The sequence below is a fragment of the Vulpes vulpes genome, chromosome 1, assembly GCF_048418805.1.
Source record: "Vulpes vulpes isolate BD-2025 chromosome 1, VulVul3, whole genome shotgun sequence".
NCBI lineage: Eukaryota > Metazoa > Chordata > Mammalia > Carnivora > Canidae > Vulpes > Vulpes vulpes.
In genome coordinates, this window is record NC_132780.1 from 14,390,941 (window position 1) to 14,530,138 (window position 139,198).

A 139,198-nucleotide genomic window follows, 5' to 3' on the forward strand; every position below is an offset into this window, starting at 1 on the left:
TCTATTTATGTGGAATGTCAACGACAGACAGACCCATAGGGACAGAAAGAAGATTCGTGGTTGCTTAGGGTTGAAGGGGAAGGGAAATGGGGAGTGACTGCTACTGGGTATAGGGTTCTTGTTGGGGTGATGGAATATTCTGGAAGTAGATGGGGTGATGGTTGCACAGCTTTGGGAATGTATGGAAAACCACTGAATTGTACACTTAAGATGAGTGAGTTTTATGGGATATGAATTACATAGCAACTAAAAGTAATGATGCTGACAGCAAGCCTTTCTTTCTTTTCCCCCCCTTTAAAAAAAAAGATTTTATTTATTAATGAGAGACACAGAGAGAGAGGCAGAGACATAGACAGAGGGAGAGGCAGGGTCCCCATGGGGAGCCCGGTGTGGGACTCGATCCCAGGACCCAGGGGTCATGACCTGAGCCAAAGGCAACTGCTCAACTGCTGAGCCATCTAGGCAACCCTGACAGCAAGCTTTTCAATGACTGTGTATGGTCTTTGGGATCAGACCCCAAATCCATCCAGACCCCCTATCAAGCCGTCCAGTCTCTCAGCCTCTCTCAGCCAAGCTCCCGACATTCCAGCAGCCTGGCTTGCCTTCTTCCCCTGCCTCTGCTGCCTCTGGGCCTTTTCACCTGCTCTTCCCTTCTGCCCTTTAGGACAAACTCTATTCACCTTGGAGTTTTAGCTTACAACTGACTTCCTGCAGGGAGGTCACCCTTAATCCCCGGAGACCAGGTCCTAGCTCCCATAGTAGCATTTGAAATCATTTCCAGGTGACTTATTTTTATGATGATGATCATGCATTTATTTTAATGCATACTGGGGGCAAAAAGGAACCAGGCCATCACACCTGTTTTTTCATGACATTTGGTGCTTAGGACGAGCCTACAGTAACCCCAGGGGAACCTCCTGAAGGAAAGAAAAAAACCCAAGTTGGTTGAAAGAACAAATTAAAAATATAAGCAGTAAATGCAGTACTCTGCACAAATTGTGAAATGGTCCTTTGGGAATCCCAGAAGTTGAGAAGCCCCCAGGGGCTGGGTTAACTCTACCTGACCTCCCATAGCAGCCACCAGGCTAATAACTGTCACTTGGGGAACGGTTTGCTTTATGTCTGTACCCCCTCCTGCCTCGCTGCTGGGGTGGGACAGGGCTGGGCCTGTCCCCATCCCTAGCGTCCCCAGCATTGCCCACATAGGGGCACAGAGCAGGTGCTCAGGGAATGTGTGTTGAAAGAATAGATGCCGAGCTGCTTCAGGGTGTGTGGCCTTTCCACCAACGGAAAGCACAGTTTCAAGCAGGAACGTCAAGGTTCATCTGTGTTTGGAAACGCTGGGCTCTTTTTTTACTCTGGGTCCAGAAGATCAACACTCCTCCCGGCACCACCTTTTCCTATCAAACTCTTCTTTATCCTTCCCCTCTGCCAGGAGGTCTTTCTGAACCCCAGGTGGTGTAGGCAGCTGCTCCCAGCTCCCACAGCCCCACCCACCCCCAAGTCTCCCATTCCAGCCCCGAGTACCCTGGGGATGGGTCTGTATCCTCCATATATCTGGGAGAGCTTCGCAAGGCCTGCCCTGAGCTCTCTGTAATCCCTCCAGAGCAGGTGCACTGATTGGATCTCACTCCAGTACCACCTCCCCAGATGTCCCCCTTCTTCCCCTCCACCTGGCCCCTCTCCAACTATTTCTGGCTCCTCTCCTTACTTGCATTAAAATTTTTTTTCATCTTGGGGCTCCTGGGTGGCACAGTCAGTTGGGCATCTGCCTTTGGCTCGGGTCATGGTCCTGGGTTCCTGGGGTCCTGGGATAGAACCCCAAGTAGGGCTCAGCAGGGAGTCTGCTTCTCTCTCTCTCTCTCTGCCCCTCACCCCACTGGTGCTCTCTCTCTCTTTCTCAAAAGAATATCTAAAAAAATTTTTAATCTTTTCATTTTAAGCAGTCTCTATCCTGAAATGTACTGTTTTTTTTTTTTTTTAAGATTTTATTTATTTATTCATGAGAGACACAGAGAGAGAGAAGCAGAGACATAGGCAGAGGGAGAAGCAGGCTCCATGCAGGGAGCCCGACGTGGGACTTGATCCCAGGACTCCAGCATCACATCTTGAGCCGAAAGGCAGGCGCTTAACCGCTGAGCCACCCAGGTGTCCTGAAATGTACTGTTTAACCATTCAAAAGGATGCACTTCAGCATAATTATGTACACACAATCTTATACAGCCTTCACCACTAATTCCAGAACATTTTCATCACCTCAAACAGGAAACTCCATACCCACTTAGCAGTCACTTCCTCTTCCTTCCCCGCCCCCCAGCTCCTGGCAACCACTAATCTACCTTCTATCTCCATGGATTTGCCTATCCTGAACAATTCACACAAATGGAATCCTACACTACGTGGCCTTCCACGTCTGGCTTCTTATGCTTAGCATGATGTTTTCAACATTCATCCATGTTGCAGCACTACTTGATTCCCTTGTGTGGCTAGATACTACTCCGTTGTATGGATATACCACAGTTTGCTTATTCAGTTGAGGGACATATGGGTTGTTTTCACCTTTCGGCTATTGTGAATAGGGATGCTATGAACATTCTTTTTTTTTTTTTTTAAGACTTTATTTATTCATGAGAGACACAGAGAGAGGCAGAGGCATAGGCAGAGGGAGGAGCAGACTCCCTGTGGGAAGCCCCATGCGGGACTCCATCCCAGGACCCCAGGATCACGACCTGAGCCCAAGGCAGATGCTCAACCACTGAGCCACCCAGGTGCCCAAGGCAGATGCCCAACCACTGAGCCACCCAGGTGCCCCCGCTATGAACATTCTTGTATGAGTATTGTGTGAACACGTGTTTTCAATTACTTGGGGGTATATTACCCGGAAGTGGGTCTATAGTGATCCTATGTGCAAATGATTGAGGAAACGCCAAACTGGTCCCCATTTTGGCGACACCATTTTACTGACCCAGCAGCACATGAGGGTTCTGACTTCACCACATCCTTGCCAACACCTGTTCTCGTCTTCTTTTTTCATTATGGCCATTCTAGTGAGTGTGAACGAGTGTCTTACTGTGGTTTTGATTTGCATCTCCCTGGTGACTGCTGACTTTGAGCACCTTTTGCAAACTACCCACAGTCTGCCCACTCCCATGTTCACCCCTAAGAGCCATTTATTCCATATTCACCAATCCAATGGTTTATCTCAGCTCCCATTCTTTCTTCTCTTTTCTCTTCTTTTTTTTTTTTCTCTTTTCTCTTCTTAAAGATTTTATTTATTTAATTGAGATAGAGCACAGAAGAGAGCACAGTGATGGGGGTGGGGGCAGAGGGAGAGGGAGAAACGGGCTCCCTGCTCAATAGGGAGCCTGATGTGGGGCTTTTTCCCAGGACCCCAGTACCACAACTCCAGCCAAAGGCTGGCACTTAACAGACTAAGCTATCCAGGTGCCCTTTCTTTTCTTTTTTTAAAGATTTATTTATTTATTTGTGTGAGAGAGAGCAGGGGGGAGGGACAGAGGGAGAGACTCTCTACCAGACTCCTCACCGAGGGCAGAGACCAATGCAGGGCTCAATCCCAGGACCCCTGAGATCACATCCTATCAGCTCGCATTCTTTCCTCTCTACTAGCAACTTTGGACACTTTCTTCTCTCTCCTGCCATGTCCTGCCTGTTCTTTTTCGTCTTCCTTTTCTTTTTTCTGGAGGGAGATGTGGGTCCGTGGGCCAGTTTCTTTAACTTCTCGGTACTTCAGTTTCTTAATCTGTAAAATGAGAGTGATCACGCTTTTGACCTTTGGGTTGTTGCAATGATTCAATGAGCTGATGTGTATGAAAGGCTTAGAAGTGTGCCTGGCACACAGTAAGCATCAGATAAATGTTTAATGGAGAGAGGGATAAAAAGGCCAAGGGCAAAATGTTTCCTCTGTGAACGGTACTTAAACAAATTTACAAGTTTGCCCTAGTGTAGAATTTTAGGAAGAACCACCTGTAATTTGTTTTCTCAAGATTTTATTTATTTATTCATCACACACACACACAGACACACACACACACACACACAGATACACAGAGGCAGAGACATAGGCAGAGGGAGAAGCAGGCTCCCTGCGGGGAGCCTGATGTGGGACTTGATCTCAGGACCCTGGGGTCATGCCCTGAGCCAAAGGCAGATGTTCAACTGCTCAGCCACCCAGGTATCTCTGTAATTCTTTTATTAAAAACAAAAGAATGTTTTAACCTACTGTGGCTTAGTGGGTTAAGCACCTGACTCTTGATTTCATCTCAGGTAATGATTTCACAGTCATGGGATTGGGGTCCTGGATCATGGGCTCCACGCTCAGTGGGGAGTCTGCTTGAAATTCTCTTCCTCTCCCTCTGCCTCTCCCTGCCCCTACACACACATGCTCTCTCTCTTACTCCAATAAATAAATACATCTTTAAAAACAAAAAATTGGAAAACTCTCTACTGCAGAGGATAGATACAACATAGTTTATCTCCATAAGGACAGAACAGTCTTTAGGGGCAAGTGTAATAAAATAGTTAAAAGTATGAGCTTTGGAGTAGTGCTGCCTGGGTTCAAGCCCCAGCACAGCCTGATCTTGGCAATTCTGTACCCTCTCTGTGACTCTTTTTCCACATCTGTAAACCAGGGATGATAGAAGAACCTCTGATATGCTAGGAATTGATCGAGCATTCATTGACTCTATCTATGTACCAGGGCTGGCAGTGCCCCTCAAGCATTACTTACAACTATATTCTGTAGATGGGCAAATTTTCACCCTCAGCTTGGGTGACTCTCAGGGCAAACTAGACAATGTTTCACAAACCCCGAATTGAATTTATACAGAGGTCACCTTTGCCAGTAAGAACCCTAACAGTCCCGGCACCTGGGTGGCTCAGTTGTTTGGGTGTCTGCCTTTCGCTAGGGTCATGATCCCGGCATCCTGGGACTGAGCCCCGCATGGAGCTCCCTGATCAGGGAGGAGTCTGCTTCTCCCTCTCCCTCCCTGTGCTCTATCTCTCAAATAAATAAATGAAAAAAATTTTTAAAGATTTTATTTATTTATTCATGAGAGACACAGAGAGAGGCAGGCTCCATGCAAGAAGCCCGATGTGGGACTCGATCCTGAGACTCCAAGATCACGCCCTGGGCCAAAGGCAGGTGCTCAACCACTGAGCCACCCAGGCATCCCTAAATAAATGAAATCTTAAAAAAAAAAAAAAAAAAAAAAAAAAGGGACCTTAACAGTCCTAACTCTTTAGCTGCAGGAAGTTGTCCCCAACCTCTTCTCTAGATCTCCCAGAACACAGGAGTATTAATGCAAGCCAACACCAGGGACTACTCTCCCCTCTGCCCAAGCACTCCAGGGACCTCACAACCTCACCTGGTTTTCAGAGAGGCGGGCTTCCCTTCTTAAAGGGGCCTCTCCTAGATTTTTAATCTAACTGCTTCTTTCCTAAAAGGGCTTGGTTAGGCTGGTTTCTCCTCCTTTTCCTCCAAGCTCGGCTAAGGCCACCCTTTAGGTGATTAAAACAACAGTGATTACTAAATCTCTTAAAGCAACAAAGCCACTTTCTTCTTTGGGTCTGGATATCTGGTGGTACTGGAGTGGTTGAAGACATTCTTACCCAGGGAGTCCCTCCCCAACCCCAAGGCCTTTTTGGGGCCACACGGGGCACAGGTCGGGGGACCCCTGGCCCCTGGATAGCCAAGCCAAGAGTTTTTCCTAGAGGCAGTAGGAGCAAGGTGGGAGGGTGCAAAATGAGAGTTCTCAGAATTGTTGTTTTTTTACATTTTATGTGTTTCTTTGAATAAATGATACAAGGTTTGAACTTTACAAAAGTACAAAAAGATCTACCCTCCACCCCCCCATCTTCCTCTCCACAGACAACTGCTGTTACCAATTTGTGTCTGCTTTCGAAGATATTCTGTGCATTGAACAAGCAAAAGCTTGCATTTTTTCACCCACGCCCCCACTTTTAAATCATCATACACTCTGCTCCCCTCTTTGCGTTATTTTTCCTTGATTGAATACACAGCTTGTTACGTGTCGGTTCCTCATTTCACGGTTACTTCGTGTCCCATTACGGGTCAGGCCACAGTGTATTTAACGAGTCCCCCATCCATGGACAGCTAGCTTGTTTCCGGGTTCGCGTGGGGTTTTTTTTTTTTTTTTAATGAAAAGGCATTTTTATGAAAAGAAAAACAATGCTCCCTAACCCAGTCCTCGATTAGCATTTGTGGAGAAAAGAGCGGAAGCCCCAACCTGCCCACCCCCGCCGCCCGCCTCCGCGGAGGGCACCCCGGCCGCCCGGACCCCGGCTCCCGCTGCGCCTCCAGCCCCGGCCCTTCCTCCCGCAGCTGTCAGGCGCGGGCCCGGGCCCTTTGGAGCTCCGCCCCGCGGCCGGCCCGCAGTCGGGCCGATTCAAATCCAGCCAATGGCAGCGTGTAAACAAACCCAGGCCCCGCCTCCCGATGAATAATTCCCTGAGCCGGCGCGAGGCCCAATGAACCCAGCAGGGGCTGGGGCGGGACGGAGCGGTGGCCCCGCCCCCTGCGTGGGCCAATGGGCGGCCAGACCCCGCCCCCCGCACTTGCCGCGCTGAGGACCCGAGGCCGGGCTGGGCTCGCTGCTGCCTGATTTCGCCGCGGCTCTCGGCGTCTGCGCTCGCTGCCGGCCCTGGCCGGGAGCCGGGGCCGCGTACTCCCGCTGCACGAGCCATATTTAAAGGACGCGGTCAGAGGGCCGAGGTGGGATCAGAGTCAGGGCCTTCTGTTCCTCCATCTTTCCTCGCCCCGCGGCTCAAACCTGGGTCCTGGAGAGGCCTTTTGATGGAAACTTGCTCTCCTCAAACCCCATTGAACGAAACCTGAAGGGGACCACAGGGTGTTTTTTTAGGATTGTGCAAATCCGTTTCTTGTGTTGTTCCCTTTTGTGATTGAAGTGTTGCACACATACAGAAAAGTGCATGAATCATAATTGTGCTGCAGACCTGGACACCAAAAACACCCGCACCACCAGCATCCTCCCCGATCAAGAGCCCAGAACTCGGGTCTGCAAAGTGTTCAACTTTGCAGCGGCCAGCGCTAGGAAGGGGCCACGGCGGGCACGTTTTTGACTCTCAGAGGGACACTTATTTAAAAAGAAGAAAAGACAAAGAAAAACCACTCCTCCTTGTAGGGAGATGGCGATCAGGCCAGACGTTGGGCAGGGTCCCGCAAGGTAGGAGCTGGACTGGAGACTGGATAGGATGGTGCAGGTCTCAGAGGTAACAGGGATTAGCAGCATCTGGTTGGCAGGGCTGAGGCAGGGACTTGCAATGGGACTGGATTAGACAGAAAATGCTGTGGTACTGGGGATGGGGAGGGGCGGGGAGCTCTCCTAGCTGGAGGGTGGGAGCGCCAAGGGGGACTTGGCAGCCAGTGGACTGAAAAGTGGTAAAAAAGCATCAGCGCCCTGAGACAGGGCAGGTTGGTCTTGCAGTATGTTGGACCCTTCAATAGCCAGTAGTGGGTTTCCTGTTGTTCCTTTATCAGCTGCTCGGTTATAATTAAAACAGTCCCATTAAGCGTTGAGGTAAAGGGCAGAAATCCAAGTTCATGTTGAGGCTGTGGGTTTTTTTTTTTTTTTTTTTTTAATTTATGATAGTCACAGAGAGATAGAGAGAGAGGCAGAGACACAGGCAGAGGGAGAAGCAGGCTCCATGCACCGGGAGCCCGACGTGGGACTCGATTCCGGGTCTCCAGGATCACGCCCTGGGCCAAAGGCAGGCGCCAAACCGCTGCGCCACCCAGGGATCCCTAGGCTGTGGGGTTTTAATAACCCCAGGTCCAATGTCTAGGGCTTTGCTTAGTATTGAGAGGCTGCAAGGGCCTACAGAAACCATTTCCCTTACAGCAAACTTTTTTTGGGACACCCCCCCCCCCTTTATTCATTCAGCAAACATTTATGAGTAATCTGTGACCTGCTCAGCCTTATGATAGGAAAGAGGAAATACTGTCACCCTTTTGGGATTAAGTCCCAGCTTGGCAGGCAAGGACCATGTGCCAGGAGCCCAGCAGAACACAGAGATGCAGCCTGTTTGCTGGTTGAGGATATGCAGGTGCATCTTGTCTGGTCTTAATTTTTCACATCCCCACATGGCTTTGTCGCTGCTCCCAAATACTGTTCTGGATCCTTGTCTTGTTTCATCCTCATCATGGTCCTCATATAAAGTTCAGACCCAGGGGACACAGCGAGTTTGAATCCCAGGCTGTGTGACCTTGGATCTGCTTTCTTATCCTCTCTGAATGTTTCTCCTTCACAAAAAAGAGGATAGGGCAGCCCGGGTGGCTCAGTGGTTTAGCGCCACCTTGGATCCAGGGCCTGATCCTGGAGACCCGGGATCGAGTCCCACGTCGGGCTCCCTGCACGGAGCCTGCTTCTCTCTCTGCCTGTGTCTGTGCCTTCTCTCTCTCTGTCTCATGAATAAATAAATAAAATCTTTAAAATAAAAAAATAAAGAGGATAGAATTGAGATTTAAGAGAGCCAGCATCCAACCCAGCCCAGAGGGTTATTAAGCTCATTAGATCATTGATCAGAGTGGGGAGTTAATATTACCTGGTTAATGATGTAAGGGGGGGGTAAACAGATGCCTGTAACACACGGACAGACAAGATGGATTTGATGGATGGATAGACAGTTGCACAGATGTATGATAAAGCCAGTAGAGTAACATGCTGATGGTCCAATTTAAGCGGCAGGTTCACTCTATTTCTACCACTTTTCCACATTTGAAAATTTTCCTAATAAAATGTCTGGGGTGGGTGTGGGGGTAGATTTTGGTGTGTGACTGTACACTCCCATTGGATTGATGAAAAGGTGGAGGAGCTAGAAGAGAAGTGACTCACCCCAAGGTCATCTGATGACTCAGAGCCAGTTGGTGATGGAACACCTGGTATACTGGGCTGGCCCCCATCCTGACTCAGTAGCCCTGGGACAAGTAGCTGAACCTACCTGGGTCTTGCCACCAATTCAACTCTTAACCTAGAACTCATGGGTTGTATGGGATTTTCTAAGGGAAGAAATGTGTGCCATCCCCAAGAGACAGCAGGTCTCTTTTCATTTGGGCTCATGACCTCTACGTTGGCCTTGGATACTTGATCTTTGAGGGCTTTGCCAGCCATGGCTAGGTTTGGGGTTGACCTTTTCTTGACTTCCTTCATACCCAGCCAGCCCCATTCCAAGTGGCATGGCCTCAAGACCCTCTTCTTGAGGGTCAGGTGTGTCCGTGGGAGGGTGGGTATTATCTTTTTGTCCAAATGACCTTTCTGGAGTTACCCCTCCTAATGCCTCAAATCTACTTTTAACTAGTCTTTAAGTGCTGAGCACCCCCCACTCTCTGTGGGCTGGCAGCTTTGACAGACAAACGCCACACAGCTCAAATCAGGTCCTGCTTCCTGGTTGTGTGACTTTGGCCAAATGCTTACCCTCTCAAAGCCAATTTACTTTTCTACGCTGTAAAATGGGATTAAAGGTTTCTAGAGGTCTCTTCCTGGTGGGCAGTACTGAGGTCTCAAAAATATTGTGCTTGGCAGTAGTTAATGAATACACAAGGCATAGTTTAATCAACTCAATCACAGCAAAGACAAGGGCAAACTACATGAAAATAAAATCTAAAGGTGGGGACGCCTGGGTAGCCCAGTGGTTGAGTGTCTACCTTTGGCTCAGGTGGTGACCCTGGGGTCCTGAGATCGAGTCCCGCATCCGGCTCCCTGCAGGGAGCCTGCTTCTCCCTCTGCCTATGTCTCTGCCTCTCTCTTTGTATGTGTCTGTCATGAATAAATAAATATTTTAAAAAAAATCTAAAGCTGTATATTGCCGTTCTTGGAAGGGTCCCATACCTCCAGGGAGTTGTGGATGACCGCCACTCTCTTGTCTGGGGCAACCCGTGTGTTCACTTCTGAAATTGATAAAAGTTTACTTTTTATATAATAATCGATGACGGTCAGCACTGATGTGGCACTTCCCATCAGGTGCAGTTCTCCAGGAGAGCTTCTTTGGTCCCAATGACCTTATGAAGTGAGATCTATTATAGAGATGAGGAAATGGAGGCACAGACAGGTGAAGAGATTTGCTCAAGGTCACACGGCAAGGACGCGGCAAAGGCAGGATGTGCACCAGGGCTCACCGGTTTGAGTGAGGGCCCTTAACCTCGCTGATCTCTTAAACAACACGACCAGTACCGCCAAGCTACTAGGATAAGTACTAAGGCTTAAAACACACGTCTGAATCACTAATTCATTCAACACACATTTATTAAGGAGCTTCTTATGCGTGGAGCCTTTATAGGGCACTGGGCAGCCAGAAGGTAATGAAAGACCGGAATGGAGGTCCCCCTGGCCCGTGCACCCTGTAAGGGCAGGCCGGTCCGGGCCATCGGGGTCCCCAGCGCCGCACAGGGCACGCCGCAGGCGCCCACCATGCCTTCCCTGAAGGAACGCGGGAATCCAAGTGTCCCGCCCGCAAGGCGTTCACGGGCTGGTGGGGGCGGAAACGGACCCGGCACCACCGAGACGTCCTGGGGCTTCTGGGAATCCCATCAGCGCGGGCCTTGAGGCTTCGAGGAGGCTCTCAGGTCGGAGCCCGCGTTCCCGGCGCCCTTCCCGGGGCCGTCGCAGGTCGGCAAGGACCGCCTGGGGGTGAGTGATCAAGCCACGCCCGGGGTCCCGGCCGGTCACCCCCAAAGCCCCCCTCCCCGCCGCCTTCCACCCTTTTCGCTCCCACTCTCGGGCTCCTTCGGGGTTCCACCTGCGAGGCGCCCCCGTCCTTATCCTCTCCTCCCGCTACCTTTTCGAACCTTCGGCGCCCGCCCTGGGCGCTTCCTCCCGCCCGGCGACTGGTCCCCCGCGTCGGGCGCGCGCGTCCAGGGCGCACGACGCCCCTTCCCCCGCGGCCAGGGCGTCCGGGGTCTGGGAGCGCGGATCCCTTTCGCCTCCCGCCCCCCCCGAACCCGGAGCCCCGTCCGAGGCAGACGGCCGACTCCACCGGAGCCCAGGAAGGCGCGACCCCGAACCCCCGGGACTGGGGCTGGGGAGGGGGCGGCGCTGGCGCGGAAGGCACCCTCCCGGGGCGTCCGCGGCCTCCCATTCGCTCGCGGGCCCGCCGCTCGGCGTCCGGAGCCGGGGCTGGTGCGCGGAGCGCGGGGCGGGGCCTCCCCCTAGCCCGTCCCCCGGCGAGGGCGGAGGGAAGAGGAGGAGGAGGAGGAGGAGGAGGAAGGGGGGGCGGACACAAAACCTGCAAGGGTTTTTTTTTTTTTTTTTCCTTTCGCATTTAATTAATTTTTTTTTTTCCCCAAACCCGAGGGGTCCTCCCCGGAGCGCGCGCGGGTCCGGGGCGCCCGGGCCGCGGCGCGGGGCGGCGGCAGGGGCCTGGCGGAGGCTGCCGGGCGGCCGCCATGCGATCAGGCAGTGCGCTGACCGGCCCGGCCGGTCGGCCCCTTCTGGGTCCTCCCTTTGCAGCCCGTGCGGGGCCGTCTCGGAGACCCCGCGCCGACGGCTGCTCAAACATCAGGGTGAGTTTCTCACAATGTAGCAATTTCTCTTTAAATCTCTTAACTCTCTCTACCTGCGAGTCGGGGCTGTGACAGGGCGCAAAAGCGAGGGGGGAGTGGGGGTTGGCGGCGAGGGTGTGTGTGGGGGGAGCCGGAGCCGGGGCCGAACCCACCCCCCCGACACTCACACACTCAGCCCCCCAACCGGGGCGCAGCGCCCGCTGCCTCTTTTTTGCTCGGCGCCCACCACCCCCGGCAGCCCCCCCCAACCCCCCGCGTCTCTCCCACCATCACCGCCGCCCCGATCCTGCGGGGACCCCCCCCCTCCGGCTCCCCTGCCCAAACCCGGCGCCCGGTGCCTCCTCGGCCCTCCCGCCGGCTGCCGGGGATACAATGGAGCGGCGGAAAAACGAGACCTAACGTTCCACGGGGGGAGGGGCGGGGAGACCCCCTCCCCCGGCCCGGGGGCCCCCCCCTCCCCTCCCCCTGCTCCCCGCCTTTCGGAGAACGAGAGGGCAACGGGGCAGCGGATGGTACTCTCCCGGCCGGAGGTGGCGAGCCTTCATCTCCCCAGCGCCCCCTCCCCAAACCCCTGCCGGGGGTGCCGGGGAGAAACGGGGCCTCCGGCAGGCTGAGGAGGGATGGATGCGGAAGGAGGCCACTGGGTCTCCCCCTCCCCACCTCCCCTAAACAATGAAAGGAGTTGACTTGGTCCCCCACCCCCAGCGACGAAGGGAGTGGACCCCCCTCCCCCGCGGGCTGGCTGGCCCCGGAGGGGGCCGTTGCGGGGAGGGGGAGGGGTGGGAGGGGAGCCTTACCCCTGTCACCTCCCGAGATTTGGGGCGGCCCCCCATCTCCACCCCCTCGGCCTGGGGACGGGAGGCACCAGGCCCAGCCCGGGCACCGCGCTCGGGTGGTGACCTTTAGACAAAGGCAACCCTTCCCCGGGGTGAGCCCGGCCCAGCCGGGCCCCGCGGCCTCCCCGGGCCCCCGCGGAGGGCGGCCTGGCCCGCGGGCACCCGGAGGGAGGGATGGAGGAGGAGGGAGGAGGGATGCAGCCATCTGGTTTTCCCATCCCTGGCTGCCCCTCGGCTGCTTCCCCGGCTCCTGTCACGGGCGGCCGCCGGGAGACAAGGGACCCGGGGCTGCCCAGGCCTGGGTGCGCGGCCGGCGGAGAACCGGGCGGGGAAGCCGCGCCAGGGCTCCTGCTCGGGCGGCTCCGGGCTCGGGGCTCGGGGCTCGGGGGCCGCGGTGATTGGAGGGTGCCCGAGGCTCCTTCCTCTCCGCGCCCCTTTGTTTTGCTTTGTGGTTCTGAGCAGCTGAACTTCCTGGGAGGTGGGGTCAGAGGCCGCTGTGTCAGCTCTCCCCGGGAGGCCGGGGTGACAGGTCCCAGCCCTCTGGTGTTCCCTGGCTGTGGGCTGCAGTCCGTGGCCAGCCTCGTGTCCGGACAATCAGCCCCTTTTGTCACACGGCCCTCCAGTGGAATAATAACCATCTGGGGATGTACCCAGCGACACCTCCTTTCTGCCTGGCGCGCTCTCTGTGCTTTTGCCTCCCGTGCAGGGGTCAGGGGCCCAGTGGGCTCTGACCTGTGCGGTGGCGGGATGGCAGGGGAGTTGGACGGTTCAGGAAGCATCCTCTTCCCTTGTGCTGATGCCTGGTGGGACTTCTGGGGCCTGTTTACCTACCCCACCCTCCCTCAGGGCTCCCCCACTCCTAGCAGCCAGGAATAACATCTCTCTGCCCCGGGAGCATTATGGATTGGCTTCTACTACACACTGGTCACCACCCCAGGAGGGAGTAGGGACCCTTCCTAATCCCATTTTGCAGACAGGCTCATGGAGGCTCAGAGAGGTTAAGCCACTTGCCCAGGGTCACACAGCACCTACTTGCAGCCATTTCCGGTTTCTCCAACTCAGCTCAAAGCTGTTAAAAGTTCTTCTGCACCCTTCTTTGACACTTTGGCCTGTTAATTTCAGTTGACTTGGGTCTCAAATATAATAGTACCCGGAAGGAGCTATTGTTGTGTCCCCCATTGTCCATTGTCGTCCGTCGTCGTCCCCCACCCCACCCCCCCATGCTGGTTTTGGGAAGAGGTAGACACCTGGAAACAGCTGAGAGCAGAATCATTTCACCCATGGCTGGCATGAAGAGCATTTGCCAGGAAGAACTGTGACTTGGAGGTGTGTGGGTTGGGAAGGGGTGCTGCAGGCCTGGCCAGCTGGGGGCCTGGGGGCCCCCAGGGAGCTGGCCCCACCATCCTCCTTGTCCCCCTCCATCTGAGCTGGGACTTGGCCCGACTTTTGGCTACTTAGCCCTGCCCGGAGGGAAGCCGGGCTGTTGGGGACCTTCGTGGTCACTCCACCCTGCCACCCTCCCAGGCACCCCGATGCGGCTGGCATAGAACCTTCTTGTCCATTCTCCCCTTGGCTGGCGTCAGACTCCCTACTCCACTCCGTAGCCTGAGGCAGGTCACTTAAGTCCCTAAGTCCTCAGTTTCTTCATCTGCAGGTGGCGATAATTATAGTTCCCTTAACTGACCTTGAGATGGGTGAAAGTATTATCCAAACGTGTTATTTTTGTCATTCGGCAGCAGCCGGGCTATGGCATGCCTGTAGGGGGTGGGGAGGAATGTTGGGTGCTGGGCATTTAAGGGCGAGCAGCAAAAGGCTTGGAGGCAGTCCCTGGGGCAGGTGGGTGAGGGCCAACTATCAATTAGTGGAAGATCATTGAGGCTCCCCTGACCCTGCCAGCCCTCTGAACTTGGCCCCTTCCCCTTCAGCACAGATTGGTGTTGAATAAACATGAGGGAGGGGTGGGGGGGGGTGCAGCGTGGGGTCACTTGGGTGATCTTGCCATTTTACAGATGAGAAAACTGAGCCTGGGGAAAGCCTATTCCGTGGCTGGGAGGGGATTCCAACCCAGACTGCAGAGGGTGCGAGAGAGTGGGAGAGGGCTTCCCTTCTTGGCAAGCAGGGCTCGGAGGATGACGTTTTGAGTGAGCCTGTGTCCCTTATCTACTGTCCTGTCCTCGAGGTGCAAATATCTTCCTTCCTGAGATGATAGAGGCATAAGTCATAATAATTCCTTCGGGCCAGGATGGGAGAGGGGCTGTGGAGAGCATAACAGGTCTCTCAAGCCTGAGTGTTTCCTGAAAATAGGAACTGATTTTTTTTTTTTTTTTTTGAGTGGAGAAGCATGAGTAAGGCCCAAGAGGGCCAGGCCTGTGCCCCACCCCCGTCCCTGCTGACTTCCTTCCCAGAGGCCTCTGGGGCCTTCCCTAGCCTGCCCTGGGGATCGTGGGGTCTTCCCCTCCCACCCCCTATGAGCTATAGAAGGGGTGGGCGCCAAGCACTGAGGCCTGGTAGGAGGATCCTGGTGTGGGGGCCTGCGGGGGTGGTGCCCCAGGCCTGGCCACCGCCAGTGGAGTTCCCGCGCCCGCACTCCCAGCTCTCCCCTGTGGCTGTCTTGACTCCTGGTCTCAAGAATGCAGAGGGCTGCTGGGGGTGGGGGTTGGGGGGGGAGTTAATTGGAAACAGGAAAACATGGCATTCCTTTCCAGCGGGCCTGGGCTTGGAAAGCAGCGAGGGGCTGCCTTTTGCCCTGGCCCGCCCAGCTGGGGAGAAGCGTCGCGGGGCATCGGGGGGCATCGTTATCTTGCTCTGGTCTCTTTTGGGTCTTCCCCCTGCCAGGCACCCTCTGGATGGAAACAAGTTCCCTGAACTACAGCAGTGATGTATGTAAACTGCTCCCCCATCCCCCCTGCCCCCACCAGAATGAGTTGCTCTCTACTGATCCCCCCCCCCCATCGTATCTGAGTTTTGACCCCCTCCTGCTTTGAATGTGAACTTGGCTCCCCGGAGTAGGAACACTTCACACCAGAGAGACACATGGGAAATGTTCGGTTGCATGGTCCCCAAGGATTCCCTCCTCATTCCTTCCAGTCCTCCCCTGCCTGGAGTCCCACCATTGAGTCTTGTCCCCATCGACTGAAGCCTTTGTGTCTCGGTTGACGTGCAAGATCCCTCAACGGGGAGAGAGTTTTCTAAGACATTTCGAGTTTGGTGACAATGAGTTTTGTGTTAAGAGTTTGTGTATTCGTGGTGGTGTGGGATCTGTTGGCAGGAGAGGCGGGAGAGAGCGCTTTTGTTCCCTTGTTGCCAGTGAAACTTCCTGAGGGCCTACTGTGTGCCCGGGACCCGGTCCAGGAGGAGGCTGGAGGCGAGTGTTGGCTCCGGGGCTGGGCTAGCTGCTGTGGGATTTGAGAGGTTCTGTCTGGGTGGTCTGTGAAGGCTCCAAGGAGGAAGCAACTTCTTCCTGTCTTTTTTTTTTTTTTTTTTTTTTGGTCTTTTTTTTTTTTTTTTCCTCCTAAGTGGTACAGGCACATGTGACAGATTCAGAGCCCTCGTGTCTTATGGGGAATTGGGTGTGCCTGCAGGATATGCTCCTGGACTTGGGATCCCTGGATGCAGAGTCTGCGATTTGTCGTGTAATTGCTCTTCCGAGGTACCTTTGCAGCTGCACTTGGAAAAAGTCATTCCTCTCCTGCTCTGGTGTCTTGGCCTCTTGTGACCTCCTGGCGTCTCCCTTTCTGCCTGTGGCTGGCATTGCGTGCTTGCCACTTGGTACAGAGGTCAAGAGCACGAGCTCTGGAAGCCATCTGTCTGTGGGTTGGAATCCTGGCTCCACCTCTTGCTGGTCAGACAGCTGCAGGCAAAGGGCTTGCTGGTTCTGGGCCTCCGTTTTCCCCTCTCCTAAATGGGTTCATCCCAGTACCAACTTTTGGAAGGTCGTGAGGATCACATAACGCCCATAAAGTGCGTGGGTAGCCCTGTCAGTCATTGGCGCTGTTAGCAGTCCTTCTTTGGCCTGGTTCTTTCTCCTGGGGCCAGGACCCGCCAGATTCTTGGCTGTGAACCCTAATTGGCAAGGGTGGGAGGGATTGCTTGCTTTTCCGCTTCATTATAGCATGAGCCAGGCCAAATGATCCTGCTTCCAGGGCTCAGTTTTCTTATCTGGGAAATGGGCCTACAGTGCCTTGCTCGTAGGGTCGGCTGTGAGGATGAATGGGGCAGTGCTCTCCCTTGCTGGGCATCCAGAAGGCTCTTGGGAACTAGTAACTGATGTCGTCATATTCACTGTGATCACTGTCCTGCCATGAGACCCATGCTGACTTCTGCACTCTGAAAGGTCTCCCTTGTCTTCTCCAAAGGCACATGGGAAGCAGTTGGCATAGGAAGCTGCAGGGCAGCAGAGGGCACATAGCAGGCTGCTGTGGCGTGAGGCGTGGTGGTGTGACCCTGGGAACCGACAGGGCTTCCCTGCTCTGTTCCTCAGTTTCCCCAACTGACAGAACACGAATGTGTTCTGGTGGAGACCCACCTCCGGCATCTCACAGATGTTCAGTGCTGAACACGATGCCTGGCAGGCACATGGCAAGTGCTCCAGAAATGTTAGCAGTGGGGCGCCTGGCTGGCTCAGCTGGTCCATGTGTGACTCTGGATCTCTGGGTCGTGAGTTCGAGTTCCACACTGGGCATGGAGCCTATGTTAAAAAAATGTGATGGTGATGGTGATTAAGGGAAGTAGCAAAGCCTCCCTGGGATCAGATAACCGTACTGCCGTGCCCTAAAACCGTGGGCAGTCAATACTGGCATTTTAAAGGTTTGTTTGTTTATTTATTTATTTATTTATTTATTTGAGAGCAAGTGTGTGGGAGCGAGCATGAGGCAAGGAGGAATGGGCAGAGGGGAGAGAGAATCTCAAGGAGAAGGGGGCGCCTGGGTGATCCCGTTGGTCAAGCGCCTACCTTTGGCTCAGGTCCTGATCTTAGGGTCCTGGGATTGAGAGCCCTGCATTGGGCTCCCTGCTCAGTGGGGAGCCTGCTTCTCCCTCTCCCTCTGCCGCTCCCCTTACTTGTGCTCACTCTCTCTCTCTCTCTGAAATAAGGAAATAAAATCTTTAAAAAAGGGCAGCCTGGGTGGCTCAGCGGTTTAGCACCGCCTTTGGCCGAGAGCCTGATCCTGGAGACCCGGGATCAAGTCCCATGTTGGGCTCCCTGCATGGAGCCTGCTTCTCCCTCTGCCTGTGTCTCTGCCTTTCTCTTTCTGTGTCTCTCTTGAATAAATAAATAAAATCTTGAAAAAAAAATCTCAAAAAAAATTCTCAAGTAGACTCCTCACTAACTGCAGACCCTGGTGCAGGCTCAATCCCATGACTCTGAGATCATGACCCGAGCTGAAAATAGAGTCGGACGCCCCACTGACTGAGCCACCCAGGCGCCCCTATGATGGAGATTTTAAAGCACCCATCAAGAGTTGAGAGAATAGCATAGTCAACCCCAGCATGCCCATCACCAGCTTCAGCAGATTTCTGCTGATCCTTTTTGTCTTTACCCCGTCCCCTGCTCTGCACTTTTTTTTTTGGTCTGCTAGAGACTTTTAAGCAAATTCCAGACATTATATCATTTCAATTATGTTATTACCGGTGTTGTTATTACTGGGGTCCAGAATCTGTTTCACTACCTCCAGGGTCTGTCCTGTGAGGGAGGAAACATGAAGCTATTTCATAGGTTGGGGAAACTGAGGTGACGGTTGTCTTTCCTCTGTGTTCCCTTCTTTGGGATGTTGGTGACGTCCCTGTCTGGGCCACCCTAGGCCTTGGGACCTGGGGGTGGTTTCCCATTACACAGATTTGAGATTTGCCCCTGGATATGTACAGCATGGGCCTAGGTTCTGCTGTTCTGTGCAGAAGCTGTCCCCGGAAAAGGCGAGTCAGAGAAGTTGAGCCAGTGGCAGGGTGATGGACACGATGAACCGGCGGTGAGGGTCACCGGGTCGCCTGTGACTTGGGGCAAGTTACTTCCCTTCTCTAAACCTGGGCTGGAGAACCAGGCACGCAGGAATGATAAGAAACATTGCTTCTGAGAGCCTTTGCATCAGTTCTGTGAGTCCTGTGTGGAAACGTGTTTTGTGATGGCCTGGCTCAGAGTAAGCGCTGGGCAGCAGGTGGCAGTCATTGTTGTCGCTGTTGTTAATTATCCCTTGTGTGCTTGGACTGTGTGTGACCAGAGGCTCTTTCGAGGGTTCAGAGGGTCCGAGGGAAGTGTCTGTGGAGCCCCAGCCAGGCTCGGTGTCTCTGTCCCTTCCTCTGGACCACTCCATTCCTCTCTACTTCCCTTTTGAAGTGTTGTATTCAGAGGGGCTGGAGGGGGCCTGCTGACTTTTAGGTGACAGCCCTCCTTCCCAGCCTGTGTCCCCTGGGTCCCGGCCTGGTAGCCTTGGAAGCAGAGCACCAGGGGAATGTCTGTCTATGGTCTGTGGCTGCCGGAACCTCGTTAATGACCCCTGGGACTCTGGAGGGAGCCCCGAGAGCTTTGCAACCTAGAGGTAGAGTGGCCTGTCCCACCCAGGGCACCTGCAGGTTGTAGCTTCCTGGAAGCCCCTTCCCAGAGGATGGGTGCTGCCTCTTGTCCACGTGCCGTGCTGGACAGGTGGATCCCCACAGCTCCTGTCTCTCTCCTGTCCTTGAACACTGATCACCTCTCACCCTGAACCCCCCCCCCCCCCACCTGAGTGAAGGGGGTTCTTAGCTCTTTTCTCTCTCCTGCCAAGCTCTTGCTGTACTGGCCTTACTTCTCCCCAGAATGTGCCCAGTGGCCTCCTTTCTGTGTCCACAGAAAGTTCTGTGCATATATAGCTACGGTTCCCCAGCTCACCCCCATCCTGTCATGGAAGGATAACTTACACATGAGAAAATGCAGAGTTGGGGCAGCCCCGGTGGCGCAGTGGGTAGTGCCGCCTGCAGCCTGGGGTGTGATCCTGGAGACCCGGGATCGAGTCCCACGTCGGGCTTCCTGCATGGAGCTTGTTTTTCTCTCTGCCTGTGTCTCTGCCTCTCTTTCGCTCTCTCTGAATAAATAAATAAATAAATCTTAAAAAAAAAAAAAAAAGAAAATGCAGAGTTGAAGTGTTTGCACCCTGGTGCATCCTGGTGACCCCTGGTGCATCCTGTGACCCATGCCCCTGTCAAGATCCAGAAGGTTCACTTTGTGGCCACGCAGTCACCTTGTTCCCCTCCCCGGCCAGCACCTGCTCGGGTGCTAGTCCTCCTTGCCAGTTGAGGTGGAACCCCACGGCCCCTTTGCAAATGTCACAGGCTGTGGCGTGTGGTCCTTTGAGTTGAGCATCTCTGCTCAGCAGCAGTATTTTGAGATTCTATCAAGCTGTGGGCATCGGGAAGGCCTTCCTTTCTCTCAGTGAGCAGGACTCCATTGGGGGGAGGGGTTACCTCCTCTCTCAGTAGAGAGAGACCCTCCTCCCGGTGAAGTCTCAGCCTCTGAACACTGCTCCCCTGGCTAGCCTTCCCTGGGCCCCTAGCACCCTAGTCTAGGGGACACCCTCCCAGTGCACTGACTAACCCCCGGGGCCCCATTTGGGATATAGTAGGTCTCCCGTGAGCTCTTCAGGCCTAGCTTTCTCACTAGGGTTTAATTGCAGTAGGAGAGAAATGTTGTGTCCCATGTTCTCAGCTCCCCAATGTTTGTTGATTGACTGACTGTCCAGCTGAATGGTGGGCATGTCGCAGGGGTGGAGAAAGGGAAGTACCGAGCCCATGTTTGAAAACTGTATTCTGATTCTCGGTGACTCACCTGCTTCTAAATCACCAGAGGTGTTTGTGACAAATGCCCATCCCAGGGCCCCAGCCCTGAGCACTTGGTTTGCTCAGGAAGCCCACCTCTCAGATTCGTAGGCCCTCACCCAGGACAGGGAGCCGTGGGTCTTCCAGCCACACTGTGCCAGACTCTCCTTCCATGGACATTGTCTATCCTGCCTTTGCTGACTCTCCATTGCCTAGTCCGCGATCCCCACACGCTCCATCGGGGGTCGGAGCCCTAGGGCCCATCAGGACTGTGGCCAGCCCTTGGCCCTTTCCCAAGCACATGCCTCTTCCATACTCCTGTTGTTTTGTTTAGACCTTTCAGAAGCAGGGGGACGTTATCTCAATTTCTCATTGAGTCTGCTGTTAGGCACACCCCCCCCCCCCCCGCCCTCCATGTTGCTACTTGCCCATCAGATGTATTCCTTCTCCCACTGTGGTGGTGCTCCAGCCAGGGCCATCATCGTGGTTTGCTTAAAATTCTCCCCAGAGTTAGACCTCCACCTCCCAAGACTGCCACCACCTCCCTGTCACGCAGGTAGCAAGAAGTGAAGTGACTTGTCCAAGATCCCACAGTAGCTGCTGGCAGAGCAGAAGTTTCAATCCAGTTAAATGCCACCAACTAACTCAGACCCACGCAGTGGGCCTCCTGTGTGCCTGGCCTCAGAGCTCTGCTCTCAGGGTCGGGGGAGGCAGGGAAACCAGAAACACACCCATCCTCCTTCCAAGGTGAGATCCGTATCTCAGGGGTGCCTGCGGAGCTGGTGGAGGTCAGGAGGAGGCATCAGGCCAGGCTTCCTGGAGGAGGGGGTTTCTGGGTACAGGCTTTAGGCTCAAGGCCCTTTCCTGGCAAAGAGTGCGGTGGCCGGTAGATGTCAGGATGCTTTGCACAAAGGTCATCGGCGTGAGCAACTAGATAAATGCAGGTGCCCCCTCGTCTATAGTTTGGGGAGCACAGACCCCAGAGAGTAAAGCTCTAACACCCTGGTGGATGGTGGAGGGATGCAGAGGGGTGAGCCAAGTTGGGGTCACAAGTGAGAGCTGGTGAACACTGAGTGATCAGTCCTAGGGATGGGGACAGTCCCTCAGGGAGAGGACAAGAGAGAGTTGAGAATCGAGAATCGGCCTGGGTGGCTGCCCACGTGTGGGGGTGGAACTTCGTGGCCAAACCAGACCAAGAGAGGAGGAGGGTCAGAATCAGGCACCGTCAGCGTCTCAGGGGCAAAGGGAGACAGCTTCGTGAAAGGTCTCGGCTGAAATGGACTCGAGGGGGGCTTCCTGGGCCTGAGATCAGAGTAGGTAGGGGCAGGAGCCAGACTGGAACGTGGCGAGGAGGGGAAGGAGTCTGGCAGGAGCCAGACTGGAACGTGGCGTCATAGATGGATGGATGGAAGGAGGGAGGGAGGAAGATAGGAAGACAGGAAGACAAGCACACTTGGCACCCAGACCTTTAACAGAAATAAAATCTTACTACACTCTTTGGCTCCCTGGTGCCCTCAGGTAAGACTGCCCCTCCCCTCTTCTGACAAAACCCCACCAGCCCTAGTGTGGGGGCCTGGATTTCTCCGACCTCACACCTTGCCTTCTCTGCACCCCAGGCTTGTTCCTATCTCCCTACCCCTTTTGTGCCCTCTACCTGCAGTGATCTTCTCCAACTTCTTCCTGTCTTCAACAGGCCTCTGCATAAATACCCCCTCCTCCAGGAAGCATTCCTTGACAACCCTCTGCCACTTTCTTCACGTCACTGCCCTTGTTTCTGTGTTGGGACCCATCCCCAGGACCCGATTCAGAATAAGCCTGTGGTCAGGGTTTATGGAGCCAGGGAGGGCCAGGTGACCCCTTTATGTGGCTCATGAGATGAGCACGTCAGATCAGTTTTTTAGGAGCTGAGCAGGCTGAGTCTCAGGAGAGAAAAGGAAAGGAGTGAAGGAAGATTCTAGAAAAGCAGGAGTGGGTGGTACTGGGTGGGGCTCTGGAGTGAAGTTTTCTCATAGGTCAGGAGGTGAGGAGGAGCGGGGTGTGAAGGCCGATGAAAGATGTTGTGCAGTTGGGAGGGAGTTTGAGGGGAATGCTTGGACCGGAAGAAAGGTGGCCTGGGGAGGAGCGTGGGGGCCCGCGGTATTGCCAGCTGGTGGGGGAGGGTGAGCTGTCCTGCCTGCAGGAGTCACCTCTCACCTCTTGTTTCTTTTGGGCTGAGGTCTTAAGAGCATGTGGTTGCTGTTATTTTAGGGGAAGGAGCTTTAGGTCCTTTTGAGAACCTGCTCGCCACAGGCCTTTCCCCAGAGAACCACACACTGGGCTTCACATCCCAGCATTGGGCCAAGGGTTTCAGGGCGGGGGAGGGGGGGTTGTGGATCTAGTTCTGACCTTCTCACAGGCTGTGACTGTGGCAACAGCAGTAGCAGCCAGCACTGTCCCAGGCACCGGCCTAGGCCCTTTATGAGTACTGACTCATTGCACAGAAGGACCTGAGGAGCATCCCCATTTTACAGATGAGAAAGCCAAGGCACAGAGTGGTTAAGTGACTTGCCCAGAGTCACACAGCTGCTAACTGCCAGAGTGGGGATTCCCCCCGGGTGGCCTGGCCCCAGCAGTCCAGGTCTTTGGCCGGGAACTTTGCTTCTTCCTGGTTACAGCCCGCCCTCCCTGACCACCCCCAGGAGCCAGCCCACAGTCCCGGAAGCTGCCCTACCCCCACCCCCCACCTCCGCCTTACCCCATGTGCCCTGAGATCCTGCTTGGGCCTCCACTGAGCCACGGGAGGCCCTGAGCCCTGGGAGGCCGGGGCTCAGCGGGGCACCCTCCCTCTCCCCTCTTTCCCTTTTACCCTCTGTTATGTCTTCATTACCATAAGCGAGGAGGCTGCCCCAGCTTCCTCCAGACAGCGGATGTGTTTGTGAGCTGGCTTGCGAGCTGATGTGAGTCAGCCAGACCTGCGAGGGGGGCGGAGGGTCAGGACTCGGAGCCCCAGCTGGCCCGGAGCCCTCCCCATGGGACTGGGAGCCAGACCCCCCCCACCCCACCAGCTCTCTGAGACTCAGTTTCCCTGTCATTCAGGGAGAGGGGCCTAATGCCTTCCCGATGGAGGCTGGGTGACACACGCGCCAACAGAAGGGCTGCATTTAGGGCAGTCACTGGTAGGCATCGGAGGTGTTTCGAAACGCAGAATATTCCAGGCGGGAGCCCACACCCGGTAGTGGAACACCCCCAGCCAGGCGGCTGTTGACATGGAGAGGGACACCTAAGGACAGTCCCTGCAGGGCGGCTGTGCCCCTGAGTGAGTCAGGGAAAAAGGAAAGGGAGGGTTTTCAGAGACCTTTGGAGGTGGGAATAGATATGGGGGAATAGATATGGGGCCATAGATCTAAAATACCTGGCTGATGGGATCCTCCGTGGAGTCCAGTGAGCTCACGTGGGGTCAAGGGACCAGTGCCTTGTAAGCACCTTGTAAATACTCCTCGCTGTTACTCCCTCTGCTCTTGGCTGTCATCATCGCCAACCAGCCTTTAGTCTGGACCTACTGCTGCACGCAGCTCTCACCGTGTGGGAGATCCACGGTTGCTCAAACCTGAATTAATTTTTTATTATTTTTTTAAGATTTTATTTATTCACAAGAGACATAGAGAGGCAGAGACATAGATAGAAGGAGAAGCAGGCTCTCTGTGGGGATCCTGATGTGGGACTCAATCCCAGGACCCTGGGATCACAGCCTGAGCCAAAGGCAGACACTTAACCACTGAGCCACCCAGGTGCCCCCTGAACTGATTTCTGGTAAGATGAGGCCAGTGCTGCTCCTGGGGGACCCGGGGTTTGAGGGGAGGAAGGACCACGTGCTTGAGGAGTCCGGTGTCTAGTGGATATTGGATGGTGTCTGAGTTGCTTCTAGGGCCCTGCAAATGGGATGGACACTTGGGGCCCCAAGGCTAAACAGGATCCCTTAACTCTCGGCTTTTGGGGTTGGGCATTTTAGGACGGGTGTGTATGAATTATTATGCAAGGAAGAGAGGTTGTAAGTAACTTGTGACAGTCTTTTCACTGCCCTCCCATTCCTTCCCTCTCCACAGGGACTCTGAGGAGTTTGGGGTTCATTCAGTTGCTCTTTCCCATGTATACTTGTTTTTCCTTTGATCACACGTACTCTGTCGACTCTTCCACAGAACCCATTCTTTAGGTTCTTTTTTTTTTTTTTTTTTTTTTTTTTAGGATTTTATTTATTTGGGAGAGAGGCCATAAGCCAGAGAAGGGGTAGAGGGAGAGGGAGAAGCAGACTCTCCACTGAGCAGGGAGCCTGATGCGGCCTGGGATCATGACATCATGACCTGAGCTGAAGGCAGGCACTCAACCACTGAGCCATCCAGGCACCCCAACACCTTACTTTTATGTGTTTATTTAAATCTTTTTTTTCCAATTGAAGTGTGGTCGGCATACAACATTATGGGAGTTTCAACATATGTTAGTGCCATATAGCGAGTTGACGATACTCCATGCATTACGGAATACTTAAAGTGTAGTTACAAGACAAAATTATTATAATATTATTCACTATATTCCCTATGCCGTACTTTTCATCCCCGTGACTTGCTTATTTTAGAACCGTAAGTCTGTGCCTCTGAATCCCCGTCACCTGTTTTGTCTGTCCCCTCGCTCCCCTACGTCTTACTTTTTAAATCGAACAAATGTCCTAAAGTTGATTCCATGTCTTCAGTCTGGAACCCCATTCTTTTAGCAGCTGAGGAGCATTACCTAAACTATTTAACCTTCACTCTGCAGATACCCTTTATAGTTTAGTTCCAGTTTTCACTATGAGCTTGTATGTGTCTTTACATTTAAAGTACGTCACTTGCAGATAGCTTATAGTCTGTCTCTATCTGATGATTGGAATGTTGAGACCAACACTGTCCAATAGAAATAAAATGCTAGCCACTTACACGTTACTTTTTTTGTATTTTAATTATTTATGTATTTAGAGAGAGCATTGGATGGGGAGAGCCAGGGAGGAGGGCAGAGAGAGAATCCTAAGCAGACTCCATGCCCAGTATGGAGCCGGACGCCGGGCTGTACCCCACAACCCTGAGATCATGACCTGAGCTGAGATCAAGAGTCGGACGCTCAACTGACTGAGCCAACCAGGCACCCCTTACATATTATTTAAAATTTTCTAGGGATGCCTGGGTGGCTCAGCGACTGGGCCTTTGGCTCAGGGCATGATTGATCCCAGAGTGCTGGGGTGGAGTCCCACATCAGGCTTCCTGCATGGAGCCTGCTTCTCCCTCTGCCTATATCTCTGCCTCTCTGTCTCTCTCATGAATAAATAAATAAAATCTTTAAAAAAAATTTCTTTTTTCTAGTAGCCATAGTAAAGAGAAGCAGGAGAAAAAAAACTAAAGGGAGTATATTTTATATAACCTTATATCTCAAATACTGTTATATCAACATGTGATCAACGTAAAAATCATTGAGATATTTATAGTCTTTTTATTGCGGTAAAATACACAGAGTGTATAATTTGCCATTTTAACTATTTTTTACAGATTTTATTTATTTGAGGGAAAGAGCATGAGCAGAGTGGCAGGCAGAGGCAGAGGGAGAAGCAGACTCCCCTCTGAGCAGGGAGCCCAATGTGGGACCCTGGGGATCATGGCCTGAGCCTAAGGCAGACGCTTAACTGACGGAGCCACCCAGGTACCCCCCATTTTAACTATTTTTAAGGGTACCATTCAGTGGCCAGCCTGTCTGCAGCATTGTGCGACCATCACCACTATCCATTCCAGAGCTTGTTCTTTATTCTAAACAGCAACTCTATCCATGAAATAGCCCTCTCCCCCCACCCTCTTGGAGCTTTCTCTCCCCGTGAATTCGCCTTCCCTGGGCACCTCATAGAAGTGCAGTCTTGCTATTCATCCTTCTGTGTCTGGCTTCTTTCACTCAGGATAATGTCCTCAAGGCTCATCCATGCTGTACAGCCTGGATTGGTGTTTATTTCCTTTTTAAGGCTGAATGATAGTCCGTTGTCTGTGTACACCTCATTTTGTTCACCCGTTCATCTGTCGCTGGCCATTTGGGTTGTGTCCACCTGTTGGCCATTGTGAATAATGCTGCTGTGAATGTCGATATGCATCTGAGCCCCTGCTTTGGGTTCTTTTGGATGAATACCTGAGCATGGTACTGCTGCGTCGTCTGGTAGTTGTGTGTTGAACTTTTGGAAGAACTGCTAATTTTCACAGTGGGCCACACCATTTCTCGTTCACACCAGCAATGTAAGAGGGTTCCAGTTTCTTTCTTTCATCTTTATTTTTTTCTTTTCTTTTTTAAAGGAGACTCCATGGCCACTGTGAGGCTTAAATTTGAACTCATGACCTTGTCGTCAAGAGTTGCATGCTCTGGGGCACCTGGGTGGCTCAGTTGTTGAGCATCTGCCTTTGGCTCAGGTTGTGATCCTGGGGTCCTGGAATCGAGTTCCGCATCAAGGTCCCCTACAGGGAGCCTGCTTCTCCCTCTGCCTATGTCTCTGCCTGTCTCTCTGTGGCTCTCATGGATAAATAAATGCAGTCTTTAAAAAAAAAAAAAATTGTGTGCTCTACCAACTGAGCCAGCCAGGTACCCCAAGCATCCTAATTTCTTCACATCTTCGCCAGCACCTGTTATACCATCCCTCCCGCCCCAAACACACACACTAAGGTTTTCAGATCCAGTGTGTATTTTGCGGACAGTGCCTCTCCGTTGGGACTAGCGGCATGTCAAGTGCTCAGCAGTCACATGAGGGTGCTCAGGCCCCATTTAGACCATATACGTGTACTGCCCTTATCAGCATGACTGGATTTAAATCTTCCATCTTGCCATTTGTTTTCTGTTTATCACCTAAGTTCCTCTTGCCTTTTTTTTCCCCCCTCTCCTGCTGCCTTTGGATTAAAAGATTGTTTTACTATCCCATCTTCTCTGCCTTATTAGCTGATATATTCATTCTACCTCTTTGTTGCTCTGGAGTTTTCATTCTGTACCTTTGACTACTGTATGGGCTTCAATTCTCAGTCCAGTGGGAGCCCTGGGAAGCTTTTGAGCTGAGGAGTGACCCCACCTAACATTTTTGTATCTGTACCTTCAGTCACTTGTGCTAGGCTGTTTCTGCCGGCCAGATTCCTGGAAGAGGAATTGCTAAGGCAGAGGGAAGCGTGCATTTAGACTTGGATGAGCCCTGCCAAATTGCATTCCAGAAAGGCTTTACCATTCTCACCCCTTGCAGACAGCAGCCAGGATTTATTGAGTGGCTGCTCGGTGCCAGGCCCATGCCGGGCCCTGGGGACGCTGGTGAGAAACAGCCCGGGTCCTGCTGCTTTTGTGATTCTCAGTCCTTGAGTCCCAGGGCAGCTTCTGGAGCCGCCTCTGAGCTCAAAGGAAGGAGAAGCTTTCACAGGAACCAAAAAAGGAGAGGCGAGAGGATATTCTAGGTGGTGGAGGAGGTCTGGCACGTCCTGGGTGGCTTCGAGAGCTAGCTGAATCAGGAGACGTACTGTATTGGTCTGGGGAGCCCACACATGGGGCCCCCATCAGTGGGGGGCACACTGGGGTGGCGTTGAGGAGTAAAACAGTAGTACCTCCCTCGTGGGGCTTTGGGAGGATTTCACAGGAAGGCAGAGAGCACATGGGTTGTTATTCGACTAGATTATTCTTGTAATGAGAGGGGATCAGCGTGAGAACGAGTCGACCTGATGGGTTTGATCCAAGTTTTGGACAGCGTGTAAGGACTGCATCAGATAATCTTCGGCTTGGGGGTCCCAGCTTGCTCCTCTCTCAGGCAGGTTACTCCAGATTTCTGTTACAAGAGAATAAAAGTAGGGGTGCCTGAGTGGCTCAGTCGATTGAGCATCCGACTCTCGATGTCAGCTCAGGTCGTGATCTCGGGGTCGTGAGATTGAGACCCTTGTTGTGACTCTGCACTGGGCATGGAGCCTGCTTGGGACTCTGCCCCTCCCCGCTCATTCTCTCACAAACAAACAAACAAACAAACAAAAAAATAGAAGAGGCTGGAAGTAGAAGCTGCCTGTCTCCCAGGAGTGTCACAAGGGTCCTGGTCAATGAGATGATGTTAGCGCAGAGCCCAGTACCCGCCAGGAGCACAGTAAGGCCTGGTAAAGCTTAGCTGCTCTTCCTATTGCTCTTGTTGGTGTCGTTGCCAGCAGTAATTCAAGCCAGATCCTTCCTTGTGCCCTAGAACTCAGGCCCCAGAGAAATGAGGCCAGTTGCTCAGGGTCAGAGAATTGCAGAGCAGAGATTTGAAGCCAGGTTGTCTGACCCAGAGCCTGTGGGCTGCCTGCCTCCTCCTGGGCCTTTGGGGATCCCCCAGGTGCACCGTGCCACCCATACACACAATTTTACAGGTGCCAATCCTTGCTTCCAAACCCTTGAGGTGAGATGTGTTCATCTAGCACACAAAGATTCTTTCCCACTTGGGACAGCCAGTGAGCCAGGCGCACCATCCAGACACCACCATCCACCTCGGTGATGCTAACGGCAGCTCACCCACGGTGACTCGGGTGCAACGAGACCTGACCTGAAATTAGAGTTGTTGTTGTTGTTGTTGTTTTTTTTAAGATTTTATTTATTTTTTCATGAGAGACACAGAGAGAGGCAGAGACATAGGCAGAGGGACAAGCAGGCTCCCTGTGGGGAGCCCGATGCAGGACTTGATCCCATAACCCCAGGATCACGACCTGAGCTGAAGACAGATGCTCCACCACTGAGCTACCCAGGCGCCCCTGAAACCAGGCTATTTATAGTCTGTCTTTATCGTGCTGCGTGTGAATATTCATACATTTGGCTGCAGAAATATTGGCGTTTGATTATGGGGCACCCGCTTGGAGCCTGCTGAGGGTGTTCGAGGATAGATAGGTGCATACTCTCTCCACCTGCAAAGGCTACAGAAAAGCTGCATTTCGAACACATCTCACCTCAAGGGTTTGGAAGCAAGGATTGGCACCTGTAAAATTGTGTGTATGGGTGGCACGGTGCACGCACTGCTCGGCATCTTCCAGCACTCTGCTGGATTATATTTACTACTTATGTTCTTTGCTCGTTGCTAGACGATTCTAATGAGCAGCCGTGTCAAGCCTTGACGGGGTCTGCAGGCGAGGAAGCAGGGTGGGCGGCGCGAGTGGGCGGTAAGGCTTCTGGAAACCCGTTCTCCGAAAGCCGCGGAGCCTGGAGTCTGTATCGGGCTGTGGCTGTTGATGACGGAGGAAGCGGGAAGGTGGTGATGGGCCACATGGGGGCCTGCCCTTGTGGTCGATGCTCCTTGGGAGGCCAGATCTGTGGGGTCTGGGTGACAGAGGCCAAGTCCCATAAATGCCAGGAAGAGGGATTCAGGGTGGGCACGCCAGGGTGTGGATTTGTTCCCTTTCCCTCTTGGCTTCTGGAACATTGTGTCCAGCCTGTACCACCCCACAGAACTCCCCACCAGCTTGTCTGCTAGGCACCCCAGATATACCATGTCCAACACCGAGCTCCCTACCTCTCCCCCGCCCCTGCCCCAAAACCAGAACCAAACCCCAAACCGAAACCAAGCCTGCTCTCTCTGGCAGTTAGCATCTCTTAGTGGCATCGCCTTCCTCCCAGTGGCCTAGGCTATATACCTTGGCATCATCTTTTATTCCTCTTTCTCTCTTCCTTTTAAATTTAAATTTATTTATTTTTTTATTCTAGTAAACATGTAACAGAAAATCTACCACCTTCACCTTTTTTTTTTAAGATTTTATTTTTTTCATGGGAGACAGAGAGAGAGAGAGGCAGAGACACAGGCAGAGGGAGAAGCAGTCTCCCTGTGGGAAGCCCCATGTGGGACTCAATCCCAGGTCTCCAGGATCACACCCTGGGCCAAAGGCAGATGCTCAACCATTGAGCCACCCAGGCGTCCCTTGCTAGAAAATTTTAAATGACCTATGTGACTCACATCATATGTCTCTTGGGCAGCCCTGATTTAGAAGGTCCCTCTCTAAAGGCTTGTTGGACAAGCAAATGAATTAACGTATATACAGCATTTAGTGCCTGGAGTTTCCAACACAGCATGAGTACAGCGTTAGCTGCTTTGTAATTGTGGCAAAATACACATAAACGTAAAATTTACCATTTTCACCTTTTTTAAGCATACAAAATTCAGTGACACTAAGTACCTTCATGGTGTTGTGCGATTATCACTCCTGTCTGTTTCCAGAATGTTCTCATCATTCCAAACAGAAACTGCACCCATTACACAGTAGCTCCCTGTTCCCCCTCCCATCAGCCCCTGGTAACAGCCTCTGATCTACTTTCTATCTCTATGAATTTGCCTGTTGTAGGCACCTCATAAAAGTGGAATCCTGCAATATTTGTCCTTCTGTGTCTGGGTTATTTCACTCAGCCCAGCGTTTGCAAGGTTCATCCACATTGGAGCTTGGATCAGAATTTCATTCTTTTTTAAGTCTGATGTAGTGCTCCATTGCACGGATCGAGGACATTTTGTCCATCCATTCTTCCGTTGATGGGCACTTGGGTTGTTTCTACCTTTTGGCTGTTGTTATACACAATCTGCTCCCTCGGTTTACAGTCTAATTTCATCTTCCCCTAACTCCTCACCCTAGCTCACTCTGCTTCAGCCACCCTGGCCTGCTTCCTCAGGTCAGGAAGCATGTCCAGACTTGTCCACCTCAGGGCCTTTGCACTTGCTTGTCTCCCTGTTCTATGGCTCCCTCCTCCTTACCCACCCCTGCTTTTATCACCCTCTTTAAAATTGTACACACCCCTTGTCCCGTCTCTCTCTGCTTTTCCTCCACAGCATTTAGCAAGGCTAAGTTCTCACATACCGTCTATTTTACATTCTTAATAGTTTTTTATGTATCGATATTTTATAATATTTGTAAATGCTTTTAATATAAATAATTCTGTACGTAACATGGCATTTCTTTCTTTCTTTTTTAAAAAGATTTTATTTATTTATTTATTTATTTGACAGGGAGAGAGAGCACAGGCAGGCAGAGTGGCACAGAGGGAGAGGGAGAAGCAGGCTCTGAGCAGAGAGCCTGATAGGGGACTCGATCCTAGGACCCCAGGCCCATGACCTGAGCCAAAGGCAGATGCTTAATTGACTCAGCCACCCAGGTGCCCCTGTAACATGGCATTTCTATTTTAACACTTATAAATATAATTTATGATACACATTACATTTTTTAATAGAAATTAAATACATGAGAGTTAATATTTGTAAATACTTAGTACAATACCTTCTATCATCTTTCTTTTCTGTCTCCATCCTTACCCTGGTCAAAAGCGTAAGCTTTGGGTGAACAGGGATCTTTGTTTTGCTCATGGCCATCCTCCCGTGGTTTCTAGAACAGGGCCTGGCGCGCATGCGTCTTAGTCCTTAATTGCTGAATGGATGAATGCTTAGAGGAACTTGGGAGGGTGCGAATGAGCTGGAGGAAAGTGTACTGGGGCTGGGGGTGAGGTGGGGTTGAGAACAGTCGAGAAAAGGCCCTGAGGGTTTTAGCTGGTACTGGTCAGGCTCTGGGTCGGCGGTGAGGGGCATTAGGAACAGGTTGGCAGAGTAGGTAGGGTGAATGCTTGGGGGGTTGGATTTGACCCAAAACCTGGTCCCCTGAGCCATTTGCTGGGTGACCTCAAGTCCATGACATACCCTCTCTGAGCCTCACTGCCTCATCTGGAAAAAAGGGAAAATGGGAACTGTTTGTTCATTTATTCAACAGGTATTCCCTACATGCCCTCCGTGTGCCAGGCACTATGTAGATGGGGGCACTGCCCTTGCCCTCACCGAGCTTCTGTTCTAGGCTTCCAGCTCCGGGGGCCCGTCTATAAATTGAGCATTTATTTTTTTGATTTTTTAAATTTTCTTTAAAGATTTTATTTATTTATTCGTGAGAGACAGAGAGAGAGGCAGAGACACAGGCAGAGGGAGAAGCAGGCTCCTTCCTCGGAGCCCGATGTGGGACTCGATCTGAGGACCCTGTGATCATGCCCTGAGCTGAAGGCAGGTGCTCAACCACTGAGCCACCCAGGTGCCCCTAAAATGAGCATTTAAACGCCTGGCCTGCTGGGCAAGCCTGTGGTAATCCCCAGTTCCTGTTGTCGGGTTGGCTGTCGGGGTATCAGCTTTCCTCATTTGTGAGATAAAGGGAGCTACTGTGCAGGGTCATCGGGGTAGACCAGGACCTCGGGTCTGGTACTGGAGCTTTATAAACTGGGGCTCCCATCATTGGTGTGGTATCAGGCTGGGGATGTGAGCTGAGCCTTGATCGTGAAGTGAAGCTGGCATTTCTTATCAAAATACAAACTTGACGTGGCCGAGAGATTTGGTGGACACTAAATCTCTGGACCCGGCTGTGGCCCTGATGCTGTGCTGTGGGCCTTTCTGTGTTGGGCACACCTCCTGTGCCCTGAGGCGTGCGGAGACTCAGTTTTCCCCCCTTCTCTTCCCTTTCTGGAACCAGAGATCCCTCACTGGAGCAGGCTGCCAAGTTGAGCAGCCTTCGTGTGGCATGTGACTGAGTTAGTTAGCTGGGGGTCACGCGGCTGCTGTGACAAAGAAGCACTCTATTGGCAGCGGCTTAATATGGTCAAGGTTTTCTTCTTGTGCGTGATGTAGACCAGTGAGGGTGTTTCTAGTCTGGGAGGAACTGAGAAACCAGACTCCTTCCCTCTTGGGGCTCTGCTCTCCCCTCAGTTTGTGGGCTGCACCGGGGATGAAGAAGAATGGGGGAAAATGTCATGTGCCAGACCTGGAAAACGCCTGTGTTGCTTCCACCTGCTTTCTGGTGGCCAGAGTCCAGTCAGGTGGCCACCCCCAGCCCCAGGGGATGCTGGGAGATGTAGTCCCGCAGTGTGGCTAGGAGGACGACTCAGCGTCAGGGGGGAACACACAGTGGGTGTGTTTTTAGAGACACTGGCATAGCCGGTGGTCTGGATGGGAACGACTCCATCCTGGAAGTTGGGGCATCTGAATTAGCTTTTACTTGAACTATGTGGGCAGCTTCTGGATTCCTGAGAGTACTGCCTCCAGGCCCCACGTGTCCCAGCCCCAGTTTGAGGGCCACATCGAAGGTGTGAAGGCAGTCCTGAAGCTTAGCACACCTAGAACAAAATCCGCAGGCCTCCCGCGCCTCTTCCCCGCCCCCACTACCTCTGTAACATCATCACTCAGGCCCTGTGCCACCATGCAGTGGTCTAGTTGTCCATGGTGCCAGCCGAGCACGTTCATGCCTCAGGCCCTTTGCACTCACTGTTCCCTCAGCCTGGGATGCTTTCCCCCTGCCTAGCTGCGTGGCTCTCTCCTTACTTCATTCCAGTTTCTGCTTCAGTGTCACCCCCGTCAAGTACCCTATTTGAACATTGAAACCTCCCCCCCCCCGCATCCTCATCCTCATCCTCATCCTGTGTTAGGATCTCCACCTAGCCATTGACCAGTGGCTGATACCACATTATAGGGCCGTTCGTTTACTAAGGTATGGCATGATTCCTTACAGAGGGGTCTCCCCGGGCCTGGGGCACAGTAGGTGCTAAGAATGTGTCCAGTGAACACGTCAAAGCTGTTTGGTGGTGTTTTCCTTTGTGCCCAGTGGGCAGGTGTACCAGGGTGTTGTACTGGAAGGGTGAGGTGGGGGCCACTGGGAGGGGAAAAAACTGGACCTGGGAAAACCCTTCCCAGGAGCTCTGTGGAAAAAAAAAAAAAAAAAAAAGAATTGCTTATGAGCAGTGTGATTGTTTCCTCCACCCTCCTTGATCCTAGACCTAAACCTTACATCTGATCACCATAACCCTCCAGAGACACTCTGAAAAAGCAGGTGGTGGTGGATCGTGGGGGGTAGGGGAAAGACGGGGGCCTCCTCTGGTCCTGTCCCTCAAGGCTGCTTTCCTCTGCCTGGATGTGTCCTTAACTTTTTGTGAAGATGAAAAGCTCCTGTGTTTTGTTTTGTTGAAGTCTAAAGGTATTTCTGCTTCCGAAATCAGCATTTTGCACTTTACGAAATGCTACAAACCCTGCACATTTCACATTCCTTTGTGGTTTCTCTGTCTTCCTGCCCATTTTTGGCTTGGGGGTGGGGTGGGGCGGGGCCGGAGGAGACTATGAGGCCGAAACTTGGTGCCCACCCTCCCGGTGCCTCTGCCCTGCAGTGGGGGCAGAGGAAAGCAGCCCAGGATGGTCCCGAGGTGGCAGGGGTGGGGTGGGATGGGGAGCCCACTGCATCATCATGTAGGAGTCCCAGGAAATAACCAGGACTGGAGATGGGGGTTCTGGTTCTGCTGTCCTTGATCAGACCCGTGGGTTTGGGAGGTTGGGGGCCGTGCTGACAGGAGATGCCGCAAGTGAGTATATGGGTTGGGATTAAGAGTCAGGTTGGGGTGTTGAGATGGGCCACGTGATCAGTTTCTTTCCCCCCACCTTGCTTAAAATGTTAAACAGCTCTATTGAGACATAATTCACATACCATAAAACTCATCCACTTAAAGCGTACAAGCCAGTGGCTTTAAGGATACTCACGACTCTCCAGTTCCAGAACATTTTCATCCCCCCGATGGAAACCCCACACTCATGAAGCAGTGACCCCATATCCACCCCCCACCCCCGACCCCCACTCCAGCCCCTGGGCAACCACTGATCTACTTCTTTCTCTGTGGATTCGCCTCTTCTGGAGATCTCACGTGAATCCTACATTTCCTGGAAGGCCACGCGGTACGTGCATCTGGCTTCAGGTCCATCCATCCAGTCGCCTCTTATCACTAGATCGTTTCTGTTGTTGTTCTTGTTTTCTTTTTTCTTTTCCAAATTTGAGATATTGGCATGCCATAAGCATCTGCTTTTTAAAAGTGTACAATTCAGTGGTTTCTAGTATATTCACAATGTTGTGTAACCGTGACCGCAGTCGAGTTCCAGGACATTTTCGTCACCCAGAAGGGAACTCTGTTCCTTGTGTCCATCCCCTGCCCGCCGCCCCAGCCCCTGGCAGCACTAACCTGCCTTCCGTTGCTGCCAGTCTGCCTCCTCTGGACGTTTCCTGCACACGGGATCCCACACGATGTGGCCTTTGGTGTCTGGCCGCTTGCACTCAGCGTGATCGTCCCACGTTCACCCACGTTGAGGTGCGTGTAGGTGCTTTGCTCCTTTTTACGGCTGAATAACGTTCCGTTGTATGGATCTACCACGTTTCCATTCATTCAGCAGTTGGTGGACAGTTGGGGTATTTGCCAGGCTCTGTTGCTTACGAAGAAAGCTCCTTGATGGCCATTTCTTCTGGCGAGGGGGGGCTGGCATTTCCCGCGGCTTCTTGCCCAGGCTTGTCCTTGTTTTCTTCTCCTGGGCACTCAGGGCTCCTCCTCCTCCCTCTTTTCTCCCCCTCCTCCCCCTCCTTCTCCTTGCTCTCCCTCCAGTTCTTTCTGTATTGTATCTCCGTCCCCCCAGCCTCAGTCAAGAGTGAGTCTAGAAACCATGCCCGGGGAGCCCCGGATGGGCCCATGGGTTGGTCCTGTTCTCCCTGCAGGAAGGCGTCAGCCCCAGCCCGGTGCCAGCTGCCCACCCCAGGGGAGGGAGACAACCTGATCCTTCTAATCCAGCCCCAGGGGAGATGTGTGGGGACATGGCCATGCTTAGGAAACAGCTTTGCTTGGAGGCTTTTACAAATTTATGTGTTGATTATAGATTTTGGGGAGGAGTGGGAACACATGCCCAAGTACAAAAACAAATGGCATCAGAGATTTCTAGTAAAAAGTCTCCCTCTCTCCCCACTGACTCCCAGCTATCCTCTTCCTAGAGGTAACACGGTTATACTTTTTAGGCTTTCTTTCCCAAGAGATGTTCCGTGCATGTGTAAGCATCACACATGGTCACGTGCATGCACTTGTGCGCACGCACACACTTTTTTTTAAGGCACTAATAACAGGGTGTTCTAACATGGCTCTGTCCTTTACCTTTGAATAAGATATTCTGGAAGTTCTATAACTTATCAACTTCAGAGCCTGTCACAGCTGCATTGTATCCCATCGGAGGGCCCTAACTTGTGGAACCAGTGCCCTTTTGCTGAGTGCTTAGGTTAGCTCCAGTCTCTTACAAACAAGGCGACAGTGAGTAGCTGTGCAGTGTTGATTTGTGTCAATGTGAGTAGAACTGTAATTTAAGATCCCAGGGTTGGAATTGCTGGGGCAAATTTAAAAAAAAAATTAGGAAAATTTCCAAGTGTACATGAAAGTGGAGACAGTGGGGCACCTGGGTGGCTCAGTGGTTGAGCATCTGCCTTTGGCTCAGGGCGTGATCCTGGGGTCCTAGGATCGAGTCCCACATTGGGCTCCCTGCAGGGAGCCTGCTTCTCCCTCTGCCTGTGTCTCTGCCTCTCCCTCATGAATAAATAAATAAAATCTATTTAAAAAAAAAAAAAGAAAGATAGTGGAGAAAACAGCACGATGAATCCGTTACTTATATCCCCAGTTCCACGCACGTCCAGATTTGGCCACACTACACACTGGCTTTATTGATCTCTGGTTTGTTATTGTTGAAGGATTTCAAAGCAAATTCCAGTTCTCTTGTCATTTTAATTCCACATACGTCAGTACGTATTTAAAGAACAAAAACGGACATTTTCTTACAGGACCACAACCACATTGTCAAACCTAAGAAAATTAAAAGACGGGATCCCTGGGTGGCTCAGCAGTTTCGCGCCTGCCTTCGACCCGGGGCATGATTGTGGAGACCTGGGATCGAGTCCCACATGGGGCTCCCTGCATGGAGCCTGCTTCTCCCTCTGCCTGTGTCTCCGCCTCTCTCAAACACATTCTCTCTCTCTCTCTCTCTCTGTGTCTCACATGAATAAATAAATAAAATCTTTTAAAATAAATAAATAAAAGTTATCTGGTATTTTCAAGGGATGTGCTTTTTTTTTTCTACATTCTTAAAAATTAAGATGTAATTCACATGCCATAAAATTCACCCTTCTAGGGTGCACAATTCAGTGGTTTTTAGTGTAGTCACAGGGTTGCACAACCATCACCACCGTCAGATTCTGGAATATTCTGTCACCCCAGAAAGAAACCCGCACTCATTGGCAGTGCCCTCGTTTCCCCAAGCCCTGCGTTTTCCCTTGTGAGCTTCTGGCAGCCACGAATCATCTGCTTTCTGTTTCTGTTTCTTTTCTTTCTTTTCTTTTTTTTTTTTTTTTTAAGATTTTATTTATTTATTTGACAGAGAGAGAGAGAGTGAAAGAGCAAGTGTGCGCACCAGCCAGAGAGCACAAGCAGGGGTCGGGGCACAGGGAGAGAGATAAACAGACTTATGCTGAGCAGGGAGCCAGATGGGGACTCCATCTCAGGACCCCGGGATCATGATCCGAGCTGAAGGCAGATGCCTAACTGACTGAGCCATCCAGGCACTCCTGCTGCGTTCTGTTTCTATAGATTTTTCTGGAGATTTCGTATAAATGGATTCCTACAACATGCAGGTCTTTTTTATCTGCCCTCCTTAGCATGGTGATTTTGAGGCTTGTCCACATTGTAACGGTGGATCAGTGCTGCATTCCTTTTTACAGGCTGAATAACATTCCATCGTAGGGATTTGCCACCTTTCCTTGCCCTGCCTATCAGTTAACAAACATTGTGTAGTTTTTCCTTCCTGGTCATTATGAGTCAGGCCGCTGTGAATATTCATGCACAAATGTTTGTGTGGATATGCATTTACTTTTCTTGCCTGTATGCATCCCTGCAGGTGGAATTGCTGGGTCATATGGTAACTCTGTTGACTTTTTTTTTTTTTTTTAAAGATGTTATTTATTTATTCATGAGAGACACAGAGAGTGACAGAGGCAGAGTGATGCGGGACTCAATCCCAGGATTCCAGGATCACGACCTGAGCCAAAGGCACACACTCAACTGCTGAGCCACCCGGGTGCCCTTCTCTGTTGGCTTCTTGAGGAACCAACCACCAGATGTTCTCCCCAACGGCTGCACTGCTTTACATTCCCACCAACAAGTCATGAGGACTCTAATTTTTCCATCTCTTTTATTATAATCATCCCGGTGGTGCAAAGTGGTGTTTCATTTTGGTTTTGATTTGCGTGGTCCCAATGGCTGATGATGTGGAGTGTCTTTTCATGGGGGGCTGTGTGTTGTGAATTCTGATCTCTTTCCAATCTGGCCCCGGTTTCTCAGCCTCGCGGTGCTTGGTCTTGACTGAGTAGTCATCTTACACAGAAACCCCCAGTCCCTCTTGCTCCCTGTTATTCAGGGGATGAAATCTGGGTTTCTCGGAGGTCTTGGATCATGCCCTCCCCTGGGGGCAGCGTGCAAGGTCCAGTGAAGGCAATTGATGGTATCAGACTGCCCCAGAACTGGGGGTGGGGGGGGGACTCTGGGCTGGGAGGGGGACCCCAGGGTGGTGGGAGAGGGCCCTTACTCACTGAGTGACCTGGATGCATTTTGACAAATAGTACCATTGTGTAAACCACCCTCACAGCCGAGACACAACATTTGCTTCCCTAAAGCAGAAGGCCTCTGCCTTCTTGCCAGCAGTGCTCCCTGCCTCCCGGGCTCGGGCAATAAACTGTGCTTTCTGTAACAATAGATTTGATTTGCCTTTCCTAGAATTTGATATAAATGGAGTCACATGGCATGTTCTCTGTACATCCGGCTCCTGCCACACAGCAGAGGGATTTTGAGATTCATCCGTGATGCGTTTGTCAGTGCCTGCTTTCTGTTCATTGCTGAGCAGGATCCCGTTGTGTGGGTAGATCACAACGTGTTTATCCATTCACCTGTTGGTGGACCTTTGGGTCGTTTCCAGTGTTTGGCCCTGACAAATTGAGGCTGCTGTGAACTCTCATGTACTAATCTTTGTGTGGACACATGCTATCGTTTCTCCTGGGTAAATACGTTGGAGTAGAATGACTAAGGCAGATAAGGATGTGTTTAACTGTATTTGAAACTGCCCAGCTGTGTCTCAACGAGGCTGTTATGGTTTGCGTTGCCCCAGCAAGGTCGAGGAGTTCCAGATGCTCCGTGTTATCACCACCGCTTGCTAGTGTCATTTTCATTTTTTTTATTTATGATTTTTTAAAAAGTTTATTTATTTATTTGAGATAGAGACAGAGGGAGGGGGCATGAGCAGGGGAGAGGGGCAGAGGGAGAAGGAGAAGCAGACTCCCCACTAAGCAGGGAGCCCACGTGGGGCTCCATCCCAGGACCCGGGATCATGACCTGAGCGGAAAGCAGATGCTTAACCCACTGAGCCACCCGGGTGCCCTGGTCTTCATTGTAGACATTCTGATGGGTATGTAGTGGGTGTTTTGTTATGGTCTCGATTTAAATTTCCCCAGTGACTTCAGATGTTGAACCTCTCAGTTGGCTTATGTGCCACTTTGTAGACCTTATTTTGCTTGTTTTGAAATTGGGTTGTGTGTCATCTTAATTGTCGGCTTGTAGGTTTCTTCACGTATCCTGCATCCGTGTCCTTGTCAAAAGGGGTCAGGTGCCGTTCACTTCTCGTCACAGGGCCGATATTCCAGTTTTTCAAGAAAAGCTGGAAGCCTGGAGTCTTTTACAGAACATTTCTCTGGCTTTCTAAAATTTGGCTCACAAAAGTAACTCTGTGTCAACCAGATCTATATCTGGGGCTTCTGGTTTGCTGACTGTCAGAGTGACACATTTGAATGAAGCTCTTTCTGTGCCACGGAGGCTCCGTCCAGACCCTGGAGGGCCACTTCCTAGGACACAGGGCCCTGCCTCACTGTCCCTGGGCCACTCATTGCTGTCACCAAGGTGCCCAGCATCAGACAGGGACCAGCCCCCCGGGGAGGTGTCCATGGACAGACTGACAACGGAGAAGCCATGTTCTGTCACTTTGTGCAGCCTGTACTGTAGCTAGGAGAGCGAGGCATAAATTTTCATGGCCTTGGTTCACTCGTGTGGTTAACAGTTAACGTTGAGCATTTCATGTCTTTTGTGTGTGGACTCATTAAATCCTGAAACAGCCCCATAAGCAGGGGTGTTGTTGAGAATATTTAAGCCCCGTTGGAACGCAGATTGGCTGTAAAACACCCCTACGCGTGCTCAAGCGGAACACCACTGGCCTGTGTGGCGGTTATTCTTTATTCCGATGCCCGTTTTATAGACGCAGAAACTGAGGCACAGAGAGGGGGAGTCACTGGCTCCAGGTTGAACAGCCAAGAGGAACAGAGCTAAGGGCAGATCCAGGCAGTGTGGCCCCAGAACTAGCTGGACTTCCTTTTATTTTTTTTTTAAGGATTTTATTTATTTATTCATGAGAGAGATACAGAGAGAGGCAGAGACATAGGCAGAGGGAGAAGCAGGCTCCCTGAGGTGAGCCCGATGCGGGACTCGATCCCAGGACCCCGGCAGACACTTAACCACTGAGCCACCCAGGCGCCCCTGCCCTTCCTAGTTTAAAGAAAACTTCAAAAGCCCTAGAGACATGGCAAAAATAATAAAGATAGGGAAATCTTTTTTTTTTTAATTTTTATTTATTTATAATAGTCACATAGAGAGAGAGAGAGAGAGAGGCAGAGACACAGGCAGAGGGAGAAGCAGGCTCCATGCACCGGGAGCTCGATGTGGGATTCGATCCCGGGTCTCCAGGATCGCGCCCTGGGCCAAAGGCAGGCGCCAAACCGCTGCGCCACCCAGGGATCCCAAGATAGGGAAATCTTTATGTGGATTCGTCACCTCGGAGCACTGTACCGCGTTTCCTTCTTCCTTCTCTTTTTTTCTGTTGCCATCGGCCAGTGGAGCAAAAGGTGTCCTGCCTGGGAGTCACAGGGCCCTCATCTGGAAAATGGACCCGTCCTACCTGAACTCTACACACACACACACACACACACACACACACACACACACACACAAGCGCGCGCACAATATTCTTTCTTTTTCATAAGCCACTGGTGGTTAGCAAGGTTCCCACGTGCTCTTTGCCCTTGACGCTTTGATGCGTGTTTCCGAAGAAGCTCGAGGATGTTCTTACGTAAGCCGGGGATAGCGATCAAGCGCTCCTGGTTGAACATTGACACAGCCCTGTTATCTGCTCGTCTCCTCCTTTGTGTTCTGGATTTGTCAGTCGTCCCCGTAAGGCTCGGAATAGCCAGATCCCTGCTTCTCCCCGCCCCCACCCCAGAGGATCCTGTTTGGGATCACGCATCGCATCAGGGCCATCCTCTCTCTTTTGCTTCCCTCCGCTGGGAGTCTTTTCTTGGCCTTTCCCTGGGCTTCGGGACATTGCCTTTTGGAAGGCTCCAGACCAGTGACCTTTGGAGGAGGTCCCTCTTTGGGGGCTTTGACTTCTGGTTCCTCCCAGTGGGATTCTGAGAGTCACGTTACACATCCCTGCTTCGAATTTCCAGAACCTGTTCCCCTGACCGCCCTCAGGTTCTTCCTTTCCAAGGAACACTTGGCAAGGCCTCTCACCTTGTTCCTGTCCCGGCGGCTGGCATGTTCAGTTGGGGACAATCTGTTGCACTTATTGATGTGATGTGTGCGCTCCGGGTGGGTGGCGGGCAGTTTCAATAAAAAGTGAAAGCAAAACGCAATCTCTCAACAGGCAGTGCAAAAAAAAGGCAGTGCAAGATCATTCGAAGGAAAAAGGAGGAAGGGGGGTCAAATTGGAATATATGAAATTCTAGAAATGCTGAGAACACAGAAGCGACTCATAATTCTGTTACCCGGGGTAGCGCGGCCTCGTTAGTGCTTTGGCATATTTCCTCCCAATCGATCTGCTTTTCCCCTTGCCCTCGGGGCACTCATTCTTGCACAGTTGACTAGAGTGACGTGCGTGTATTGAGAGCTGAAGAAGACTGGGAGGAAAATTTGGGAGGTCGAGCTCAGCCCGGGGCGGGGGGGTGGGGGGTTTGGGAACCAGCCAGTGGGGTGCGCTTCACGGGTTGGGGATGCCCGCTGAGAGCTTGTGCCCCGGAGCTGGGGATTCTGCTCCAGGATGTGGACACCAGCGTCCCCCACTGTCCCTGGGAAGAGATCGGAACCTTGGTGAGTAGGGCTGGGTCCTCTCTCTAGGTGAACCCAAAGCCCATGGGGCAGCTCAGCCCAGCGCAGACAGGCTGAACACCTGACACCTAAGATCGGCACCCCCACCTCCTCCCCTCGTAGTATTTTTCAAAGCTTAATCCTGGGGACTTGGGAACAATAGCTACTGTGATGATAGTGCACCTTCTCCAGCACATCCGCTGAGCCCCAGGTCATGTACTTTGTACATATGGCTTCATTTAAGCCTCACGCCCCTATCGTGGGGGCGTTACGGTTCCTGGAGACCCGAGGTAGAACGGAGGTGCAGGGAGAAGTGCCTTGCCCAAGGTCAGACCAGGGCTTAAATAGCAGAGTAGGATCTGAACAAACGCGGTCTGGGTGTGTGTGGTGCTTTCTGGCTGCATCTGAAGCAGCAGTTTGCCTATTTATTTAACTCAGGCCTCCCTGAGCTCATGTGGTGCTTTTGTGGAACTAAAAACAGATGCCCCTTTCTCATGACCCTTTTCTGCCATCTGCCAGAAAATTGTGGTCATATGTATACACAAATCTACAGTGTCCTAAGATGGGACTGCCTCTCTGGGAGCAGGGAGTGGGGAGGGCTGGAAGGGGGGTGTTGTGCAGTGTACAACCTGCACAACTGTGCACAATTACCCAATATTTAGCAAATATTTCTCAAGTGTCTACTTCAGAGACTGACAATAAACAAGATAAGCCAGTAAAATATTTACTATGTCAGATGTCAGTAAGTGTTCCTAACAAAGATAAAGCAGGATAAGAGGGATCAGGGTGCAGGGGGTTGGGCTGTACTTTTAAAAAGAATGATCAGGGAAGGTGAGGTCACTGGGGTTAACATTTATATAGAGACCTGAGGGAGGTTAGGGGATAGGCTGTGTGGGTTTTTGGGGAAGAGCAGTCCAGACAGAGGAGGAAAGAGCCAGTGCAAAGGCCCTGAGATAGGTCGGTGCCTAGTGTGTTTGAAGAATATTGAAGAGGCCTATGTGGCTGGAGCTGAGCAAGCAAAGGGGAGAGGGCATGATTTGAGGGCAGAGGGTAGCATGGCAGATCTTATTGGGCCTTGTGGGCCACAAGACTTTACTTTTTCTCTGAGTGAGACCAGAACCTGAAGGTTCTCACCAGACAAGGGACACGAGCTGACTCAGGTTCTGACCACATGGTCCCTGAGGGAGGAGAGGCAGAGACACCAGGGGGGAGGATGAAGATACTCAGGCATAATGTGGCTCTGGAAATGATTTCTTAATTTTGAGTGAAGGAAGGGACAATGTCAGTGAAGCAGAAGGAGGCATATGCCATAGCAGAGGCACAGAGGAGAGAGGGTGAGAAGGTGTGTCCCAGGTACCGCCTGGGCTGGTCCCCCCCTTGTCCCTCTGGGACCAGAGCGGGGTCCTGGGAGAGACCAGAAACGACAGAGCTGGGAGTCCAACTTGCAGGCAGACCTGTTCCATGACCAGGGGAGTGCTCACCATTCACTGTGTAAAATAGGATAAACAAGTGCCTTGAGGTAGTCAGGACATATTTGCTACTTTTCCTTTTTTTATTTGTGAAATAAAGGGTCCACTAATACTCTCATACATAGTTACTTTTTCCTTCCTTCCTTCCTTCCTTCCTTCCTTCCTTCCTTCCTTCCTTCCTTCCTTCCTTCCGCAAGCCCCTGCATGTATGAGAGGTGAGGGGCAGAGGGATGGGGGAGAGAGAGTCTTGAGCAGGCTTCACGCCCAGTGCAGAGCCTGATGCAGGGGTTGATTTCATGATCCTGAGATCATGACCTGAGCCAAAATCAAGAGACAGTCACTTAACCGACTGAGCCACTCAGGTGCCCCTATTTTTTCTTTACTTTGTATTGAGGTATATTTGACACATAACATACTAGTTTCAGGTGTGCAATGTAATGATTCCATATTTGTACGTACTGAGAAATGATCAGCTCTGTGTCTAGTGTACATTCATCACCATACATAAAGAATTTTTCTTGTAATGAGAACTTTTAAGATTTCCTGTCTTAGCAACTTGCAGATATGCAGTACAGCATTATTAACTAGTCACCATGCTGTGCATTATATCCCCATGACTTACTTATTTTGGAACTGGAAATTTGTACCTCTGAACCGCCCCCCCTTTCACCCATTTTGCCCACCTCTACCCCATAGGTACTTTTTTTTTTTTTTTAAGATTTTATTTATTTATTTGACAGAGAGCACAAGCAGGGGGAAGGGAAGGAAAGGGAGAAGCAGACTCCCCACTGAGCAGAGAGCCTGATGGTGGGACTCGATCCTGGGACTCCAGGATCATGATCTGAGCTGAAGGCAGGTGTTTAATGGACTGAGCCACCCAGGCACCCCCATCCCTGCATATTAATACTTTTTTTTAAAAAAACAGCTTTTTTTATATTTTTAAGATTTCATTTATTTATTCATGAGAGTCAGAGAGAGAGAGAGAGGCAGAGACATAGGCAGAGGGAGAAGGAGGCTCCACGCAGGGAGCCCGATGCGGGACTTGATCCTCGGACTCCAGGATCACGCCCTGGGCCAAAGGCAGGTGCTAAACCGCTGAACCACCCAGGGATCCCCAAAACTCCAGCTTTCTTGAGATAAAATTCACCTGCCGTGTAAAGTGTACATTCCGTGGTTTATGATACATTTGCAGGGCCGTGTAACCATCACCAGCATCAATTTTGGAACATTTTCCTCCCTTGAAAAAGAAGCCCCAAGCCCCTTAGCTGTCCTCCCATTCCTCCCGTCTGCCCAGCGCCTGGCAACCACTGATCTACTTTCTGTTTCTATGGATGTATCTATTCTGGACATTGCGTATAAGTGGAGTCATAAAATAGGTAGTCCTTTGTGTCCAGCTTCTTTCACTTAGCACGATGGTTTCTTTGTTCATCTGTGTTGTCCTGTCCCAGAACTTCGTTCCTGTTTTATTGCTAAATAATACTCCGCTGTGTGGATGTACCACAGTTTGTTTCTCTGTTTATCAGTTGATAGCATACTTGGTTGGCTACCCCTTTGGGGCTGTTACGAATAATTCTGCTCTGACCATCCTCAGATGGGTTTTTACGTGGACGTGTGTTCTCATTCCTCCTGGGCATCTACCAGGGGTGAAATTGCTGGGTCATAGGGCAACACTATGTTTAACATTTTGATGAACAGCCAGACAGGCTGGCACACGGTCGCACCGTTTTTCCTTCCATTGGGAGTAGATGAGGGTGTGATGTGTTGAATCGCACAGAAAAGTGCACATATCTTACAAGCGTGAGGCTGGATGAATTTTCACAGATTGGACACACTCATGTAACCAGCTCCCGGATAACGTGACTGACCTCCCAAAGATGCCTCGTGTGTCCCGCCCTCTCTATCCCCCACCCCCACCGAGAGCCTCCGCTCCAGGGTAACTCCATCCAAGTGAGTGTTGCCTGGATTTGTTCTTTATGTATGAAATTCTCTGGTGTTTTCTTTCACTCACCGTGTGTGGATTGGTAGTGTGTTCCCTTTCCACAGCTGTGTAGTATTCCATTGTGTGGCTGTACCAGAGTGTATTCACACACTCTCCTGGGCATCTGGGTTGTTTCCAGTTCACGGGTTCTGACAACATTCTAGAATGGGCCCTTTGGTCCACACCTGCCCATTATTCCTTAGGGTGTAATTACACAGAGAGTCGCCCCAGACTCCATATGATGCCAGATAGAAGTTATCCGTAGGCTCCCCTTCCTTTTTTTTTTTTTTTTTTTTTTTTTTTTTTTTTTTTTACAAATACCCACCATTTGCTTCGACGTGGATGGAACTGGAGGGTATTTTTTATTTATTTATGATAGTCACACACACAGAGAGAGAGAGAGGCAGAGACACAGGCAGAGGGAGAAGCAGGCTCCATGCACCGGGAGCCCGACGTGGGATTCGATCCCGGGTCTCCAGGATCGCGCCCTGGGCCAAAGGCAGGCGCTAAACCGCTGCGCCACCCAGGGTTCCCTCCCCTTCCTTCTTGACACACGTGTGTCCCACATCATGTGTTCTAGAATCTTCCCTGGATGATGATTGAAAGATATTATTGCTGCTGGTTTCATTTTTATTATTTTATTCTATTTTTTAAAAGATTTAATTTATTCATGAGAGGCAGAGGGAGAAGCAGGTTCCCTGTAGGGGGAGCCTGATGCAAGACTTGATCCCAGGATTCTGGGATCAGGCCCTGAGCCGAACGCAGACGCTCAACCCCTGAGCCACCCAGGCGGCCCTTGCTGCTGGTTTTTGCTCTTGAACGCTTGCTCTATAGACTTGAAAATGTTCTGTTCCCTGGTGCTGGGGCCCTGGACATCCTTGCGGTCAGTGCAGACGTGGGGGTGCTGCCTGGGGGTCCCGTCTTCTGTGTTGGGGGGTCCTGTTGGGCCGGGCAGGGTTCACACAGAGGACTGTCACCCCCAAGGGGGCAGAACTGCTGGTCGCCCTCCTTATTGTGTGGCTCTGGGCATCGAGTGGGCAGGAACCACAGGTGTAGACCGACTGGATTCCTCTGCCTCCTGGGTCGGTGCACAGGGTCGGGGAGGCAGGCAAGTCCTGCGGCGTGGCCTGCGCTGGCCTGTGGAGATGCCCCCACCTCCCCTCGGCCTCCGCGCGGCTCACTTCTTCTGCTCACTTCCCCTCTGCGGAGCAACTCTGTGCTGAAGCCCACGTTCATCGCCTGCCCCCACGGATTGGGCTCCTCTGAGCCCACAGTGGCCACCCTGGCTGTAACACCCCCCTCCCAGTCACCCCTTGCCTCCTCTCCTGCTCACACTGACTGCTGGGTTTCTTCTGGGTCCTTCAGGCCTCCCTCCCATCCTGGTGACTGGTCCTTCCTTCCCTCCCCCAGCCCTGCTCCTTCATGAGTCAGGAGCCCAGCGTGGTTCAGCATCTGCTGCAGCCACTGAGAAGAGTCCCCCTTGGTCGTTCTGTCAGTTTACACAAAGTGAACAAAACAGACCTGGCGCTCACCCCCTCCTGGTGGAAGACAGGCCACAGATAAGATAAATCATGTTTACAGCGAGTCAGATAGTAATCGGCACTGTGAAGGAAAGGAAAACAAGGAGGTGGAAGTGCCAAGGGGACGGGTAGGGATTCCAGCTGTCGGCAGAATCTGGTTGAGTCTCGCTGACCTGATGACAAGAGAGAGAAGGAGGTAAGGGCAGATGCTTGCCAGACAGGGAGCAGCACGTGCAAAGGTCCTGAGGGAGCCGTGTGCCTGGTGTGTTAGGGCACTATTGAGGAGGCTGATGTGGCCGGAGGGGAGAGGGAGGCAGTGACAGGAAGTGGGGGCAGATGGTGCAGGGCCTGCTGGGCTGTGGTGAGGGCTGGGCTTGTATGCAGGAGGGGTGTGGGCTGAGCAGGGTTCCACCACGAGCCCTTTAGCACCCTTTAGCTGTGGCGTGGGGATGAGATTGTAGGAGACCAAGAGCAGGATCAGGGGGACGGAGGGGACAGAGCCTGCTAAGGCCACACAGGAAGGCCGAGGCGACGTGCGTAAGCCTCCAAGGAGACCCTCGGAGGCCCAGCTCTGGCATCTCAGGAAGCTGGCTTTTAGGTTCATTGAAGATTGTTGAGGGGTTTTTTTGTTTCTGTAATAAACTCTCTATTTTCGAATAGTTCTAGATCTGCAGAAAAAGTTGCGAAAAGAGTACAGAGTTTTGGGATCCCTGGGTGGCGCAGCGGTTTGGCGCCTGCCTTTGGCCCAGGGCGCGATCCTGGAGACCCAGGATCGAGTCCCACATCGGGCTCCCGGTGCATGGAGCCTGCTTCTCCCTCTGCCTGTGTCTCTGCCTCTCTCTCTCTCTCTCTCTCTCTCTCTCTGTGACTATCATAAATAAATAAAAATTTAAAAAAAGATTAAAAAAAAAAAAAAAGAGTACAGAGTTTTCATGCAGCCCACACCTGGTTTTCCCTAACATTGACACCTTACGTTACCGTGGGGTATTTGTCACAACCCAGAAACCTACACGGTACTTTGCCATCAGCCAAGTGTAGATGTATTCGGACCTCCCTCATTTCTCCTAATGCTCCTCTTCGAGGATCCCATCCAGGGCCCCATGTTGCATTTGATCCTGATGTCTCCCGAGGCTCCTGGTGGCTGCGGCAGTTTCTCGGACTTCCCTTACTGCCGATGACCTTGTTGGTTTTGAGAAGTACTGGTCGCGCGTTTTGGAGAACATGCCTCGCTTGGGGTTTGTCTGATTTTTTTTCTCAGTGATCAGACTGGCAGTTAGGGTTTGGGGAAGGAAGAGCACAGTGGATAAGTACCCGTTTCATCCTGTCACGTCAAAGGTGCATACTGTCAGCTTGACTTAGTCCTGGAGATGTTGACCTTGATCGTGTGGCTGAGGACACCGTGCTTTTGATTCGACGCTCCTGGCTCTGAAAGTGGTAAGCGTGTGACTGAGCGTAGATATATACTTGCACGTGTCACCTCAATTCAGTGCTCACAGCTCTGGGGGCTGAACACAACTTGTAATCCGATTTTACAGAGAAGGAAACAGAGGCACCTGGAGGTGGTAGTGGCTTGGCCAAGGTTAACATACAATGAAGTGGCAGCCAGGAGGTCTGATTGCAAACTCCAGGCTCTTAACTGTCATCTGTTTATTATAAAGTATATATGTACACGTTACACAACCATCCCCTCCGTCTAATTGCATATGAATGGAATCGTATAATACATGAGTGTATGTGTCTGTATTTTTAATCTTTTGGTCTCTTCTTGAGCCTCAAAGTCAATAGTATAATATATAAGTCAACTTGCTCAGGAATGTATTGTCAGGCTAAGGGACCTCACGCTTTCTGCTTTGGGGGATCCTGTACCCTCCCCTGAGACACCTCACTCCCTTGACCGCACGTCACCTTTGCCCAGCCTCAATCCATATATTGATTACTTGTCCCGCTGAATCCGCTTTATCTCTGAGGTTAGGGAATAAATAGAAATGGACGTTCTACCAACGGAACAGAGCAGAGAGCCCAGGACGAGAGGCAGGCATGTATGGACACGTCCTAGAAGGACCACTGTGGCCACTGGTCAGATCCGTGGGGAAGGGAGACTCTTAGTAACTGGAGCTGGTGCCAAAAAAAAAAATAGTCATCCATTTGGAAAGAGATGGATTTGGATCCCTACCTCACACCGTTTACCCCAAGGTAGTATACGGATTCAAAGCTGCACATAAACTTAGAGACTGTTTTTAGATTTTGGGGTGAGGACAGATCCTGAAACAAAATACAAAAGGCATGTCTGTGAGAGGAAGGCTCGGAGGGCTTGTATGTCCCTGGCCTGAATGCCCCCCTGCAGCCCTTTCTCGTTCTCTGAGGCTCCGAGCACCCCAACCTGCCTGGCCCTGGGGAGGGTGTGCGTTGACCCGGGTGATGGTAGCGTTGGGACTATCAGAATACCTTAGATAGAAACGTCTTCACTGGAGAAGGTGCTAGGTCAAACCAAAGAGCTTGTATGAAGCTGTGTTTGCACAGCCCACCTGGCTGCCCTCTGTTATCCACTCTGCCCTCCTGTCCCTCGCAGATTCTGGAGGGCCCTCTTTCCCTACCTCCCCTGGGCAGTCCCTCTGCTGACTCTGCTGCTCTGCCCTCATATCCAGAGTCCAGGCAGTCTTCACTTCTTGCCCTGCCACCAGCATCTCCTCTCTGGGCTCCCTGCCCCTATCCCACTTCCTGCAATCCCTTTTCCACACAGCAGCCAGAGGGATCCTGTGAAAACCCGAGTCAGGTCATGGCCCACTCTGTTGAGAGTGCTCCCATCTCCTGGGCTCCTTTAGAATCAAATCCCAGGACCTCACCTCAGCCCACGGGGCCCTCCATTACTTGCTCTTTGACTTTGCCTCTTTGACCCCTCTTCACCTCCTTGCTGTTGCTCAAGGACTCCTGCCTCATTTCTACCTCAGGGCCTTTGCATCTGCTGTACCTTCTGCCTCAGAAGCCTTTCCCTGTGTGTCCACATTGCTTCTCTTCTTCTCTCCTGCACATCTGCTCATATTCCTCTTATCTGTGAGTCTGTCCTGACCACTGCAGCTAACATGCATCCCCCCTTTCCCTCACCACCTTTCTCCTCCATCCTCGCCATTGTCTACTCTGCAGCGTGTCCTATGTCTCTGCGGCCTGGCTCCTGCCAGCAGAATGCGCTGCTGGGAGCGACACAACCTTAAATAAAACGGAATCGTTTTTTTGGCCACCGAGTGAGGAACCGAGTTTAGAAGGAACCAGAGAGGAAGCAGAAAGGCAGTTAGCGGCTCCCCCGCAGCCCTCCAGGCAGTGCTCATGGGCAGGTTTACACGGACAGGGCTGGTTGCAAAAACCAGGGAAGGATGGGGGATTTATTAAGAAATGGGGAGGAAGCGTGGCACCTTGGAGCCGTCGGGGTTAGCTAGTTCCTGAAGACAGCTCCACTCTGACGAGAAATTAGAAAGCTGTGCTTAAATCCAGGAAGAAAAGCATTTCGCTGCAGGAGGGTGGAAGGAAGGATGATCACTCGGTGCCAGCAGGTGCTCAGTTGTCCAGGGTTCTCACTGACATTAGAATGAGGCAGTGGGGTGTCTTAGAAAGCCGTCCAGGCTTTGGTGTCCACAAAATCTGGATTCAAGGGGCGCCTGGGTAGCTCAACAGTTGAGCTCCTGCCTTCGGCTCAGGGCATGATCCCGAGGTCCTGGGATCGAGTCCCACATCAGGCTTCCCTCTGTCTATTTCTCTCTTTCTCTCTGTGTCTCTCATGAATGAATAAATAAAACCTATAAAAATATAATAACAACTGGGTTCAAATCCCAGCACTTCCTTTTACCACGGAGTCGCTTTGGGTCTCTGTGCATTTGGCTGCAAGTAACAGTTTACCTGACCAGTGATGGCTTGAATAATCATATTTTTTTCGACAATTTTTTTTTTTTTTAACAAACGCCTTCCCCAGGTTCGGGGGACCACAGTTTTTTGTTCAACCTGTTTTCTACTGACAGCCAGTGGATTGTTTCCACTAGCTTGCTCTTATAAACAGCATTGCCTACACATACAATTTTGCACACGTCAGGCTGTACCTATAGGATACATAAGTGAAATTGATACGTAAGTGAAGTTGCTGAATAAGGGGTACGTGCATTATAATCTGGAGAGCCCCGTTATCGATGGAAGCCGTGTTTGTGAATTCATCGACTTGGCCTTCGTCCTTGCCACCCAGCCATCAGTCCTCCCCATGCTGTCTCGGTCGTTTGCAGATGTGCACAGAGCGGGGGTAAAAATTTGAGTCTCCCTATGTGCCCGTTCCTAGTGGAATTCGAAAAAGCAAACACGTGTGGCTTCTCGTCCTAGCTCCCCTACTGTAAACAAGTGCCCTTTTCGTGGTGTAACCTTTAGTGCCACGTTTTGCACCATTGGTATGCTTGTTGGGGGTGATTTCACCGTTTAAAAATGCCCCCAAGCCCAGTGTTGAAGCACTGCCCAGCGCTCATAAGTACGAGAAGGCTGGAAGTGGCTCCTGTAGAAAACACACGAGCTAGATGAGCTTCGTTCAGACGTGAGTTAGAGTGCCATTGGCTTGAGTTCACCGTGAACGAACCAGCACTATATATTAAATCAGGTGTATTTAAACAGAAACACACATAAAACAAGGTTATGTATTGATCGCCTGGTGAAAATGTGACTAGAGGGCTCGCAGGGGCCTAACCCTCGGCGTCCCCCAGGAGCGATAGTTCAGGATTTCTTGATTCAGTGATCGTGGCAACTTTACAGAATGTAACTACCATGAATAACAAGAATCGATTATACAGGCTTTTTTTTTTTTTCTTTGACACACTAGCTGTGCTTCACTGGGATATAATTTATGTGCAATAAAATGCACAAATCTTTAAGTACGCGGCGTGCTGGATTTTGCCAAATATCACCAGGATCCAGATCCAGAACATTTCCATCATCAGAGAAGATTCCCCTCCCTCTGTCCCTCCGCCTGTCCCCTTGAGGCCACCACAACCCTGACATCTTCCCACCGGTTTCACTTGCTGAGACCTTTATGTGAGGGGGATCACACCGTGGGTAGTCTTCTGTGTCTGGCTTCCTCTGCTCACCATGATGCATTTGAGATTCATCCGTGTTGTTTGCACGGTGACAGTAGCATGTTCCCTTTTATTGTTGAGCTATACTCCACAGTGTGGCTGTTACACAGTTCGTTTTTTCATTTGCTAGGCAGTGTACATCTGTGCTGTTTCAGTCTGAGGCTTTTGTGGAAAAGACTGCTGTGAAACGTTTTTGCGCAAATGTTTTTGTGCACATTCTTTTTGCTGTGGTCATACAGTAGGTGTATGTTTAACTTAACCCAGGTTTTTCATCCTCTTCAGGAACAGGATGTCTAATAGAAGGCTATTCTGGGCATTTAGGGCAACTCAATATTGCCAGGCTGCTGGGTTCTGATTCTTTTGACCTTCCCCAACCCTTCCCCCCCACCCCCGGGGCACAAAATAGCTGCTGCAGCACCAGCCATTGTTATCATGCTTCACATCAGTTTTTCAAGCAGGAAGAAGAAGCGGGGGCAAATAATCTTCCCAATGTAGGGCTCTCTTTTCCAAATGTAAAACTCTTTCCAGTGTCCACAATTTAATTGCAAAGGAGGCTGAGAAAGGAAGCTTCTGACCAAGGGGCAAAGGCCTACACTCCTAGTGACTCATTCTCATGAGTGAGTACATTGCTGAATGAAACCAAATGCAAGTTCTGTTGACCAGGAAGTCAGGCTGGGAGTGGCTTTGGATAATGGGCAACATCTTCGCACCTCTTGACCTGTGAAGCCACCTGTCACTGGCTAGGAGCTGGTGGCCTGTGTTCAGTAGGAGAGCAAAAGCCCTGAGGAGGAAGAGGAGGAGACAGAAGGTTCTAGAGCAGCAGTTCCCTGGGTGTGGCCCCTGGTCCAACAGTATCAGCATCAGCTCGAAGCTGTTAGACATGCGCAATCCCAGGCCCCAAACCCCAAACCTTCTGTGAAACCCAGCCCTTTAAAAGGCTTCCCTGTTGCCCAGAGCCCCAGGAGGCCCTGTGTCCAGTCAACGAAGCTCTTGCTTCTGTTCCCTGCCCCCACCCACTGCCTGTTTCACTTCTGGGAGTTTTTCCCTCTGTTTTGTTTTTTTTCTTTTAATAAACCAGCGTTAAGGGGCGCCTCGGTGGCTCAGCAGTTGAGCGCCTGCCTTTGGCCCAGGGCATGATCCTGGAGTCCCAGGATCGAGTCCCAGGTTGGGCTCCCTGCATGGAGCCTGCTTCTCCCTTTGCCTGTGTCTCTGCCTCTCTGTCTCTCATGAATAAATAAACAAAATCTTTTTTTTTTTTTTTAAAGATTTTATTTATTTATTCTTGAGAGATAGAAGGAGAGACAGAGCCAGAGACACAGGCAGAGACAGAGCCAGAGATACAGGCAGAGGGAGAAGCAGGCTCCATGCACCGGGAGCCCGATGTGGGATTCGATCCAGGTCTCCAGGATCGCGCCCTGGGCCAAAGGGAGGCGCCAAACCGCTGCGCCACCCAGGGATCCCCATAAACAAAATCTTTAAAAAATAAAATAAAATAGGGCAGCCCGGTGGCGCAGCAGTTCAGCGCCGCCTGCAGCCCGGGGTGTGATCCTGGAGAACCGGGATCGAGTCCCACATCGGGCTTCCTGCGTGGAGCCTGCTTCTCCCTCTGCCTCTCTCTTCGCTCTCTCTGAATGAATGAATGAATGAATGAATGAATGAATGAATAAATAAATAAATAAATAAATAAATAAATCTTTTAAAAAATATATAAATAAATAAAAAATAAAAAATAAAATAAACCAGCATTAAGGGGGAAAAAAAAAACCACCTTTTGAGATACCTGATTTTCTTGGCGAGCCCATAGCTTTCTAGCTGCGTTTAGAACAGCAGTGAGTGGTAAAAAAAATTGGGCAGGGTTGGGGGGATGCACAAAACATTCTAGCGTGTAACTACCTGTATAAATAAGGCTTTTAGGAACTAGACAGCAGTTGCTTTATGAGCAATCCAAGTTTTATAGGGCACGCTTCTATGTTGTTAAACTAATTCAATGATTTTTAGAACTCTAAAGGTCACTGAAAATAAAGATGGTGTAGATTTTAATTGCTCCTCAAATTGCTTCTTCTCTCTCTTCCCCAAAGGGGTGGGAGTGGGCGAGGAATCAACATTTTTTCCCTGTTTTCCTTTTTTGGCTTTGAAGTAGACACAGCATGCCAGTGGCTACATATCCAGGGCCTTGCTAGCTCTTACTGGGCCTTCCAATGTGAATTGAAAGAGGTGCCCTCCTCTGGGAGGGCACAGTCCCAGAGGCTGCGTTGTGTGAGTTAGAAGACAGTCCTTTCTCCACGTTGCCTTTTTCTGGGTCTCACTGGTGTGAGCAGATCCCCAGCTGGATTTGAGGCCCCACTTGTCCCCATGACTCAATAATTCCTTTTTTTTTTTTTTAAAGATTTTATTAAAAAAAAAAAAGATTTTGTTTATTTATTTATTTATGAGAGACACGCGCGCACACACACACATACACACAGAGGCAGAGACACAGAGGGAGAAGCAGGTTCCATGCAGGAAGCCCAATGTGGGACTCGATCCTGGGACCCTGGGACCATGCCCTGAGCCAAAGGCAGATGCTCAACCGCTGAGCCACCCAGGCGTCACCTCAATAGTTCCTTTATGCAGTGAACAACTGTACAACTGTACATGATGGTTTGTGTATATATATTGTATACCCAGGATGGATCACATGCATCTGTCTTATAAATTTACATGCAATACGAGTTTCCTGTGGCTGCGCTAAACAAATACCACAGACATGGTGACTCAAAATACCAGAAATGCATCCTCTCACAGCTCTGGAGTCCAAATCAAGTCCAAAATCAAGGTGTTGGCAGGGCCACCAGGGCAGTCAGAGTTGTACCTTCTGAATGCTCTAGGGAAGAATACTTTTTTTTTTTTTTTTTTTTTGCTTTTCTGGCTTCTCTTTTGTCGGTTAGAAGGTCATTGGTCATTGGATTTAGGGTTCACCCAGACAATTTAGGATGATCTCATCCCAAGATCCTTAATTACATCTGCCAAGAGCCTTTTCTCCAAATAGGGAAGTCCGCATTCACAGATCCTGGGTCACAGTCATATCTTTTTGGGGAATTACTACTATTCAATGCACTACATATATGCCTTGAAAGAAATCGTAAGAGGGCAAGTTCTGGGCATTGTGTGTTGGGTCCACTGTGGGAATTCATCGCGCAATATGCCTGTTTGACCCTAATATGTGGGAAATGATTTTAACAGCATTTCACCCTAATATGTGGGAAATGATTTTTACAGCATTTCAGGACGGTGTAAGAGCAAGAGGGCGTACGAGGTGGAAGCTGTAAGATCATTGCAGGAAGTGTACCCCTTGGGGTCGGGAGGGGGGCAGCTAGCCGGGCTGGCCCCATCATGTAGTTCCCATGAGCTTGGGGGCCCATTGGCCTGGGTTCATGTCCGGCTCTGCCGTTCTGCTAACTGAGTGACCTTGGGCAAGTTACTGAACCCCGTTGTCTGCCTCGGTTTTGTCAGCTGTGAACTGGGCACGCTGATCGTGGCACCCACTACAAAGGATTGTTGTAGGAATGAAATGTAGTAAGATGTAGCACATCGTAAGTGCTCTGCAAACCTTGGCTTTGGTGATGAAGAGGATGATGAAGCAGGAAGTAGTGGCAGCCAGAGGCAGAGGGGACAGACCTGGACCACCTCCGGTGCCAGGACTCCCAAACCCCAGGGAGCCATCTGAGAAAGCTCCCGAGCAGGAGGAGCCTTGTGGTTGAGCAGGTCAGGCTGGTGGCCAGTGAGGAAGGGAGTTGGCGCAGAGGAGCTGGAGGCCAAGGGAGCCTGGCCGGTAGGGGTCAGGTTCTGCGTTGTCGTTTGTGTGCATTTTGATTGACGTTTGTACTGGTGGACTTTAACTGTCAGTGCCCATTCCTGTCTGTCAGCGCCCAGAAGAAATGTAGGAGTGACACTTGTGAGTGTGTGAACGGATGGACACGACAATATTTAAAATTTGTAACAAGTAGAGCGCCAGGGTGGCTCAGTCGGTTGGGTGCCTGACTCTTGTTTTGGTTCAGGTTATGACCTCAGGGTCTTGAGATTGAGCCCTCAGATGGGTTCTGAGTGCAGAGCCTGCTTGGGATTCTCTCTCTCTTCCTTTGCCCCAACCTCCCCACTCCCCTCCATTTCTCTCTCTCTTTCTCTCTCTCTCTCTCAAAACAGAATAGAATAGAATAAAATAAATTCAAAATTCATAACAAGCAGTGGAACATTAGTACGGATCAGGTGGTGCCTGGCATGGTGTGGGAAGGTGGTCCTGCGGGCTCCCTGCTGGGCCAGGTGTTACCCTGCGATTGCTAGGTCCTGGGGGTGTTCAGGACATCCCGAGAGGCCAGGTGGAGTGCTGGGGGTGCAGGCAGCATTTATCTGCCAGTCAGTATGGAAGCATCTGAGTATTTTAACAACCGGTGCAGCTGATTGTGAACAAGCGGATTGTTAACACAGGCTGCGTGGATGGATGGGTGAAAAGAAAAATGATGGAGTCTTGATGTGAGCAGAGACAGTGGTTGTGGAGAGGAGGAGTAGGGGGCCTGGGGAGGTTTGGGAGGTAGAGTGAGCAGGTAAGACTTGGGTGGAGCCAGAGGTGCAAGGTCAAGGTGGGCCCTTCGTCTCTGGGGAGAGCTGCATCAGTTAGCTGCTGCTGCTGCGTAACAACCCCCAAGTTATCGCTGTTTAACAAATTATCCACAGGGCACCTGGGTGGCTCTGTCAGTTAAGCGGCTGCCTTCCACTCAGGTCATGACCTCAGGGTCCTGGAATCAAGCTCCATGTCAGGCTCCCTGCTCAGTGGGGAGTCCACTTGTTCCACTGCCCCCACCTCCGCTTGTGGTGCACATGTGTGCTCTCTCTCCGCCTCCTCCCACCCAAATAAATAAATACATAAATGGGTAAATCTTTAAAAAAAAAAATCAAATTATCCACACATGTAACAGCTTAAAGGAACAACTGTAGTGTGCCTATAAGTTTTACAGGTCAAGAATTTGACATGGGACTTGACAGTGAGTCTCTCCTCCACCATGTCTGGGGTCTTGGCTGCAAGACAAAACCTGGGGGCTGAAGGCCTGATCGATCTCACACATGCTTGGCACCTGGGCTAGGGTAACTGGATGATAGGACTTTCTTTTTTCTTCAGATTTTATCTATTAGAGAGAGAGTAAGTGAGAGAGAGAGAGAAGGAGCAGGGGGAGAGGTGGGGGTGAGGGAGAGCAGACTCTCTGCTGAGCAGGGAGCCCAACATGGAACTCGATCCCAGAACCCTGGGATCATGACCGGAGCTGAAGGCAGACATTTAACCCACTGAGCCACCCAGGCGCCCCGATGATAGGACTTTCGGGCAGAGCACCTGCTCGTGGTCTTTCCAGGGGCTCCATCAGGCTTCCCCACTGCATGGCGGCCTCAGAGTAGTCAGACTTCTATCAAGGTGGCTCAGGGCTTCCAGACAAATGTCCTAGTGGACAAGGTGGAAACTAAATTGCCATCCACGACCCGGCCTGTGAAGTCACATAGTGGCACGTCTGTTGCACTGTCCTGGGTGAAGTTGTCACAGACTCTTCTTGATTCGAGAGGAGTAGCAGGTCTGCACCGTGAGGGACGAGGGGGGACCAGCGACATCGTTGCAGTCATCTTTGGAGAACACGATATGCCACAGCGGCTGGAAACAAAGCTATGCTCCCAGTGGTAGGAATTTGGACTGGGCACCACTGGGTACTTCTAGCCTTGCCTCGGTGTCTGTGGTCAGTTGTAGGTCACCTGGGTGGCTCTGCTTCTAGGACTTGACTGGATGTGAGCTGGCATGGTGGAGGTGACGGGCATGTGACTCTTGTCCCCCAGTGGGCCAGCCCAGGCTTCTTCACACGGCAGCTGGGCAAAGAGTGAAAGTGTGTCAGGTCTCTTGAGGTGTAGGCTCAGAAAGACACACCATCACTCCTGCCACATTCTGTCAGCCAAAGCGAGTCAGGCCAGCCCAGGGTCAAGGTGTGTGGCGACAGACCCCCATCTCTTGGTAGGAGGGGCTGCAAAGAGTATGGGACCAGGGAAAATTTCTGGCCACTTTTGCAATCAGCCACAGTGATCTTTTCTTTCAGGTCTTCTTTCCACCTGCCCGTTCCATTTTCTGAGCCCTTCTCAATCAGTGACACACAGAAGACAGTCCTTGACCCACGGAAGCCTGGGAGAGTCCTTGCGATGGGTTGCAGAGATATCTGGAAATGCACGCTAAGCGGTCAGGTTGTGTTTGGCTCCAAATAACAGGAAGCCTAATAGTGGTTTGAGCTGTAAGGATTAAGGATTAGGAAGTCTGGAGACAGGCACTGCAGAGGAGTCATGAAGAACTCAGCCTCTTTTTCTGTCCTCCCAACAGCTCTCCTGTGCAGGTGGGCTTATCTGCTTAGGTTGGTTGCCTCGTTGTTGCAAAATGGCTGCAACAGCTCCAGTCATCTCAACTGTACTCAAAGCTGGAAGTGGGAAGCAAAAGCTCTTTCTCCCTGGGGGAGTTCTGTCTTTACATTCTGGAAGAAAAGCCGGCCCCAAGTCCGTGCCCTTGGGCTCTTCCTATCTGCAGAACCGGGGCGACCCTAGCCACAAGGAAGCCTAGGAAAGTGAAGGTTGGAGACAGGGGATAGGAGCGCCACTGGTTTAGTCTAATCATTTTAAAGCTATTTCGACCGCAGCCCACAGTAGGAAATACGTACGCATACAGACACACATAATTGAAGCCCGTCTCACAAACTGGTATTTAACGCTTACCGCGTAGGATGCCTTTTAATATTTTCTCTTCTGTTCCGTCCCATTGGACTCTATACTATTTAATTTTAAAAAAAAAATTTTTTTTCCCCTGGTCACAACCTGCTAATTTGATTTCACAACCCTCCAAGGCGTGACCCATAGTTTGAAAAAGACTGACTCAGAACAGCCTTTGTTTACATCTTGGAGTTGGCAAGTGTTACCCCGAACGCCATCGGGCTTGTGTGAGTAAGGCGAGGGGAGGGCCGGGCGGTGGTGTTCGGAGCACAGCAGCCCGGCTCGGCCACATCGGCCTCTTTCCCCTTCCCATCCCGGAAGGATACGGTTCTGAGGACTTTGATGTTTGTGACCTGTCGCCCCCGCCCCCCCCCCCGGGGGGGGTTCCCGAGATTCCCGGTGGGAAATGAAGAATCAGCCTGTTCCTGGAGCCTGGTGGAGACTTCTCATTCCGCGCCCTGCTGGGCGATCTGGCTTGTGCACAGCTCCTGATGACAATGCAGAACTCCGCTCGCGGTTCCAGTGCAGGAGGCATTCACAGGATCTTCTGGAAGGACACTTTGTCATTGTTGCGTCATGGCTGTTCTCGCGAGCAGCTTGAGGTTTTCAGGCCTGGCGTTTCCTGCTTTTTATAGCCCGGTGGTGAGGAAGGAGGTCTCCAGAATCACAGGGTCTGGGTTCGAATTTTGGCCCCCTGGCGTGCTTTGGGGGACGAGTGTCCTGAGCTGTGACACTCGAGTCGGCATTGCTCCTGCCTCCCTGGCAACCAGGAGGGCTCAGTGGGTATAACGATGGCACGGGGATGAGGTGGGGACATCAGGCAGCTTTGGCTCTGTCTGTGCAGTAACGGGAGCCCCATGTCTCGGGGGCTTTCAGTGGCAAAGGCTTGTTTCACGCCCGTGTGTCTGCCTTTTGTGGGTTGGCTGTGGCCCTGCCCATGTGTCCCCTTTGTTCTGGGACTTGGGTAGAGCCATGCGATAGCTCTTAAATCTTCTGCTTTGAAGGGGCACGATATGTCCCCTCCCACGTGGGCAATTTGGGGCTGGTAACTCTGCACACGAATTGTGGTCCCAGTCCCTTTTTCTTTTCTTTTCTTTTCTTTTCTTTTTTCTTTTCTTTTCTTTTCTTTTCTTTTCTTTTCTTTTCTTTTCTTTTCTTTCTTTAAGATTTTATTTATTTATTCATGAGAGACAGAGAGAGAGAAGCAGAGACATAGGTAGAGACATCCTATCCTGCCCGATATGGGCCTCGATCCCAGGACCCCGGGATCACGACCTGTGCCAAAGGCAGATGCTCAACCCCTGAGCCACCCAGCTGCCCCACTTCTTTTTTAAAGCTTTTGAGTATGCGTGTGTTGAAGAGTGGGATGTCCAGTGCCACCCTTGGTTGAGATCCACTGGTCATGCCCCCCAGGCTCAAGAATTGGGTGTGCTTTTGCTCATCAGGGTCTCTCCTAATGATGGTAACCCCATGCTGAGCACACAGTGAGCGCTTAACAAATGTACTCCCTAGCAGGCTGCTTGAACAAATGAACGGATTTGTCTAATGCCCTCGGTACGTTCATTCAGTCCCCAAATATTTATTGAGCTCTTCCTTCTGCAGGCCCTGGCATCCTACAGGGAACAAAACAGACAATAAGCAATCAGAACAGACATACGATACTTGGTGTCAAAGTCTTTTTTTTTTTTTTTTTTAAAGTAAACACTTTCTATTATTGAAAACTGCAAATGCACACCAAGTAGAAAGCATAGCAAACCGTGGACCGCCCCCTCGTCATCACCCGACTTTCAGTTGCTCCCACTCTTACAGACCAGCTCTGTCCAGTTAGAGAGCTTGCTGCCACGATGGGAATGCTCACGATCTACGCTGTCTCTGACAGTAGCTACCAGCCACACGGGGCTGCTGAGCACTTGAAATGTGGCAAGTGGAACTGAGAATAAATGTTAATGTTTAACTTTCTTATGTGAATTAAAAAAAAAAATCTTTGCTATTTCTCATTGTCCTTTTTTAATTTTTTAAAAGATTTTATTTATTCATGAGAGACACAGAGAGAGGAGAGGCAGAGACACAGGCAGAGGGAGAAGCAGGCTCCCTGCAGGGACCCCAATTGGGGGACTCGATCCCAGGACCCCGGGATCACGACCTGAGCCGAAGGCAGGCACTCAACCACTGAGCCACCCAGGTGCCCCTCATTCTCCTTTTTAAAAAAAATTTTTTTCATGGTAAAAAAATACACATAAAATTTAACACCCTAGCCATTTTTAAAAAATTTATCTATATCACCTCTCCACCCAAGGTGGGGCTCGAACTCATGACCCTGAGATCAGGAGTCGCATGCTCTGCCAGCTGGGCCAGCCAGGCACCCCCACCACCACCACCTTAGCCATTTTTAAGCATGCACAGTGGCGTTAGAAGACTCATAGTGTTTTGCAACCACGGCCACTGTCCGCTTCTAGAACCCTTCATCTTGCAGAACTGAAACTCCACACCCACGAAACAGTAACTCCCCATTCCCCCTTCTCCCGGAATCTGCCAGCATTCCGCTTGCTGCCTCTTTGCAACTGTCTGGCTCACTTCACACAGCACGATGTCCTTTGGGGTCATCCGTGTGGTGGCCTGGCTCAGGATTTTCGTCCCTAATAATATTCCGATATTCCACTGGAATATCCCATTCATCTGGTGGCGGACTCGTGGCTGTTTCCAGCTTTGGGCGATTGTGAATATTGCTGCCGTTTGGACGGGTGTGCTGATACCTGCTCGAGACCCTCCTTTTTCAGTTCTTTGGGGGGATGTACCCAGAAGTGGGCTTGCTGGAACTGGGTCGCACAGCAGTGCTGGTTTTACTGTGTCGAGGAACTGCCGGACGGTTGCTCCCAGCAGCCGCATCATTTTACATTCCCACCCAGGGTTCCCGTTTCTCCCTGTCCTCAACCATACCTGTTTCCTGGGGGTTTTCTAGTTTTGTTTTGTTTTTGATAATAGCCATCGGAATGGGTGTGAGCTGGTGTCTGTGGTCTCGACTGCATTTCCCTAATGATGAGTGGCGTTGAGCATCTTTTCGGGTGCTTATGGCCATCTGTATGTCTTCTTTGGGGACATGTCTTCTTCACATCCTCTGTCCTAATTTCATTGAATTAATCTGAACTTAAATGTACATTAGCCCCCCCCCCCCCCCCCACCGCCAAACACCCACAGCTGGGTTCTTTTGGGGGAAAAATCATAGACATGTTACCATTTCACCCCTGAATATTTTAGAGTGTGTTTTTAAAGGGTAAGGACGCTATAAAGAAAAAAAAGACAGGGCAGCCCCGGTGGCGCAGCGGTTTAGCGCCGCCTGCAGCCCGGGGCGTGATCCTGGAGACCCTGGATCGGGTCCCACGTCGGGCTCCCTGCATGGAGCCTGCTTCTCCCTCTGCCTGTGTCTCTGCCTCTCTCTCTCTCTCACTGTTCCTATGTATAAATAAATAAAATTCTAAAAAAAAAAAAAAAAAAAGAAAGAAAGAAAAAAAAAAGACATGATACCATTATTACACTTTGAACTTTTTTTTTTAATATTTTATTTATTTACTCATGAGAGACACACAGAGAGACAGAGACACAGGCAGAGGGAGAAGCAGACTCCATGCAGGGAGCCCGATATGGGACTCGATCCCGGGTCTCCAGGGCCAGGCCCTGGGCCGAAGGTGGCACTAAACCACTGAGCCACCTGGGCTACCCTACACTTTGAACTTTTAAGAAAAAATAGGCTCTGTGCTCAGCGTGGAACCCAACGCAGGGCTTGAACTCATGATCATGAGATCAAGACCCGAGCTGGGATCAAGAGTTGGACGCTTCCCCGACTGAGCCCCCAGGCATCCCTCCACTTTATTTTTTTTTTTAAGATTTTATTTATTTATTTATTTATTCATTCATTCATTCATTCATTCATTCATTCATTCATTCATGAGAAACACAGAGAGAGGGGCAGAGATATAGGCAGAGGGAGAAGCAGGCTCCATGCAGGGAGCCCAATGTGGGACTCGATCCCGGGATTCTAGGAACCCGCCCTGAGCCGAAGGCAGATGCCCAACCGCTGAGCCACCCAGGGATCCCTATCCCTCCACTTTCAATCTTAATCACAGTTTCTTAATATTGCAAATATCCAGGCAGTATTCAAATTCTATCTCTTTTGATGGTTGATGGGTTCATTTATATCCCTCAAGCCTCCCTCTGCCTGCTGGGTTGTGGGCCGCAGGATACCTGGTTAGCTCTGCGTGGTCACGTTTCTTCCGCTGTGTTTGGCCTGTGGCTTCTCCACAGCCATTCTGTGTAGCCTCTTATCTCATCTGAGAAATGGGGGTAAGAACAGGCTTGGAAGAATTCAGAGGCTTGGTGTCTGGTGGTTTAGGTAGGCCCATATGCTTGACCCATAGCTGAAACAGGTGATCTATAAAGCCTTTCACAGGGGCTGCCTGGGTGGCTCAGTCGTTGAGCAGCTGCCTTTGGCTTAGGTCGTGATCCTAGAGTCCTGGGATCGAGTCCCACATTGGGCTCCCCGCAGGTGGCCTGCTTTTCCCTCTGCTTGTGTCTCTGCCTCTCTGTGTGTGTCTCTCATGAATAAATAAAATAAAATAAATAAAGCCTTCTGCAGGTGTTCAAGGGTGACATGTGGCAACTGGCAGGTGGAAAAGCCTGAGCGTGGGGACTTTTTTCTAGCCTGGCTGGGCTGTGGCCAGAAAGCTTTGGGGGTTGCCATGTGCTATCATATTCAGGATGGTAGGTGAAATTATTACAGCAGTATCTATCGCTCACAAAACACTTTACCACTCACAAGGATTAAAGGTATTCATATGGAACAATCCTGTGGCAGGGGACATACCGTCATCCACATATTCCAGATGGGGAAACTGAGGCACAGGAGTTTAAGTAACTGGTCGTAGGGCACACAGCTGGCAGGTGGCAGTCCTGGGGTGGGAACCCAGGCTGCCTCGCTGAAGAACATGCTCTTACCCACATGCCACCCCATTGTCCCACAGGGGACCTTTATCAGTCTAGGTGCACTCAATTCTTGCCATGAGCATTTGGTGGGCCGCTGGTGCCCAGCCACTTTACAGCTGTTGGCTGCCCTGGGATTGGAAGCGTTTATTCAAAATGTAGCAACTCTGGCCTGTCTCCCAATTTCTGACCTTGTAGACCAGGGTAGGTCCTGGGAATCAGAGGGAGACTGTGGGGGAGATGCAGCCATATGAGACAGGGGGACGATGATCACACACCGTTTGACCAGTGGACATGTGGAGGCCCAGAGAGGTGTAGTCACCTGGCCAGGGTCACCCAGCCTGTGCGTGCATGGTGGAGCAGGGATCTGAACCCCTGACTCCAACTCCAGAACTATCGTTTCGTGCTGGACCTCTTGGCATCGAACTGATGGGAGACATGGGAAGCAGAGGTGCCAGACCTAGTGATTGTTGACCTACTGTTTTGTTTTTTATGGAAACTTTCCAAAATGTACAAAGTGATGAGAATAGTACTGTGAAGCTCCCAAGTACCCATCACCCAGCCCGGACAGTTATCAATGTTCCGCTACCCCCTGCCCCAGCCCTCAACCTGCCCCCCTCCCCCCGCCCACTACCACCTGATTGTGATGATTCCTTTTTTTCTTTTTTTACAATTTTTAAAAAAATATTTTATTTATTCATGAGAGACACAGGGAGACAGAGACACAGGCAGAGGGAGAAGCAGGCTTCCTGCAGGGAGCCCGATGCAGGACTCGATCCCAGGACCCTGGCATCATGACCTGAGCTGAAGGCAGATGCTCAACCACTGAGCCACCCAGGTGCCCCTTTTTTATTCTCTTACAGTTTTTTAAGGTAAAATTTACATGTTTTAAATCTACATGCACAAATCTGAGCTGTGACATTTTAAACCCTCACTTCACTGTTCCCCATCACAAGGCAGAGCATCTCCCTCTGGCCAAAAAAACCTCCTTTCATTTCTTTGCTATTACCAGTGGAATGAAAACACGAATAGGGGCGCCTGCGTGACTCAGTCGGGTATGCAGCCAACTCTTGGTTTCTGCTCAGGTCATGATGTCAGGGTCGTGAGATTGAGCCCCATGTCAGGCTCCACACTCAGCACAGAGTCTGCTTGAGGATCTCTACCCCCACCCCCCCTCTCTTGTGCTCTCATAAATAAACAAACAAACAAACAAATCTTTAAAAAGAACATATGAGGGCAGCCCCGGTGGTGTAGCGGTTTAGTGCCGTCTGCAGCCCAGGGCGTGATCCTGGAGACCCTGGATCGAGTCCCACGTCAGGCTCTCTGCATGGTGCCTGCTTCTCCCTCTACCTGTGTCTCTGCCTCTCTCTCTCTCTGTGTCTCTATGAATAAATAAATAATCTTTAAAAAAAAATAATAAATACAAATTAAAAAATAAAAAGAACATGTGAATAAAAACAAATTCTCACATGGATGTCAGGAGCCTCCCACTGGACATTCACCTGCAGGCTCCCTTTGGAGGGTCCTGGTCAGGAAGCACCCACTCCTTGCTCTAATCCTGCTGGCTTGAGGTTGAAGAACCACCACAAAGCTGACTGCTCTGACAAAGGCACCTCGGGTGCTCGTGAACACCCTCAGGCCATGGCAGTGCACCTGGAGTCTAGCTGGGACAGGATCCCGTGTCCCTGGGTCTTGTGACAGATACTTTCTAGATCTTTCCGTGGCCTGCACCGCCTGAGCAAGAGGGGAAGCCACTGGGTGCTCCCATTCCTCTCGCTTTTTTGAATCTGAACTATTCCAAGCATTCTTAAAATGATAACAAAGCCTGCCACCCAGCTTCATCTCCTCTTGACATTTTTGCCATATTTGCTGCAGATTCTAAAAGAGAAACAGCATGAGGAAAGGAGCGTGCAAGGGATAGCGGGTGAGGGCAGGAGTCTGAGTGAACCTGCCCTGGCTCGAACCCCAGCATGTACCTTACCAGTCAAGGACTCTTGGGTATATCACTCACTGTTCTGAGCCTCAGTTTCTCCATCTACAGAATGGGGCTAATAAAAGTGCCTGCCTCACAGGGATCTAGGGAAGGTGAGATGGGTTGGTACAGGGAGAGAGCCCTTAAAGCCAGTGGCCGGCGGGCACCGTCATCACAGTCATCACAGCCAATTCCATATTTGCGAAGCTTCCTGTTTGCCAACACGCACAACCTGCAGATGGATGCCCGAGCACGCGTCCCTGGTCATCTGGAGACATGTGAGAAATTTGAGTGGCCCCCAGTGCACATTCCCGCCCAAGTAGAGCAAGGCCACGCTTTGCCCTCTCGGTTCACCTCCCACTCTGCTGAGTGCCACCCGGTACCCCCAAGTGCAGGAAGGCTGGGTTGTGCCCTCCGGAGAGATGGGGTGTATGACATGAGCGTCCTTCAGGCACGAGTCCCAGAGCTGTTGGCCATGAGTTTTGGTGTTAACGAATCAACAGTTTATAGGAAACGAGGTGTCTCTCGACAGAAAGAGCAGTAGACAGGGCTGCGTATTGACAGGTTGATGAGAATGTGAGCAGAGGCCCGCGGAGGCCGCCCTGTGGTCGTCCCGGGGACGGGAGCGGGCGCCTGGCACTCACGGCTGCGTGCTCACCCAAGTCCCTGGATAACAAGAACTGACTGTTTTATAGGTCAGAGTGTCAATAAACGGTATCATAAGACGTTCTGTCTTGTAGCACGCGTGGCATGTCGCATGTAGGGTAATAGGGTATAGTCTCATGTGCTATTAAACTTGTTTTCGACCCCTTCTTTTCTTACCCCCTTTACACGTGGTCTGGTCAACCCCTCTCCTGGGCTCCTCCCTCCACCCCCCCCCCCCCCCAGCCTGTCCCCTGGTCACTGACTTTCTTATAGCCTCCCTCGTTCTCTCCACAGCTGGCCCCCGAGAGGACACTCCGCAAGTCCCCAGCCGGGGGCCCTGCGTAGACCTGGAGTGGACAACCCCTCCTTCCCTTCATGATTCGTTTGTAGCACAGGTAACCAGCCGAGGGTCCCAGTTTGTGCCCCCCGGGGGGGGCGTGTCCCTCATTCCACCTAGCAGGGCCCAGGTGAGGAAGGAACAATCGTGGGTGTTGGAAGGAACACTCCTTTTTGGCAGAGCCTGGCTTATTAGCAACACCCTTCCGCCCCTCCCTCTCCGGCCTTGGGCCCCCTGGGTCATCTGGACCATCCCCCTGCCTCCTTGCCAGCTGCAGGTGGAATTTTCTCCCCACTTTTCCCTTTTTTGCCAGATTCCTTGCAGGTCTGGCCCTTCTGTCCCCTGGCTTGGCCCTTCCCCCCCCCCCGCCCCCCAGCACCCCACCCCCCCACCCCTGCTCCCGGCTGGTCGGGAAGGGCAGGGCTTATAGGCCACAGAACTGGTGGTGACACAGGAAGAAGGAAGCAGAGGTGGGGCTGATATGGAGCTGGAGAGAACCTATTGTCAGTGCTGCCAAGTGCAGCAGGAGCCTGGGAAGGACCTCTGGGGACGGTCCCCATGGCCAGCTGGAAGGGAGAGTCATTGATGGGGGTGGGGGTGGGGGGCAGGTCCTGCCAGCGTCGCCTGCAGTGTTCTAGGCTGGGCTTATGGACCCAAGGCCCATTAGGTGTGTAGTGTGTGTCCCATGGACCTGGGGAAAGTGGGTATCACATTTCTAGCCCACTGACACGTTTTGGGCAAAAGGGTCTTTTGCCTTCATCAGATTCTCCGGGGCATCATTTAGTGAACCAATTGTGACAGTTCCCCCCAAGAGTCCTCTTTATATCACCGAGCACTTGGGGGGTCATGGGAGTTGGGGTGGCAAGGAGGTCCCAGAACACTGTCATGGGTGACAGGCTTTAACCAGCTGGGGGCTGTTTTGTACGTGTGTGTTGGGGGAGGGGAGCCCACAACAGTCACTCAGAGAGGTTTATAGGTAGACAGGCAGACCCCTGCCACACCCTGCTGTGGGCTGGGCCCTGTCCTGGGGAGGCCTGGGCCCAGGCTCTGGGTCAGACTCTGGGTTCAAGGCCTGGCTCTGCCCCCTGCTGGCTGGGAGATGAATGACAGTCTCTAGGCCCCCATTTGCTCATCCACAGCATGGGGGGCAGCAGGACCCATCTTGTGGGGGTCCCATGAGGATTAAGAGAGTTACGTGTGTATGAAGCACTCAGCACGGGCCTGCCGGTGATCAGGGCTCACTCTGCCCTGGTGGATGTCCTCACTGTGGGCGAGGGACAGATGCTGGCCAAGAGGCTGAGGGAGGAGGAGAAGGCAGGTGTCTCTGGCTGGTCCCTGCCCCCACCCACACCCATAGACTCAAGGGAACAGAAACCCTGGCCTTCCGGAGACCTTGGTCCCAGGGAGCAGTCCTTGAAGGGAGGGTCCTCGTGTGCTGCCTATGTCTAACTTGTCACCCTTGTCCCCCCCTTTCCTGCCCCACCCTGCTCAGTGGCGATGGATGATGAGGATGGGAGATGCTTACTAGACGTGATTTGGTGAGTAATGGGCTCCCTCCACCCTCCCTGTCGCCCCTCCCCTGCCCCTCACCTCCTCAGTGTCTCTCCCCTTCTGTCTTTCAGTGACCCTCAGGCCCTCAATGACTTCTTACATGGATCAGAGAAGGTGAGTGCTGGGGCAGGCAGGGGCCTCCCTGGGGCAGGGGCTGTGGAACTGGGGGCTGAGAGACCTTTTCCCCCCACCCCCTCATTCAGTCGACATCTGCATTGTGCCTTCTGTGAGCTGGGCCCAGGGGTTATGGTAGGGACAAATCCCTTTCCTCACGCTGTACACATTTCCTTGGTTAAATAAAGCAGTAACTTCCAGAGGCGGTAGGTGGACAGAACCCTGCAGAGCAGGAGAAGAAATAAGCATGTCACTTGCACAACAAAAATGGCTTAAAACAAAACGAATGGTGGGGGCAGGGGCAGGGGCCTCTTGTGCTAGTGTGGGCAGAGAGGTGACCTTGAAGGATCACAGGGAGGCAGGCATCCATGGTGCTTGGGCCAGGGGAGGGGCGGGTGAAAATGCTGGAAAATTTGCCACATTCCAGAAACAAAGAAGGCTGGTGGGGCCAGACCCAAAGGGAGTCTGGAAGCGGTGAGGCTAAGTGGTAAGAAGTCACAGGTCACACAGGGCCTAAGAGTAGAGCAAGGAAGAGTGGAAGGGTGGAGCCATGAGGAGTTGTATGGGTTACCTAGGGCTGTGTAACAAAGTATCCTGACACTTCCGAAACAATTTGTCAATGTTCTCCCAGTCTCTGAGGCTCAGGACTTGGGGAGCAGCCTAGCTGGGTGCTTCTGGCACAGGGGCACTCCAGAGGTTGAGGCAGGATGTTAGCTGGAGCTGCTGTCACCTGACAGCTTGTCCGGGTCCAGAGGACGTGCATCCCAGTTGATTCATTCCCAGGCTGTTGGCTGGAGGCCTCTGGGCCTCCCCACATTGTCCTCCCTGCACAATCCTTGAGCGTCCTTACAACATGACAGCCAGCTTCCCCCAGAGTGAGTGACCCGAGGGGAACAGCCAGGAGGAAGCTCAGTGCCTCTTATGATCTCGTCTCTGAAGTCACACATCACCACTTTTGTCACCTTGTATTCATTGGAAGCAAGTCACCAAGCTGGCCCACACTCCCAGGGAGCAAACAGAGCCCCGGGTCTTGGAAGGAGAAGCATCAGATGATTTGTGGAGCAGGGGCGAGTGCAAGTGGGATGAGGCTGGCCAGAGGCGTGGGGCAGGTAGCGGAGGGGGTGCCAGGCGCTGGCTTTGGGCTCTGCCAGGGAGGCAGGGTCAACTAGACCTGCTGGTGGAGTAGATGTCGAGGAGGAGAGCGTCAGAGTGGCTCCTGGATTTGGGCCCAAGCCGCCAAGTGGATTGTGTCTCTAGAGGTTGGGAACTTGAAGCCCACTCCACAAGGGTAAGGGGGCTTGTTGGGCATGCCAGGCTGCAGTTCTGGAGAGACGTCCAGAGAGAAGCTGGGGAGGCTCAGCTATAGACAGACATTCAGTGGGCACTTATGTGTACGCTGGGCTGTGTTCTAGGTGCTAGAGACGCCTCTGGGGGTCAGACAGGTCCCTGCCCTTCGGGAACAGGCTCTGTTCTGGCGCTCTGGGTGACCAGATGATGGGGTATACTGGGTACTTCGGGCACGAAGAGAAAGGTGCGACTTAGGTGGGACAGGGGGTTGTTGGGAGGAGGTGGCAAATGTGACCGGTCCTGAAGGATGTGCTGCTGGAGAGGTGAAGTGTGAAAGCAGGGGTACAGCTTGGGCCAAGGCACAGAGGCCAGATTCTAGAGTTCAAGGCAGGTGTGTCCGGAGAGCCTAGGACTCAGTGCTGGGAACACGTTTTTGGGTTTTTTTGTTTATTTGTTTTGTTTTGTTTAAGATTTTGCTTATTTATTCATGAGAGACAGAGAGAGGCAGAGACACAGGCAGAGGGAGAAGCAGGCTCCCTGCGGGGAGCCTGATGCGGAACTCGATCCCAGGGCCCCGGGATCATGCCCTGAGCCAAAGGCTCAACCGCTGAGCCACCCAGGCGTCCCAGTACCTTGGGTTTTGAACATGCTGCCAAGCCTCTTTCTTTCAGGCCTCTCTTCTGGAGGTGGAGTTTCCTGTACTCCTTGCACCCCGCCCACCCCCACCCCATCGTTGTCCTTTGGTCTGGTGTAACTTTAAGTTGGTCTTTGTTCTAGAGCAGGGCCTGCTGGCTGCCCATCTGACCTTTGACTTTGGGTGGGGGGGTTCTTGTTGCAGCTCGATGGTGATGACCTCCTGGATAATCCCGGGGAGGCCCAAAGTGCCTTCTATGAAGGTCCTGGGGTAAGTGGCCCAAGGGCTTGGGGAGGGCCCCAGGCTATCAAGTCATGGCTCACTTGCCCCTGGTGGTGGCCAGTGGGTGGGCAGGGGGTCCTGATGGCAAGAGGCAAGCAGATGGGGTTGTGTTAGGGCCCATGAGGTATCTTGGTGGTGGTGGGGGAGGCAGTCACTGATAGCAGTGTGGGGCAGAGGTGGGACTCCAGTGGGACGACCATGGCTCTGCCCATGGGCTCCTCAGGAAGAAGTGAGGATCCGAGGTCCCTGGCCTTGGGGCCTTTGGGGGTCAGTTGGTACAGAGTGGTCCTGGGGAGCTGAGGCAGATGCCAGCTCTGGGGTTCACTCTTCTCTCGGGAGCGGGGCCGCTGGGGGTCTGGGGGCCTGTCCCTGCCCCTGCTTAGCCGTGGGGTCTGACCTGGGCAAAGCTGTGGGGTTGACTGGTGCAGACCTCAGTCTCCATCTGGAAAACAAAAGGCAGGGGTGATGAGCAAAGCCCGGAGTGGGGAACGCAGTAGACATTAAATGAGCACCTAATGTATACCTGGCTGTGCCAGTTGTTCTTGCCTCTTCTTTCTCCTCTTCTGTGGCTTCTCCTTTCCTCTCCCCATCCCTCCTCCTCCTCCTCATTTTCTCCCTCCTCCCTCCTGGTCATCCTAACTGTGATTCACTGATCATTTATTCTCTGCCGCCAAGCCCCTTCTGGTCTTTTTTTTTTTTTTTTTAGTGTTTTGTTTATTCAAGAGACAGAGTGAGCAAAAGAGAGCATACCAGCAGGGGCAGAGGCGGAGGGAGGAGCAGGGAGCCTGACACAGAGCTCGATCCCAGGACCCCAAGATCATGACCTGAGCCAAAGGCAGATGCTTAACTGACTAAGCCACCCAGGCACCCTTGGTCATTTTTATTTAATGCCCACAACAACTGTAATAGTATATTCTGGATAATTCATCTTTCATAATATAGGTGATTAACGTAGAACCCAATAAACATCATGCTCACATTACTATGTTTATAGAGTCAGGAACACTGAAGAGCCTGTGTTCTTATTTTGTGATCGTTACTGTCAGCATTACCATCTTTCTTAATACTGGTAAAGTCCCTGGTCAGGTTCTCAGCCTCCTGTATGTGAGGTCAGCGAATGTCATGACTGTCCTAGGAGGCGGGTTTGGTCATTGTTATTTAGTGGTTAAGAACTCAGAACTGCCTGGTTCTGGGTGGGGGGCCGAGCAGGGGCCCCCTCTGCCCAAGCACTCCCCTCTCTCCGTCTGGGGAAGGAGGATGGGGGACAGTGCCCACCTCACTGAGCCCATTACCAATGACAACAATATGGATGGCATAATAATAACATTAGATGGTGCTCTTCGCACACCTGCTAAGGTGGCAGGTATGGCTGTAAGCCCTCCATGTCATTTAACTCAGAATCTTTTTTTTATTTTTTTTTTATTTTTTTTAAAGTTTTAAGTTTTTTTTTTTTTAATTATTTATTTATTTATTTATATTTATGATAGTCACAGACAGAGAGAGAGAGGCAGAGACACAGGCAGAGGGAGAAGCAGGCTCCATGCACCAGGAGCCCGATGTGGGATTCGATCCCGGGTCTCCAGGATCGCGCCCTGGGCCAAAGGCAGGCGCCAAACCGTTGCGCCACCCAGGGATCCCTCAGAATCTTTTAAACTGCTAAATTTTGATCTATCATCTGGTCAAATACCAGTGGGGATTACATGCTCTGAGTATAATTGTCACTTGTGTAACATTTGCTCAGATATTCATGTGTGGATTGATTGCACTTGTCTGGGACTGTGATCCCGGACAATGTGGAAGACACTGTAGACATGTCATTCCCAGCGCCGCGGGCGCAAAGGCAGGCTCACAGCAGTAGCTGTTGCTGTCTTTAGCACAGCCGTGGTCTTTTATCCAAAACATTTGGGGCTAGGCACATTTCAGAATCCAGAATCTTCCAGACTCCGGGAAAGTGATGCAGAATGTCACCTAACACATCCACATTCACCTTTCTGTGGTCAGACCCAAGAAGAGTCACGTTACTTGGACAAATTATAGCCCTCCCTGAGCGCCCCATGTCACTTTTGGTCAGGTTTTGCCACCAAAATGAGTTAGGAAGACATTTGCAGTTTTCAGAGCCTTTTCAAGCTGTGGGATTGCAGGTAAGTATGATGGGCCTTTATGGCTCTTTAAAGGACGTCTTTTATTCCATTCTATTCATAGGTACAGAGGGAGGGGCCAGAGTAAGCAGGCCCCAGGTTGTATGGCTAAGCCATGGTGGTGCTGGCATTCGACCCTAGGTCTGGCCACTTCCAGCTGGAATCTTCTCTCCTCCACCCATATTGCACAGGCACCAGGGTCCTATTGCTTTGGCTGTGCCCCGAACCAGCCGCTTGCTAATCTCTGCTCTTCCTTTTCCACCTTACCCCGTCTCCAGCTCCATGTGCAAGAAGCTTCTGGCAACCACTTGAGCCCAGAGCCCACGCAGCCAGCCCCCAGCGTGGACCTAGACTTCCTGGAAGATGCGATCCTGGGCTCTCCTGCCGCAGGGGGCGGCGGGGGTGGTGGAGGCGCCGACCAGCCCTGCGACATCCTCCAGCAGAGCCTCCAAGAGGCCAATATCACTGAGCAGACACTTGAGGCCGAGGCCGAGCTGGACCTGGGCCCCTTCCAGCTGCCCACCCTCCAGCCCGCCGATGGTGGAGCAGGCCCGGCCGGTGCTGGTGGGGCCGCTGCCGTGGCCGCTGGGCCCCAGGCCCTGTTCCCGGGCGGCACCGACCTGCTGGGGCTGCAGGCCCCGCCCACCGTGCTGACCCACCAGGCCTTGGTGCCACCCCAGGACGTGGTCAACAAAGCCCTGAGCGTCCAGCCCTTCCTGCAGCCCGTGGGCCTGGGCAATGTGACCCTGCAGCCCATCCCGGGCCTCCAGGGCCTGCCCAACGGCAGTCCCGGGGGTGCCACGGCGGCCACACTCGGCCTGGCGCCCATCCAGGTGGTGGGCCAGCCCGTCATGGCACTCAACCCGCCCACCTCCCAGCTCCTGGCCAAGCAGGTGCCCGTCAGCGGCTATCTGGCCTCGGCGGCCGGCCCCTCGGAGCCGGTGACCCTGGCATCGGCCGGCGTCTCGCCCCAGGGGGCCGGCCTGGTCATTCAGAAGAACCTCCCCACCGCCGTGGCCACCACGCTCAATGGGAACTCGGTGTTCGGAGGGGCGGGAGCTGCCACAGCGGCGGCCAGCGGGGCGCCCTCGGGGCAGCCGCTGGCGGTGGCCCCCGGCCTCGGCACGTCGCCGCTGGTTCCGGCGCCCAACGTGATCCTGCATCGCACGCCCACGCCCATCCAGCCCAAGCCTGCCGGCGTGCTGCCCCCCAAGCTCTACCAGCTGACACCCAAGCCGTTCGCCCCTGCGGGCACCACACTCACCATCCAGGGCGAGGCCGGGGGCCTCCCGCAGCAGCCCAAGGCCCCCCAGAACCTGACTTTCATGGCAGCGGGCAAGGCCGGCCAGAACGTGGTGCTGTCGGGCTTCCCCGCGCCTGCCCTGCCGGCCAATGTCTTCAAGCAGCCTCCGGCCACCACGACGGGTGCCGCCCCGCCGCAGCCCCCCGGGGCCCTGAGCAAGCCCATGAGCGTCCACCTGTTGAACCAGGGCAGCAGCATCGTCATCCCCGCCCAGCACATGCTGCCGGGCCAGAACCAGTTCCTGCTGCCCGGCGCGCCCGCCGTCCAGCTCCCCCAGACGCTCTCGGCCCTGCCCACCAATGTCGGGGGGCAGATCCTGGCGGCCGCGGCCCCCCACGCGGGCGGACAGCTCATCGCAAACCCCATCCTCACCAACCAGAACCTGGCGGGTCCGCTGAGCCTGGGCCCCGTGCTGGCCCCCCACTCCGGGACCCACAGCGCGGCCCACATCCTCTCGGCCGCCCCCATCCAGGTGGGCCAGCCGGCACTCTTCCAGATGCCCGTGTCACTGGCCGCGGGCAGCCTGCCCACGCAGAGCCAGCCAGCGCCCACCGGCCCCGCTGCCACTACCGTCCTCCAGGGGGTCACCCTGCCCCCCAGCGCCGTGGCCATGCTCAACGCCCCTGATGGGCTGGTGCAGCCGGCCACCCCTGCCGCCGCCGGAGAGGCCGCACCTGTCCTCGCCGTGCAGACGGCCCCCCAGGCGCCGCCGGCGGTCAGCACCCCACTGCCTTTGGGCCTCCAGCCGCCGCCACCTGCGCAGCAGCAGCCACAGCAGCAGCAGCCGCCGCCACCCCCACAGGCCCCTACCCCTCAGGCCACCGCACCGCCTCAGGCCACCACCCCCCAGCCCAGCCCAGGCCTGGCGTCCAGCCCCGAGAAGATCGTCCTGGGACAGCCGCCCTCTGCCGCCACCACGGCCATCCTCACTCAGGACTCCCTGCAGATGTTCCTGCCTCAGGTAACTGGGGCTGGGCTGGCAGGGAAGTGGGGGGTAAGGGGGAACAGGGTAGGGACAGGGGGCTGCGGTGGAGACGGGCCAGGAGCTGGAGCGACAACTGTGTGGTGGAGGCGACTGGGGAGGGTCTGGTGGGCTAGGGAGAGCATCTCAGAGGTGGCACTCCTGCTCCCAGGATGCACATCCCCTAGGGGGAAGCCCTGGGGTGACAGGTGCTGACAGACAAGGAGGGGGCCTCCCCGGCTGGCCGACTGGCATCTGACCTCCTGCTGGAGGGCATGGGAATCACAGAGGGAGTGGGCAAGACTCGGACAGATGGGGCCGGAGGCTGCGGGCGAGGTGGAGCTGAAGATCGATGGGGAAAAGGGGGCACCGGACTGGGGCTGCGGCCTCCCTGGTGCCTGGACCCCGGGGCTCCTAGCCTCCCTGGCCTCTGCACCCAGCCTCTCTGTGCCCCTCTGCCCGGTTCCCAGCACCCCCTTCTCCGGAGCCTCGGGGAGGCCGGGGTCTCGGGGTGGGGAGGGGAGGCTGCGGGTCCGTGGGGCAGCCTTCTGACCCTGTGCGGGCTGCCCATTTCAGGAGAGGAGCCAGCAGCCCCTCTCTGCAGACGGGCCCCACCTCTCCGTGCCCGCCTCGGTCATAGTCAGCGCCCCGCCTCCCGCCCAAGACCCAGCCCCGAGCACCCCCATCGCCAAAGGAGCTGGCCTCGGCCCTCAGGCCCCCGACAGCCAGGCTTCCCCAGCGCCGGCCCCCCAGGTAGATGAACCCCGGCAGCCTCTGTCCCAGCTCAGACCGAGCTCGCCCCTGCCGCCCCTCCTCTCGCTCCCTCCTCGCTGCTCTGGCTGCCCCGCCTGCCTCTCTGTCTTGCTGGCTTGGGAAGGGTGCTCCTTCACTCCCCAGATATTTCCTGAGGGTCTTCTGACAGTCCCGGACTCCTAAGACCAGGGCCAGACCTGGGGGAGCCCACACTCTAGGCAGAGGTGCACACAGCAGGCAGTTCTTTCCTCGAATTATTTTCGGATCTGGATCAGTGGTACATTCAGAGGGTTCAGATCTCAAAAGCTATCAAAGTTCTAGCTGAGAAGCCCCTGCTCCTGAACCACAGCCTCCTGCTTTCCCTCCCCAAGGGCAGTTTCTTGCATCCTTTTCCACACATGGACAAGGAAAATGGCACCTGGATTCTCTCCCTCCCATTTTTGTAAACATGGTGCATACTCTGCATTCAGTTTTGCATCTTTTTATCGTTTAAAGTTTCCTTTCGAGAGAGACGGTACATCATTCTTTCACAGGACCACACAGTACTCCACTGTTATTGATTTACCCAGTCCTTGTTGGGCAGTTAGGTCACTTCCAATCTTTAGCTGTGTTGAATGAAGCTGCGAAGAATGACTGTACGTATGTCACTTTGTAGGGTATGTTCTTAAAGAGGCAAGTGCTGGGTATGTCAAAGGCCATTTGCACTTGCAGTTTTGACAGATGCTGCCAGATTGTCCTCTGTGGAGTATAAATCGGTTTACCCTTTAGCAGCAGTATTTGCCTATGCCTGGTTTTCCCACAACCTCAGCAGTGTCTTGAACTTAGCCAGTCTGGTAGGTAAAAAGTAGGAAACCTACTTTTCATACTGTGAATGAGGTTGGGCAGGCTTTCGTAGATTTAGAGCTATTTATGTTTTCTGTGGAGTTGGCTTCTTGTACCTCTTGCCAAATTTAAAATCTGGGTCACTGGTCATTTTCTTGTTGATTTTTAGAAACTCTTTACATATTAAGAAAATTAGCCTTTGTCTCATATGAGTCATAGGCACATGAGAATTCAGAGAGGGCTACTTTTTATTTTGGGGGTGGTGGTGGGGGTGGATATTGTACTCATTCAGAAAGGACTGGCGGATAGGTAGATGAGGTGGGAGGGGGAATGATGTCAGCAAGGTCAGTATGGCAGAAAGCAGCATGGGCTTTGGCCTTAAACAGCTGTGATTTCACTCTCAGGTTCTGCTGCTTGCCATGTGACCTTAAGCAACCAGTTTCTTCTTTCCAGTTTCTTTAAGATTATTTGGGGAAGGAAGGCAGTTAGTATGTCCCTGGCCTTGTGCTGACCCTGAACACTTCCCCGTGGCTGCTGAACCTTGATTTCTTCATCTGAAAAATGGAAATAACGGTTTCTTCGAGGCCTGTGGGGAGTGAGTTGGCATATGCTTAGCACAGCGTCAGCCTCGATAAACACTTGCTCTTACCATTATTATTTTATTGTCGTGGTGGGGTAGAGCAGGATCCGGCCCAGAGGCGTAGTTTTGAACACAGGGCCAAGATGGCATCAGGCCATCTCTCCGCCAGGAGGAGAAAGAAGCAGAAATGGGGGAGGGACAGGAGGCCAGGAGCTGCCTGGCCTGTGAGCCACTCAAGCTGGAAGCAGTGTCTCTGGAATGGGTCAGATGCAGGCCTAGGTCCCTCAGGCCAGCGGCTTCCCCTCCCCAAACCTCCCATGGTCAGCTGTACTTGGGGGGTCCATAGAGTCTCCCCCGAGCACCGTGGCTGTGCCCTGCCACTTCACATGTTCACAGAGCACCTGCCTGGCACAGGCACATTCTAGACTAGCTCCTACGGTGACCCCACCCATTCCAGTTTACCCGGTACCCTGAGAACTTTTCCATTTGAAAACTGAGACCATCCCAGGCCACCCAGGACAAGTTGGTCACCCCACTTACCCTGTAGCCTGCTCCGTCCACAGCCCGGCCCTCCCTGACCCTCGCCTGGTTCATATTTCTCCGTAGCGCTTACCACCACGTGACCGGCTGTCTCACTTCCTTGTTATCCTGTTCTCCTCGTACCGTAAAGTCCATGAGGGCAGAGTTTGATCTATTCTGTCCTTGCCGTATCCCCCCTGGCCAGAACGGTGCCTGGCACACAGCAGATGCCTGGTAAGCGTTCATTGGCTAAATCAATGGAGAAAATCATTTATTGAAGAAATCAAGCACCCATAGGAGAGCCTACCTTCTACTGGCTCCATACCACAGTGGAATCAAAGGGAGAAAATGTTCTCAGAGAAGATGTGATTCAGCTGTAGGTCAATAGCCCGATAGATGAGGAGGAGGAGAAACCCACTGTAGGGAGAGTGGGCAGGAACAGCCTTAGGGAGAGGGAAGTATGTAAGCTGAGGCCTGAAGAAAGAGAAGGTATGGAGAGACAGCATGTGCAAAGACCCTGGGGCAAGGATGAGCTTGAGATGTCAAGGAATGGAATATAGGCTAGAGGGGAGTGGAGGGAGGGGTCAGGTCAGAGAGGTTGGCAGTGCCTCGTGGGCCATTGAGTTTGGACTGGCCAAACCACTGGAGAGCTTTCAGTTGGGCCATGGCATGGTCTGATTATAAGATTTTCAGTGAGCCCTCTAGCTTCCATTGGAAGATGGTTTGGTGGAGAACGAGAATGGAAGCCCAGGGATCCTCAAGGGACAAGATGACAGTGCTTCAAAGATAAGGGTGGTCATAGCAATGACAGAGGGAAGTAGGAGGACTCGAGGGAGAGTTCGGAGCTCGCTTAGGTTTACAGGCATGAGGAGGAAGGCACTACAGTAAACCCTTCGTGAATGGTGACGTTTCTGTTATGTCTACGTGCTGTTCAGAACGCTTCACAACCATCATCTCGTTGAAACCTGCCATCGGGGAGCTGGTATATACTATCCCCATTTTATAGATGAGGAAACAGGGGCACAGAGATTGAGTAGCTGGCCCAAGGTTACCTACTTCGTGGGGCCTGGATTTGAAGCCTACCTAGAGTTTAGTTGTGAGAAACACCTGAGGTCTTGAGAAAGCCAGACCTGAGCGCGAATCCCGGCCCCAACGTAGCATCAAAAGCTCTGAGACACCGTTTACTTACCTGCAAAATGGGAATAAAGCCGCCGACCTCACGGTGGCTCTTGTACAGAGCAGGCATTCAGCGAGTAGATACCTGTCATTAACAGTAAGAGTAGTCACGATGCTGTGGGTGACCTCGAGAAGAAGGGTCAGCCGTGCCCGTGAGCTGATTCCTAGTCACCCACCCGCAGGCCAGCACAGGGCTAGACACATTGTAGGCCGGCTGCAGCTTTTGTGCCTACGGCAGCACGTGGCGTGACGGGAGGTTCTTGAATGTTCGTTGGGTAAGCAAGTGGATGGATAGGTGGTTGGGTGGGTGATGGATGGATGGATGGATGGATGGATGAACAAACGCCCAGGTCGGTGAGTGGATTGACCGAAAAATATAGACACACATAAACATCAGCAATGTACCAACTTGTGTGTATGTATGTGTGCACGCGTGCGTGTAAGAGGCACTCCCAGGCCAGAGCTCTACCATCACATGGTTCATTCATTTCAGCCCACATTCCCAGGCACCTGCTTCATGCCCAGCGTTTTGCAGGAAGGGACAGGTGAGACAGCCCTGGCCCTGCCCTCTTGGGGCTCACAGTCCAGGGGTGGATTTTGTCACCAATATCCTGGCTCTTGAAATAAATCGTCCCTTGACAGAGCCCCTGACTGTCTGTTCTGGGAGGGAACGCTGACCGCCCTGCCCAGGAAGCTCAGCCTGCTGTGTATTGTTTATAGGAGGCATACACACACACACACACACACACACACACACAGGTTTTTTCGTTGTTATTCAAAGAACATTACCAGACACAGTTTAAAAAATATGCTTAAAAAAAAAAAAGGGGGTATACAGTTAAAGTGGGTCTTGCTTTTCGTGGGATTTCAGGCCCTTTCCCCATAAACACCCACCCCTCTCCTATTTATTTATTTATTTATTTATTTATTTATTTATTTATTTATTTATTTATGAATGACAGTCCTGTGCCCTGTTGCCTGCTGAGTAGCATTCCTGGCCTTCAGACACGGTGCCAGCAGCTCCCCTTCTCCCGTTGGGATGACCATGGAGATCCTCGGAGATTGCCATGTGTCGCCTGAGGGATGGATTCACCCAGGTTGGGAACCACTCCTGTGCACGTGGCAGGCATCCCTCATTGTCTGAACTCAGAGCCAGATACTTGTGACAGCCTGCGTGTGCACATGTGGGCATGCATTTTCCCTTTTTACACACAGGAGCACACCAGCCCCCTTCTGTATCTTACTTTGCTCATTCAGCGGTATCTCTTGGATCGCTGACTTGCAGACTTTTCTCAAATGCCACCCTGCATGAGAATTCCATTGTATATCACTGTCTGGGACACACAGAAGTGTGTGTGTGTGTGTGTGTGTGTGTGTATACATATCACTCAAACAAAAGTTTCACAGGATAATACCATGCGTGATGCACACTGATATTTTTTGTTTGGTTTCCTCTGTTCTCTTTTTTTTTTTTTTTTTTTCAAGATTTTATTTACTTAAGACAGAGCATAAGCAGCGAGAAGGAGAGGAAGAGGGAGAAGCAGGCTCCCTGCAGGGAGCCCGATGAGGGACTCGATCCCAAGACCCTGGGATCACGTCCTGAGCCGAAGGCAGATGCTCAACCACTGAGTCACCCAGGCGTCCCTCCTGTGTTCTTTTTAAGTGCTGGTCATGACCACTAAAATGACTGGAACCATTACTAACGGGCATTAAGTATAGTTTGAAAGCCACCATCCAGGGCAGTCATTAAGCACAGGGACTCCAAAATCCCGACTCTGTCACTTACATGGTGACTTTGCCAAGTCACTCACCTCTGTGTGCCTCAGTTTCCTTCCCTATAAAATGAGGATGAGGATAATAGCGTCTGTATCAAAGGGTTGTTATGAGGAGTAAATAAGTTAATATATGCTAATCAGGTGCTTGAATGGGACCAGGCATGTTGAAAATGCCTCAAAGCAAAAGAAGCCAGACAAACACTCTATAAAGGGCCGATGGTGAACATTCTAGGCTATGTGATACCCATCACAGCATAGACCATACGAAAACAAGTGAGTGTGGACGTATTCCAGTAAGACTTGATTTATAGATGCTGAAATTTGAATTTCATATCATCGTTGCCAATTGCAATACATTCTTTTGATTTCTTTTCCACCATTTAAAAAAAAAGATTTATTAATTTTTTCCTGAGAGATACAGAGAGAGAGAGGCAGTGACATAGGCAGAGGGAGAAGCAGGCTCCCTGCAGGGGCCCCGATGGGGGGGGGGGGGCTCGATCCCAGAACCCAGGATCATGACCTGAGCCAAAGGCAGGTTGCTCAGTGAGCACCCCATGGTCCCTTTTTTCCACCATTTTTAAAGATTTATTTATTTATGTGAGAGAGAGAGCATGAACAGGGGAGGGGCAGAGGGAGAGAGAGTTTCAAGCAGACTCTCTGCTGTGCAAGGAGCCCAATGCAGAGCTCGATCTCATGACCCTGAGATCGTGACCAGAGCTGAAATCAAGAGTCAAGTGCTCAACTGACTGAGCCACCCAGGCGTCCCTCTTTCCTACCATTTAATTTTTTTTTTTTTAATTTATGATAGTCACAGAGAGAGAGAGAGAGAGAGAGAGAGAGGCAGAGACACAGGCAGAGGGAGAAGCAGGCTCCATGCACCGGGAGCCCGATGTGGGATTCGATCCCGGGTCTCCAGGATCACACCCTGGGCCAAAGGCAGGCGCCAAACCGCTGCGCCACCCAGGGATCCCTTTCCCACCATTTAAATATGTAAAAACCGTTCTCAGCTTTGGGTCATATGATATGATAGGCCACACAGTCCAGGCCAGCCGGAGTTGGCCTGGGGGCTGCAGCCTCCTGCGGGCTGTTTTTCATTATATGGACACACCTTGATTTATTACTTGGTTCCTCATTGGAGTGAATACTTAAGGTGGTTTCCCGTGTATGTCAACAAGTAACACTCCGATGAGTATTCCGGTGCCCAGGCACTGCCTGTATCTGTGGATAAATTTCTAGTTGGTTGGTTCCCAAACGGTTTCCAGAAAGTGCTATTGCAGTTGCACCTCCATGGGGTTTATGCCTGGGAAGGCTTCTTCCAGAAGCTTCTTCAGCCCCAGGTCAGCAACCGCTCTGCTCCTGGCCAGGCTGCAAGATGCCAGCCCTCTGCACTTTTCTCTCATTCTGTGTAAATTTGAGTGCATCTTGCCAGCTGTATCTGGGCAGCTAGCTGGGATCTCTTGGTGAACAGTCCACTCATGTCATAGTTTAAAAAAAAAAAAAAGACTCTAAATCTCATTTCATGCTTACTTAGAGAATTTCAAAAACACAGAATAGAAGGAAAATAAATCCGTGCAGAAGCCGCTGGTGATATTTGGGGGAGAGAGGGGAGGTATGAAATTTCCTTTTAGCCTAATTTTTTTCCCACCCATTTAAGACATTTTTAATTTTTAGAATTAGGTGTTATGTTCACATGGCTCAGTCATCAAAAAACTTTTCTTTTTTTTCTTTTTCTTTTTTTTTTAAAGAGAGAAAGAGCACAAGCAGGAGGAAGGGCAGAGGGGGAGAAAGAATCTTGGAGCCCAACAGGGGACTTGATCTCACAACCTTGAAATCATGACCTGAACTGAAATCGAGTCAGATGGTTAGGGGCGCCTGGGTGGCTCAGTTGGTTAAGCATCTGCCTTGGGCTCAGGTCATGATCCCAGGGTCCTCAGATTGAGCCCCACGTTGGGCTCTCTGCTCAGCAGAGAGTCTGCTTCTCCCTCTGCCCCTCCCCCTGCCTATGCTCTCTCTCTCTCTCTCTCTCAAATAAACAAAATCTTAAAAAAAAAAAAAAAAAAAGAGGGCCGCCTGTGTGGATGGGCGCCTCTCTTCAGCCCAGGGTGTGCTCCTGGAGACCCGGGATCGAGTCCCACATTGGGCTCCCTGCATGGAGCCTGCTTCTCTCTCTGCCTGTGTCTCTGCCTCTCTCTCTCTCTGTCTCTCATGAATAAATAAATAAAAATCTTTAAAAAAATAAAAAAGAAAGTGGGATACTTAATGGACTAGCCACCCAGGCACTCCAAAAAGCATTTTATAAAGTAAGGGGAAAGTGTCCCAAACCCATGCTTGCATTCCCAGCCCAGCTTCCCCTCCAGAAAAACACAATTACTTAGCTCTCGTATATCTTCCCAGTTCTTTGTGCACGTACGGCAAAGTGTAAATGCGGATTTACGTTTCTTTCCCATTTCTGTCCGCCCGGAAGGTAGCATGTTGTGTGCTTGCTTTGGCAGCATGTGGAGAGTTTCCTTGATCCCTTGTTATGGTCGTGAAGTATTCCTCCACAGGGACAGACTGTCGTTCATTTTCCCAGTAAATGCTGTCTAGAGGCCAACTGGCCAAATCCAGGCTTTGTCCCTCCCCTCACAGCTGTTATAAACAACTTGTCGACCTGTCATTGCCCACATGTGCACGTGCGTCTGTCGGGTTACTTCCCGGAAGCCTGTTTGCTGGATCAAAGCAAATGTGCACTTGCAATTTGCACAGCTGCTGGTGAATTGCATTGTTCTGGAGTTGTAGTGAATCACGCCCAGTTTAGACCCTCAAGGGCGGTATAAGAGAGTGCCTATAGGAGACATGGCTTATTCCTAATTCAGTGAGCAGGGAAAGGTTCCATAGGGTGCTTTCAATTTGCATTACTCTTATTACAAATGAAGTTGAGCCTCTCTTGAAATATATAAGCCTTTTGTGTTGCCTTATCTGTGCATTTGTCTGAACTTATCCTTTGCCCCTTTATGTCACTGATGGTTATTCTTAGTGATATCTGAAGGCTCTTTTTATATGATGGAAATGAGCTTTGCCTGTGTGATGAATTGCAACTGTTTCCCCCACTGTGTCGTTTTTTGACTTGGTTGGAAGGGGAGGGGCTGTGTTTGTCTGTATTGTTAAGGAGTAGGAGATTAACTGTTTCCATTTTTATTTTTAAACATTGAAAAAAAATCTCAAGGGACACCTGCGTGGCACAGTGGTTGAGCATCTGCCTTTGGCTCAGGGTGTGATCCTGGTTTAGGGATCGAGTCCCATATCTGGCTTCCTGCAAGGAGCCGGCTTTCTCCCTCTGCCTGTGTCTCTCAGAAATAAATGAATGAATGAATGAATGAATGAATGAATGAATGAATGAATAAATAAATAAATAAAATTAAGAAGAAAAAGAATCTCAAACACATAGTGACATTATAGGAATAGCCCAGAGACCTCATGGGAATTCTTTACTCTTTACTCACATATATTGGTTCTCTGTGCTGTGTCACAAATTACCTCCAAACTTAGCAGCTTTAAACAACGTTAAGCGTTAACTTATCTCACGTAGCCTGTAAGGATGAGGAATCTGGAAGCAGCTTAGCTGGAAGGTGCTGGCTCGTAATCTCTCGTGAAGTTCTAGCTCAGGTGTCAACCAGGGCTGCAGTCATCCGAAGGCTTGACTGGGCTGGAGAATATGCTTCCGAGGTGGTGCACTCGTACAGCTCGCTGCTGGCAGGAGGCCTCAGCTCCTCCCAACGCAGGCTTCTCCAAAGGGCAGCTTATAACCGCTCCAAAGTCGGCTTCCCCCAAAGTAAATGATCCACTAGAAAGGAGAGTCCCGGGATAGAAGCCACGGCCTTTTTTTATATAACTGAATCTTGGAAGTAGCGTCTGATCACTTCTGCAAAATCTGTTGGTCCCAGAGACGAACCAGGGGGCAGTGTGGGAGGTGACCTACTAATGAGGAGGTGGGGGTCGGTGGGAGGCACCTTGGAAGCTGGCTGCTGCCCAGATTTATCCACCGTAAATGTTTTGCTACATTTGCTTTATCATTTCTCTCTATACATACACATTTCTTTAATAAAGATTTAATTTATTTATTTGAGAGAGAGAGCATTATGAGAGAGAGAGAGAGAAAGCACGAGCCAGGGGAGGGGCAGAGGGAAAAGGAGAAGCAGACTCCACACCGAGCAGGGAGCCCCATGTGGGGCTCCATCCCATGACCCCCAGATCATGACCTGAGCCAAAGGCAGACGCTTAACCGACTGAGCCACCCAGGCCCCCCAATATGCATACATTTTTATTCAGAATCACTTGAGAGTAGATTGCAGATGTTCTGCTCCTTTACTCCTTAATGTCTCAGCCTCTGAGATCAAGAACGTTCTCCTACTTGACCATAGCAGAGTTATTGAATTCAGCAAATTTAGCACCGAGACAATACCATTATCCACTGTGCATAATCTAATGTAGCCGGTTGTCCAGCGGTCATGTAACGTGTTGCTCTCCTCATTCCACTTAGCTTTCTGGCACGTCGATGCTGGCCGCCTCACGAAGCCCTGGGAAGCGTGTGCTCGGGGCTGGTGTGGAGTGGCCAGCTGTCTTCCTTACTCAGCCACTCGCCTGCTCTGGCCATTTGTGTTGTTTCCCTGTGTTCTTTGTTGTAAATGCTCCCACAGCCGGGGAGCCCTGCAAGCAAGTGCTTCAGTCAGTGCTGCTTATCACAGATTCCTGGAGGGTGGATCACCAGGTCAAAGGGCACGACCCTCTCCAAGTCTCCAGACCAGAGGGCTGTCCAGGTGACAACCTCACCAGCCCCTTATGCGAGCCAAGGGCGTCTCCCCTCTGCCGTTGGGGGTGTGTGTAGATTGATTGGTTTGGGGAGGTTGGTTTTGAATCGCCAGAGTTAACCAGGACCAGCCTTGGACTGGGTATTGGAAGGGCCCAGGGCATCAGAAGCTTGAAATCATGAGTTGGCCCACTTTGGGGGCTGAAAGCGAAGAGCCCGAATTTTGGGGTATGGTGACCTTAGTGGCCTTGGGCCCGTCCCCTGAGCACTCTGAGCCTGGGTCTTCCCCCAGACAACTTGAAAGTCACTGGACAGGGGGATGGGGTAAGGCAGGGAGACTCGGGACCAGTCATTTTGGCTCCCTAACCTTGGTTTCTCACCTGCGAAATGGTTCCAGCATTTTCACTGCTTTCAGGGCTGTGGAACAACCATACACGTGGGTGGAGGTGGCCATCCGCACTTGCCACATCAGTGTGGGCTGTCGCTGGGGTGTGGACTCTGTACAGTGGAAGGGTGCCAGCCCAGGGTCGGGTACACAGCTGGTGCTTACTGGGGAAACGGTGGCAGCCGAGGTTAGGACTCTGGGGGAGGGCAGTGCAAGGTGCTCTGTCTCAGGTGCATTTTAGGCAAGGTCACTGTGTACGTTATCACAGACTAGTGCCCGGGTCGCATGTGCAAACATACGTGCCCATCCCTGCAAGCTCACATGGCACCCAGGTAGGCCTGCAGCCACGGCCACATAGGCACATGGAGGCAGAGGTCACGGACACTTAGAAGGACCCGGCCCTGCCCCTCAGTGACCATCCTTAGCCCCGGCTCTCTGCCCCTCCCCCCACGCCTCCCACAGCCACCAGCCCCGTGCTCTGCAGCCATCTGTGCTGGTGTCCCTCTTCCCCAGGGGGAGCTGGACAGTCGGGCCCCGTGGGGCTGGCGGCTCAGATGCCGCTCCATCCAGCCGCCTCCTTCCCCCTCCGCTGCTGTGCTCGCGCTCCCTGCCCCTGCCCCCCCCCCCCCCGCCTCCCCGCTGGGCAGCTGGTGCGGTGCCCCCCCTCCCCGCCCGGCTGCCACCAATGCTTCCTCTGCTGCTGCCCCCAAACCCTGCAGAGCTCACCTTCACCTGGGGGAGGGGGAAGGGGGGCAGGTGGGGAGGGGGTCTGGACCAGAGGAAAAGATCTGGAGATGAGGTGGGGGCAGATGCAGGGGTGAGGTGAGCAGAGGTAGAGGGATGGGGCTGGGGGGACAGAGGTGGATGGGCAAAGCGGGGAGTTCAGAGATGGGGAAAGGATAGCCATGGTGGAGTCCTCTCTCTCAAAACAGGGGTGGCTAAGAAGGAGGGTTTCTGGTGGGAGTGGCTGGGGTCCCCAGTGTCCTGGGGCAATGGGAGCCAAGGTTGGTTCTGACCCCCGCCCCCTCCCCTCTACCTCCCTCCCCTGCCCAGATCCCGGCAGCGGCTCCACTGAAGGGCCCAGGCCCCTCCTCGTCCCCGTCACTACCTCACCAAGCCCCTCTGGGAGACAGCCCCCACCTGCCCTCCCCACATCCCGCCAGGCCTCCCTCCCGCCCGCCCTCCCGACCCCACTCCCGCCCTCCCTCCCAGCCCCAGAGCTTATCCCGTCCACCCTCAGAGCCCACCCTGCACCCTTGCCCCCCACCCCAGGCACCCCCCACCCTGCCTGGCATCTTTGTCATCCAGAACCAGCTGGGGGTCCCCCCGCCTGCCAGCACCCCGGCCCCCACTGCCCCGGGCCCCCCCCAACCCCCCCTGCGCCCCCCATCCCAACCCCCAGAGGGGCCGCTGCCCCCAGCTCCCCACCTTCCTCCTGCCTCCACCTCCTCTGGCGCGGCCTCCACGGATACGTCCACCAGGCTGCCAGCCCCTACGCCAGCTGACTTCCAGCTCCAGTTCCCGCCTGGCCAGGGGCCCCACAAGTCCCCCACACCCCCTCCGACCCTCCACCTGCTCCCTGAGCCCGCAGCGCCCCCCCCACCGCCTCCTCGGACCTTCCAGATGGTGACCACCCCTTTCCCGGCGCTGTCCCAGCCGAAGGCTCTGCTCGAGAGATTTCACCAGGTAATTGGAGGCAGGGACCGCCCGCTCCGCAAGCCCTGCCGTCCCCCTGCAGTCTGATGGGGAGCCCTCCCATGGGGCAGCTTTCTCTCGGTCCCCAGCCCTGGTGCCTGGCCGCCGCCCCTGCTAGCATTTGCCCCCTGCCCCTCAACCACCTGTCCCCCTCCTCAGGTGCCGTCCGGGATCATCCTCCAGAACAAGGCCGGGGGAGCCCCTGCCGCCCCGCAGACCTCCGCCAACCTGGGGCCTCTCGCCAGCCCCACCGCCTCTGTGCTGGTCGGCGGGCAGGCCCCATCCGGGACCCCCGCTGCCCCCAGCCATCCCCCTGCCCCGGCACCCGTGGCTACCGCAGGTAGGGGAAAGGTAGCCCATGCAGGAGAAGTAGGGGGGCAGGGGGGCAATGGGAAGGGGGCCGGGGCGGAGCTGGAGGCACATCAGCCCAGGGGGTCACCCAGGGGGTCTGGGTGACCTCACGAGATGGGGAGATGAGGAGGAAGGGCTGTCTCCCTAGATCCAAGGGGGTGCCCGAGTCACACTGGCAGGGTTGCCAGGGCCAAAGTGCCAGAGAAGAGCAGGGTGTGCAGGCCTGTGGGTCACATCGCGGAGGGGCCTTTGGGCCAGTGACCCCTGAGCCCTGTCTGGCCCCACCCCACCCTCAGGCCTCCCTCCTCTGCTTCCTGCCGAGAGCAAAGCTTTTGCCAGCAACCTCCCGACCCTGAGCGTGGCCAAGGCGGCTGTGGCTGGACCGGGGAAGTCCTCTGGGCTGCAGGTGAGGGGGGCTGGGGCCCAGGTGAAGTCACCAGGGAACCCGGAAAGGGTCCAGCGGGGCTGTGACGGTTACCCAACAGGCCATCAGAGAGGAGTCTGGGCAGTGGGTCAGACTCCTCTCTGACAGCCAGGGTGGGCGCGTGCCAGAGAGTGGGATAGATGGAGCCACCAAGATGCAGGGTGACCATATGACAGGTGGCTCGAGTGGGGGGGGAGGCTGTCTCTGGGGGCAGGAGCAGGGAGTTTGAGGCTGGGAAAGGGGGGATGTGGGGAGACCATCGGACAAGGGCGGTAAGAATAAGGAGGTGGTGAGACCCTGGACAGAGCGGGGACAGGGGGGATGGGAGGCCCAGAATGGACCCTGCCAGTGTGGGGGGAAGCTGAGGCAGAGACCGTCTCGGGGAGATAGGCACAGGGCAGGAAGAGAACAGAGCAGATGGAGGGACCAGGATGCTGACGTCCCAGGGGCAGAGTTGGGAGAGCCACTGAGGCTAGCTCACCACCAGGGACCCAGAGCAGAGTCGGGGCAGAGTTGGGGGCGAGAAGAGAACTGTCCCGGGCCCATCAGCAGAGGCAAAGGCCATCTGATGAGCAGGAAGGGAGCCAGGCAGGCCCAGCCCGGGTCTGCCTGGCAGCTTTGGTGTGCTGGGCAGCACATCCTGCAGCTGGGGCCAGGACCCCACCCTGGGGGGCTAGGGGGGCGGGGACGTGGGCCCCGCTCTCCTCTTTGCCACAGGTGGGGTCGAAAGGGGGTCAGGGCACCAAGGGAAAAGGGCTTTCAGCGGCGCTACCCCTCACTCACGTCTCTGCCCCGCAGTATGAGAGCAAGATGAGCAGTCTGAAGAAACCCCCCACGCTTCAGCCCAGTAAGGAAGCCTGGTGAGTTGTAGTACTGCACACACCCTTGCCTTCCCGGAGGCTTGAGAGCAAGCAGCAGGGCGTGGGGACCACTCTTCAGAAGTGGGGTCACACAGGCCCCAGCTCTTGTTGGCTCTGTGGTTTGAGGCAATGGAATTTCTTTCAAAGACCCTCAGTTTCCCTTCTAGAGAGTAGAGTGGTAATAGTGATGATAGGGTGTCAGGTTCCTTCCAACTGTGCTAAGATGAGAAGGTGTTTGGGTGGATGGATGAGTGTTTGAATAAATGGTTGATGGGTGTTTGGCTAGATGGATGGATGTGGTCTGGAGTGGGTGCATAGCTGGATGGTGGGTGTTTGGGTGGATGAATGGCATTCTGAGTGGATGTTTGGATGGATAAATGGGTATTTGGATGGATGGTGTTTGGGTGGATAAATGGGTATTTGGATAGATGGATTGATGGGGTTTGGCTAGATGGATGGATGGGGTCTGGGGTGGATAGATAGGGTCTGGGTGGGCAATGGGTAAATGTTGGGTGCTTGCCTGCATTCTCGCTCTCCTCTGCTCTCCTTCTACTGCAAGTGTTTATCAAATACTCACTGAGTGCCCAGTCCAGTGGTGTTTTTAACAAGTACAAGACAGAGTTCTGGCCCCCATGGGGTACTGGGGGTGCAGGTCTTTGGCTCAGGGTAGAGATAAGCATGTCTGGGGAGAGGAACACTCACACAGTAAAGAGACATAACCCACTGCTGCGCACCGTAGTAGAAAATAGCCTGGTAGAGAAGGGGAGTTTACCAACCAAGGGACCACCCTCCGCCCTGGGCCTTCCCCGGGGCCTTTCCGGCAGGGGGCGGGGGTGGCCTTCCCCGGGCCTTCCGGGTTGCTGCGGGCCCTGCAGCAGACTGAGGACATGCTGACCCCCGGTGGCAGGAGACGGTATAGCACGGAGGATGAGTTCGAAGCTGAGGCACCGGCTCCCAGCTTGGCCTCTTCCTCCCTGTTGATGTGCTTTGGGTGGAGGACATCGTTCCCCTGGGCCTCAGTTTCTTCATCTGTAGAGTGGGGTTAATGATAGCACCTGGTCCCTTAGGTTGTCCCCAGAGTCTGTGAGGCAGTACTAGCCCCTTCAGCTCACACTGCCGCCTACATTGGGGCCTGGGGGCTCGGGGTTGGGATCTGGTTTCTCCCGGCCTCACCACCAGCTCTGTGTGTGTGTGTGTGTGTGTGTGTGTGTGCGCGCGTGGTCTCTCCTCACCCTGCCCCCAGTTTCCTGGAACATTTGCACAAACATCAGGGCTCCGTCCTACACCCTGACTACAAGACGGCCTTCCCCTCCTTCGAAGATGCTCTGCATCGCCTCCTGCCCTACCATGTCTACCAGGGTGCCCTCCCCTCCCCCAACGACTACCACAAAGGTGAGGCAACCCCCATTGTCTCCCTCTACTCTCTGGGGACTCTCCCTCCCTAGTCCCTAGTGTGGGGAGGGGGGTGGGGAGGAGCAGATGCAAGCACCCCTCTGCACACCCCTGGGTGCAGGTCTGGGTGAGCCCTGCTGCCCAGCGTCTGTGCCTCTGGACCCTTTCTCTCCTTCCGCAGTGGATGAGGAGTTTGAGACGGTCTCCACGCAGCTGCTGAAACGCACCCAGGCCATGCTCAACAAATACCGCCTCCTGCTCCTGGAGGAGTCCCGGGTAGGGCGCTGGCATCTTCCGCCCTGGGAAACCCCTTGCGCTCTCCCCTTACCTGCTGGGGGAGGGGGGGGGGGCGGCGGGGAGGCTGGGAGGGAGGACGGGAGAGGCTGGCACATCGCCAGAGGGACAGTTTGGAATCTGTCCCCATCCTTCCGGGTTGCCCATGTGCCCTCCCCCGCTCCTGGCCCTTCCTCGGCCCATCGTCTCTTCTTTTTTCCTCTTCCCCCCTCAGAGGGTGAGCCCCTCCGCGGAGATGGTAATGATCGACCGAATGTTCATTCAGGAGGAGAAGACCACCCTTGCCTTGGACAAACAACTGGCCAAGGAGAAGCCCGGTGAGAGGGGAGGGGAGGGGAGGCAGAGGTGGCCGCCACTCCTGCCCCTGCCGTGGAATGAGACTCGGGGGCAGGAAGAGGGGTGCACCGCCCACCATCCCTGTGGGACTGGTCAGCTCCGTCCTGGCGAGGAGGGGACGTTCCACTACCCGCAGAGGGGGCTAGAAATCAGGGGAGCAGAGCCAGGGCTCGGGAGAAGCCAGCAATGTGGCTGCAGAATTCAAGGGCCATGCTCAGGTGGCAGCTCCCGCTGGCACCTTAGGGGGCTAGGGGGTTGCTGAGAAGGGGGGTACCCAGCAGTGCGTCCTGAGGGGCTGGTGAGCCAAGGGCTTAGCGCCCTCCCGCGCCTGGCAGAGGCTCGGTGCCGTTGCCGCCGGGGCCTCCTGGCTGTGCGCTGCGCAGGCGTCTCACGCTCTCGCCGCCCCCGCGGGTCTTCTTGCCTCCCTGGTTTTGCAGACGAGTATGTGTCTTCCTCCCGCTCGCTTGGCCTCCCCATCGCTGCCTCTTCCGAGGGACACCGGCTCCCTGGCCACGGCCCACCGCCCTCCTCGGCGTCGGGGGCCCCCGCGCAGCCCCCTCTGCACCTGCCAACCAAGCTGGTGATTCGGCACGGGGGGGCGGGCGGCTCCCCTTCCGTGACCTGGGCGCGGGCGTCCTCCTCCCTGTCCTCCTCCTCGTCCTCCTCCGCCGCCTCCTCCTTGGACGCCGACGAGGACGGCCCCATGCCCTCGCGCAACCGCCCCCCCATCAAGACCTACGAGGCGCGCAGCCGCATCGGCCTCAAGCTCAAGATCAAGCAGGAAGCCGGGCTCAGCAAGGTCGTCCACAACACCGCCCTGGACCCCGTGCACCAGCCCCCGCCCCCCGCCGCCCTCAAGGCCGCCGAGCCCCCGCCCCGGCCCCCGCCGCCGCCCCCCGCGCCGGGCCAGATGAACGGCACCGTGGACCACCCGCCGCCCGCCGCCGCCGACCGCAAGCCCCCGGCCCTGGCCCCCCACTGCCCGCGGCTGCCCCTGCGGAAGACGTACCGCGAGAACGTGGAGGCCCTGGGCGGCGCGGCCGGGGAGGGCGCCGGGGCCGGGGCCGGGGCCGGGGCCGCCGCCGCCAGAGCCCGGGGAGGCAGCCCGGCGCCGCTGCCCACCAAAGTGGACGAGGCCACCAGCGGGCTGATCCGCGAGCTGGCGGCGGTGGAGGACGAGCTGTACCAGCGCATGCTCAAGGGCGCGCCCCCGGAGCCCGCGGCCCCCGCCGGGCAGGGCAGCGGCAGCAGGGACCCCGGCTGGGAGGCGCCCCCCGCCAAGCGGCGCAAATCCGAGTCGCCCGACGTGGACCAGGCCAGCTTCTCCAGCGACAGTCCGCAGGACGACACGCTCACGGAGCACCTGCAGAGCGCCATCGACAGCATCCTGAACCTCCAGCAGGCCCCGGGCCGGACACCTGCGCCCCCGTACCCCCACGCCGCCCCGACGGCGGTCCCGCCGGCCTCCCCGTCGCCCCTGCACAGGCCCGAGGCCTACCCGCCTTCCAGTCACAACGGTGGCCTCGGCGCCAGGACGTTGAACAGATAACACCGGGCTGGTCTTCGCTTCCCTGTCCCCCGTTCGCGGAGCGGGGCGGGCTGGCCATCCGACCTCAGCCTCCTGGGGCCGCGAGCCGGGGATCCCCTGACAGTTTTTCTTGCCTAAGTTATTTGAGTCACAAAGGCCTCCTCCCCCACTTCCTGCTGGGTTGTTGGGTGGGGGTTGTGGATTTAGGGGAGGGGGCTGTAATGTAAAATGTCCCCTGCGAAGGTGGGGGTGGTCCCGGTGTGTCATTTCCGATTTCTTCCCGCTTCCAGCCACACTCCGCCCCTCCGTGTGTGTTGGTGGGGAGGGGGGGACACACGCGTGTTTGCCAGGGATGGAGGTACCCTGGTGGCTCCCACTGTTCGCGCGTGTCCGTGTGGCTGCGCAGATGCCTGCGTCGGTCAAGGGCGCTCCAAGCCGGGAGGGTCCTCAGGAGTCTTGGCTGGGCCTCTCCCTACCGCCACCCCCACAGGCTGTAGAAGGAAAGGCAGGGACGGGCAGGCTCCGAGGCACCTGTGCTGCTGGGCACCTGTGTCACATCTGTGTGTGCGCGTCCAGCTCTGTGCGTCCCATGTCCCCGTGTGTGTGCTCGAGTGAGCAAGAGAGATTTCGAGCCCTCCCTGTCCCTCGACTGAAATCCGAGCACCTCCAAAACAGGAAACCGGGGTCTTCCTCCCACACCTCCATCCCTCCCCAGCCAGTCTTCCCTCTGTTCTTCCTGTCGCCAGCCACCCGCGCCAGATTTTGAAATCTCGGAGACAAAACTAGTACTGTAAGATAAATTTTTTTGTACTGTATTTATTGTGTATAACGATTTTTTTAAAGGAGAATTCTGTACATTTAGAACTCTTGTAAATTAAAAACTGATCCTTTTTTTAAAACTGTACTGACTCCGCCTCGGCCCCATTGCTTTTGGATCTTTGGAAGAGAGGGGGGTGTTGTTTGAAGTCTGGGGGTTGGTTACAGACCTAGGTGGGGAAGGGGATTGTGCGGGTTTGTTCCACATATTCTTTGTTGAACACTTATTGGGTGCAGGGCCCTGTCCTAGGCACAGGGGTACAGCTGAACAAGGCAGACGAGAAAGTCCCTACCCCGGGGGAGCTGACTTATTAGTTGAGAAGCCAGAAGAAACAGCCAAACCAAACGCAGGATTCTTACTCCCCCATAAATATCTGTGGTCTCCGCGAACACAGAATTCACAAATACCGAACTACGGCTCCTGGAGGAAATAGAGGGTTAGCTTCCTACAAATCTCCCGTCACAGCATTTTTGTAAGTTGCCTGATACAGGTAACCTTGAGTTACCTATATTATTTCCGTAAAGACACATTATTAATATATATTGTTGATTCATTCACATCGGGCTCATGGCCAGTAACACTATAACTCACACCTGAAAGGAGCCGGTCTCACACGCATAGGTTCTACACAGGCACATTCCAGCCTTCTTCCTCTTGGTACAATGGATAGCGCTTCAGTACTAGAGCATTTAAAACCATCAAGTCCCCAACAAAAACACAAATGTGAAAATGTGGCACTAAACAGACCTTGAAAAGGACATTTGTCAGTATGCGAGCTGAAACCAGAGCGCAGAGTGATGCTTTGTTCAACCCCGGTTGGAAACGTGCACGTTGGATGACTCCAGTGTTTTGCTGCTCTATGCGCGTCTGTGCAGGTGCTTCGAGTTTGGGGGGGTTACAAATAAATGTTAGCAAGCAGATGAACTCACAGGGCATCCACAAATGAGGATCGCGTGTAAATGTGTGCAGCGCCAGATGGGGAGGGGAAGAGCAATCAAGCAGGGTGTTTCCTATGGCTGCTGTAGGATGAGTGGCTTAAAAGAATAGAGATTTGGGACACTGGGGTGGCAAAGTCCATTAGGTGTCCCACTCTTGGTTTCGCCTTGAGTCGTGATCTCATGGTCTTGAGGTTGGGCTCCATGCTCAGCAGGGAGTCTGCTTGAGATTCTCTCCTGCTCCCTCTGTCCCTCCCACTCGTGTGCGCTCTCTCAGTCTCTCTAAAGTAAATCAATCTTTTTTTTTTTTTTTTTTAATTTATGATAGTCACACACACAGAGAGAGAGAGAGACATAAGCAGAGGGAGAAGCAGGCTCCATGCACTGGGAGCCCGACGTGGGATTCGATCCCGGGTCTCCAGGATTGCACCCTGGGCCAAAAGCAGGCGCTAAATTGCTGCGCCACCCAGGGATCCCTAAAGTAAATAAATCTTATAAAAAAGAAGAGAGACTTATTCTTTCCCATTCTGGAGGCTGGACATCTCACATCAAGGTACCAGCATCGCCATGCTTTCCCTAGAAACTCTGCAGGAGGATCCTTCCCTGACTTTCCAGTTTCCAGGTGTTCCTGGTTCTTGTGGCTACATCCTTTTTCAGCATTGGTGTCTCCTCTTAAAAGGAAACCATACCCAGGGATCCCTGGGTGGCTCAGCGGTTTAGCGCCTGCCTTTGGCCCAGGGTGTGATCCTGGAGTCCCGGGATCAAGTCCCACCTCGGGCTCCCAGCATGGAGCCTGCTTCTCCCTCCTCCTGTGTCTCTGCTTTTCTCTCTCTCTACGTCTATAATAAATCAATCAATCAATCAATCAATCAATCAATCTTAAAAAAATAACAACCAAAAGGAAACCATACTGGATAATAGCCTACTCTACTCTTCACTTGCTTACATGGGCCAAGATCCTATTTACAAATAAGATCACATGCTGGGGGGTTAGAACATGAGCAAATTTCCCCCCGGGGAGAGTGGGGGCCGGGGGGACACAATTCATGAAACACGGGGTCGAGGATACCTGACAAGGCTAGTCCCATCCTAGGACACCTTTGTGTGAACTAGAAAGCAGCGCCCCGTTCTTCTGGCCACTGAGCTTTGAAGGGCAGAGTGGGACTCCAGCTCCCCTCACCCATCCAGTGAGTGCTTTGTGCAGTGAACAACCTGTGTACTCGGGCACTGGGGATCAGGTGGGAAGGGAAGACTTCTTTGAGGTGGTGACATCTGAGCAGAAGCATACAAGAAATGAGGGAAGGAGCCCCAGGGAGGTCTTGGGGGTGGGGGAAGCACCCAAGACAGAAAGGCCCTGAGGGAGGAGCATGCCTGGAGAGTTGAGGGACCGCACAGAAGCCCATGTGGCTGGAAGCTGGGGGGTGGCGATGGGAGGCACGGACGAGAGGTGAAGTCAGAGGGAACAAAACGGGCCTATGGTGTAGGAGCCTGGGCTTCCTGGCGATCTTGCTGAGCGATGGGAAAACCGCGGCGAAGGTTCTACGCGGAGGGCGGAGCTGAGGCTCGGGGCTCCCGGGCGCCCTCTGGCGGCCGTGCGGGGAACCGACGGGGCGAGTGCGGAACCGGGCCCAGCCTAGAGGCCTCTGCTGAGGTCCTGGTGCCCGGTGCCCGGTGCCCGGTGAGGCAGGACCAGATTCTCTGCGGCCCCTTGGGGGTGTTTGTGGCGGGGAAGCTGATATGTGGGGTCTCTGGGGACAGAGAGACGCCCCCCCTCCTAGCTCTGTATCTACTTCCCCACGTGCGAAATAAAGCACCGAACAATGCAGTTCTTGGCATCCTTGCCCCCCCCCCCACTCCCCGCACCCCGGGGAGACCACAGGTGGCTGTACAAAATGTTGGCCGGTGATTTCTGCGGGTTGGGGCCTCAGTTCTGGAGGGTTGGCCGCGTGCAGCCTGAGCAGAGCAGCCACAATGCCTAGGAAACACTTACCATGGGCCCTGCCTCAAGCCCTTCACCCGGGATGTTTTATTTGGTCGTCGCAGAAGCCGGGGCATGGGGATTGAGAGTCCCATCTTACAGATGAAGAAACTGAGGCCCCGCAGCAGTAAGTGGAAGGCTGGGCTGCATGCCAGGCCGTCTGGCTGCAAGCGCACGATCCTGGCCTCTGCACATCCAGCTTCCAGGGAGGCCAACAGCAAGGTCTTCCCAAGAGGGCAACGCAGGAACCAGAGCCCTCCACCCACTGGGAGGAGACTCAAACTGGGGACCAAACTTCATAGACACTTGCTCCCAGATCCCAGAAGCAGCTCTGTAGGTGACCATGGTGTGTCCTCTTTTCCACGGCTGAGGCATGGGGTGAGGGGGGGGGAGTCATCTCTTCTTTTCCAGGATCTGAACCCTAGACTGACAGTGTCCAAAGGTCATCATTAACTTCTGGCTTGCCACCTGCTCCGTCTGTTTTGTTTTGTTGTTTCTTTAATTGCGGTAAAATATACATAAGATGAAATTTGACATTTTAACCATTTCTACGTATACTGCTTGGCGGCATTCAGTACACCCCTGCACGTTGTGCAAACAGCACCAGCTGAGCCCTGCCCACCACCGCTTGGCTTCTACATCTGAGTGCTCTCAACACCATGACGAGAGGGCTCACATGGTATTCGTTCTTTCGTGCCTGCCTGGCTTATTTCACTTGGCATAGAGGCTCCGAGGTTCCTTGATGTTATAGAATGTGCCAGAATTTCTCCACCCATTTTTTATTTTATTTATTTATTTATTTCTGAGAGACACAGAATCACAGGCAGAGAGAGAAGCAGGCTCCTTGCAGGGAGCCTGATGTGGGACTCGATCCCGGGACTCCAGGATCATGCCCTGAGCTGAAGGCAGATGCTCAACCGCTGAACCACCCAGGCATCCCTCCACCCTTTTTTTTTTTTTTTTTTAAGATTTTATGTATCCATGAGCGACACGGAGAGAGAGGCAGAGAAAAAGGCAGAGGGAAAAGCAGAGCCCGATGCAGGACTCGATCCCAGGACCTCAGGATCACGCCCTGAGCCAATGGCAGACGCTCAACCACTAAGCCACCCAGGTACCCCTTGCCATCCGTTTTGACAGATAGGGAGGGAGAGAGCTAGGGGGGAAAATTGTTAGCTTGTGCCTTAGGGAGGGGGCTCCCAAGGCTGTAAGGGCACCAGGAGACTTGTCATGCTGGGGACAGATCTCAGAGGCTCCCTGATTTCAGAGATCAGTGACACAGCAAGACCAGACAGCAGCCCCAGTTACCGAGAGCTCATAAGTTTCATGAGGCAGAAGAGTGAGTGTCAACCAAGGGGTTTTTCACTCCACTGGTCCCTTCCTAGAATAATGCCTTTAAATGCATGCAGTAGGGGCACCTGGGCGGCTCAGTGGTTGAGCATGGGACTTCAGCTCAGGTTGTCATCACAGGGTCCTGGGATCGAGTCCCACATCAGGTTCCCTGCAGGGAGCCTGCTTCTCCCTCTGCCTGTGTCTCTGCCTCTCTGTGTGTGTCTCATGAATAAATACATATAATATTTTTAAAAACGCACATAGTAAAACCCCAGGATTACAAGGGGCCCAATTATACTGAAATCCAGCCATCAGTGAACCACCACCACCACCACCCTCCCCCCGGTGGAATCTGTGACACAGTAATAAGGGCTGTTGTATCGAGACACTAATTAGAAAGAGCTAGTGGTGGGTCTAATCAGCGGTGAGTAAACAATCACTGGAAATCTCCAAAACAACTGCAATGTGGTGGAAACAGCCCTGATCCCCTCTGTGATGGTGACAGTGACACAGATCCCGGTGATGCCATTGTGCTCTGTTCACATTCACGGTGGATAGAAACCATGAAGTCTCAGTGAAGGACCCAGATGTCATTTTTCTCTCCGTGTCCAAGTTCACGGGCCCTCCTGAATCTCATCTGAGCACGCTGCAGGCTGAGAAGCCCCGAGGTCACCTCCAGGGTGGGGAGGGAGATGCCCCATGTCAAGGTTTTAGAGTAGGACCTGGCTCCTAGCTGTGATAAGGTTAGTCACACTAAGACTCTGGCCCATTATTAAATATCTGCGGTATATATACCATTGTACCTTAGGTGTGATCATGTATTCTAATAATATATTAGAATTATGTAAAAAAAAAAAAGAATTATGTATAAAATGTATTATACACCTCTTTATAGAATACAGCTGACTTGAAGAACAGTGGGTTAGGGGGCACCTGGGTGGCTTAGTCGGTGAAGCATCTGCCTTTGGCTCAGGTCATGATCTCAGGGTTCTGGGATCGAGTCCCACATCAAGCTTCCTGCTCAGCGGGGAGTCTGCGTCTCCCTCTCCTTCTGCCGCTCCCCCTGCTTGTGCTCTCTCACTCTCTCTGTCAGATAAATAAGTAAACTCTAAAAAAAAGAAAAAAGAAAAAGAACAGGGGTCAGGGGTCTCGACTCCAGCACAGTTGAAAATCCATGTATGACTTTTGACTCCTCCAAAATTTACCTTATAGCTTACAATTGACCAGAGCCTTACTGATAACATAAACAGTCAATTAACACATTATTTTGTGTATGTGTTCAACACTGTATTCTTATTATAAAGTAGCCAGAGGAAAAAAAATGTCATTAAGAAAACCTTAAGAGGGCAGCCCGAGTGGCTCAGCGGTTTGGCGGCAGCCTTTGCCCTGGGAGTGATCCTGGAGTCCTGGGATCGAGTCCCACATCGGACTCCCTGCATGGAGCCTGCTTCTCCCTCTGCCTGTGTCTCTGCCTCTCTCTCTCCTCTCTCTGTGTGTGTGTGTGTCTCTATGAATAAATAAATAAAAAAAAAAAAAAAAGAAAATCTTAAGAGGATCACCTGGCTGGTTCAGTCGGTAGAGCACGCGACTCTTGATATCCGGGTCATGAGTTCAAGCCCCATATTGGGTGGAGAGATTAGTTAAAAAAATAATTTTTTTTTTTTTAAATTGCAGTCCTTCAATTGTTAGCCACTCAAATCCCTTGTTAGGGTCATGCTAGCAGCTATAATAAACCGACCTCAAAATCTATAATATGCTAGCCTAATAAAAGCTTATTTCCTTAAAAAAGGAAAATCATAAGAAAAAATACATTTACAATAGTGCACTATATTTCTCAAATAAAATCTACTTCTATGTGGACCTATAAACTTGTATGGTTCAAAGGTCAATGGCATCTGTCTATTGATCAATTTATCCAACTGTATTGAGTATTTCAGAAGCTATACCATTCACCCATTTAAAGCATACAATTCGGTGGTTTTAGTATATTCTCAGGATTGTGCAATCATCACAGCAATCAATTTTAGGACATTTTCCGCACCCCGTTATGTACATTATCACATTCAACCAATTAGATATTCAACGGAGTGCCTGCAGGGTACCGAGCCTTGTTCCAGGCCCCAGGGTGACAACAGTAAAGAAAACAGACCCAAGCCCCTGCCCTCGAGGAGCTGACATTTCTACAGGGAGAGATTAAAAATAAGTCACATTGAAAATAAAATTGTAAAAAGAAGCAAAAATAAGGAGCATCTATAGTCTGGCTGATGGTGCTAAGTGCTAGGAAGGACAAGTAGGAAATGGGGTGGTGGGGGGCAGAAAGGGGGTGTCAGGGGAAGGCTTGCAGAGGGGGTCCCATCTGAACAAAGACCCAAAGGAAGTGGTCCTGTGTAGCAAGACAGATGGGGAGACTGAGGCTCAGAGAGGCAAAATAGCTTCCCTGAGGTTCCCTAGCAGACAAGGGGCAGGGCTGGGATTAGACTCGAGGCTTTGCAGGCTCTGACTCCCATGCTGTGAGAAAAACCCAGCCCCAGACCTGGATTATAAAACCTGATGCTTTTTAAGCACCTGCTAGGGGCCAGGTGCTGTGCTAAGCCCTGAACCATCCCTCTGTGCTTTTTTTTTTTTCTTTTAAGATTTTATTTATTTATTCATGATAGACATAGAGAGAGAGAGAAGCAGAGATACAGGCAGAGGGAGAAGCAGGCTCGGAGCCTGACGCGGGACTCCAGGATCCCGCCCTGGGCCAAAGGTAGGCGCCAAACCGCTGAGCCACCCAGGGATCCCCCTCCCTCTGTGCTTTTTGAGCTCACTTCTCCGGGACTCATTTATCTCATCTGAGAAATGGGGATAGTAATACTTCTCAGGGACCTTCTGAGAATTCAATGAGCCGCTACCCTCAGCTAATAAGGCAAGGGCGTAGAGCAGAGCCTGCACAGAGGAAGTGCTCCGTGAAAGATTACTTCAACACTTACTGAGTCCTTTTGGTGTGTCAGGCACGGTGCTAACCTAGGGACACAGCAGGACACCACCCAGTTGGAAATCCCTGTCCTTGTAGGGCTTGTGCTCTTGCTAGGGAGACAGGCACCCAAGCAGGGAAATGTGGAATAATCCGACCCGTGGAGAAAAATAAAGCAGTGATCAGGGATAGATGGTGGGGGCTGCCTTAGTAGGGAGATGAGGGAGGGCTTCTCTGAGGAGGTGACGTTTGAGCAGGTGTGAATGAAGGGAGGGAAGAGCGGTTCAGGTGGAGGGAACAGCAAGTGCAAAGGCCCTGAGGGTCTGGAGGGTGGTGGGTGCGCTTGAAGAACCGCAGGGAAGCCAGTGGGGCTGGAGCGGAGGGAGCCACGAGGAGGAGGGAGGGAGGGGGGCCGCGGGGGGCTTTGGCTTTTACTTTGCGTTCTCCAGAGAGGAGCCAGGACGGGTTGTGAGAAGAGGAATTTCATGACCTAAGTCTTAAAATCATCATTATTATTGCTGCTGCTGTTGATGGTTGTAGTCATACTGATATTATCACTCCAAAAAAAAAAAAATAATAACACTCCCACGCGACGAGGAGGGACGGAGATAGGGAAGCGAGTGGCCCAGGGTCCGATCCCGGGATCCGAAGCCCCGCTCTCAGCCATCCGGAGAAGCCGCCCGGCCGCTGCCCACCAGGGGGCGCCAGAGGCCGGGCTCCCGCTTTGGGGAGGGGGGGCGCCAGGTCCCGCCCCCCCGCCCCTCCCTTCCCTCCTCCCGGCTCCGGGCCCCACCCGGCTCAGACGGCTCCGGACGGGACCTCGCGCACAGGCCGCTCCGCGGCCCGGATCCCCGCGGGACCCCCGTGCAGCCCGCCGCCCGGTGCAGCCCCCCGCGCGCCCCCTCGGTGAGTGGCCCCGGCCGCAGCTGTCGCCTCCCAACACCCCCCGCACCTCGCTCGCGGAGCCTCGGAGCCTGGTTATTCCCCTGCCGCGCAGACCTTCAGCCCCCACCCCACCCGCAGTGTGTAACGGTGTCGCCAGTACCGCCGCCCCAGCTCCCTCCAGCTCCTTCCAGTCCCTAACAGTGCCCCTGCCCCCCTGGATCCTTCCCACCGTGCTCAGTGGCCCCCCACTCCCAGGGGCCTCCCCATCCTCCCAGCCAGGAGAGATCCCCTCCTGGAGTCTCCGTCACCCACCTCTGTCCTATTTGGCCCCTCCTCCCACTAAAGAATTTCTCTCCTGCATCGCCAACCCGCTGGCCAGTCCAGCTACCCCTAAAATGTCCCTCAGACTCCTCCCGGCCCAGGACCCCCCGCCCAGGGTGCCCTCTCTCTGCCAACATCCCAATTCCCAGCTCCTGTCTCTCCTTCACCTCTCCAGCACTCTTTCCCCTCTACCCTTGTTCTTTTTTATTTTTTAATTTTCCTTTAAGTAGCGTTGTGATTTTATGGATCTTAGCAGTTTTGATTTGCAGTTAATTTTAATGCTCAAATCTGTCCCATCTTTGGCAATGGGAGCTCCTGCAGGCTGGTCTCTGTGTCCCTGTGACACGCCCCGTCCATCTTTGAGCACCTTCCCACTACCTGATCCAGGCTCACTTGTTCTTCCCCTGCTCCAGTCCTGGAATCAACCATTTCTCCAAGAAGCCCTAGTTTTTGCTGGTTTATTTGCTTTTTAATGGAGAATGGTATTTGGAGACTCCAGTCTGGCCAAAAGCTGGCTCTGTGAAAAGATCAGTAAAATTATAAGCATCTGCTTAGAGTGATCAAGGAGGAAAAAGAAAAGACACAAATGACTGCTATCAAGAAGGAAAGAGGGGACATCACTACAGATCCTACAGAGAATGAAAAGATAGTAAGGGAATATAGAGAACACAGTCTAGGTGCTGGGGGTGCCCGTTGTTGCTGGGTTGGTAATTCTCTCTTCCTAAATCAGACCTCTGGGGGCACCTGGGTGGCTCAGTGGTTGAGCGTCTGCCTTTGGTTCAGGGTGTGGTCCCAGGGTCCTAGGATCGAGTCCCACATCGGGCTCCCCACAGGGAGCCTGCTTCTCCCTCTGCCTATGTCTCCACCTCTCTCTCTGTGTCTCTCATGAATAAATAAATAAATAAAATCTTTAAAAAAATAAATCAGACGTGTAATAGGAGCACAGGTTCCAAGGTCAAGTTGCCTGGAATCCCAGACTGAGCGCTTTCTAACTGAGTGATCTTGGATAAGTTATTGCTATCTTCCTGAACCCCCTTGTGAGTCAGAAATGTGGGGATAAATTGTCCTACCTTACAATGTTGTTATGAAGATTAGATGAGTTAGAGCAGTGTCTGGCATGCAGTGATCATAAATGTTATTACTCTTGTGATGGCTTGAGGCCCCTCATGACCTGGGTGCACCCAGGCAACTCCTCAGCCTTATTTCTCAGCCCTCCTGTGTCCAGCTATCCCTCCATGCATTTCACAGCTCTGGGCCTCGGCACACACCATCCTCCCTGCCCACCTTGCACGGTATCCCTATTGTGCATGGAGGGGAGCCGTTCAGCTCAGAGTTTGCTAACCCTGTGGTCAGCTCACTATGTCCCCATCTTGTGCCCACAAGTCCACTGCCCGGCATTTCCCAGGCATCACCCATGCTTGGTGCCAGGTCCCCTCATCAATGGGGGCCTTGAGTGGGTAGGGAGCCAGTCTCAGGCCTATTTCTGGATCCATAGTGCCTGACACATGAGGTGATTTTAGTGAAAATGTGTGAAATGATAGCAGAGGGGGAGGGAGGAAGGAAAGAATCAACCAGTGAAGGAATACATTTCTTCGAGGCAGCTGCTATATCCTTCCCCTTGTCCATCCCTTGGTCTCCCACCATCAGTCCTGCTTCTTCAATCATCCCACCGTTAACCTCTTTCTCTTCCTCCCTCTGGAATAATCACCTTCCTCCTCCATGAACCGTCACCTCCTGCCCTCCAGGGCTCTCTGCTGCTCCCCCTCTACCAATCCCCCCAGCCTCCTCCACCCGTTGCACTTTCCGGCTCCCTTCCTTGTCCTTCTCCTCCTCTGCCAGGCAGCCCCCCCATCAACACCCTGCCGTCCTCTTGCAGGCAGCTCTCCCCTGCACGTCTCCGTCGTGAGCCCAGAGCCCAGTGGACAGTGTGCAGCCACCATGTTCAGCTGGCTGAAGCGGGGCGGGGCGCGGGGCCAGCAGCCTGAGGCCATCCGCACGGTCACCTCGTCCCTCAAGGAGCTGTACCGCACCAAACTGCTGCCTCTCGAGGAGCACTACCGATTCGGCGCCTTCCACTCGCCGGCCCTGGAGGATGCCGACTTCGACGGCAAGCCCATGGTCCTGGTGGCGGGCCAGTACAGCACAGGCAAGACCAGCTTCATACAGTACCTGCTGGAGCAGGAAGTGCCAGGCTCCCGCGTGGGGCCCGAGCCCACCACCGACTGCTTCGTGGCCGTCATGCATGGGGACACCGAGGGCACCGTGCCAGGCAACGCCCTGGTCGTTGACCCGGACAAGCCTTTCCGAAAGCTCAACCCTTTTGGGAACACCTTCCTCAACAGGTGCGCAGCCTGAGAGGCAGGGGTGCATCTTCCTGTCCCCTGCCTGCCTGCATCCCTCCCTGCCTGTGTTTCTTCCTTTTCAGCTCCAATTCCCTTCTCTTCCTGATCCTTCTACTTCCTGCCTCTGCTCTCTGGCCTCCTCTAGGGGAGCAGTGAAGCCAGTTTGCCTGGGTCCAGCTCCTTTCCACGTGGGGGGCCTGGGGCAAATGACCTAACCTCTCTGTGCCTCTTTTATCCTCATCTGGAAAATGGAGATAACCATAGTCCGCACTCATGTATAAAGTGCTTAGAATGGCACCTGGCACAAAGTAAGTGCTCAGTAAACATCAGCTCTGAGTTGTGTTTTTTTTTTTTAATAGTTATTATTCTCTGTTCTGATCTTTCAAGATCTCGTGCTTCTCTGTACCTGATCCACCTCTGTGGATCTGGTTTCCCTTCTAATGTGTGCTCCCCTCCTGGCCTCCCCGCGTTGACCCCTGCCTTCTCCTCCGGCTCAGGTTCATGTGTGCCCAGCTCCCCAATCAGGTCCTGGAGAGCATTAGCATCATCGACACGCCGGGCATCCTGTCGGGCGCCAAACAGAGAGTGAGCCGGGGTGAGTGGGGCCAGACTCCTGGGTCTGAGGGAGGAACGACTGGGTCTTTGCGAGGACCTGGGCCTGTGTCAGCTGGCCCCGAGCTGGCGGGGTAGCAGAAGGGAGATGGTGGAAGGCTGTGATTGCTCCATGTCTACGCAGGCTGCAGGCAAGGGGAGGCGTGTGCATGAACACGTGCCAGCAGGCTGCAGCTCCATGTCTGGGCCGGTCTGGACGATGTGGAGGGAGAGATCTAGAGAAACAGGGTGACACGGGAAGTCAGAGACAGATTCTGAGGGCGGGCAGCTTCATGGAGACGCTGGGGACCCAGAGAGGAGGCCAAGGCTGGGCAGGGAGGCCCTGGGCCTGGTCCTGACTCCACCTCTGGGTTGCAGATGGGGCTGAGCAGGAGTTGGGAGGGGGGAGTCTGGGTGCCGGCCAAGGCCCAGCCTGGAATTTATAAACAGCTGTGCAGGGGGAGCGGTGGGGGGGGTGAATTCCAGCGGGGGGCCTCTGGGGGAGCCGGCCCCCACCCCTGCGCAGCCGCTAAGCATCTGCAGCCCCTGCCACCCCACAGTTTCTGTCCCGCACCCAGTCTGGCCTCGGGAGTGGGGCGGGGGCGCAGAGACTGGGGCAAAGGAGGCTGCATTGTGGGGCAGAGGGGAGGGGAGGCGGGGCCGCCAGGCAGGGCCAGAGCGTGGAGGGTGACGGTGTCCCTGGCCACTGCCCAGCAGGCGCACATCCCCCTGGGAGACAGGCAGGGGGCAGCTGCAGAAACCATCGGAGGGCGAGCTGCCAGCCTGAGGGGGGAGGCAGGGGGGCAGCCTGGGAGTTCCTGGGGCTCCGCCTCCACCAGGAGAGCAGGAGGGGTGCGGGGTGGGGGCCAAGGTTGTGGGGAGGAGGAGAGAGTAGAGAACAAGGTCTCCTTCCCTGGCAGGGTGGGTAGAGGAAGCAGAGGAGAGTCCGTTGGTCTGTGTGTGTGTGTCTGGGAGTCTATGCCTCTAACTGTAGCTGGATGTGACTTTGTGTGGCTCCGAAGGACTGTGGGGACCTTGGGGGACTTTGTGGGGTTGTGTATGACTGTGTCTCTGTGCGACTGTGCTGTGAAATGTGCCCGAATGTGTGTGGAACTGTGGGCGATTTAGCATGTGTCCCGGACTTAATTGTGGGTATGACACTGCGATTGTGCATCTGTGTCAGGGCCATGCTTGTGACTTTGTGTGGCTGTAGAGGACTACATAGGACTCAGGGGATTTTGTTGGATTGTGTGTGGCTGTGTCTGATTCTATCTCTATATAGTTGTGTCTTTGTGTGTACAAGTGGGTGTGTGTGAGAGAGAGGGTGTGTCTGGGAGTCCGTATCTTGTAGCCTGTGGCTATGATTGTGTCCAGATGTGTGTGCACGTGTGTGTGCATTGCCGGGATGCGTGGCTGGCTGCCTCTGCGTGTAAAATCTGTGAACATACTTGTGTGTGACTGTAGCGTAGTGGAGCCTCTGGCGGGGTTCAGCTCTGGGCTCTGCTACTTGCCGTCTCCAAGGTAGACCCTGGACGAGGCGCTAGTCTCTCCTGGTCTTGGTCTCCTCATCTGTAAAATGGGAATAATAATAGTATCAGCCTCGTAGGTGGCACCAAGGGTTAAAATTAAATGTCAAAACCCGCAAAGCACTTCAGTGTGCGCACACAGTAGGCGCTCTGGATGTGCGGACCACTGTGTGCCTGGGGAGTGCCAGGGCCACGCACCCTGCACCCCGGGGGCACTCCCTGCCACGTCTCTCATTCCCACGCTGACTCAACCTCCCGCCCTTCCTCCCGCCCCGCGGAGTGAGACACACTTTCCAAATCCTGGCCTGTGTGTGTGTGTGTGTGTGTGTGTGTGTAGACACTGGGGAGGGAGGGAGCCCCAGGAGCCCAGCTGCCATCCCTCTGGTTACCTGGCCCCTCCTCCCCGCAGTGTCCCCCCCACCAGCCAGTCCCCAAGGGCCACTAGGAGCAGGTTCCGTCTTATCCGCCTGCGCCCAACACCCACTCTTCAGTGGAGCATAGAGACCCATGCAGGCTCCTGCTCCGGGCCACCTAACTGTGTATCTTGAGTAAACCCCTCAACCTGTGTGTGCCTCAGTTTCCTCTTCTGGAAAATGGGGGCTTGTGAAAGTGCCTGCCTCCTGAGGCTGTTTTGAAGATTCAACTAGCTGAATCAGGGAGAGCATGCAGTGAGGTCATCGGGTGAGTCAGCCGTGGCTCCCTGTCCTGCCAGCTAACTCCTCGTTCCCCAGGTCACCACCGTGTCCCCCCGACCCTGTTCTGAGAAGCCCTCCCCAAACCCCTCCCAGGCCAGGTCAGGTGCCCCTGCACTGGGCTCCGAAAGCTCTCCGGGTTCCCTGACCCCGGCCTGACCAGTCTGGGGGTCTGGGTTTGTGTCCTCTGTGGACTCTGGGCCAAATGAGAACAGGACTGGGAGTGCCCTAGGGGTGCTTCCCTGGGGGGCCCCCACATGCGTCATAACTGGTACTTGTTGAGTGTGCTTACTGTGTTCTCAGACTGTGTCTGTTTGTTTTAACGGTTTATTTTTTAAAGATTTTTGTTTGTTTGTTTGTTTGTTTGTTTGTTTATGGGAGGAGGCAGAGAGGGAGGAAGAAAATCTCAAGCAGACTCCACACTGAGCTGAGCCTGATGCAGGACTCGATCCCACAACCCTGAGATCATGACCTGGGTAACCAAGAGTTGGGCGCTTAACTGACTTAGCTGTGCCATCCAGGTGCCTCTGTTCTAGCAGTTTCATTGAGGCATCATTTACATGCCTAAAGCTCACCCATTTTTTTTTTTTACGATTTTATTTGCTTATTCATGAGAGACACACAGAGAGAGGCAGAGACACAGGCAGAGGGAGAAGCAGGTCCCTGAGGGGAGCCTGATGTGGGACTCGATCCCAGGACCCGGGATCACACCTTGAGCCAAAGGCAGACGGTCAACTACTGAGCCACCCGGGTGTCCCAAGCTCACCCATTTTAAACAGGCATGGTTTTTGTAAATAGGCTCTTTTTGTATATGATATATGAGCTCATTTATCTTTTTTTAATCTTTTTTTAATCTCCACAACAGTCCTACAAGTCACATTCTTACAGGAGAGGAAACATTCAGAGAGGTTTCCTACTTGTTTAAGGTCACATAGCTGTGGGGGGAGGCAGAGGCGGGATTCAAACCCAGAACTTCCTGACCCGCCAAGGCGGGGTGTTCCCATGGCTCTTCTCTGCTCTCCTGAGCACTACTCACTGGGTGCATGAGTGAAGGGCAACAGAGTGAAATGTGGGGGCACCTGGGTGGTTCAGTGGTTGAGCGTCTGCCTTTGGCTGGGGGCATGATCTCAGGGTCCTGGGATCAAGTACCTTATCAGGCTCCCCACAGGGAGCCTGTATTTCCCTCTGCCTATGTCTCTGTCTCTCTTTCTGTGTCTTTCATGAATAAATAAAATCTTAAAAAACAAACAAACCAATGAACAGTGTAAACTAATGAATGAACAAGGAAGGAAGGAAGGAAGGAAGGAAGGAAGGAAGGAAGGAAGGAAGATGGGAGCCATTTGTTGAGACAGGTGCTCCACAAAGGCCAGGACTGGTCTCCGTGTTGTCTGTGGTAATGTGTGGTACCCGGGATAGGGCCTGGCCCACAGAAGACTCTGTAAATATTGTCAAATAAATTCAAAATATTTACCATCTGCTCTGGCGACTGTAGAGCCAGAGCCAACGTGAACTCTTTAGTTGCTGGATGGCCAGGAGATCCAAAGTCCTAGGGAGGGACTGGGGTGATGGAGGCACTTGGGAGGCTGGGGGGTTCATAGAAGCGCAGAGTCTGTTAAGAAATACTTCAGTGTTTTAACAACCTGTGCATCTGGACCAGTGCACACCACTAGTATCTGCTTAAAGAATGAATGAAACGGGGGCAAATGATAGCCCTGAGGGCCAGGGGCCAGAATGATGGGGTAATTCTGGTGCCTGAGGGGCCACAGCCGGGGGGACACTCTTGGGGCCTTGGCTATGGTGCCCCGAGAAGGGTTTTGAAAGTTAATAACCTGAACACCCGTACAGTCCGATGTCAATCCAAAGGAATGGGTGCTTCTGAAAGGCTGGAGGGAGGGGGGGACTGACCTCTGCCCTTCGTACCCACTTCCACTGCGTACCCCCAGGCTACGACTTCCCAGCGGTGCTGCGCTGGTTCGCGGAGCGCGTGGACCTCATCATCCTGCTCTTTGACGCGCACAAGCTGGAGATCTCCGATGAGTTCTCGGAGGCCATCGGCGCCTTGCGGGGCCACGAGGACAAGATCCGCGTGGTGCTCAACAAGGCGGACATGGTGGAGACCCAGCAGCTGATGCGTGTCTACGGGGCGCTCATGTGGGCACTGGGCAAGGTGGTGGGCACGCCCGAGGTGCTGCGCGTCTACATTGGCTCCTTCTGGTCCCAACCCCTCCTGGTGCCGGACAACCGGCGCCTCTTTGAGCTGGAGGAACAGGACCTCTTCCGCGACATCCAGGGCCTGCCACGCCACGCGGCCCTGCGCAAGCTCAACGACCTGGTGAAGAGGGCACGGCTGGTGCGGGTAAGCACTGGGGATGGGGGAGCAGCACTGGGATGGGGGAGAAGCTCTGGGGATGGGGAGCAGCTCTGGGGATGGGTAAGCAGCACTGGGGATGAGGGAGCAGCTCTGGGGGTGGAGGAGCAGTTCTGTGGATGGGGGAACAGCTCTGGGGATGGAGAGCAGCACTGGAACGCACCCAGCAGAGCAGCCCTTGCCCTGCATCCCATCTCATCCCATCCCATCTAGTTCTCTGGGGGTCACTTAGGGGCCCTCGGGTGACGTTGTGCCCTCTGCTCTAAGAGAGTCGTCCAGGCGGGGTCATGCTGGTGCAGGGTGAGTGAGGGACCAGAATGGCCTAGAGTCACCCCTAGGCTACGCATCTATCATTCTATTTCCACATCGCTCTGTCTCTCCTGTGTCCTGTCATCCTTTCACCCACGCCCCGCCACCAGCCACACGGATCATGGCACCCTCCATGCACCAGCCACCAGGGACTCCCACGTACTCAGCAGAACTCAAGCCCTCACTGTGGTCCACGGCCCTTCCATTCCCCCGTCACTCTGCGCTACTATTCCCCTCTGTCCTCTTCTGCTCCCTTTCCCACCATGCATTGCACTTCACGCGGGCCTCCTCACCTCTACCTCAGGGCCTTTGCACGTACTATTCCCTCTTCCTGGAAACCGCCCTTCCTCTCCCCGCTCCCACTCGGCTCGCCCCTCACCTCCTTCAGGTCTTTGCTCAACATGCCCAGGAAGGCTTCCCTGTCTGCCCTCCCTTTGTAGGACTCGAACTCCCTGCTCCCATCAGGTGAGCCTGCCTTTATCCTTGTGGTTTCCTTCATAGCATTCCCGCTGCTGTCTCCCCAGCACCCAAAACAGAGTTGGGGCTCAGTGAACCTTTATTGAACAAATGGCATTGAACAAACCCTCTCGTGCAACCAAATCTGCTCTCTGCCTGGTCCTGTGTTGGGCGGCACCGAGGACACAGCAGTGACCAAAGGCAGTTGGGAGGAAACAGACCCACCCAGACAGTGATGACCCAGCATAGTCAGGGCAGGCACTGGGGAGCCCAGGGGGACTGAGGATGGAGGGCTTCTTGGAGGAGAGGGCATCTGAGCTGCAAACTGGAGGAGGAGGAAGAGGAGAGGAAGGAATTCTTAGACACTGGGACCAGCAAGCGCGTGGACCAGAGATGAGAACGTGGCCTGTTCAAGGAAGAGGGGGAAATGTCGGTGTTGAACCCGGTGTAGACAATGCAAGTAACTGAACCTGAGGCTGGCGAGGTGGGTGGGCGTCAGACCCCCCCCCTCCCAGGGCTGTGGCCTGGAACCTGAGCTTTGTCCCAAGGGCACTGGGGAGCCATGGAAGAGTTGGGAGCAGAGGAGGGACAGCGTCATACTTGGGCTGCCTTCTGGTGGGTGGATTGGAGGGTGGTTAGACTGGGGCCAGAGCACAGGGAGGAGGCTGGGGACCAAGGCACAAGGAGGAGCCTGGATCCACAGCACAGGGCCTTGGGGAGGGGAAGGAGAGCACTGGTTTGAGAGCCATTTTGGAGGCCAAATGGAACATTCATGGGGGCGGCTGCCAGGGTGGAGGTGGGGCAGGAAGCTGGGCAGGCAGGGAGGCCGAGGAGGTTATGGGGGGTGGAGGAGCTGAGGTGTCGGTGTAAGGAGCAGTGGAGAGGGGGTGAGTCAGGGCCCCCCCACCCCAGGAATCCTCAGGAGGGAGCGGCCCAGCGGTCTGCTCAGCCTGGGAATCCACCTTTCCCTCCTCCCCACGGGGCTCTGGGCTGTCTCTGTGCCTCCTTGTGTTTCTCCTCCCTTCTACCTCTTTCCAGCGGCCACCTCTCCCTCTTACTCCTCCCTTTCGTGCTCCTCCTCTCTCCTCCCTCCTTCTCCTCTCTCCCTCTCTGGTTTCCTCCTGGACTTTCTCAGTCCTCCCCCGAAAGGACCCCCGGCTCGCCCTCGCTCCCCCGGGACCCTGCACGGACCCCTCGCCCCAGGCGCCCCCCTTGGACCCCCAGCCCCAGGCTCCCCCCTCCGACCCCCCGGCCCCAGGCCCCGCACGGACCCCCGGCCCCAGACGCCCCTCGGACCCCCGACCCCAGGATCCCCCACAGACCCCCGACACCCCCCCACTGACCCCCGGCCCCGGGGAACCTCGGGGACGCAGACGGCGGCGGCGGGAGCGGAGGCCCAGGGCCGTGGGACAAGTGGGCGGGGTCGGCCCGGACACCTGGTGCCCCCGCCTGGGCAGGAGGCGGCTCCGGAAACGCGGACAAACCCCGGAGTCCGGGACCCGCGCCCCGGCCCAGCCCGCCCTCCCACCTTATCTCTTCCTGGCACCTTCCCCCGCTTCCTCTCTGGAAAAGCCATCAGCGCCCTCCCGCCTTCCCTCTTCTGGGTCCCCCAGGAGCCGCGCTGGGCCCCGCCCCCTCGCCCCATTGGCCCGCGCTCGCAGGCCCCGCCCACCACCCTGACCCCACCCCTGTCCCTTTGGCCCCTGGGACCCGTGGACCATTCCTTCCCCCTCCTCCCGCGGATCCATCCCCAGAGCCCCTCACACCGGGCCCACCGCGACGGAACCCCGCTGGCCCCCCCTGCTCCGGGGCACCCACTCACTCCGCACATGGGACTCGCCACAGTTGGTCTGGCCATCAAACGGTCCACACCACTTACCTCCCCGTAGGCTCTCCCCCAAAGTACAGGGCCTTTCTGGACTCTGGGTCACTACTCCTCCGTCTCAGTTTCCCCGTCTGTACGATATAGGGTGTGGATGAGTCACCTGGCTCTGCTCTGCCCTCTGGTTGATGTAATAGCTGCTGGAGGGGGTGATTTCACGGTGTTGTGATACTTGGGGCCAAGATCCCGGGAGGATCTGATGCCAATGAGGCCAGGCTGCCCTGAACCCTCTTACCGAGCTTCTCTGAGGCGGCTCAGTGCCGTTCACTCAACAAACAGTTACGGAGCCCCGACAACGTGCATCCGCATTGCTTGGGGTCCTGGGGATACAGCAGAGAACAAACCAGATGATGTTTTTTATTTTTTCTTTCTTGTAGAATCACTTTTTACTGGGGAAGTGGATATTAAACAAATGGATCTAGAATATCATACAGTATTGTATGTGATAAGGATCAGGAAGGAAAATGAAGCAGAGGAAAGGAGATTGGCAAGGGGACTGTTTTAGGGAAGTCAGGAAGAGTCTCCCTGAGGAGGTGATATTGAGCAGAGACCTGAAGAAGGGAAAGAGTGGAGGCCGGGGGGAGGCCCTCTCAGGCAGAGGGAACAGTAAGTGCAAAGGGCCTGAGGCAGGAACAGGCTTGAACAAGGAGCCCAGAGCGGTAGGGGTGGGAAGACATGAGGATTCAGAACCACTCAGGGGCCGCCAAAATTTTTAGCATTCTAAGCCTATGATTCATTAACAGAGCTTTTAAACGAGTGTTTTCCATCAAACATTTAAGACCATTTCATGGTGAAGCATTTAAGCTCGGCCGAACATGCTCCCTCCCAGCCCTGATCTCCCCACCAGCTTGCAGGACCCCTTCCCTCGAGGCAGCCCATAAGGAGGAGTTTCTTGTGTCTTTTTCCAGAATATTCTATTTTTATTTAGGCACATGCAGTTAATTACTGAACTTCCCGTCCAAAAATGCTAATGTTCATTATTCCGCCCTCCTTGTTTGTTATTTGATAACTTGAGAGATCGAGGCTCCAAGGTTCCCAGGTTGATTGCTTTCCTCCACAAGTATTTCTTGAGTGCATTCTGTGTATGTTGTGTCGGCGCTGAGGACAGAAGGAACAGATAAGGTCCCAGCCCCCCTGGAGCTCACATTCTGATGGAAGGAGACAGAATAAGTAAACCACCAGATAAACAAAATAAGAGTTACAATAAACAGTGTGGGGGGTGGGAAAGTGACGGTAGAAAGTAATTGGATGGTGGTGGTCGGGGCACTTGCTTCTCATAGGATGGCCTCTGTGAGGAGATAGGATCAAAAGGAAGCTGAAGGAGCCACTTTGGGGAGATCAGGGCAGAGTTGCAGGCAGAGAGCGGCATGTGAAAAGGCCCTGTGGTCAGAAAAAGATTGGCATGCTGGTACAAGGAAGGCAGGTGAGGAAGCTGGCACAGTTGAGGGGGCAATGAGGGGAGAGGATGTTGGATGAAACACTGGGAGCCAAACTATAGACAGCAGTGGTTCTCAAAACCTTCCATCACAGGAGCTCATGACACTCTTAAAAATGACTGAATGCCCCAAAGAGTTTTGAATGACCACACTAGAAGCTAAAACTGAGAAAATGTTTAATATATTTATCTGGTATTATTGCTTATCCAACAATACTCACATAATTAGTAAGTAGTAACTTATTTATTCTAAATGTTATTGATGAGTTATGATAGCTTACATTAATATTGATAGTAGATATTATAAGATCATTTTTTAAAATAACAATAAGCCTATAGTATGGTAACCCAAGTCCCATACATTTTATGAAAATTATCTCCAAACCAAAAAAAAAAAAAAAATATATATATATATATATATATATTAATTACAGAGGACGATGGCCCTATTTTACATTTTTGCAAGTCTCTTTAATGTCTGGCTTCCAAGGAGACCTCTGGATTGGCACATCTGTTATTGCATTTGATCAGTGAAGGTGTCCTACTGGCTTGTTGCCTTTAAAAACTCCACTGTTGGGGATCCCTGGGTGGCTCAGTGGTTTAGCGCTTGCCTTTGGTCCAGGGTGTGATCCTGGAGACCCTGGATTGAGTCCCACATCAGGCTCCCTGCATGGAGCCTGCTTCTCCCTCTGCCCGTGTCTCTGCCTCTCTCTCTCTCTCTCTGTCTGTGCCTCTCATGAATAAATAAATAAAATATTAAAAAAATAAAATAAAAATAAAAACTCCACTGTCCCCAGGGGAGATGAAAGCACAAAAGACAAATAGCATCTTAGTATTGTTATTAAAATAGTTTTGATTGTATGAATCTCTGAAAGGGGCTGGGGATGGGGGTAAATCCCGGGGGTTCCCCCAACCACACTTTGAAAACTGCTGCTGTAGGGACTTGTCGGCTGTGGTAGGAATTTTGTACTTGGATAAGAGCAAACCGAGGTTTCGGAGCAGTGTCTCATGATCTGGTGTTTGTTCCTAAAAAACAAAAAGGCCTCTCCAGCTGCTGCTGCCTGGGGAAGGCATTGTAAGGGCAAGAGAAGCCAGAAGACCAGCGGGGTGCCTGCGCTGTCTCCCCAGGCGAGGGATGCTGACAGTTGGCCCTGGGGGGGTGGTGGCACCCAAGATGGAGAGAGAAGTGAAAACAGAGGGGACACATGTAGAGGCAAAAGGCAAAGGACTCACTGATGGATGGATGTGGCTGGTGAGGAGTAAGGAGAATCAAATCAAGAAAGGTTTCTGGAAGTCTGGCTTCAACTGGGAATGGAGTAGTGGGGGTGCCACACCCTGTACCCTGGTTCCCCCTGCCCTTGCCCCGCCACCGGCAATGGGCACAGCTGGGAGTGACACAGCTCTGGGGGTTGGGCCCAAATTCCACTGGGCGTCAAAAAACGGAGCTGTCTAGGAATGTGGACGAGGCAACCAGCATCCCCAGCTCCAGGAGAGAGGCCTGGGCTGGTATATAGATTTGGGGGTGGGGGACACTGCCTAGGAGAGGAGGAGCCCTCCTGCCCCTGACAGCTGCAGCTGCAGCAGCAGCAGCTCACCTGTAAGGGTCAGAATGCACATCCTCAGGCCCCACTCTGGGCCCCGTGAATCAGAAGCGCTGGGTGTGGGGCCCGGGGAGCAGTGGTGCAGGCTCAGGTAAGCACGCTCCTCCCGCAGGTTCACGCCTACATCATCAGCTACCTGAAGAAGGAGATGCCGTCCGTGTTTGGGAAGGAGAACAAGAAGAAGCAGCTGATCCTCAAGTTGCCCGTCATCTTCGCCAAGATTCAGCTGGAGCATCACATATCGCCCGGTGACTTTCCCGACTGCCAGAAGATGCAGGTGGGAGGTCGCCCGGGAGGGAGGTGGGAGGCGGAAGGGCTCAGCTCCTGTAGGCTTCGGGGCGGGGGCCTTGAAAACAGAAGGTTCTGGAAAGTACCTCTTGCAAATGGTTCCATAAGAAGGCATTAGGACTAGGGAATGAAGAGAAACCCCCAGGGAACCGTGGCTCAATAAGGATGGAAGTTTGTTTCTCTCCAAAAGTCCTAGAAGGTGGTCCGGGGCTGCTATGGTGCTTTGCAGAGCCCCTTCAGCCTTGGTTCTCCTCCATGGCTGGCCTCCACTTCCAAAGGTCCCCACGTGGTACAGAATGGCTGCGAGACCCCAGCCATCTTGTCTGCATTCCAGCCAGCAAGAAGGGGTGAGGAAGAAGGGAGGGAAAGCTACCGGCACAGTCTGTCTCTGGAAGGACACTTTCTAGAACCGTGCTGTCCAATAGTCCTTTCTACCACGATGGAAATGTTCTGGGCTGTGCTGTCCTGTACAGTAGCCACTAGCCCCACAGACACTGACATCGTAGGTTTTTATTTCATTTTAACTGATTTAAATGTCAATAACCGCATGCAGCTCCCGTATTGGAAAGGCCAATTCTAGCGTCGTGCGTGCAACGTATGCTGACGTCCAGAACACGGCCACAGCTGGCCGTAAGCTGGAAAATGTAGCCTCCCCTCTAGGCAGCTGGGTGCCCATGTAGTGCCCAGGGGTTCCAGGGCTGAGAGAGAAGTGACAGATGGGTATCAGGGGGCTCCCTTGCACGTCCAGGTCTAGGGTTAACCAGTGTTGGGGGGAAGCACTGGGTCTGGGTGCGGTGGCAACGGGGTGAATGAAGATCTAGTGGGCAGGGCAGGGGTGACGGGAGAAACAAGGGGACAGAGGTCCCAGTGCAGGCATGGAGGTGGGGAGCGGGACCCCCAAGCCCCGGCTGAGCCTCTGTTTCAAAGTTGCATCAGGCTGGTCCTCAGAGCCCGTGACCTTTGGGTCTGAGATGGTCTCTAACCCACAACCCGGAGGACCTACTGTAGAGTGGGTTTCGCTTGGGCCACTTGCGAGCTCCGCGAGTCTGGGCGAGTCACCTTGCCCGAGCCTCTGTTTTCGGCTGGGCAGTGGGTGCCCAGGCCCCGTCGAGCAGCGTGTGGCACAGACTTGGCACTGAACCAAGGCTCTCACCCTCAGCGATGCTGACATTCGGGGGCAGAGCGAGCTTGCTCAGGGGTGTCCTGTGCATTGCGGGACGTTTGCGTCCGCCTGGCCTCGAGGTGCCAGGAGCACCCCCCAGCTCTGACGGTCAGGAACGTCTCTAGATCTTGCCAGGTGTCCACCAGGGTAGAGTGACACCTCCCCTGGTTGAGAACCTGGCCGGGCTGAACTGCAGCTGCTAGCATTACGCTGACAATTCTGGAACACTTCATCTAGATGAATTCATGTAGCCCTTCCCACCCCCCCCCCCAACCCCCTAGTGAGGGGAACACCAATGCTATGGATCCGTTTTACACGTGTGGAAACTGAGGCCCAGAGAGGTGAAGTCGCTCGCCTGAGGACACACAGCTCCAAAGTGGCAGAACGGGGTTGGGACCTGGGCAGGCTGGCACTGGAGTCCAGACCCCACCCCCACCCCTTTATGTCAGTTCAGGGGCCTCTCCACCTTGGCTCTGGAAATCAATGTGTGGTGCCATGAAACACAGCGGTCTTGCTGGGACTCTCCTGGTGTGGGTGACTTGGAGCGGCCGCTGGAGCAGCAGCATGACCGTAAATCCAGCCCCACAGCTGCTCTTGCACAGAGATGACTTCTGGGGCGGGCATGTGTGTGTTTGTGTGTGTGTGTGTGTGTGCGTGCGCGCGCGCGCGCGTCCCAGGGTCGCCTAATGATCTGGCCATCCCCAACCTAACCTCCAAACTTGGCAGCGAGCCTCTTGGCCATTTCTGTGAAGTGGGGTGACAGTTAACGGAGCAGTATTAAGAATGGAATTTCCTTGATTTGCACAATGGTGGGGGTGCAGCTGGGGTGCCAAGAGGCTGGGCAGAGCTGCAGCCGATGTCAGAACACTGAAACCCGTCTCCACCAGCTGGCAAACGGCTGCTGCTGTAAGTCATCAGAGGGCCCCCCGAGGTCCCTATCGTCCAGGGATTCTGGGGGGCACGCATGGCACAGGGGGAGAGCCTCTGGGACCCTGCTGCCCAAGTCTCTTCTGAGCGGTGGGTGCCCAGGTAGAATGGGCTGTGCAGATATATTTTTTAAAGATTTTATTTATTTATTCATGAGAGACAGAGAGAGGCAAAGACGTAGGCAGAGGGAGAAGCGGGCAGACGCTCAACCATTGAGCCCCCCACGTGCCCCTGTGCAGATATCCTGATACTTTTGCACCTCTCTGGGAAGACCTGCCACCAAGTGGGCCGCCCAAGTGTCTTGCAGCCCCCACGGGTCTGGGGCACCTTGAGGATGGTGCCCCCTGACTTCCCAGTGCACCCCTCTCTTCCTCCCCTCCAACAGGAGCTGCTGATGGCTCACGACTTCACCAAATTCCACTCGCTGAAGCCAAAGCTGCTGGAGGCGCTGGACGAGATGCTGACGCACGACATTGCCAAGCTCATGCCCCTGCTGCGCCAGGAGGAGCTGGAGAGCACGGAGGTGGGCGTGCAGGGTGGCGCTTTCGAGGGCACCCACATGGGCCCCTTCGTGGAGCGGGGGCCTGACGAGGCCCTGGAGGACGGCGAGGAGGGCTCGGACGACGAGGCCGAGTGGGTGGTGACCAAGGACAAGTCCAAATACGACGAGATCTTCTACAACCTGGCGCCGGCTGACGGCAAGCTGAGCGGCACCAAAGCCAAGACCTGGATGGTGGGCACCAAGCTTCCCAACTCGGTGCTGGGGCGCATCTGGAAGCTGAGTGACGTCGACCGGGATGGCATGCTGGATGACGAGGAGTTCGCCCTGGCCAGCCACCTCATCGAGGCGAAGCTCGAGGGCCACGGGCTGCCCACCAACCTGCCCCGCCGCCTGGTGCCGCCCTCCAAGCGGCGCCACAAGGGCTCTGCGGAGTGAGCCGGCCGCTGCCTGCCGGCCCTCCCTCCCACTTGCCCTGCTGTGGCTCCCCCAGCTCCAGCTGGCTGCACGCACACCCTCACCCCAGCCTGCACGCACCCTGCCTGCCCGCCTTCTCAGCTGTAAGGATGGAGGCCTCTCCACCTGCCTCCGCCAGTGGGGACCAGGGGAGGGGCAAGGCTTCTCTGCTGGCCTTTGCACCTCTACCCTCACGTACACTTAGGCACACGATGTTGACATTAATACACACACACACACACACACACACACAGAGGCATCAATCCAATCGTGTATTTATTGAGCACCTACTATGTTTGGATGTGCAGGGCTTGTTCTGGGCACTGGGGATCACAGCCGAGAGCAAAACAGACCCGTGTATCTACCCTCAGGGGGCTGACATTCTCAGGAGAGAGCACCTACACTCACAGTCACACACCTGGCCCTAACCAGTCTGATCCCCCCAGTTCTGGGCAGGACCCCGGGCCTCTCCCCGGTGTTCAGTGGCCACTTGGCTGAAATAACGAACACACTTCTTCCCGTCCAGGCAGGGACCACCTGCCCCTCCACGCCATCATGTCCTCAGGCCTTGGGACCACTGGGGGCTCCCAGGGGAGCTGCAACCTCCTACTTGCTCACATGGACCCCGTGCAGCCCCTCCCCCTAGTTCTGGTCCCATCTCTTTTCTATAATAAGGAATGCAGCAGACAGAAAAGCCCCCTCCCTCCTTGCCTCTCCCAGACTGGGCTCACTTTGCGGTATTTCTGTCCTCCGCCCACCTGCCCGCCCCCTTCCCCCCCAAGCTACCCACAGCTGGTGGCCTGAATTCTAGACTGATGGGGCACAGGCTCTCTGCCATCAGCACTTAAGGACAGCCCCTACAAAGGCCTCAGGGCTTTATTTTAGGCCCCTTTTCAGGGATGCGCAGGTGGGGGTGGGGAGGGGGGATCTTGGTGCTACAGCCCTGCCTTCTCCTCCTGCACTCCCACCTTTCTGTGGCTTCACCACATCCTAGTGTTTGACCCCATGGAAGACCCCACGGAAAAGATGGGGAAGGGTGACCTAGGCGGGACGACGCCTCCTCCAGGGTGCCTGCCCAGATGCCCACACTCGCCATCACCCCCCCCCCCACCTCCCCATGCCCGGGAGGGGCCTGTGAACCGAACAGCGAACATAGTTCCCACAGAGCAAATAAAGCCAAGGCTTCTTTCCACGTGGAAGTCACGGTGTCTTGGGATGGGATGGGTTGGGGGAGGGGGGGAATCGCTCTCGACTCCTGCGAAGATGAGCCCTGGGCCAGACTTGAGGTGGTAGGGTGATGGGGCGGAGGCGGGGGTCCCCTCGAAGGTCCCAGGGGCGGGGTGGTGGTGGGGGGTTGTGGAGGGCCATGACTCAATGCAGCGGGGCCTGATGACTCAGGTCCGGGCTGGGGGCCAGACCGACATATTTTCCGAAGAAAAGTGACTCTGGGGCCCTCCCTCCGGGACATCCCTCCCGCCTCCCGCCGCGGGGGCCTGGGAACCCAGCCCTGGGGCGTGGGGCTGTGCGCGCGCGAGCTCGGGCACATCGTGCCCCGCTGCCCCCGCCCTGCCCGCCGGCGTGCACCCCCTGGGACGCCGCTCCCGACACGTACCCCCGGGGGACAAGCGGGCCCCAGGAACGGAAGCGCCGCGGCCCGCGAAGACCACCAGGTGTGCACGCGCGTGCTTGCGCGCTCACCCCTGGGGGGTAGGGGAGCAGGGGCAGGGGGGCGGGGACGGGACCCCGCGGGCTGAGCCCCCGCCGCACGCCCAGGCCACACCCACCGTGCCCGGGACACGCTGGCCGCGCGCTCTTCCCGCCCACGCGCGCCCTCCCACTGCCGGGCTCCCAGCGCCCCCTGGCGGGCACTCGGGACCCGCGCGGGCTGCGCGCCCAGGGCTCCGGGGCCCCTGGCCTTCCCAGCACCCTGCGCCGGGAGCCCGCTGGGGTCCGCGGTGCAGCCCCGGCCTGCCGCCCCGCCTCTCTGTGCCTGCTGCCCTTTCCGGGCCGCAACGGCCTGAAGGAAGCCCGGGGTCCCTGTGAATGGCTGCCGGGGCCCAACGGCCTCCGAGCTTCCTTTCTTATTTGTAAACGGCAAAGGCTGAGTCCACCCTGAAGCCTCAGGGGGCAAGCCAGCGACACCAGCTCCCGTTCAGATAACCAGGCACACTCTTACGCGTTGCGTGTTTATTATCTCGTGTTCGTCTCCCGAGTGATTTATAAGGCCGATGTCCCGTGATCGCCCCCACTGCACAGATGAGCAAAGTGCACAGCCAAGCAGCCTGCCCAGGATTAAGGATTCCGCGCCCGCACTGCCAACCGTGTAGGCTTCTAACACTCCTCGCGAATGTGGTTCTGTGCTCCCAACTCCACGTTCGGGAAGCTCTTGGATTTCCAAGATTTTAGGATCGGAACACTGGAAAGCCAAACGTTCTGGGACTAGACGGTGTCCTATGCTGAATCTGCCACTGATGGTTCTGATTCTCTTTTTCAAGAAAACTGGATTAAGGGGCGTCTGGGTGGTTCACTGGTTGAGCATCTGCCGTGGCTCAGGTCGAGATCCTGGGGTCCTAAGATCAAGCCCCATATCCGGCTCCCTGCATGGAGCCTGCTTCTCCCCCTGCCCATGTCTCTGCCTCTGTGTGTCTCATGAATAAATAAATAAAATCTTCAAAAAAAAGTAAGTTAAAAGTTAGAGATAAACGTAAATTTAAGAAATATTCCTGAGCGGCTAAAAAGGCGCTCACCTAAGGGTACAGCCCCGAACCTCCGACCCTCGGTCCACAGAAATTTGCCTAAGAGGGAGGAGACATTTACACTTTGCCCCGCCCCCTGGGCGCTCCGGCTCCTTTACCAAGATGGCGGCAACCGGAAGTAGCTCTCGGGAGGGGACGGGAGACCTGCGCGCGCAGGCCCCAAACTGGCTTTCGGGGAGCCGGCTGGGGATTGCTTCCTTTGCCAAGATGGCGCCGGAAGGTAGCGGCGGCGGCGGCGGGCGCTGCTCGAAAAGCGAGACCGACACCGGCTTTTTGGGTTTCCGGCCCACTTCGGTGGACCCGGCGCTGAGGCGGCGGCGACGAGGCCCAAGAAACAAAAAGCGAGGCTGGCGGCGACTCGCTCAGGAGCCGCTGGGGCTGGAAGTCGATCAGTTCCTGGAGGACGTGCGGCTGCAGGAGCGCACGAGCGGGTGCGTGGGGCGGGACTTCCGGGAGCCGGGCCACGTTCTGAGGGACCGGGTGCGAGGCCGACTTCCGGGGGGCTGCACGCGTGTGTTTCGGGCACCGCTGGACTCTCGTGGCGGTGGGGAGGAGGTTGGGCTACCGGGTACTCGGCACCCCGTGTTAAATTAGAGTTCAGGTAAATGACTAATAACTAGCGTCAGTACGCCTTGTGCACCCACGTTAGCGTACTGCCGAGGATTAGCATTTTTAAATATGATTTAAGTGTTGAGCTCTGCGATCTGGAAGGAGGTTCTTAGCCTGGAGGGATCCAGGGCGGGAAGAAGATGCTTGGATCAGCACAGCATTAGAGGAAAGCGGGCTCCTGGGACGTTAAACCTCCCTCCCCGGCATCTTTGGCTGACATTCTGCATTCCCCTCTCCCAGTGGCTTGGTGTCAGAGGCCCCGGATGAGAAACTCTTCTTCGTGGACACCGGCTCCAAGAGAAAAGGTGAGGAAGAAATTTCTGTGGTGCCCGCTTGGTCCTTATCCAGCCCAGCGCAACCTCTGAGAGAGTCTCTGTTAACCGCATGGCTTGGATCGCAGGCGTCTGCTGGAGAGGGGAAGGGTCTTTACTGGTGCAGGAGGCCCTGGAATGCAAGACTAGGAGTCAGATTTCCTTTTTGAGGTCTCGGAGCTCTCGGTCTTCACCGTGGCAACGCTCAAGCCTCCATCTGGCAGGCCGGTAGGGATCTGCCTGGGAGTAGATTAGACATAGGTTAGCAGGTCTCTCGTGAACCTGAAGAAAAGCAAGTCAGGGACCTGCGGTAAGGGATACCAGGAGACCTGTTGTAGTAAGATGGGCTTGAGAAAGAATAAGAGGATCTGCTTTCATAAGTCGGTAAGAAGCGGTCTTAATCTGCTTACTTTTGTCTGCCAAAAGGCAGGTCAGGAGGACCTGCTAGAACAAGCCCAGGAGAGGGGAGTTAGAGAAGGCTTGAGTCAATAATAGGCTTTCCGTAGGTGAGTAGGAAAACAGATCAAGAACAGGCAGTGGCTTTAGGGAGGGAATAGAAAGCCAGCCCCCAAGGAGCTGCTTTGATGAGTACACTGCAAGCTGCTTCACAGCAGGATGCCCTTAGGGAGCATGTGTGGGTTCCACCCAGGGGCCCATTCTAAGGAACGTGAGAGGACCTGTTTGATCGGAAAAAGAGGGACAAGGACCTGCTTTGAAGTGCAGGAGACTCTAAGTGAGCAGGTGGGAGGGATGATGAAAGAGGTCACCCTTCAGGGGAGTGAGCTCATCTGGCATGTGAACAGCAAGCAGAGGGTCGGACATGCCCTGATGAACAGGTAGGGTAGTCGGAAGGCCTGTTTTGGCCAGTGTGAAGTCTCTTTGGAAACGGGAGAGACGTTTTAGGTTCTGCTGTCAGTTTGCAAATGAGAGATGAGGCACTGTTCGTGGCCTGCTAGCCTGGCTGTGGCTGGTGGGCTCCATTCCGGTGCTACAGCAGCTCCAGCAGCTCCAGCGGCATTGTGACTGAATGACTCGTGGCTCTCAGTTTCAGGTCCTGGGGACATGGGAAGGAAGGAAAAGAAAGATAATAGTGATTGTGAGCTTTCCTAGGTGATCACCGTGCTTTATGCTGTTGTATGTATGTATGTATGCCTTTCCAGACAACCCCAGGAGGTAGGCGTTCAGGCTCTTTTTGGAAGCACAGAGGAGTGAAGTCTCTTCTATGATGTATCCTAGGAAACGGAAGGATGGATGTTCTGTCCTGGCGTGTTTCGTCCTGGAGTTTGCTTTGCACAGTCAGGTGGAGAAAAACAGAAAGCCGTTGTGCTGAGAATCAGCCATTTTGGGTCAGGAGTCTAGTTCCCTGGGCCTCACTGTTACTTGGTCGCCTTCTTCTTCATTAGCATCCGTGGTTTTCCTGCCTTGTTTGGCAGCCCTTAGAGGGCAGGGCTGTGGGCCTGAGCCTCCCTCTGTTCCCTGCACTGGGCTGCCTCCTGCCAGCCTGGGGCCTCCACATCTGCACCCTGATGCACGTCTGATGGCTGCCATGGAGCTGAAATGCAGCAGCTGGGGAGCTAGTCTTGGGAAGCAAGGAGGCCCCAGTCCTTGATTGCTCTCCTTTCTCTCCACCCTAGAGCTGAACAAGAAGAAGACCAGAAGCCAGAAAAGGTCACTTCTTCTCAAGAAGCCCCTTCGTGTTGACCTCATCCTAGAGAACACATCCAAGGTCCCTGCCCCCAAAGAGTGAGTGTCCCACCATGCCCCAGCCCTTCTGTGTAGCTGCCGTCACTCACTTCTGGCCCTGCGGGTGTTGCTGGGGAGGGTGTGCGACAGGTGAGGGTCACTTGGAGGAGAGGGATGGGCTCAGAATGGGGCTCTGGAGAGTGGATTGGAGGAAATGAGGGGGCCAGGGTGTTGTGGCTGAGGCAGGCTAGTGTGGGGCCTTGGCCCAGCCAGGAGTCCTGGGGAGGGGGAAGAGGGATGGGCAGGGGCCATCAGGAGGCCTGTCAGGCAGGTTCAGTGGCAGCTCTGAAGGAGGGGAGGTTGGAGGGGTAATGAGGTGGCCTTCTGAGATTGGAGTATGGGAGGAGCGGCTGTGGGGGTGAACCTGAGGTTGATCTTGAAGTGACATATGAGGTGCCTGGGAGACCTGCAGGGTGAGGGCCGATGAGGCCACTGTGTTGTTGGCTCTCGGGTCAGCGGGGAGGCCCGGGCAGGAGACAGACCTGGGGCATGGGCTCTGAAGCCAGGTAGGAGGGCGAGAGGAGCCCCGGGGAGGTTCACCTTGTAGGGAGTGCTTGGGAGAGGAGCTGCTGAGTAGTAGGGGTGCAGAGCCCGACTAGGAGGAGCCAGGCCCCTTCTCAGGCCTCTGCCTCACCTACTCCATCTGTGTGCCTCTCCTCCATCCAGTGTCCTTGCCCACCAGATCCCCAACGCCAGGAAGCTCAAACGGAAGGAACAGCTATGGGAGAAGCTGGCCAAGCAGGGCGAGCTGCCCCGGGATGTGCGCAGGGCACAGGCCCGGCTCCTCAACCCTCCCAAGACCAAAGCCAAGCCTGGGCCCCAAGACACTGTCGAGCGGCCTTTTTACGATCTTTGGGCCAAAGACAGTAAGTGCCTTTGCTGTTACTTGTGGTGGGGATAAGGCTGCCATGCACAGTTGTGCAGGTTGTGCACTGCACAAGAGCACGGTTTCAAAGGGAGGTGCTCTGCAGGTGTTGATTTGATGATCCTCAGCAGAGTTCGGCATCTTGAAGGGGCTTCCCTTTTGCTGGTGCATTTACCTGAGGGCCACCCCCACCCCTCAGCTTTGGTTCCCTTGTGCTTTCTGGTTTGTCTGGCATTCAAAACCTTGGGGTCTGCGTAGTCCTTCCCTTGTCCTAGTCCTTCCTTTGTCCGTGCTTTGGTGCTGTCTCTATGGGGGTTGGCGGTGGGAGGGAGCCCTTCAGTCCACACTGGAAAGTTCCCAGCAGTCACCCCTCACTGCCTCCACAGACCCTCTGGAGCAGCCGTTGGCTGGCCAGGATGCCTTTTTCCTGGAGCAGACCAAGAAGAAAGGGGTGAAGGTGAGACTGTGGCAGCAGGGTGTCCTGGGTGCTGGTCGGAGGAGGGTTGGGTGGTGGGAGCTGTGCTGGGGCCTTGAAGCCTCGGTCTCAGCCTGTGGCCGAGACCACATATGCAGGAGCCAGCCCTGGAGCGGTGCCTCCAGAGGAGAGCACAGAGTGGCGGCAGGGTTTACCTGGGCGGGCGGGCGGCCTAGCAGTGCCCAGATGGGAGGGAAGACAGAAGGGTCTCCAGGCAGAGGACAAGAGAGCAAGGGCGGGGGTGTGGGGCAGGCTGGGGAGGAGGCCGGCCTGGTGGGAGGGAGCACAACTCAGGGTTTGGGGTTTTACTTTGGTTTCATCTAGGAGGGAAGGGGCAGCCCTGGAACCCAAGACAGCACCCTTGGGCAGTTGGGGGTGGGGGCAGGGGGCTTCCAGGGTTACCCTCAGGCTTCTGCTGGGGTGAAGGCCAGATGGGCAACCACCCCCTCCGCACCCCCTACCGCGGGCTTGTTGAGGGCCCTGAGTCCTGATTGGACTCAGATTCAGTCCCTGTGGACCTGGGTCTCTGTGTTTGTCATAAGCTGGACCTAGGGCCACACTCTCTGCTCTGAGTGATGGACAGCGCCTCACAGCCTCTGCCAATCTGCTGCAGGGTGTCACACCAGGATGATGCACTGGTGACTAAGATCAGGGTGCCCAGTGCCCCGTGTTTTTGCAAGTGTTGCCCACCATGGGGTTACAGGGCCTTCTCAGGAAAGGCAGGCAGAGTCCCTCCCTGCAGGGAGCTCTCTTGTCCTGGGGATGTGGCTCCCGTGGGTAACATGGCAGGTGAGTGGCAGGTGTCCACTGTTCCAGATGCCAGACCCGCAGACACCTCCCAATGTGAAGGCTGTGGGCCCTGCTGAGGCCTCTGCTGTCTTCTGAGCCTGGAATCCCAGCTCCAGACCTTGTGAGGTCTTGGGTCGTGGGGCTGCCAGGCTTCATCCTGCCTTGTCCTCCCCCAGCGGCCACCACATCTGCACATCAAGCCCTCCCAGGTCCCTGCCGTGGAGGTGACGCCTGCCGGAGCCTCCTATAACCCATCCTTTGAGGACCACCAGGTACTTGGCCTCTCACCAGGCACCTCCTCTGTGTCCACCCCTGCTGGGGTGGCAGCAGTGACTGAGACAGCCCCCTGCCTGCCCTCCTGGGGCTCCTGGTCCAGAGGGCTGGGAGGAAGGAACCCAGAGGAGCTGCCAAACCTGGCCTTGGGGGTCAGGGAGGGCTTCCTGCAGGAAGGGGACATCAGAGCTGAGACCAAAGGAAGAGTTTGCTGTGGGGAGAGGGGAACAGGCGTTTCAGGCACGTGCAAGGAACAGCGTGTACAAAGGCCTGGAGGTGTATGAGACCATGCTGCCTTTCGTGGAAGTCCATGGGACTTGGGTGCAGAAGGCCTCAACGAACTGTTAGCAGGGTGGCCAGCTGAGGTGTGCCTAAGGCCTAGGCTAGGTCAGCATGGGCCACCTGGCTCTGAGAGTCGCTGTTTATATCAGTGATGATCTCTGTTAAGCACAGAGGTCAGGAACAGAGGGGACACCCCCCTTGCCCTCGGGGAGCACAGGATCTCAGATCAGATCATTGAGGAGACACGGGACACGTGGGTGAGTGCTGTTCAGCCTCGTTCATGATAGGAGAGTCTCTTACCCAGGAGTTTCCGCTCCTGATAAACGATGTCAGCACCCATGATGCCGAACTTGAGTAGGGTGAGGTTGGCAACAAGCAGAGGAGGCCACAGACTGCAGTGCGTTCCCTTGTGGACTGACACAGGTGCTGGGGGAGAATGTGGGAATATCAGTCTGTGTCTTTTGTTCTTCACGTAGCGTATCACAGAGAGAGTTCCCACATCTTAGGATTTGCCCACTCACACGCACAACTTAATGGCTTTTAGCATATTTGCAGGCTTGTGTGGCCCTCGCCCGTGGGTTAGGATGTTTTCATCACCCCAGAAAGAAACTGCATCCGCTGGCTGTCACCCCCTGTGCCCGTTCTGGGTTTTGCATAAATGAAACTGTACTCTGCAGAGATGAGGGACCGGGCCGTCCTTCAAGAGAACTGGCAGGGCAGGCAGGAGGTTCAGGAATAGAAAGCGCCTCCTGGCTGCATGGAGACACTGGGGAGACTGGGGAAGAGGAGGGGGCCTGGGGTACTGTGTGGGACCAGCTCCGTCTGTTAAGTCCCAGGAGAGGCCCTGGGGTGGGTGGCCTGGGTCATCACCCCCAACCCTTTCCCCTCCCAGACCCTGCTACTGGCGGCCCACGAGGTGGAACTGCAGCGGCAGAAGGAGGCCGAGAAGCTGGAGCGGCAGCTAGCCCTGCCCACCTCAGAGCAGCCTGCCACCCAGGTGAGCCCACACCTGCCTCTCCCCCACTGGCTGCCGCTCCTGCCTGGCCCCGCCTGGCCCCTGACACTGTCTCCTCGCTCACACCCCCCGCCCTCCCCCCAGGAGTCTGCGTTCCAAGAGATGTGCCAGGGGCTGCTGGAGGAGTCGGACGGGGAGGAAGAGCCAGGTGAGGGCCAGGACGCAGGGCCGGAGGCTGGAGGAAAGCAGACTGAAGGAGCCGAGACGTCGCCCACACCTGTGCGCCTGGCCGCCGTGGAGAAGAAGACAGAGCAGCAGAGGCGGCGGGAGAAGGCCACCCAGAAGATGGTGAGCACTGAGTTTCCAGCCCGCTTTTCCTGCTTCTCCAACAGCACCTGGCCTCAGGATGCAGCGGGGAATGTTCTAGATCAAGTTCTGCTGCCCTGGTACTTATATTGGGGTGGGATTTGCAGACCACCAGTGTACAAAAACGGTGGTTTCTGAAGACAATGGCTGTGAAGCAGTCAGGGGAGGTGGCCCGGGCCTTGCTCTTTCGGGCCCTGACTCCACCCATCCCTGCTGCAGCGGGTACAGCAGGCCCAGGAGCGGGCTGCCCGGCTCCGGCACCAGGAGCTCTTCCGGCTACGTGGGATCAAGGCCCAGGTGGCACGGCGGCTGGCGGAGCTGGCACGGCGGCGAGAGCAGCGGCGAGTGCAGCGGCTGGCGGAGGCAGACAGACCCCGCAGGCTGGGGCGGCTCAAGTGAGGCCCAGCGGGGGGTGGGGGGCAGGGGGGTAGTGGTCCTGGTTCCCTGCCTGGACTCCGCCCTGAGCAAGGCTGACCCTCTGAACACCCCACGCCCATGTTCTCTAGGTATCAGGCCCCTGACGTGGACGTGCAGCTCAGCTCGGAGCTGGCTGACTCGCTCAGGACTCTGAAGGTACTTGGCCATCTGGGGTGACACACTGTAGGGGAGACCCTGTGCCCAGTGATGATACCCATCCTTGCTCCCCGTGCCCCCCGGGCTGTGGGCGACATCATGGCTGCCCCCGGGTTGTGCCAGTTGGGCTGATGCCTGGGGGCTGAGGGCACGGGGTCGTCGGGGTGAGGGGCTTGCTGGGGTGGTGGTTTGAACCCATGGCCCTGGGAATGTCTTGCCTCCCAGCCAGGCCCCGAAGCAGCCACTGGTGTCCTGGCCCCAGTCCCCCCACTTTGGTGCCAGAGAGGCCTCCCAGAAGCTCATGATGGGCCTTGTCCGTCCCCGGCCCAGAACCTGCCATGGCTTCAGTGGCCTCTGGCTTCTCACCGACGCCAAGGGCCCTCTGGCTTGGCCTGCCTCGGGGCTGCAGCCAACTCTGCTTCATGAGCGGCCCAGCCCTGCACCCTATTCCTCTGATACCCGGGCTGTGCCCCTGCTGCTCCCCCTGCATGGCACAGTCTACTTCGTCAGCCGCCTCGGTTCTGTTAACTCTGCAAACCTAGCTCAGGCGGCCAGTGGGTCCATACACGGTGCCCCAGTAGCACAGGGCCAGGCTGAGCCCCGTAGAGAGGTCAAACCCTCTCTACTGAGGGATCACTGCTGGCCCTCGCCCGTGGGCCACCACTGCTGAGCCTCCCTCTCTGTCCCGCAGCCCGAAGGCAACATTCTCCGTGACCGTTTCAAGAGCTTCCAGAAGAGGAACATGATTGAGCCTCGGGAGAGAGCCAAGTGAGGACCTTGGGGCTGCTGTGGGGAGTGAGGGCATTGGGAAACTTCCTGCTCCTGGGCTTGCTGGGCTCAACCCCTTTCCTCCTACAGGTTCAAGCGCAAGTACAAAGTGAAGCTGGTGGAAAAGCGGGCGTTCCGCGAGATCCAGTGAGTCGCACTCCCTCCCCTGCCAGGCCGACTGGTTTCTTGGCTACGGCAGCAGAAACACTGGAAACACTGCTGAGCTGCTTAAAAAGAATGAGCTCTTGTCCTTTATGGTGGTGTCCCCTGGGTCCCAGGGCCCATCCTGAACCTGGGAACTGACCAGTGGCTGAGTGATCCTCCCCTGGCCCGACAGGCAGCCCACTATGTGCACTGGAACTGAGTCAGGGCCGGGCGGAAGGGGTCCCCAAAGGGAAATAGAAGGACCCAGACCAGAGTTGGGGATGTCAGGTGGGTGAGGCCAAGGGGCCCTTCCTCCCCTCACACACCATCAATCTCGTCTCCTCTGTCCACAGGTTATAGCCATCACTGAATGCTGGAGCCCCCACCCTACAATAAAACACCACTGATCGACATGTTGGGCGTCGTGTGTGACTTGTCTCCCTCCTGGGGGCGGCTTCCCTCCCTGGGTGTCCCTTCCTAGTATATCGAGCTCCTTAGGGAAGGCAGGCAAAGTGACAGGGCTTGCAGGCTGGTGGGGGAGTGGAGCGTGGAGCTCACACCTGGGGATCCGACAGGAAACAGCCCCCAGCTCTCTGCCGGGGTGGCTGAGGTGCAGGTCTTGAGAACAGGCCTGTCACATTGGTAGTGCTGACTTTGGTGAGCGCCTGCTGTACTTTGAAGCAGGTGGATTCACGTCCAACAACCCAGTTATGGGGAGGGCAGTCCTCTCTATTCTAAAGGTTAGGGACCTGAGGCACATGAGAAGGAACTACTCTCTTCTCCCCATAACTATTGAAAGAGGACTTTTTTGACCTTTTTTTCTAATAAAGGACTATATTCTCACCATACATTGTTGATACGGCACCTAAAGATACCAAAACACCAGAAGTCTTGCCCTGAACCTTTGTTTCCATTCAAACCCACTCTCTTCTCTGCAAAGTAGCTGTCACTGATGTTCAGCGTGAATGATTCCAGTGTGTTCCATATGTGATCCTATTCAATCATGCACAGGTATGCGTGAAAGGAAAATAGAGTTGCTTTAATTTTTCTGTGTCTTGGATGCAATTGTACTGTATGTAGTTCTATAGGTTGCTTTTTAGTGCGTCTTAGAGAGCTTTCTATGTACAGGGCACTTTATTGTATTTTTTTTACAGCTGCGTAGAATTTCAGTGTTTGTGCTGTAACGTCACTTGACTAGACTCCTATTGCTCCATCTCTTGAAACTGGAAAGAATATTGTACATGGGCTGTTTCACATGTGTCTGTAGGACAAGAACCTGGAAGTGAATCTCTGGACTATAAGAGAAAATATATGTAAAAGGTCATGTGATAGAGTCAGCCAAATTGTCCTCCAGGAGGATGTGATGATTTTTACCTTCCAGCAACACAGGGTCCCACCTTTGCTCATTGCTTTCCTATTGTATGATCTTACAGTTTTCATTTTACTCCACTGATTGCGAATGAGGTTGAGTATGTGTGTTCAGATAATCACTGGCACTTCTTTGCTGGTTCAAACCTTCTGACCATTTTCCTCCTAGACTGTTATTTTCTTATTTACTTCTAGCAGCTCTTTATTTGTTACGGATCTTGAAGTCTGTCCTGCACGTTAACAAACATTTCTCCTAGACTGTGACCTTTTTACTGGGTGTAAGGTATTATTTGTTAGAAGAAGGCAGTGTTCGTAGTGTTCTGTTAGTCCTCTTTTTTATTGTGCCCTTTGGAAAGGTTTCTCCGGACATGGTGTTTATAAAAATAGAGCAAGCAGTTTACAAAAAAAAAAGTGGATGAAAGGAGAGATTAATGTCAGGACCCCCCTCCCCACTTCCTCCCACATCCTGGAAAACATTGGGACTTTAAGGGGCTTTAAGGAACTGTTCTGCTGTTGCCGCCCTACCCCCCACCATAAAAGTAAAAAAGGAATGCTGTAGAGAGGAGAAAATAGCTCTTTGTGTGGATGTGTGAGGAGGGCCCAGGGGAGGGTCAGTTGAGGTGAAAACGGAGAGCCACTCTGCAAAAAGAGCCTTAAGCCTCAGCATCTGACCCAGAAATCCATCCTGGGGGGAGTAAGTCTGAAGGAACCTGCCAGAGGGGAGGACACTCTTAATGCCGGGAGCTGGCCATCAGCACATGGATCAAATACGTGGGCACCTGGGAGTGGCTGGTTACAGCTATTGAAGCAGGTGCCCCTCCGGAGGCTCGCGGGGGTTCATCGCCTGGGGAAATGTTCCCATACGTGCTGAACATGGGTCTGTGGCAAAGGCACATCTGGGCGGTTCTCTGCACTGTAAATTACCTTTCACATCTGAATTTTGCATCAGAAGAGGAAGAAAATGCTGAACTTGGATTTGCAAGTGGAGGGGCTGGGCTGGTGTCTGTAACTTCCTCTGAGATGCATAGAACAATAGGGCGGGTTAAGTGGACAGAGGCCCGGGTCTCTCATAAAATCACTGCAGTGACATGTGAGGGCGAGAATCTAGGCGGCAGGGCACATAGAAAACTCTCAGCTTTCCTGTTTGAAAATGCATGATTTTGAGGGAAGGGGGACGGAGGTCCCGTGTCAAGGCTACTTAAGCTGGTTCTATGGCCCTGCACTTCCTTTTGAATCTGCAACGTTATTTTCCCTGAAGTGAGTCCCCCAGATTGTGAAAACTTCAGACCCCACAAAATCTGGATCTGCCTGTGGCTCTACTACACACACAATGGGAGAGCCACCATCTGTTGGTCAGGACGCCACACCTGGGCACCCGGCTGTTGGGGAGGACACATCATTTCACTGCTGTGTAGACTCGTTGAGAGCTTGGATGTGGGAGCCAGCCATCCTGGTTTCAAAGCCAAGACTCAACATACTAGCTGTGTGGCCTTGTGAGGGTTACTCAGCCTCTCTGTGCCTCAGAGTCCCCATCTGCAAAATGGATATGGCAATACCTCGTTGTGCCTCAGGACAAGGATTGAGTGACTCTGCCGGTGAAAGTTCCTAGCATGGAGTAAGCACTGCGTGAGTGTTTGCTATTATAACAATGTTAGGAAGAAAACAACAAAAAAAAAAGTTTTTAAAAAGTGGAAACTTGCAGTCTGTGCCAAGGACTCCTCACAAACACTCTTACCTTTTGACCCACTAATTGCCCTCTTGGGAACGGGCCCTGAGGAAAGGGCCGGAAGTTTGGGGAGAGGCATAATGCAGAGGCCGGTCCCCCAGAGCGCCATGCAGAATGGAAGGAAACCGGTCATGGCCCCGAGCAGGCCCGGCCACTCACCGAGGGGACAGACGCGCGGTAATAACCGGGACGTGTTTATGCTCAGATGCTTTGTGGAAAGAAGCAAACAGGATCTGTCGCCGTCCACGCGGCGCTCATCAACCAGCCGGTGCCCCGAGTCTTGGGTGCGTGTGGGGGATTTCAAGGGATTCTTTTCTTCTTACTATTTCCAGCTTCTCTGAACCTTCTAGAACAGGAAAAACCTTTTTAAAAATGGGAATTCAGGGTGCCTGGGTGGCTCAGTGGTTGAGTGCCTTCAGGTCCGGGTGTGATCCCGGCGTCCTGGGATCGAGTTCCGCATCGGGGTCCCCGCGGGGAGCCTGCTTCTCCCTCTGTGTCTCTGCCTCTCAGTCTCATGAATGAATAAATAAAATCTTTAAAAAGTGGACAGAGATTCCTCGGTGCATCGAAGGCGTCCGCTGTCACGCTATTTGGAAAATTAAAAACAACCAGTCCGCATAGCCAACAGGAGGCCCCGGGTTTTCACAGGCGGGATGTCTACACTTGGGGCCGTTCACCGCCGTTTGTAGAGTCAGCCCTCGGCCGAGCGCTCAGTGATCCTGGGAAACCCTCAGGCCGCTCCCAGGGAGCTGTTACACGGCCAAGGGCACCGCAGGACCTTGACCAGTTTGTAAATGTCTGGAAGCGCATGCGCAGAGGAAGGTGTGCAGAGCTGCGCCCCCTGTGCCCCAATCCAGCGGATTCCTGTCGTCCTCCCGTCGCATGTCTCCACCACCTCCATCTCCTTGCGTGTTCCTTACACCGGGCGGGTTCCAGCAGGTGGGCTCCCTTCAGAGCCCTGGGTGGCACAAGGGACCCCAGGTCAGGGCCAGGGCTGGGCGCTCTTGCACCCCGCGGTCCTGGCAGCGGCCTGGGGGTTCCAAGCTGCGGTCCTGGGGTCACTCCCTAAGGCCGCCGCTCTGCCTCCCCGGGTGTTGTCAGCAACCCCCCCATCCCCCTACAAAACCCCTTCCTGTTTCAAACCTGGTGTGGCTTCTCTCCAGGCTCTGACCCCTGCCCCACGGTCATGCACTGCTCCCGGACTCAGGGGAAATCGTTTTTAAAATACCAAGAGCTTTCTAAGGTCTGTGTGAGAGTAAACGCTGAGAAGTTGACATTTTTGTTGTGTTCATCTGCCAGCAAAGGAGATGGTGGCCCAGAGAGCTCAAGCCGGTTACTTGAGGCCACACAGACTTGCTGAGAGTGGGTCCAGCCAGGATTTTCTCCATTCCCTTGGAGAGCCCAGGCTTCCGTGAATGAGGCAGGAACACAGACGGACAGACAGACAGCTAAGGCTGCCTCTACCCGTCGGTGCCCTTCCTTTTCTAATATATTCCTGGGGGCTGGGCTGGGGGGTGCTGTGGGGGGGATGCTGACTAATGATGGAAAGTCCTGTGATCCAAACTTGGAAGGAGACTCAGGAGTCCCCCAGGCCAGAACCTGGCATCATCATGGATTCCTCCCTTTCCTTTAATGGCAATAATGCCATTTTAAAAAATTAATACTTGTTTCATCTGTACAAAGCTCTTTCTTTCTTTTTTTTATTTATTTATTCATGAGAGACACACACAGAGAGGCAGAGACACAGGCAGAGGGAGAAGCAGGCTCCCTGCAGGGAACCTGATGTGGGACTCGATCCCAGAAACCTGGGATCACGACCTGAGCTCAACCACTGAGCCACCCAGGTGCCCCTATACAAAGCTATTTCTGTCCCAAGTCCTTGTGTCTGGATATTGTGACACCCCCCCCCCCTTTTTTTTACAGCTGAAGAATCTGAAGCATAGAAAAAGGGAATGACTTGCCCAGATTTGAGATTCCAACCCAAGTCCTGTCCACTGTCCCTTTGAAACAACCATTCCATTTGTCCCCAGCCCCATTCAGCCACCTAGGTACTACGCCAAAATACTGAGTCCTCTCCTGGTAGCTGACATTTGAGCAGAGACTGAAATAAAACAGAATGGGGGGCAGCCATGTGGATATCACAATGAAAACTTACCAGGTGGCCAGAACAGCTAGTGCAAAGGCCCTGGGGTTAGGAACTTCAGGAAGGGCAAGGGAGACCTGGCTGCCTGGAACCAAGTGGATTGAGGAGGGAGTGTGGAAGTTGGAGCCCATGATGCACCCTGGGCCCAGATAGTGCAGGGCCATCGGGGCCACGTGAGGAAAGAGTCCCTCTGACCATGGGTGGGGAACAGATTGTAGGGGGCCAGAGATGAAGTGGGGAACCCAATGACTAAGCAACTGCAGTAGTCCAGGCAGGAGATATTGCTGCTGCTGGGCCAGTGTGGAATCGATGGAGGTGGAAGCCGCCAGAAGCTTGATAGTTTTTTTTTTTTTTTTTAATTTTTATTTATTTATGATAGTCACAGAGAGAGAGAGAGAGAGAGAGGCAGAGACACAGGCGGAGGGAGAAGCAGGCTCCATGCACCGGGAGCCTGATGTGGGATTCGATCCCGGGTCTCCAGGATCGCGCCCTGGGCCAAAGGCAGGCGCCAAACCGCCGCGACACCCAGGGATCCCTGAAGGCGGAATGCACTGACTGAGTAAGAGGCTTCGTGTTGGGGTGAGGCCAGAGGGAGACCGTTTGGATGGATGGAGGTGCCCTGTGCTGAGATGGCACGCGGATGGTTTGGGGAAGATTCCAGAAAGTAAAGCCCTAACACCTCCCTGGCTGGTGGGGGGATGGAGAGGGAGACAGAGACTACAGGAGAGGGGAGATAAAAGACCAGCGGAGGAGTCGGGGGACACCTGGATGGAGACTGGGCTTGGGCTGGGGGGCGGGCAGAGAAATCGGACTTTGGCCCCGTGAAGCCTGAGCTTCCCGTCAGGCTTGTAAACAGCGAAGTGGCCGAAAGGGCTGGACCCGGGTTGGAGCGCCGGGGCGGTCAGCTTGTGGGTGCGGGTGGCATTAGAGGCAGTGGCCGTGGGCTCTAGGAGCTGAGTGTAGAGGAAAGGAGGAGAGAAGGGAAAGAGCAGAGGAAGGGGGTGCGAGCAGAGGGGACTCAGCCCAAGCCGCCAGGGCTTCGGACCCTCCCCCCCCCCCAAGGCTGGAAGTACCCCCAGGAGGGAGGAGGGCTGGCCGGGCATCCCTGGCGGATTGCTGAGAACTGCCCCGGCCATCCAGGGCAGGGTGGGGGTCAGGGGACACCCCTGGTCTCGTGGCGACACCGTGCTCCTGCGTGAACGGTGACATCCTCCTGTCTGAGCGACTGGGACGGGACCAGCGCCCCCCAAGTTCAAGGGGAAGCGAGTGGAGCTGCGGCCGGAGGGAGAGAGCGGCCGCCAGGGGGCGCCCAGAGCCCGCGCCCGGGACCAGCCGTGGGAGGAGGTTCCGGGCACCCCTAACACCCCGGTCACCCCCACTCAGGAACCCCGCCAGGGGCCACACTGCAGCAAGCAGGGTAAAAGCTGCACCCGGGGAGGAGGAAGCTGCTGCCTTCTGAATGGACGTGAGCATATTCGAGAAGTCTCTGTAGGTCCACCCGGAGGGGCTTCTGCAGGTCAGCGGGTGCGGCTGGGGCTGGAAGGTCCGGGTCAGTGGGTGAGACTCAGTTCATACGTCCGCACTGGCTACAAGCCCCCACCTGGGCCTGGACCAGGACCTTGCCCTGGTGGAAAGGGGGGTGGAGATGAGCAGGGTCCCAGACCTGGAGGGGGCGGCAGGAGGGGTTAAAGGGTGAAGGTCCGCGGGAGGAGAGGACGGACTGGGATCCCTGCCCCTGAGAGGTGTGTGTAGGCCACGCTGAGTTAGGTAAGGCCAGAAGGCTCCGAGACAGTTGCTCTGCGGGTCCTTGTCACTTTGCTGTGGGCAAGCAGTGTCAAGCCTCACGCCTGACTATCCACCCGGTTCCCCTGTCCTGTGCCTTCCCCCATTGCCAGGCTAAGACCTGACCCAGAGCCCCTAGGAGTGGGCGTGGGGGTGTCAGGTCTCTCCCTTCATCCATGATGGGTCTATCTATCCACCCATTAATCCAACCACCCCATCCACTTATGCAACCATTGGCGCGTCATCTGTGCATCCACTTATCCATGCGTCCAGATATAAGGAGTGCATATTGTCTGATTCCAGTTACCTTTTTAAAAAGATTTTATTTATTTATTCATGAGAGACACAGAGAGAGGCAGAGACACAGGCAGAGGGAGAAGCAGGCTCCCTGCAGGGATCCTGATGCGACACTCGATCCCAGGACCCCGGGACCACGATCTGAGCCAAAGGCAGAAGCTCAACCATGGAACCACCCAGGTGTCCCCGATTCCATTTGCATGAAGCTCCAGAACAGGCCAGACCAATGTGCAGTGATGTGGATCAGGGTGGTGGTGACGCTTGTGGAGCAGCTTACAGGGAACACACAAAATGGAATTTCTTGGAAAATAGAAATGATCTTTATCTTGATCCGCGAGCTTATTCAATAGTGTTACGGGTGTGAAAAATTCACCAAGGGGCACCTGGGAGGGTCACTTGGTTAAGTGTCTGACTTTGGCTCAGGTCAAGATCCCAGAGTCCTGGGATCGAGCCCAGAGACATGCTCTCTGCTCAGTGGGGAATCTGTTTCTTTCTCTCCCTTCCTTTCTTTCTCTCAAATAAATAAAAATCTTTAAAAATATATATAAAAAGAAAGAAAAATTCACCAAGCTATACACTTAGATTTGCACACTTGGGGTGCCTGGCTGGCTTAGTCGGTAGAGAGTCTGACTCTTGATCTCAGGGTTGTGAGTTCAAGCCCCATGTTGGGTATAGAGCTTACTTTATTGTTTTAAAAAAAGTGAAAAAAAAAAAGATTTGCATACTTTACTGTGTGAAAAAAAGTAAATTTAGAAAAGATGCATTTCACTATGTTAAAAAAGGATTATCAGGGAAGGCCTCACTAAGGAGGTGACTCCTGGATGTTCGTAGGCCTCCCAGGGACAGATATACACATAGTCCTTGGTGCGGCCCATACCTAAATACTTGCCCTAACTCCTTCGAGTACCATACTCACCAGAATAGGTCACACCAGATACCTGGCTCCTCGAGCCTGCACCCATGTTGGTGGCCCTGCAGGCAGCCCGCGAAGAGGCCTGAAAGGACCTTCGAGGGGCTCTGGACAAACCCGTCCCCAGTGGAAAAATAGCCTATAAGCCCTATTTTTTTATTTATTTATATTTATTTTTAAGATTTTATTTATTTATTTGAGAGAGCGGAGAGCACAAGTGGGAAGGGGTGGGGGAGAGGGAGAGAAACAGAATCCCCCTTGGGAGCCCGATGCGGGGTCTCCATCCCGGGACCCTGAGATCACGACCTGAGCCGAAGGCAAATGCTTAACCTACTGAGCCACCCAGGCGCCCCTAAACCCTACTTCAAAACGTTTAAACTCTGAAATATGCCTTTCCCCTTTAAGGATGCAGATCTGCTTCTTATCAGCCAAAGTCTGCAAGGAAGTGAACAACCCTCACCCCCACCCCATGCACACACACACCCCACAATTTGCCTGAATTCTGAGTGCCTGGTACTTGCCTTGAAAAAGATAAAAATTATCCCAGAGAGAGGAAGATAAGGACCCTCCTGGTGCTAACAAAGGCCTTAGTTCGCTTTCCTGTCTTGCTTGTAGTTTTTATACAATGAGATTGTTTTGAATGTCTGTGACATAAATGATATAAATGATGAGTTTTGCGAAAATTGGCGATGCTCACAATTGTAGCTGTTGACAGTAGCAACCCAACAATAAGCTTACTAAAAAGGCTTTTTGAAAAAAAGATTTATTTATTTGAGAGAGCGAGAGAGCATGAATGGGAGGGACAGAGGGAGAGAATCTCAAGCCGACTCCATGCTGAACACAAAGCCCGATGATCCCAGGATTCTGAGATCCTGACCTGAGCTGGAACCAAGAGCTGGATGCTTAACCGAATGCGCCACCCAGGCGCCCCTAAAAAGACTTTTTTAAAAAAGATTTTATTTATTTATTCATGAGAGACAGAGAGAGAGAGAAAGAGAGGAAGAGACACAGGCAGAGGGAGAAGCAGACCCCATGCAGGGAGCCTGATGTGGGACTCAATCCTGGGACTCCAGGATCACGCCCTGGGCCAAAGGCAGGGGCTAAACCGCTGAGCCACCCAGGGACCCCATAAAAAGGCTTTCTTAAAGATGCATTTATCTGGCAAGTATTTACTGAGCGCCTGCTGTACACCATTCACCGCTTTACATGGTGGGCACAGACCAGGGAGGAGGACACAGCAGAAAACCATGGAGCACACATTCTAGCAGGGGAGGCAGCTGATGGCTCAAAAAATCGTAAGATGGGGCACCTGGGTGGCTCAGTTGGTTAAGCATGGGACTCTTGACTTCAGCTCAGGTCATGATCTCAGGGTCATGAGGTCGAGTCCTGCGTCATTGGGCTCTGCACTCAGCAT

The 139,198-nt window shown here is 53.8% G+C and overlaps 3 protein-coding genes, 2 long non-coding RNA genes and 2 other non-coding genes across 12 annotated transcripts; 5 read left to right on the forward strand and 2 right to left on the reverse strand.

The window, feature by feature from the left end:
* Nucleotides 1–10,280: 10,280 nt before the first annotated feature.
* On the reverse strand, nt 10,281–11,313 carry LOC140598594 (uncharacterized). Its single transcript, XR_012001052.1, has 2 exons — nt 10,831–11,313; nt 10,281–10,676 (listed from the first exon to the last, which is right to left on the reverse strand). It is a non-coding gene; the product is annotated as an uncharacterized lncRNA (long non-coding RNA).
* Nucleotides 10,584–93,798, forward strand: BICRA (BRD4 interacting chromatin remodeling complex associated protein). 5 transcript variants are annotated; one of them, XM_072755833.1, is made up of 15 exons: nt 10,584–10,682; nt 66,906–67,006; nt 68,441–68,486; nt 68,571–68,613; nt 70,739–70,804; nt 73,233–75,218; nt 75,795–75,971; nt 87,068–87,700; nt 87,869–88,049; nt 88,357–88,466; nt 89,283–89,344; nt 90,588–90,736; nt 90,918–91,012; nt 91,245–91,347; nt 91,804–93,798. In XM_072755833.1, exons 3-15 carry the CDS (start codon nt 68,446–68,448, stop codon nt 92,913–92,915), a joined length of 4,758 nt encoding a protein of 1,585 aa, XP_072611934.1. In that variant the 5' UTR covers nt 10,584–10,682; nt 66,906–67,006; nt 68,441–68,445; the 3' UTR covers nt 92,916–93,798. The 5 variants fall into 5 exon arrangements, with proteins under 5 accessions (XP_072611934.1, XP_072611924.1, XP_072611946.1 ...); XM_072755823.1 differs by lacking the exon at nt 10,584–10,682 and adding an exon at nt 11,388–11,554; XM_072755828.1 differs by lacking the exon at nt 10,584–10,682 and adding an exon at nt 42,005–42,201.
* Nucleotides 93,799–101,682: 7,884 nt separating this feature from the next.
* On the forward strand, nt 101,683–119,841 carry EHD2 (EH domain containing 2). The gene is made up of 6 exons (XM_026013824.2): nt 101,683–101,815; nt 103,992–104,457; nt 104,955–105,052; nt 109,210–109,622; nt 115,430–115,594; nt 118,080–119,841. Exons 2-6 carry the CDS (start codon nt 104,054–104,056, stop codon nt 118,629–118,631), a joined length of 1,632 nt encoding a protein of 543 aa, XP_025869609.1. The 5' UTR covers nt 101,683–101,815; nt 103,992–104,053; the 3' UTR covers nt 118,632–119,841.
* LOC140598599 (uncharacterized) lies at nt 105,051–108,875 on the reverse strand. The gene is made up of 3 exons (XR_012001053.1): nt 108,738–108,875; nt 106,497–106,617; nt 105,051–105,284 (listed from the first exon to the last, which is right to left on the reverse strand). It is a non-coding gene; the product is annotated as an uncharacterized lncRNA (long non-coding RNA).
* Nucleotides 119,842–120,520: 679 nt separating the features above from the next.
* Nucleotides 120,521–129,971, forward strand: NOP53 (NOP53 ribosome biogenesis factor). Of its 2 annotated transcripts, XM_026013852.2 has the most exons (13): nt 120,521–121,836; nt 122,255–122,319; nt 123,960–124,068; nt 124,735–124,934; nt 125,320–125,390; nt 126,374–126,469; nt 127,645–127,749; nt 127,852–128,055; nt 128,293–128,468; nt 128,580–128,646; nt 129,338–129,414; nt 129,505–129,561; nt 129,912–129,971. In XM_026013852.2, exons 1-13 carry the CDS (start codon nt 121,508–121,510, stop codon nt 129,916–129,918), a joined length of 1,563 nt encoding a protein of 520 aa, XP_025869637.1. In that variant the 5' UTR covers nt 120,521–121,507; the 3' UTR covers nt 129,919–129,971. The 2 variants fall into 2 exon arrangements, with proteins under 2 accessions (XP_025869637.1, XP_025869638.1); XM_026013853.1 differs by lacking the exon at nt 129,912–129,971 and having other exon boundaries at nt 121,336–121,836; nt 129,505–129,565.
* On the forward strand, nt 123,259–123,391 carry LOC112931579 (small nucleolar RNA SNORA54). The gene has a single exon (XR_003237329.1). It is a non-coding gene; the product is annotated as a small nucleolar RNA SNORA54 (small nucleolar RNA).
* On the forward strand, nt 128,689–128,797 carry LOC112931580 (small nucleolar RNA SNORD23). Its single transcript, XR_003237330.1, has one exon. It is a non-coding gene; the product is annotated as a small nucleolar RNA SNORD23 (small nucleolar RNA).
* Nucleotides 129,972–139,198: the final 9,227 nt, after the last annotated feature.

Coding starts and splice junctions, on each gene's coding strand:
- BICRA (XM_072755833.1), top strand. CDS start 68,446: ATGGATGATGAGGATGGGAGATGCTTACTAGACGTGATTTG. Junction 68,487..68,570: donor TGCTTACTAGACGTGATTTG/GTGAGTAATGGG, acceptor TCTGTCTTTCAG/TGACCCTCAGGCCCTCAATG. Junction 88,467..89,282: donor GGAAGTCCTCTGGGCTGCAG/GTGAGGGGGGCT, acceptor TCTGCCCCGCAG/TATGAGAGCAAGATGAGCAG.
- EHD2 (XM_026013824.2), top strand. CDS start 104,054: ATGTTCAGCTGGCTGAAGCGGGGCGGGGCGCGGGGCCAGCAGCCTGAG. Junction 109,623..115,429: donor AGAGGGCACGGCTGGTGCGG/GTAAGCACTGGG, acceptor CTCCTCCCGCAG/GTTCACGCCTACATCATCAG. Junction 115,595..118,079: donor CCGACTGCCAGAAGATGCAG/GTGGGAGGTCGC, acceptor CCCCTCCAACAG/GAGCTGCTGATGGCTCACGA.
- NOP53 (XM_026013852.2), top strand. CDS start 121,508: ATGGCGGCAACCGGAAGTAGCTCTCGGGAGGGGACGGGAGACCTGCGC. Junction 124,069..124,734: donor AAGGTCCCTGCCCCCAAAGA/GTGAGTGTCCCA, acceptor TCCTCCATCCAG/TGTCCTTGCCCACCAGATCC. Junction 128,469..128,579: donor CGCAGGCTGGGGCGGCTCAA/GTGAGGCCCAGC, acceptor CATGTTCTCTAG/GTATCAGGCCCCTGACGTGG.